This window comes from Mya arenaria, chromosome 10 (genome assembly GCF_026914265.1).
Source record: "Mya arenaria isolate MELC-2E11 chromosome 10, ASM2691426v1".
NCBI classification, from domain to species: domain Eukaryota; kingdom Metazoa; phylum Mollusca; class Bivalvia; order Myida; family Myidae; genus Mya; species Mya arenaria.
In genome coordinates, this window is record NC_069131.1 from 22331811 (window position 1) to 22475989 (window position 144179).

Consider the following 144179-nt stretch of genomic DNA (forward strand, 5'->3'; position numbering starts at 1 on the left):
TACAATGGTAAAATTTCAAGAAACGATTTTTACATTGTAGATACACCATCATGTCCAATTTTAGGTCTTGACACTTGCCTTGCAATGAATCTACTCAAATTTGTATCAGCAGTAGAACCTGACGTTTCTTACACAAAAGACCAAGTTATTTCAAAATACCATGATGTATTTACTGGTCTGGGAACACTTCCAGGTGAATGTGACATACATATAAAATCAGATGCAATACCTGTAGTACACCCTCCAAGACGTGTACCTATTGCGATTAAGGACAGACTAAAAACAGAATTAGACAGAATGGTTAAAGACAAAGTCATTGTCAAAGTGACAGAACCGTCTGTATGGGTCAACAGTATGGTAACTGTTGAAAAACCCAATGGCTCTTTAAGGGTATGCCTAGACCCTTAAGACCTGAATGAGGCAATAGTGAGACCACACTATCCATCTAGATCAATAGATGACATTTTGCCTGACTTGACAGGTGCAACCGTATTTTCCAAATTTGACGCGAGAACCGGTTATTGGTCTGTTAAACTGAACAAGAAATCATCATTTCTGACAGTTTTCAATACTCCATTTGGCAGATATAGGTATCTGAGACTTCCCTATGGTGTAAATTGTGCTCAAGACGTCTTCGTCCAGAAAATGGAGTCTTGTCTTGAAGGTTTGAATGGCGTCAAGGTCATTGTTGACGATATTGTTTGTTATGGCAAAGACAAACAAGAACATGACAGAAATTTGGACAAACTTATGGAAAGATGTCAACAAAAAGGTCTCAAACTCAATGCTGACAAAACCGAGATTGGTAAGTCAGAAATACCTTTCTTTGGACATTTACTGACGTCAGACGGACTGAAAATTGATCCTTCAAAGGTAAGAGCTGTCCAGGAAATGCCGTCTCCTAAGTCAAAGTCTGAGCTAGAGACTATATTAGGAATGGTGAATTATCTGCAACGATTTGCACCCAATCTTGCAGAAATGACTAGTCTGTTACGACAGTTGCTGAAGAAAGACAGTATTTTCCGGTGGGACCCGGAACATGAAATTGCCTTGAACAAAATAAAAAGGGTAATAACTCAAAATCCAGGACAGGTACTCTCGTACTTTGATCCAAATATTGAAGTTGTGCTGCAAGTAGACGCATCACAAAATGGACTTGGTTGTGTTTTGCTTCAAAACGACAAACCAGTTTTCTTTGCTTCGAAAGCATTGACGTCTGCAGAAAGAAACTATGCCCAGATTACAAAAGAGCTCTATGCTGTATTGTATGGCATGACCAAGTTTTATCAAATGACATATGGACGACATGTTGTAGTCCAAAGTGATCACAAGCCACTTGTGAGTATAACACGCAAAAGTTTGCATGTTGCTCCGCCAAGATTGCAAAAGATGATTTTGCAATTACAGAAATACGATTATGAAATTGTTCATGTACCTGGAAAGGACATTCCAGTAGCTGATACACTAAGTCGCAACTATTTGCAAGATGAACAGATTGATATATGTAAAGACATAGATGTTCATGTACATTCTGTCATGAAAAATATTGCTATGAGTGATCAGAAAATGACCCTGATCAAAAGCAAAATTGAGACTGATCAAGAGATGCAGACTCTGAAACACACAATATTAACAGGTTGGCCTGATAAGAGACAGAACTGTCCAAATAGTATTTCACAATATTGGAATTTCAGAGACGAACTAACAGTCATTGACGATTTTTTGTTAAAAGGAAACAATGTCATAATTCCCAAAGATCTGAGACATATGATGCTGGACAAAGTTCATGATTCACACTTAGGCATAGAGAAATGTACTCAGCGTGCAAGAAGTGTAATGTTTTGGCCCAATATGACCAAAGACATAAAGAACAAAGTACTCAATTGTCCCATATGTCTTGAACACAGAAACTCCAATGTAAAGGAACCAATGATTCCTAATCAGATTCCCAGCAGGCCATGGGAAATTGTGGCTACTGATATTTTCCACTGGAATGACAGTAACTACGTTGTTGTAGTTGATCTGTATAGCAGATATTTTGAATGCGGGTTACTCAGAAATATGAGAACTGACACGGTTATTCACAAATTGAAGGGCTATTTTGCTACACATGGAATACCCTCAAAAGTCATTAGTGACAATGCAGGACAATATTGTAGTCACGAATTTGACAAATTTGCTAGAGAATGGGATTTTGAACATGTTACGTCATCGCCGTTACACTCACAAGGCAACGGTGTTGCTGAAAGATGTATTCAAACAATCAAAAAGATTTTCACAAAATCTCTACAAGATAACAAAGATCCGTATCTTGCAGTTCTCGAATACAGAAATGCACCGCTTTCATGTGGCAAATCACCAGTACAATTACTAATGAGTAGGGAGACTAGGTCTATTTTGCCAGTAACACGTAAAACCTTGAGCCGAAAGTTCAAAATAGGCAAGAAATCAAAAGCAAAATGTCAAAATCAAAAATCAAATCAAAGACATGGTTTGATAAATCTGCCAAGCCACTCACACAATTGTCACAAGGAGAAACAATTAGAATCAAACAAGGTAAACGCTGGAAACAGGCAATTGTTAGGAAACAAGTGCATGACAGATCATACATTGTTGAAACTAATGATGGTGGTGTCTATAGACGAAACAGAAATCATTTGTTGAAGACAAATGAAAAACCATTTCAAATCATAGATACACATCCATGCAATGGCAACGACATTCGTCTAACTGATCAATCACAAAATGACAGTGACAGAAACATACAAAATCAATCAGAGCGAAACTTTTCTCATGATAACACTCAGTCACAACAACAACAACCATCAGCACCAACTAATGTTGCTGGCAATACTGATCAAAACTCTAACATGTACGTCACTAGATCAGGAAGACAGGTCAAAGTACCTCAAAGGTTGGATCTTTGAACTGATTTATGATGTGTTTTGTGTTATGTTGTATATATATTTGTGATACTTCAATATATTTCAAATGTAAAACTTTTCTTCAATATTCTGTGCTGTGAAGGAAATTCATAATCGCCTATATCCTGTAACCGTGTGAAAAAGATATTTGTGGACAATATTTCTACAATGTTAATTGGATATATCAACAGCTATCTGCGGTATGAAAACAATACACTTTCAGATGACATTTCGGGGAGGATTCAAGTGTCCTTATCTGAACTGTTAACATTTAGTTAGAAGAAATTCTCATTAATTTCCAGATACACTCTGCTGGAACAATTAATCTGTCAAGAAGATTTTCTGCTCAGCTGAAAATAATGATAACGCTAGGGTGTTGACCAAATTACTTTAGATTAAATGTGTTCTTCATAAATTTACTAATTCTTTTTAAAAGAAGAGAGATGTTGCATTCTTAATCTTAATATATCTAAGGGACACAATTCTTTATATACTACAGCATATTTCTCTATTTTAGTTATTCATACTGAATACTATGTTTCATATATAGCTATGCCTGTAGTATTGTATTTCACTTGATGCTTGGGTATGAATGAATAAACATGTAACTCCATTTGAGATCTTATGAATCTAACCCATTCCGCAGGTTGTTGTAAGAACTAAACCAACAACGCAACATACTCTTATGTTTTCATTATAAAGCAAATTTTATGGTATAATATTTCATTTTATAATGCTCTAAAATGTCTTCCTATGTCAACCAATTAATATAAAAAGGACCACAATGGAAATAAGGGATTTTTAATCTCTTTTCTTGTGTTATCCTTAGCAATATAATGTGGTTTTAACGGAAGTTTAAAGTTGCACTCTCACAAATGTACCGTTTATACATTTTTTTTATTTGTCGTTTTGGAACGACCCTTTTTTTGAAAAAAAAAGCATGGACACCAGTTATATAAGACTGCTGACAAAAAAAATCGCAGTTTTTTTATATTTAAGTTCAAAAACGGATGTTTTATGCAATTTTCTTAATCCGGTAGTAACGGTTTAATCCGTATATAACACATTTCTTTTCTGCTATCTGATCTTTCGTCTGCCATCTTTTATCATTTGTTTGCAGATATTGGGTGACCAGATATTTACGCAAAAACAATGCTATTTCCGAGACAAAAAAAAAACAGTTGTAAAAACGGTATATCTGTGAGAGTGCAGCTTTAAAGAGACCGGCATTAAACGTGTATGTTTCGGTTCGATCCAAATTTTACGAAATGCCTATTTACAAAACTATCTGGCTTGTAAATCCCCAGCTATGAAACCCAGCCACTGTTTGTGGTCCTGGTTTCACAGCTGATTGCCAAAACTCCAGTTATTTGTTATATTGCAATTAAAGCTGCACTCTCACAGATTGAACGTTTGACAACTTATTTATTTTTTATCTTGGCGAAAACCCAACAATATTAGAATTGATATTAGAATAGATACACAACCTGTATAGTACTATGCTGCAGAAGTAGTATGCATTTTCAGCTGTTCAACGACTAGTTTATCAGCCTGAAAAACAAATTCAAAACACGTTTAAGATTACGTAGTGCTTGGTTCTAATAGTATTTCGTAAGTGCTTGGTTCTAAAAATGATTGTAACATTATTTCGGAAACATACGTACGTTACTGTGGAAACAAAACTGAGGGCATACCGATAGGTGTTCATGCAATGTTTTTAAATAGCTCTGTAAACGAAATTGCGTATATTAAGGCCAACATTTAAAAATAAATGACAGTTCATGCTTGGTTCTAAGATTTCCGAAGCACATTTCGCCTCGATTGAAAATTTGTGACACGCATTCCAAATAAACTACAGAACTGTCTAACAAAATAAAGGTACCAAATAACGGGGAAAATTGGGCGCTGGAACATGGTCGATGTTACGAAATTTAATTGTTTAATTATTGAGAAAACTAAACAAAAATACATACCGTCTCACTGGGCGCTGCCATTTTTAATGCTTGGTATCAAAACAATATACCACGTGATTACCGCCTCTGAAATTGATGTTTTACGCATTTTCTTAAACCGTTTTCGTACGGAAATATGAAAATCAACTATCTGATTTTTGGTCAGCAATCTTGTGTCATTGGTTTGTAGATCTTTACGCAAAAATCTGCTCATTCCAAGACAAAAAATACAAAAGTTTTAAAAATGGTAAATCTGATAGTGTACAGCTTTAAAAGCTCTGCTATAAAAAGACTGCACCGACTGACATTGAAATATTTTATTTCGGTACGCAAAGATACGGAGGGTCACGGACACTACGGACCATGGACATTACGGACCATATTTAGGGACACAACGGACCAGAAATAGGGACATTACGGACCATCTTCAGAAACTTACGGACCATCATTTATAATGTTTTTAAACATTTTTTTTTTATTTATTCACTCATTGGTCTTAAATTTGTTAATAAATACTTGAATATTAGTGCTCAGTATGACAATTATCTTTAATGTAACCGAAAAATCCCATAAAATTCCAATGTTAAACATTAATAATTTGAATAATAATGAACGAAATATGTGTTTATCTTATAATTGTAAATGTGATTGTTAATGTTTTCATATGTGATCGATTGCTTTCTGAAACAAACTTTGGATCGTCCTATTTGTTTGTTGTCCGTTTCATCTGTTTTAATTGAAAGGTTCAGTGAAATTGTGATGTCACAATGGGTTTTCACACTTTTATGATAGCCAATTAAAGGTTGTCAGTATAATGTTTGTTTCTTTTGTAATATACCGCCGATAATTACGGGACAATTATAACTAATAAACACTAATTAAGGCAACAGAAATTGCCAGTTTTAAACATCACTTTGCAAGAATTTCAACAAATACACATCCTTTATTTAATATAAAGCAAGAGTTGAGGTTTACATCTTCACAATATCCTCTGCCACAAAACTGAATAGATCTATAAGTATGCTTTGCGCTCGTTGTATCCACTGTTCTAGAGGTGTTCATGCAAACCACCGCGCCATCCGAATGTTTTGGAAAATATTTCTGCTCGATTTATTTTGGGAAATAAACTGTTTTGGAAAATATTTCTTCTGTTGCTTTTAACTGATTTAACTGCCGATCTTTCAATTTTCGTTCATTATTTTTCACATAATTGTTATAAATGCATTGGTCTTTATCACCTTTTGGAATTTCACAAGATTTTATATTGAAACATTGATCTATTCGAACTTCACGGGATTTTTCACAGTTTTATGGAAGATATAATGTCATACTGAGCACTCATATTCAAGTATTTATTAACAAATTAAAAACTAAAAAGTGAATAATATGTTTAAATCATGGTCCGTAAGATTCCGAAGATGGTCCGTAATGTCCCTAAATCTGGTCCGTAATGTCCCTAAATCTGGTCCGTAGTGTCCCAAATCTGGTCCGTAATGTCTGGTCCGTAATGTCCATGGTCCGTAGTGTCCGTAATTCGATACGGATAATATCATGTTGATAACAGAGTTGCCTCCCTTAGTTTAATAATTGCCATTTTCATAGCCAAATTATTTAAGTCGGAACGCTTGCCGGATTTTGCTACATCAGTACACATCACGCGGTATAAATCGTTTTAATAATTACTTTTAAAGTAAACCGCATTTTCCATGATTATCAAAGTAAACTTCGTAGTTAAAAGGCGCCTGGTTTTTGGCTAGGACCCACGATCGGCGTAATACCACTAGCATGCACATTTACTTGGTATTTGGACAGCATTTTTGGCATACATGTGATAATTTCTTGGGTCGATTCTGGGACACTCTTCATAATGTCAACGCACACTAGGGGGGTCCGGGGCATGCCCCCCCCCCGGATTTTTTTTTAAATGGGGAACGTCTGTGGTGCATTCTAGAGCATATCTTGGGCTATTTTAGTTGTTTTTAACATCGGTAAAATGTACCTATTTTGACTGCTAAGACATTTTTTTTCTTGACATGGTTTGTTTTTTTCTGCATTTTCTTGAAAAAATAAAACCACCAGATATTTTCCCAGGCTCTAAATGAAGTGCTAACCAGGAGAATATGCAGTCTACTTTCGGTTTCATCAAAACAGGAAATAAACAACTATTCGGGCACCTGTTTTCCCACGCTTTTGAGAACATGCGTTACAAAATATTTATTTTTTATCACATTTAAAACGTTTGCAAATTATGACACACAATATTTTCCAGACGATCAAGAAGATTTTCCAGTCGATGAGTTTTTTTCCGTTTGGATATGCATATGATTTTGATAGAGACGTGTCTGTCACGTCAGGAGAAAGACCTGCGGTTTCTGCAGGGCATGATATTTGTGGGTTTGAACAAGAACATCAACTGAAGGATTTAAATTTTATTGCGTTTTATAATCATACCAGCATGAATTAATAAAAATGAATAAATAAAACAATAGATTTTCTATGTGTAATATGTATTTCATTTGAAGAACATACACTAACAGGACCAACTACACACTCTACAAGCCTCCGCACATATGTCTCAATTTTATTTCGTTTTATAATCATACCAACCTAAGTCGTAGAATCTGCCGGACGTTTGGACATTGTCCACACTACACTAAACACCACTTTTGAATATACACACAAAGCCAATGATAATCCAAGATATGAATAATATACACAACGATAGTTCGAAAAAAAGTTCAAAGCACTTTTGTCACTTTCTTTGAACTTACCTTTATGCTTGTTTGTCGGTAAAATGTGTGAAAAATATCAATTCATCAATTTAAAGCTATCATTCATAAGACCAAACAAATCCATATGAAAATAATGAATTTGTATACAAGAACCCTCCCCGACTCATTTAGCACAACAATAGGCCAATAGATCAATTATCGGGTGATTGACGATGACCTCGAGGACACACGTACCAATTAACGGATTAGTGTCAACATGTCCTGTGTTTTACGACCAGTGTCCCAGACAGGCAAAATAGCTGACTTGCATTGGTAAAATTAAGATAATCGATTCCGAGATTTTTTTTTTTTAATTATGACTTTCCGGGACAAACATGCACCCTCCGTGACTCTGTGACAGAGATACGATTTCCGGGATAATCCCGGACGTCCGGGTCATTATCACATACTCACAGATCTTCGCCAGTACTTTTGAGTATGCACAAGGGCTGAACCTGGCATGTGCTCTTTGGCTCTACGCTCAGACAGGTACCAGTCACAAGCTAAACATATCCCCGGTTCCCGTTCCTGGGTCCGGCCGGTTTGCATGGTCAAAATTACTGGCGAAGATCTGTGAGTCGGTAATTAAACAGTATTCTTGGCAGAATTATTTTTAAAAAATGCGAAAACACTACTAGTTTGTGCTTGTTGAGAGATTGCACCTTGGAGATAACTTCCTTTTAAACATGCATGCGATGTATACAGTTGTTTTATTGAAAAAATCTTGTAGATCCGAGCTTGTTTCCATACATATGTCTCAATCCAAAATCTGCTAACCTTCTTAACTTGTGAATAATAAAGATTGTATGAAATTTAAAAATATTTAATATGTAAAAATATACGACTAAAAGTGGGTTGTTGTTTATTATGTGTATCATAGAGTATTAAAACACATTTTTTATGATTCTCAGCCCAAGAGATCACCCTAGGGACCAATCGCTCGAATCAGGTAGCTCGACTGGCCAGAAATGCAGTCCAAATACCAAGTAACTGTGCTAGCATGTTCGCTATTGACTGGCATGTTAGCATGTTAATGTTATAATTGCTGAAACAAATTGAACAAACCGGGCGGATGGTTCTTACCCCCACACACCCACTCCTCTCCAATTAACTTTTTTTTTCTGTGATTATGTGTTTTAAAATGTTAACAATCGCACTACTAAATAATATACCTCATCTGTAAGTTTTACATTAAATCGTACCATTGCTATTTTTCCTTTTCAGTGCTTAGAATGTCTTTTTGTGAAGACAAAAAAACGGTTCAGCCTATCTCCAGGGATATGGACAGTTCAGTGACTCTGAACCGGTCAGTTATGAGGCTTCTTTATGAGCAGATGACATCTCAGTCAGAGTTTTGCGATGTCACCATCACATTTGGTGACAAGGTAAAAAAAACTGTTGGAGTTATTTTTTTTAAGAAATTGTAAGAAATTTGGTTTAATTTTCATTAACAAAAATAGTTCAGGTAATGTCAAAGCCTAGGTGTCAAGGTTGTCAGTATTCTATAAAAAATGGGTCAATATCTTCAGATGAAACTTGGTACACATGTTGCCAGAGACAATATGAAAATGAACAGCAAGGTCCATATTGTAGAAGATGAAAGTTCACTCCTGTGTATTGGTTTTCTGTGCATACATGTACTTTGAGCCGTGATACATTTCAGGAGAAGTTTGAGAAGATCAAAGCTGATTCCTGAGTATTGATTTTCTGTGAATACATGTACTTTGAGCCATGATACATTTCAGGGGAATTTGAGAAGATGAAAGCTCATTCCTGAGTTTGGGTTTTCTGTGAATACATGTTGTTTAAGCCATTATACATTTCAGGAGAACTTGGATGAGATGAAAGCTCATTCCTGAGTTTTGGTTTTCTGTGAATACATACATACTTTAAGCCATTATACATTTCAGGAGAACTTGGAGGAGATGAAAGCTCATTCCTGTGTATTGGTTTTCTGTGAATACATGTACTTTAAGCCATTATACATTTCAGGAGAACTTGGAGGAGATGAAAGCTCATTCCTGTGTATTGGTTTTCTGTGAATACTTGTACTTTGAGCCATTATACATTTCAGGAGAACTTTGAGGAGATGAAAGCTCATTCCTGTGTATTGGTTTTCTGTGAATACTTGTACTTTGAGCCATTATACATTTCAGGAGAACTTTGAGGAGATGAAAGCTCATTCCTGAGTATTGGTTTCCTATGAATACATGTACTTTAAGCCATTATTCATTTCAGGAGAACTTGGAAGAGATGAAAGCTCATTCGCGAGTATTAGTTTTCTGTGAATACATGTACTTTAAGCCATCATACATTGCAGGAGAACTTATAGAAGATGAAAGTTCATTCCTGTGTACTGGTTTTCTGTGCATACATGTACTTTGAGCCATTATACATTTCAGGAGAACTTTGAGGAGATGAAAGCTCATTCCTGTGTATTGGTTTTCTGTGAATACATGTACTTTAAGCCATTATACATTTCAGGAGAACTTTGAGGAGATGAAAGCTCATTCCTGTGTATTGGTCTACAGCGCATACTTTGAGTCATTATACAGCAGTGGCTTACAGGAAAAGGAACAAGGTTAGTTCATACACATTTATTTTAGCTAAATTGACTGCTGTATCGCAAGCTGATTACTGACTGAATTACTCAGAAGTTTGGAAATCTCAAACACTGTAGCATATCCATCGACAAGAAAAGTTTAGGTTGGCCAGTTAGCGCAGTGATAAGTGCACTCACCTAGGTGACCCGGGATCGATTCCCGGCCTGGATGCAAGTGAGTTTGGTTTGTGGTCACCAAGTCGGGCAAATGGGTTTCCCCCTGGTACTCAGGTTTCCACCACAAGACCACACTCTCACGCAATATCGTGCCAACAAGAGTGATTAATATTAGTTGCAATAGCTTGTTTCACAATTGTTGTAAAATTAAATAAGTTTAAACTAAATGAAGCTTAATACAAATTCTGCTTGTTAGTTTCATAATATATTGTGTCATGCCGCTTTGCATTTTAATGTTGATTTTTTGAACCAAATATTTATCAGGCACAAGTGTATACATTCTTAGCTCAACTATTTGAGGAATAAGGAGGCTTTACTTCTCTCCCCTGGCGTTCTGTGTCTGCATCTGAGTCCGGTTAAAGTAGTAGTGCATGATGGCATTTTCACTTATAACTGCAATGACCTTCATTTAATTCACTAAATACTTCACACAGTTGTTCAAGACAAAATCACATAATGAGGTTTAGTTACAAAACCCAATATTATTTTAAATACAAATTATGGCTACTGATTGACTAAGTGTGTCATTTTGTCAGGTTAAAGTTTTCTGCGAAATTTGATTTTTTACTTATAACTTCTATGTCCTTCATTCAATTGACTTAATACTTCACACAATTATTGAGGACCATCTTACAATTAGGTTACATAACACCATGTCATCATAAATACAAATTTATGGCCCATGATTTATTTAGGAACTTAGGTTCAAGTTTTCGGTACCGGTACAGTAATTTTAACTTTGTAGAAAGATGCAATGCTGAAAATTTGACCAATAATTGCATCATTGAAATACAAGCAAATCTAAAATAGTTCACATCTGTAGAAGCAGAAGATAGCAAAGTATTTTATATTAAGCTAAGAAATATTTTCTTATCTTTACTGTCAAAAAAAGTTATTTAGTGTTAATGTTACTTACTTGTTATTTTCATTGGTTCAGGTTGTGACCCGTAGTGACCCATTTGAGAACCCTTTTAAGTCACGTGATTCCTCACCCTGTTTATCAAGCCATGAATTATTTTTGTCATTAGTTCAATTAATGTGTATCTCACATTAGAGTTTGTTTGAACACAAAGAGGACTATTTTGTGACTTTTCATCTGTTGCCATCCTTTGCATAAGAGGAATAGAAAACAATGTCATTTCCAATAAATTATTTCCATTTTGGTAGCAGAGTAACCATCTCCTTTAATGTGATATAAAGCATTTAGTTTATAAGTACTGTGTTTTGTTTTGGGAGGTTGTATTCGACTGAAAATGGATTTTTTTCAGAATCACAAAACCTTCAAAAATCCATATGTGTTAATTATGACATTCCAGATTTAAAAGTATTTGATTATATATACGTTAATGGTTTAAATAATTTAAAAGACGCATAATTGCATGATAAATGTCATTTCATTGACGCACAAACTGTATGTTTCATTAACATTGCGTGATGATACTTTTTATGATGTGTTGTCAGTAGAGAGTTATATGGCCATGTGGATTAATCATAGATATAAAATTATAAAAGAAAAAATGAACTTTAAAATCTACACATAATTATATGATTCAGTTGCAAACCTTCTTGCAATGCCTTTTCAGTCAAGTAGATTTTAGTTAGCCAATGTAAAAAAGGTTTTTTATATGTTTACCAGCGTTTTATTGAGATTAATCAGTTTAAATCAGTAAAAATATCAATTTTATAGTATTCACTGTTTTGAAAATTTAGACGGGTCTCAATTTCAAGACAAACATCAATGTATATATGAGGCTTGGACACAATTTCTACTACGTCATTTTCAAAATGGCTTAATGTTTGCTCAAAATTGGGGGAATTTCCTGAAAACCACAATAAAATGTCATTTGAAATTCTTTATCTACAGGCATTTATTAAAAATAGAAATTGTTTGTTGCAGTGTAAGATCACAATATTTTCACTTTGTTAACACCAAAAGTATATATTTCACTCTCGGCTTTGCTACTCGTGAATTATAGCTTTTGGCACTCACTCAGTGAAATATATAAAGAGCTTACACTGGAACAAACGATTATCCTCTATATATTTAAAGATGCACGCTTATTCCCAAATAAGCAGTACCACAATTGCTGCAATTGTTTTAATTTACTGAAAGGGAGCATTAAATAGCTAAAACATTGGGTCTTATGGAGGATACCATGTTTAATTTAAAGAAAGATGAAAAAACACATATTTTCTTACTTATGAAACAATTGTTGATCTCAGTAAATCCTTTGGGACCCACGAGTCATTTAATATCAGTGTGTTTTTAGCTTTTAAATTCACAGAACTTTGCAATCCTGTTATAAGTAACTAATATTTTCTTTAAATGCATTATTTAGTAAGTAGTTGAAGGTTTATCACTCAAACTTTATGTTTGTTATATGGTTATATACACACACACCTGCTTATGATTATAAATACAAGTATCACTTTAATGATTCAATTATTTACATTTCAGGGAAGGTTCATATTGGCATAGGTAAACCAGAGTGCATTAAAATGGCTCTGACATACCTATATACTGGAAAAATCCATTTGGAGTTCTCAAAACTCAAGGATATTTTGGAAGTTGCCGACTACCTCCAAATAGATGATCTCAAAGCTGACTGTAACAGATATCTGCGCAATACGGAGCTGACAATTAAGAACTGTGTTCCCCTGTGCCTGCTTTCCGGCTCCTACAATATTGAATTTTATTCACAAGCCTTAGAATTCATGAGGGCACATTTACCTGATGTTATGGACACTCCAGAGGCCTTTGAATTGTCGCCCGACTCTCTTTTGGATATTGTGTCCGATCCAGCATTGAGCTATGTACCTAGGATTTCTCTCTTCAATTTTATTGTAAAATGGGTTGATCTGGATCCTAAAGAACGCACCAAGTATTTCGCTGAACTGTTTTCCTCCTTGGACTTGACGAAAATACCCCTTAAATTCTTAACCAATGAAGTGAAATCCTGTCCACATGTGATGTCCTCACCAGAATGCCTTAACAAGTATGGAAATATAGTACAAATGCTGAAGAAAGGGATTATAAAAGAGATTTCTACTATTGATGTTCTGTTTTTGGTCGGTGGGATGGACGAAAGGGATAGGTTTAACAAGATTGTGTTTGTATACTTGATACAAGAAGATAGATGGATAGAATTATCGAGAATCCCGTACACTCTTGATTGCACAGAAGTTACGTGCTCTTTGAACTGTAAGGATGATGCTCTGTTCATTGTTGAACGATGGCGTTACGAGGACACAGGAGGGCAGATAAAAGTATACAAGTATGATCTCAATGCAAGGAACTGGTCCTCTCACTTGACCCCATTTGAGGACACAGATAGTGTTCCCTCAGGGAGTGATGTTCACAGCATGTTTGCGTTAAAAGAAACCAATGAATTCTGCATCATTTCTGAAGGCTTTCTGCCGCCTAGCAACGTTAACTCAGTTGTGGTATGTGCTACATATTATGATAGTGAGTTGAAAAATATCATCTCCAGGACGCAGATTTTTAAGACAAAGGAAGATGCAGCAGTGTCTTCATGCATAGCTGACAATAGGTACATTTGTTCATTAATATTCAACCCGCTTGATGAGCTGAATGGCCGAAATACTGGGCAGAGGTTTCTAGTTCGAGACACCAAAGGAAGACAAGTGAAAGGATTTCAAAACTTCTCAAGGGGGTCATGTCGAGCTGATGAAATACTTCCTATTGGGCATGAGATTTATATGTGTGATTTTGAAGCCGATCCTGGAAGTCAGGGTGAGACCCTCGTAAGATTTGACCTTCAGAAGCGCAAATGGTTGCGCTCTAATGGGTCAATGTTGCTGAAAAGAATGAGAAGGATGTATGCCCGGTGTTCCTTTGGGAAGAAGATCTATGTAGTTGGGGGAGACACAGACGATGGACCTATTAACTATGCTGATGTCTTTGATCCCAGTGAAGCCAAATGGGAGCAGATAGCCCCCATTCCAAAGCCTTTAGCATGTGTAGTAATGTGTCCAGGGAAGATATCCAGTGAGTTTCACACTTGTCATGCAAACTGCCCTCATTGCAAAGTGAAGAAGAGCTTGTTTGATCCAGCTTCACAGAGCGTCACCTCAGAAGACCTATGGAGTGATGATTCTGACAGTGAGCAAGGAGACTGTTCAATCATGTGATCTCTAGATGCACTGATGATTAAGACTTAATGTGTAGGTATCATGTGTACATTCCTGAAGATGTAATGTGTACATTGCTGTTGATCATGATGTCATGTGTACATTGTTGTAAATGTCATGTGTACATTACTGTGATGTCATGTGTACATTGTTGTAGATGTCATATGTACATTGCTGTATATGTCATGTGTACATTTCCATTAGATGTCATGTGTACATTCTGGTAGAGGTCAAGTGTATATTGCTGCAAATGAAGTGTGTACATTCCTGTTGATGTCATTGCTGGAGATGTCATGTGTACATTTCTGTAGATGGCATGTGTACATTGCTGTAAATGCCATGTGTACATTGCGGTCGATATCATATGTACATTTCTGTAGATGTCATGTGTACATTGCTGTAAATGCCATGTGTACATTGCTGTAGATGTCATGTGTACATTTTTGTAGATGGCATGTGTACATTGCTGTAAATGCCATGTGTACATTGCTGTAGATATCATGTGTACATTTCTGTATATGTCATGTGTACATTGCTGTAAATGTCATGTGTGCAGTACTGTGATGTCATGTGTACATTGCTGTAAATGTCATGTGTGCAGTACTGTGATGTCATGTGTACATTGCTGTAAATTTCATGTGTACATTGCTGTAAATGTCATGTGTACGTTGCTGTATATGCCATTTGTATCTAACTGTAGATGTCAAATGAATATTAAAAGCTGAATGTGTTTTAATGTCGAGTGAACTGACTTGGCATGTTATGTGAAAATGGAACAATGCTATGGATGTGAAGTATAAGTGATGTCAATGAGTATATTGCTAATCATTGATGATGGCAAGTGACTGAAAAGCGATAGGAATTTATTGTGTACATGTTTTCATTGATGTGAAAAAAATAAATGTTATTTATATAAACTGAATACATTAGTAATGGAACAAATGTTGCCAAGTGATTGAAGTGCTGTTGATGTCAAATTTGAGCATTGCTGTTGATGTCAATTTGTCAAATGGGTATTATTGATGTTAAATACTAGTACTTGAATTGTTGCTGTTATCAAGAAAAGGTGATTTGTACTTGTTCTAATTTGAACATTGCTATACTTGTTAATTTGATGTGCTAATTATGTCATTTGGGCAGTACTTTTGATATCAATTTGACAAATGATTATTATTGATGTCCAATTAGATGTTGCTTTTGATGTCAAAAGAATTACTTGTTAGTGTTTGTACATAGATATTGATGTTAAATCAGCATTTTTCTGTAGGTGTCAATCTGAACTTTACTTTTGATATCAAACATATATATTGCTGTTAAAGTCAGATAAGAACATCACTTTTGATGGAAAAATTTCCCAATGGAGAAACATTTTTCTCCCCTTTCATTCGTGTAAGGCGGAGTTCTCTTCCTGTCCTTACAGTGTTCTTTGCCTGCGTAGACATGCTACTTGATGACAATGTTTTAGTGTAACATATAAGCATGTGTTTTGTTTTATATCAAGGTATGCACATTGAAACTGCAATCTGTTTCCGTTTGACCATTATACTGTTAAACTTGTCTCATCATGTTACAATAATGAAAGTTTGAATCTAACAGTGGTATGTTTTGTTGAAACAGAGTCAGCATAATAATTTTGTTTTTTGTTCTGATTAAAATTCTGCCAAACTGATATGGAAGGGTCTCTGTTAGTCTTTTTTAACCTTGGTCCATCCGTCCATCTATGTCTGTGAAGTGGGTGCTGCAATGACTCGAGAAATATGCAAGGTAGGGTAATGAAACTTGGTATTTTGATAGAGGGTCATAAGGATATGAGACGTGGCATTTCTTCTGTCTGACATTAATTGTGGTTGCTATGGAAATGGAAATACTTCAAATAGTGAAAATACCACTCTGACTGGATCGAGCAATAACTGGAGAAAGTAAAATAAGCTAGCATAAGGAAACGTTGCATGTGGGTAAAGGGCCATTAGGAGATGATGCATTGCATTTTATATATCTTACTCTTAATTGTGGTTGCTATGGAAACAATAATACTTCATAAAGTGAAAATACTGCTTTGACTGGATCCTGCAATAACTGGAGAAAGTATACAAGATAGAGGAATGAACTGGGGTATATGGATATAAAGCTATAAGGAGAATAAGAACAGCATTTATTTCTGTTGATCAATAATTGAGGTTGGGATGACAACGGAAATAGTGAAAACACCGGTTTGACAGTATTCTGTAATAACTCAAAACGCATACAATCCAAGTTGATGAAACTTAGTTTTTGGATATACATGTACTGGTTAAAGAGCAGTACTTAGCCTAAAAGGAAAGACATTTCACTATACTGTAGGTTTTAAGAAGGTTATTTAAGTCATTTTATTTTGTTGGACAAAGATTGGCTGCTATGGCAGAGTTTGGTGAAAATACCACTTTTTGAATAGATCCTACAATAGCTCAAGAAGTATTCAAAGCAGGTAAATCAAACCTGTTATGTTGATAGAGGGCCATTAGGAGATTATGCAAATCATTTTATTTGTTTCTGTCTGTAAAAACTCAAAATATTTAATATATCAGTATACATTCATGGAACTTGGTATGTAGAAAGAAGCCAATGAGAAATTATGCTGTTATTTTTGTCGATTAAATATTGAGGTGGTTGCTATGGCAACGATAATAATAAAAACACATTTTAACTTGGTTTTGGCATAACTCAAAAAGAGAATAAAAACTATATAAATATAAGTTCATATGTTGATAAAGGGCCATTAGAGGCAAGGGATCAATTTGTTTTGTCAGAAGTTTATTTTGGTTGTTATGGCAAATATATAACCACGGACCTATAAACCGCATATAGGTCCGTGATATAACTACACAGGCATGTACACATCAGGGGCGTAGCTAGCCCTCTATTCATGTGGATTAATGAATGTGCTAGGGTGTTCGGGGGTATGCCCCATGGAAAATTTTGAAAACAATGGCGTATTCTAGGCGTTCTGAGGTGCTTTATCGGGTGCTGGAAAATGGGCAGGATCATGTAGTCAAGTACCCATACTGCAACTTTGGCTTATGTTGTTGTTGTTTTTGTTGTTGTTTTTTGTCAAAGTCACGTGGATTCAGCGGCGTACTCCCGAGTCCCGTACTGCGCGTCTGCCCAATTGCGTTCATATCCCCGATAATGACATCAAACCCGCAATTCATTACTTATATTTACACCAATAGTTCATTATTTTATTCAAGAATTGTTAAAACAATACTTCATTTCATTTAAGAAAACCGTTCAGTAATCCTTTCTTACACATTCAGTAAATGGAACGACCCGACTCTAACCGGAAACAGTTTATCAAATGATGTCATAATAACGCGGGAAAAAATCAACCACTTGAAATCACTTTAAAATGTAAAATTGAAACACTTATAAATGACAACAATACATTTAACATATCATAAATTAACACTTTCTAAAATGTTGATCTATGTTTTACGGAACTTGCTGAGACAATACAAACAATAACAAGATGAACAATTTGTATGTATCTTGTTATGCGATGAATTGCGATCCGAAGATGTCATCGGATGATAACCGCAATTGGCGAAAGGCAGTTCATTTAAGGAATTGAAGTTAATGTTTAAATATTGTTCATTGATATCTCCGGCTTTTATATGGCCGTTGGCAATGTCGTGCGAAAACATTGATGTGGTCCATAAATTGTACCGTTTAACATACCCAAGAGAAATAACCTCTTACTCTGGAAAAATATTGCTAGAGTTATATCCCTTGATCAACTATTATTCAAGGTTATTAGAGTTCAGGATCAATCCTAAACTCGGCGTTGAAATATTTTAACTTCAGAATATTGTACAGTAGTAGAGATTGTCCCAACTCGATTTTTCAAAGAAAGAATACGTGTTACAAAATGACGGTAACCAGGCATTTATGGTTGGGCGAGCGAGCAGTGGTCGTCAACATTTATGCGTTAAAGTTTGTATTCATGTCATTAATTTAAAGCGCTGTGACCAATTGATTTGAAACTTGTTCACAATTCTTGTCTGTATGTTGTCGTTTTCTTGAACAATTATGAATGGGGGTCATCTCAGGTTAAATACATGGTAACTAATTTACATCTTAAACAAATATTCCCGTCATAAATTCAATAGTTGTTTATCTAATGGTTATGAAACTTCGTCAGAATACTTGTCTGCATGTTATCTTGTACAGTTTTGAATATTGGTCACTTTAGGTAAAAATATGGTCACTAGGTCAAATGTTAGGGGGAAATATCCTCGTCAAATTTTCATAAAATGTGTACACAGCTTTTTCTGGATGATATCTTAGACACATTCATTTTTTTTAAATATGAACTAAAAAATAAAATCCATGACCAATTTTAGATTGAATGGCTCCTTTGACAGACGTATGGCCTTCCTACAGAGGGTATGTAGCTGAAACATTCTTTAAGAAATAAAATGCTAACACCAACTGTTTAATAGGTTACTTTTACTAGCCTCTTGTTTTCTCTCTATATATCTCATAAAACTTTAGTCGGTGTTTCACGCCACGTGGAAGGTTATAATGTAATGAAGCAAATTGGATTTAAACAACAATTTATTAAATAAAATATTGCACAAAACATTTCACATGATAATAATAATAATAATAATGATATTTTATATGAACAACAAACAAGTTAATTGACACAAGCGAAGACATACATGTGGAATTAATATAATTGCAGACTAAGGAATGTATACATTACAAAGATTAAGTATTTCTGGAACAACCCTCGTATTTCCATTGTTCCTTTTACACATAATTTGAAAAGTAGTTTGTAGTTATAATTTAAGGAACTTGAATGGAATTATAAGAAAGGTGGTGTTTGTTAACAGTATCAAAACAGAACAAGGTTTCACAAAAAACACTTCAATAAGTATTTATTGCATAACATACTCAACTAATTTTACCAATTTTGTACCTTGGAAAATAGGAGGCTTGCTGGGATGAAAATTTAGCAATTTATTTATAGTCCCATAATGGCTTTAAAGCTGCCCTCTCACAGATTTGTCGTTTTTACATATATATATATATTTTTTGTTTGTCCTAGAAAGAGAAATGTTTTGCGTAAACATCTTCAAACTAATGATTTAAGATTGCTGACAAAAAAATCAGATCGCAGTTTTTCATATTGCCGTTCGAAAATTAATGTTTTATGGCTTAAACCGTCATAACGGTTTAAGACGTCATAACGGTTTAAGAAAAATGCACTAAACATCAATTTTCGAACGTACATATAAAAATCTGCGATCTATTTTTTGTCAGCAGTCTTATATAACTGGTTTCTATGGATTTTCGCATACATTGGCTAGTTCCAAAACAAAAAATAAAAAAAGTTGTTAAAACGTTCAATCTGTGAGAGTGCAGCTTCAAATTGTTTAATCCCTTTTATTTGCATTTTAGCCGAATTATTTTAAAACAAAATATAGAGCAACTATGTCAAACTATATAATACAGGTAACCATTTGTAAACGTTTTATAGATGACGGCATAAAAAAGTTGGTATGAACGACACTACTATTCTACTTTTCCACAGAAATGAGTCATACATTTAGGACCTTAATATGAAGTTGTTGACATTGCCAACGTTCTCAATCCCTTCGTTCTATCATAAGTGTGTTTTAGTGTTCCCGCTTATGTCTCCTCCATGGGATCGCCGGACTGATTCTGATTTTATAACTTGGAACGCATCTGGCTTAAACAACGGCTAAATTAACATTTAGTCATTAGGTGATTTTATATAGAGCCTTAACTAGCCGTTTGCTCATGCGCTTATATAGAGATGTTCGCCCGACACGATGTGTATTACTTTATTATACAATTAATTAGAGGGATATAACTATTACTAAGTGAATTTCAGATGAACTAAGGAATCATTATCCAAACCTTGAAACTTAACTTTCATTCTAAAGCTTTTTTTTCAAAATGAACAAATTTGTTTTTTCCATTTCTATAAAGTAACTTAACAAATATCTTCAATGATTTGCATTTCACACACATGCTCTTACAGCAGTTCATGACTGATGCTATAGACGCTACTGAACCTGGGGAATTAAACAGATGCATGACTCATTTTTATAGACTACTTGACAATGTCTATATTTTCTTTAAACATTGTTAATGTTTTCATTATTTTTGTACTTGTTTTTCAGCGACAAGATTGTCCTATAGCTCGTCTGCAGCCTGACACTCTGATTCTCTAGTCGCATCTTCAAATCTCGCAATGTTTTCAGTACATTGTTTTCTTTTTCTTGCTTCGGTCTGACAATAAGTTTATTTTCAAATCCATCATCGTCTCCCTTCCGATGGTCTTCATTCATTGATTCCTGAATTTTCTTTTGAACAAATACTTTCTCTTCTTTCAATAAGGTTACCTTTTCTTCAAGGCTTAAATCCAAATCAGCGAGAGATTTTGACCTCCTTCGAACTTGCTTAGAAGCCCGTGTGCGTGTCGTTGTTGTTCTTAAAATAACATCAGCTCTATTGGAATGTTGGAATTCTGGCCCGCAAAGACATTTTGACATTGTATTGAACAGTTCTGTTTGAACAGCAAATGGTTTAGATAAATTGATCGGTATAAGAGCCGCCGGAATCGCTGTAACTGGTGAATCCAGAATCAGAATCTGAGTGGTTGGTTCATTGTCCCACTCCAGATCAATGTCGCTTGTGTGGTCGTTCGTGGTGTCAAGGTCGTCACGCGTAGACATACACTCAGAGTCACTTTCTTTACATTCACTTGCGTACCCTGTGTCGATTGACGTTTGCATGTTGTTTGTTACTGTGTCATCGAAAGTGACATCAAGTTTATAATCTGGTGACCAAGTTATGTTTTCTTCACTAGCAAATTGTTTGATGTTTATGGATTCAGTTTTATTATATCTCTGATATTTGTTAAGATTATGTTTGCTCGTATCCTTAAAGTCATCTTTTGACGATTTGATAGTTAAACCAACTTCATCACTAAGTGACTCAAATGTGTCATCTCTTGGAAGTGTAGCGGTTTCAAGTAAATCATCTACCGCGTTTTCATATGAAAAATCGAAGCTAAAACTGCACATATCTGGTTTGTATGGTATCTTTCTGGTGGGTGATGGCGAATTGGAAACGTCCGTTTCATAATTAAACAACTTTGGCGATTTAAACATTTTGTCAATGACTTCCTTGTCGTCTAGCAATCGTAAATCTAGGTGATGTGACCGTTTCATTTTTGATCTGAATCCAGCATTTAGGCTTGGCTGTGAACAAGTCAGGGTAAGAGGGCTGGCCTCGTCCATGTGGTTGACATCAGAAAAAGAGGGTGAAGCATATGCAATGTTAGTAGAGCTTTTTGGACGCTTACTCGTAGACATAGGAAGGAAGTAAAGACTCGGGACGTCTTCTCTGCAGTCCAGAAAGGATGATGATATATCTGAAACAAAAAATGTAATACTATGTTATGATTTTGTTAACAACACAATTATTCAGTTGTAACCCCCAAACCATTAGCTAAAGCTAATATTTGTTTAGTTCTTAAAACTGTTTATGAATTATGTCAAAGGGCATGAACTATTTCTCAATTCTGATTCGGATAATAGCTAATGACTATTCACTATTTTGAAAATAGTATCAAAAGTGTCGGTAGATAAACACACATTTGTATGTCTCTTATTATCTGCTGTGTCATGCCTTTTTATTCATAAATTTGGTGTGGCAAAATTCCCAAGTATAGTCTCAGCAATGTCATCGATTTAACAATAGAATACAATTATTTGCGGCCATCAAATATTTGCTTCGAGGAAAGATATCATAATTTCACAAAATTGCCTGCTAATGACCATTTCAGTGAAAGAACTACCATGTTCATACATACTAAACAAGCAATTCATAATTGAAAATATTCGTCCTAATGAGCGAACAAAAGGATCGACATTGACCGGATGTCTAATGTCAAGCAAACATTGGAGTATTGTGTGTGTGTGTATACCACGCGATAAATTGCGTCATAAATGCTTCGGCGGAAGGCAATATTTTGCTTTGAATGAAGACTATTAACAAAGATAACTTTGCTACATTTATATTTCCTCACCCTTTTAAATAAAATATAGTACAGTCTACGCCGCTTACAGAGTCCCGCCTTCGTACTTTTACCAGATGTTGATTAAGAGAGTAGTTTCTTAAATGCGGACTTCGACACACCTTCTCACAAAAATACACTACCTGGTGGAGCAATTTTTTTTTTCAAATTATTTTTGGGAAACAGGTTTGTAGAAGGAAGGAGTTTGTCTCTGTAATTTTTCACATAAGTATAGAGAAAACTAGCTACCTTATCAAATAGGTCCGTGACCTTACCAACTCCGGTAATAAAACTGGTTTTGTTTTAAAGCTGCACTCTCAAAGATTGAACGTTTTAACAACTTTTTTGTTGTCTTGGAACGAGCCAATTTTGCGAAAATGCATGGAAACCAGTTATATAAGACTGCTGACAAAAATAAGATCGCATATTTTTATATTTAATATAAAAAAAAAATGTTTTATGCATTTTTCTTAAACCGTTTGTGTCGGTTTTAGCCATAAAACATTTATTTTCGAACGGAAATATGAAAATATGTAATCTGATCTTTTATCATCGGTATGCAGATATTTACGCAAAAAAAATTGCTCTTTCCAAGACAAAAAATAAAAAAGGCTTAAGGTTTAAGGGTTTGCCAGGTAGCAATCAACATGTTCCTCGTTAAAAAAGCACTGTACACATAATGGTACAGGTCTATGATTATAACAAGGGACTATCGCGTCGTGAAAGTAACCATTATTATTTGCAAAAAGAAAAACGTTTGTGCGGAGTTATGTTCTATGAAAATGAATGTTTAAAAAATCAATATGGCAGAACATTTATGGTTCAAACTATCAACCTGATTTTAGGATAGAAAGATGTTTCTTTGAAAAACAACAGATTTAGTACTCTATATAACATTTGTATATGAATATATAAGTGGGACCATACTCCGACAGTCCATTTTATCGTCTTAAACGATGGAAGGCTCAAACATTTAACTGGTTTTATTTTTTTGTCTTGGAGTGAGCCAACTTGAAATAAATGTCCGAAAAAACAGTCTTATTTGAAGCTAAAATAAAAATTAGATGGCAGTGTTTCCTTTTTATGGTCAAAATTGATGTATTTTGGCTAAACGCGTTACGAACGCTTTAGGAAAATTTCCATTTTTCGAACGTTTTTATAAAGATAACTTAAGAGATTACCAATTAAGATCTATTTTAATACGGGTTATCTTATACTGAATTCAAGGCATTGATGCAAAAAGAAATCAGCTGATTCTGAGACATCTTTTTTTAAAAACAAAAGTCAAAAACTGTCAATCTGTGAGTTTGTACCTGTAGGTGTGGGGATTGGTGTGGTCTTTGGCGAAGGAAGCCAGGGATTTGTTTTTATTCTAGTCCTTATCTTTGGCAGTGTATTTGGGGTCCCGAAATCCTCACCCAGCTCCTTCCAAACGGGACTTTTGTTGTGCGCATGCGCAGAATATATCTCGGAATACGGTCCATATTCTCCTTTGCTTTGTGTGTAATTATACTCGCATTGCGAACAACGACATAAAGTATCTACGTTGATTCGTATTTCTGGTAAGGGGGTTTCGTAAGTGGAATTAAGCAATTCGTTGCGCCCTAATCGCTCGTAACATGTGGCGAAGCTGTTCATTCTGTGATACACAAAGTCATTATTTGTTGTGTCCGCCGATTTGGTGTCCACGCCGTAATTGTCATAGGAACTGTTTGCCGAGTAATTACAGTTTTTGTCCAGCCCAATATCTCTTGGAAAGTCATAATTACACAATTTTCCTTGTCGTTTCTTCTTCTTTGACCTGAGCTTAGGAAACAGGCGGAACTCAAAATGTCGGAACTTCATCACTGCAGATCGTTATGTCAACATCTTTCGTCTCCTTCTGAAAGCAGGATTAAAACATATGTTCATGTTTATTTATCCTCAAATCTACTTCAATTCTAGCTGTATTTGTAATCTGACATTCTCATTCATCAGAGGTTTTATAATGATAAATCTGTGGTACGCATAGCATCATCACTCTGGTGAACGAGAATGATTTCTGAGGGAGTTGTCCACCTTCTGTACCGTGTACTACTACATTTTTACCCAACATTGCGTAACAAATTACACTGTTTCAAAAGTCTGCGTACCGAATAAACCCATAATTTGATCGTCTGCATATCGCCTTCTTCCCTCTTGAGGATCGGGTATTCATTAAAAATGCCAGTGAATACCGCGTACCAAAAATGGGGGGGGGGTGTAGATATTGTGACATCATTTAATTAATAATTTCTTAGAATTAATACCTGTATACATGTTTTCCGTGTGTGACGTTTTAGATTCTTAATATTATTTTTAATGGTTGCTTTGAGATGATCTGACATTGGTAAATAATTTGCATGAAAATGTTTATGTTAAACATATAGTTGTTAATAATAATATTATATTGTTTCGTGTACATGCTAAAGACATATGTTGTGCTTGCATGCAACATTTTAATAGATCGATGGGAAAATTTACTTTCTATACATGTAGTTATTCTCAAATTAACTTGGACTTTTTGTTTAATCATTGAATATGTATATGGTCCATGCATGCATGATGTTAATACTTTAAATTAGGAACAGACGTGTTGGTCATAGATAAACTTGACTAAATAACTCAACAGAGATCGAGAGACTTAGTAATACCAATTATGGTTAATTCTCAATTCTCTGATTGACTTACTGTCTATACATTTCACCACTCCTTATTCTGATGTACATATATGTTATGCATTTCTGTAGCTCAGATGCGTATGTACTTTGTTCAATATATTCTGCAATAAATACTGGTTAATCCAAATAAACTTGGAATTTTTATTTAATCATTGACTATGTATCTGGCCAAGAAGCTCAGACAGGATATATCACAGAATGACTCAAAGCCGATAGTTGACACTGAGTCAATATCAGGAGGCAATGCTTCATAGAATTGATTGTCAAACATTGACATTCGTCCCAGATAAATCATGTCTCCTGGCTAGGCAATTACAGAGTTTCACTTACAGTGAGTGTTCCTTGGTTTGGTTTCCATAGCAATTTGAACTAAACCAAAATGACATTTAGCACCCATAAAAACGTCTATGTACCTCATATAGACTTGGAATGCTAAGTTCATTGCCAAACAGTACTATTGATTTTTAAAGCCCAGCCTTTTTTTAAAATCGGGAGACTGTTATTCAAGAGAAATTCAAGTTGTAAATTTTGCAGTCAGTCATGATATCTTTATGATATAGCTGAAATGTTAAAGATAATCATTTATCAAAGTATGATAATGGATTGGCTTAATCTACATGAAATCGACATGTCTTATAAATGCTCAACAGCTTCATGAATATGGAACATTTAATACCTATCTATTAAAATGGATCTTCCAGAGTTTTCAAACCCAACTCCTTATGATTAATCTTGGTTTTCGTATAGGTCTTGCTCAATATAGGAAGGCCATATGATCTCAATACCACAACACCAAGCGTTTCGTGGTTGATGCATCTGTATTAAATGAATAACTCTGTGAGTGAACAATAAATATTTATATGACATATAAGCGACACTATATATTCTGTTCAACTGTTCCGTTTTCAAAACATATATATATATATATATATATATATATATATATATATATATATATATATATATATATATATATATATATATATATATATATATATATATGTGTGTGTGTGTATGTATTTGGACATACCTACATGTATTTATTTTTTCTCTAAAGTTATTGCATGATTTAAATATTAAAAATGGAAACCGGAAAAACAGTCTGTGTTTTCTGACCCCGTATCAGACAGTACATAGTAATCTTTATTATTATTATGCGAAATACATTTTGTACTGTTATATATGTTACTCGTAAATAGACGTTTGTCGTCGAAGTAATATGCTTTTGTAAAGAAAATACTAAGATATAAAATGGTAGAAATTCAATGTTTGGTGCTTGATCCATGAAGTTATCAGGGGCGGGTCCACCATTTGACGCTAGTTGAGGCGTGACTTAGGGGTGGAAGCTTTTTACTTGCGCCCCTCCCTCAGAACCGAAATTTATTTGGTTTTAATTGTTGGCCGGGGGTTTGGAGGACTATTCCCCAAGAAATTTTATCAGTGTCTTGTCTGAAATGGTGTATGTTGGGCGTATTTTTCTCCTTTATTGAAATAAAACGTGGCCTAGGTCCACTAGTGCCTGCCTCAAGATATACAGAACTTGACCTTCGGTCTGGTTTGGTATTGACATAAATCAGCCCTACGGATCAACCGACTAACATAATATTCCATAAAAGCATGTTATCTTTTTTATACACAATATATCGATAATAATTTTATACCAATGAAAACATATTCAATCAAATATCAATTTGGCTTGTCATAGACCTGCTTAATTTAAATCACCATTTTCACTGCTGGTTCATAATAATTGACCCCACCATTTTATAATCACTCCCATGAGGACACAAATATATCGATATTAATGCTGCGTGCATCAACCATTTGCAGCAAAGTATGACCTGGTCAAGCCGATAGTATCAATGAATAACCAACAATTAAGCTGCCGGTTGATTTTTCTGTGGGGACAAGTGAAGTGCAAATTCAATATTTTACCGGGCAATTTGCATAAATGAGGGAATACCATGGGACACTGACATTCGATTGTCGTCAATTAGTGTCGTGCTGGGTGGGGAAAGTTCAAACTAAGTTGATCATTACAATCAACTTTAACCAGAACATTTGTAATATGTGTCAATGAACGTGTGACTATAGTAATAGGTCCATGATATGACAATGCTGCAACTTTAAATGAAAAAAAAAAACAATATGAAAAGTAAAATACAATTGTAGTGGTTGTACACTTGCCCCTTCAAAGACATCCGACTCTTATTTTTATTTTGTAATTGCAAAAATTTATTCCGTATTTATGAAACGAAAATCGTAAATTCCTTGTCCTTGTCTTGTGCATCCGAACAGGGTTTAGTTTTCGATGTGTTAATAGTTTTCATTGTATTATTTGAAAATAAAACCGTTTCTTTACTCAAAGGGAAATCGTTCACTGGAAGAGCTTACTGGAAAATGGGTTTTGCGCGGCCGTTGATTTATTGCAATTTCCAGTGCAAGACATACCGTTCCATATAAACTATTCCAGTAAACCTCCTTTTAACACGAAGCATTGCAGTTCGTCCTATATCCAACTTACATCTGTAAATGATAAATATATATAAAAAAAAATATTAAAATGATAATTATTTTACTTAAGGAAAATAGTTCACTATAAAATACTAAAGTGATTGAACATGGGTCCGGATAGATATTTCAAATGCAGTGTAGCCCCGTTGGCTCGAACTTAATGTAATAACCGATTTCTTTACACCGAATGTAAGCATTCCCGTTTGGCTCGAATTTTCCGAGGTTCGATTTATTTTCGCCGGTCCCTGGGAGTTCGAGCCAACGATGTTAAACTGTACTGCGATTTCGTTAGGAAAAAACTTTATTGAACAATTGCATTTGTAACAAAAACGAATGCATAAGTATACGGAATACCAGAAATAAGACAGGAGAAAATGTATAAATAGTTCATGTTTTAATTAAGTCGGGATAATGGAAACAGCTTTCATTCCATCCATGAAGACAGTACTTGTTCTTAATCAATACCGTACATGTACGAGTTAATTAGAAAGCAGGAACAACATGGTAAGTTTTATAACGGATATAGGTCCGTAGTTGAACTATTCGGCTGGGCGAAGTATTGCATTTGTTTGATTGGTTTTTCTCCGTTCAACGGATTTTTTTCGTGATTTATACGATTAGATAAAAACGTATGTTTGTTTAATTTAAACGGGACTCGGTCTTTTTTGTAAAATGCACTTTCTGTATGACGAAATAAAGTGTGGTAAATCATTAGGAGTGTTGAAACTAAGATACGGACAGCTGGAACCGTTCAACAAATGGTGATATAATCTCATGTGTTGTCCTTGAAGTCAACAGTTTTGAATTTTTGAATATCGTAAGTTATGTAATTATTGCTTACGTGGGTACACATTAACAGCCCACACCAGATACCCACGAGACCATGTACTTTTTGCATTCAATCATTTTTTTCAATTACGATTTTCTTTTTGTCACGGCCACACAAATATGTATTTTTCACGACGATTTAAATTTCCACATTACAAAAGGGTTGCTCATGTTTTCGCCAATTTCTTTTCCCTGTAATGCATCTGAAAACACTTTTAGTATAACTTTATTATACTTTTATACGGAAATTTCAGGAAAAAAGCATAGAAAAATCTGATTTTAGTGGGGAGCGAATCCACGCCGATACAGTCAAAGAAAAAATAGAACAGTGGCAACAAAACCACACACCCGCAAGGACTCATACACAAACAATAAGATAAATTAACTTAACAAAATTTTGAAGAGAGCAAAACTATATTAATATTTTCGATTTATTTTAGTGAGTCTCTAGAACACAACAGCAACAACCAATTTTCTTGCCATGCAAATAGAACACTCATTCATTATCAGTGAAGTTTATAATCATTTAAATAAGGCAACGACAAAAATAGCATCAATTAATCAAATGTTTTATTATAGCTTAACTTATCAAAATCCATTCTACAGGAACTGCATGTAAGCGCTCAGCTCTTCTATAATTGGATCCCAGGCAGATTGATATCTCCAGAGCGACTTGGCATTCATCTCTAATATTGGATTTCGGATTCAGTATATGGAAGCTGTTAACTTAAGAATGAGTCATCCGTATATTTTCTGATAAACGTACTAGTATTTCAAGTGGGCCCGCTGTAGGCCTTCCCATGTTTCGCCGATCTCATATCCTATATCTTTCTACCAATTGTAGCCGTGCGATCATCCAATTTAATAATTTCTTCTCGTTGTAGACTTGCACCTTAATTTGTCGATGACACTTTTTATTTATCAGACGAGATATGTGAATGGAATTTTTATTTTTGTTTTAGAAAACCGTTTTATCAGTAAAATATAGTTTCCATCAATGCATTATTTAGTAAGTAGTTAAAGGTTTATCACTCAAAATTTATGTTTGTTATACATGTGTATGTATTGATTTTGAATAAGCGTGTCATTTTAATCTTAAAAGACGCGCAAGTAGCGCTAGTGGGTTTCAATGCGTGGAAACGTAATCCACCAGTCCCCCCCCCAGGTCCGGGATATAGCGGGGATTTTGACTTTCGGTCCAGCCCGTCCCGGGTAGGACCCCCGCCCTGCGGGGACATTCTTATAGTAAAATCCTCGCCAAAGCCCTCGCACCTCAGAGAGCCTAGGTAAGGCCCTTCATCGCTATATTTTGCGCAAAGCAAAACCACCGCATTCACCCGGCACTCCAGGGCCACCTGAAAGGTAAAAGCAGGGCCCATATCCCCAGCTATCCCCGGTATACCCCCGGACCTGGGGAGGGAGGGGGGGGACAATTGACTGGTGCATAACAGTGGAAATTGCTGCCCGCTGAAGCTTAATTATTATGTATATAACAATACTATAGGGAACAAAACGAGGTAGGTAAAATAATGTCTTAGTGCGTGTTTGATTAATGACTTTAATTGTCCATGTTAAAATATGCACGAGGAAATGTTTTGGTATTGTCATGGTATGACTACAAGCTTGTTCAAGCATACATGAACGTTCAACTAAGTACGTGACACACCTAGACTATTTGGTGACTCATAATAAAACTCATCACAAAATGGTTTTTATTTTCGATTGCTGACTAATTTTGTGTTAAGTAAAAGCTTCTTGGCCAACTATCGTAGATTGCATCCCCAAGGACCATACATAGATGTTGGAATAAATAAGATTATCGGATAATTATCGGCACCAGATAATTGCCAATTTAAGCTCATTCATCAAATAATAGCACCTCTGGGAGGGGTTTGGCAATATTAGACCTATATGCCCTTTGGCTGAATGTCAGTGGCTGGCGGACTAATTGTGTTAGTCGTGATTGTTTCTCACATAAATGATTCTGGAAAGGATGTCCTGCGGAAGCAGAAACTACACCCGAAGTTTGAAAATAACAGTTGATTGATACGGTTCGTTAACAGCGATAAAATTATAACACAGAGACCGTCTGAGAACCCATACCCTTTACTTAAGGCGGGTATTTTTTAACAGATAACTTTAAGCTATTTCTGGAATAAGCATTTGTGCTAAACAGCTTAAAATAAACAGATACTTAACAAAAAGTTTTTGCCGATTACATTTCTTAAATGGACTATTAATTTAAAGACCATGACATATAAAGTCGAAACTCACTATGTCGAACTCTGTTATCTCGATAGTCTGGTTATGTCGAATATTTTTAATCTGTTGTGTAAGATTACACACCTTTTGTTTTTCGGTTATATCGAAGTATCGTTATCTCGACAGATCCAACCACTTCGACAGCGAGTTTTGGCTATATTATTTATAGTTGGTAGTATGCTACATTATACAGTTCAACTGGAAACACTAAGGGAGACTGTAACCGCTCTGTATATGGAATGTCGAGACTGAAAAGGGTATTAACGCTTTACGCAAAAAAAATCAAAATGTCGCAAAGTTCGGAACGTAGAAAAAAATAAAATAAAAAAAAATATGTACAGTACACAACCTCTGTGTATTGATCTTAATCTACTTGCCTTAATCCCTCTTATCTGATCTCCGATCAGAGTATCCTGCTGTGCAGTTTTGGAGGTTTTATCATGGAAATGAACCCTAAATGGCCCTGGGCCAATGAACGAATACACAAGAAATTGGTCCCTATTGTGACACCAGTGCAATTAGCAGGAAATTAACAACAGGGGATTATCAAGCCAAACATTCCTTAAATTAGGCCTTTAAGAAGTATTCGGTACGCAAAGGTGAGGTTGTTACATCCAGTAAAAGACCGTATCACAATACATATAGTCACGGCTCCATATATGTGTTAAAGTGTGCACTAATATTCGAAAGTTGTTATTTGGTTAGCGACGATTAAATATACCAATGTCGTTGATGAAACAAGAGCCCCATGTCATTCAATATGTATGAAAGGTAAACGTGCAATTGTTCACCATGAAAAAAGCTTGATTGGTTATTTCAATAAATAATGAACCTATCTGAAGTTCAAACATACCATGTTCGGTCACGTTTAGATTGGTTGGAATTGAAAACATACGTAAATCAATTAAAGCTGCACTCTCACAGATATACCATTTTTATAAACTTTTTTAATTTTTTTTGTCTTGGAAACAGCAACTGTTTGCGTAAATATCTGCAAACCAATGATATAAGATTGTTGACAAAAAAATCCGATCGTAGATTTTCAAATTTCCGTTCGAAAATTAATATTTGATCTTAAACCTAAAAATCTGCGATCTGTTGTTTTGGTCAGCAGTCTTCTATCACTGGTTACCATGGATTTTCGCAAAAAAATGGCTCGTTCCAAGACAAAAAATAAAAAAGTTGTCAAAACGTTCAATCTGTGAGAGTGCAGCTTAAAATGTTTTGACAAGTTTCTACCGTTTGTCTTGGGTCGAGCCATGTTTTGCGTAAATATCTGAACACAAGTGATACGAGACTGCTGACAAAAGATCAAATCGCAGTTTTTTATAGTTACGTTCGAAAGTAAATGATTTATGGCTAAAAGCGTTACTAACGCTTTCATAAAAATGCATACAGCATCATTTTTTAACATAAATATGAAAACCTGCGATCTGATTTTTTATCAGCAGTCTTATATCACTGGTTTCCATGTATGTTCGCAAAAATTGCGGGTTGCACGTTCGAAGACAAAAAGTAAAATAAAAAGTTGTCAAAACCTTCAATTTGTGAGAGTCAACTTTAAAGACACGACAAAAGATAGAAGGTTGACAATACACGTCGTTGCCTTGAACTGATAGATAAAATGTTATATTTGTTATAGGAGTCAGCACCAATGAAAACTAAACAGTTATATTGACATCTTCAAGATTTTTTTAGAAATTTTGTAGAAATAATTTGTATGATTATCAGAATAAACCATTTTTCATTTATCAAAATCCATTTTGGCTAATTGAACTAAGCGACTTAAGCCTGTTAAGCTTAAGAAGTTTCGAGAAATTGGGCCGGATGTTTTATAAAACGTCCTAAGTCATTCTTAGCTGGAAGTCAATTTTCTCAGTTTTTCAAAGTCAAATTAAAGGAAAATTATAAGTGTTAACATGAAGGTATGTATTTTGAATCAGACCAATAATATTAAATTAGTTCAGATATTATAAAGTTATTTTAATAAACTTTGCTGACGAAAATGACTTCGGAAATGAGTTAAGATGGCTCGTGAATACCGTCCAGATATACTTCTAATTCTAATAAGTATGTGTGTGCAATACACCAATTATATTACAAAAGAAGACGTATCTGTTTATCCGTCAGATTTTGAACGAGAAATTTGAGAAGTTGTTGCATCCAAGAAAGACAACATTTAATTAGCTTTTCAGTATGTTGAATCTTGCAGTGCCAGTCTTTGATTTTTAAAGATAATAATTTTCATGCTGGAGACATTCATTTTTGTTATAGAAAAAAAAAACCGTATTACCGAGTAAATGATTGTATTCTTCACATGTCAAAAGGAAGCGATTCTCGTAAATGGTTGTAATACTATGATGATAGTTCATAACCGCTGCTTGAATTATACATGCAAGAATAACAATATATAATTTCCCATAATATCCACAACGCCGCCTCTGGGCAGATATTGCATTACATAATGTTGTTATTTTGTTGTTATACGCTAACGCAAAACAATTTGTTTTCTCAGCAGGCGGTCAACAACTGCAAAGTGTGTATATGAATTCATCTTATGTCGTACCAAGTAGCACAAACGTTTCTATGTAACAACAGGGTCCAATTTCTCGAAACTTCTTAAAGATGCGCGCTTACTCTCCAATAAGGTAAACCACAATTAATACAATTGTTTTAATATTCCAAAGAGGATGGATAGATATCGAAAACAATGGTTCTTATAAAGGATACTGCGTTTAATTTGAAAGAAAGGTGCAGAAAACGTGGTATTTCTACCTTATGAGACGAAAGTAGATCACGGTAAATCTTTTAGAACCAACCGTTTAATACTTTTGCGTTTCTTTTAATCAGTAATGAATACATTATTAAGTAAGTAATTAAAGGTTTATCACTCATAATTTATGCTTGTTATACATGTGTATGCATTGATTTTTAATAAGAATGTCACGTTAAGTCACTTATAACAAGATTAAGCCATTTTTACTATTTTGTCTTTCAAATTTGCGTAATGTTTACTTCTTAAAGATTTTTTTTATACTTAAGATGTGAATTATCTTAATGATAATCACAATACACCATTTTACAATTATCAGAATCAAATTTAAGCATGTATTTTAACTTATTGGATTAAAGCACTTAAGCCTGTTCAACTTAAGAAGATTCGAGCAATAGAGGCCAGAACAGAACATAGAACACAAAATCCTTTATTTCAGAACATAGCATTGTAGGAAACATTCGTCATTCTAAAATGCCGCCCATGCCTTTTTTAATGATGGTTTATTATATAAAAGTCCAGGCTAACCATCATTAAAGAAAAGCCTGGACGGCATTTAAGAATGACTAAGCATAACAGCTACCATTGTCGGCAACCATGGTACTTTCTTCCGTTACACTCCATACATGCATAGCGTAGAATGTATCGGGGATGTGAACATCTACATCAATGAAATATGTTGTCCGTGATAACCCATGATCATTTAATAATTCAACATTTGAAAGGCGGTTGTCATTGAATTTCCTTTTACAGCATATATGAATAAGTCTACATGTATATAGACAGTATGGTTCAGTAATGATATCGAGAGCTACCGGTATGTTTTTTTCTGATGATTCTAGGGCGGTCATTTGCCGTTTTCACCTTAACAAGATATTATCTTGTTACTCAATTAGTACTAACAAATTACCACTTCATAAATAACAAAGTGATAAAATCCTTTTTGGCGACAACGAAAAATTGGCATGTCACATATGACTATACGTTAAAAGCTATGCCATGGCTGTATAGTGTTTAGCTGTTGTTGCATTCCAAAGCATAGCAACAACTTTTAAATGCAGCTGTATCTTTACCATTATCGTACACCCGAGTGCTGGGGCCGTATTCACTATGCTTACAACAGATTAGATTTATCGTTATCAAACCTCTGTTGAATGAGAATGTATCTTTAATTGTTGCTCTAAAATATACAGCTAAAACCATTTATTTATAAAGAGTGATGTATTAAATAGCTATAGATATAGAAACAGCTGTATTTTATTACCCTTGTCGTATTTTTTATAGCTCCATTGTAAAATGAAACAATTGTTTCCCAATTCGAATATACAGCTGTACTTTCAAATTATCACAACAGCTATAAAGTACCATGACAGCCATATATCTGCAGCTGCGTTTTGGTGTCTCACTGTTGTAAGCCTGAAGAACACTTTTAAGCAACATGATATACCGTTCGTTTGTTTACAGATTGTTACCGCCACCACCCTACTTATGTTTCGCTTACTACACAAATCTCTGAATGACTCCATGGGCTGATTTAAAAAAAATCCTATGCATTGCAATTTTTTCTCGTCTTGTTCCACGTCAGGGGTTGACATTTGAACTCATCTTTTCACTTCGATATAATTATACAGTAGATTTATCAAAAATTAAAATTTAAAACAACATTGGGCTTAAATTACTCAGTACCTTCTCGATAACCGATTGGTCAATTAAAACCCATTATCTGTAGCCCAGTTTGGCATCTTCATAATAAAGGAAATATTTTAGTATTAAGTTACATTTGTTTTTCTAATATATTTATGAGAAGTGACAAGATATATCTTGTTTTTATAATTCTGGTATAAAAGCCAAAACATGATAGTAACGTCTCTTACCTTTATTTTAATCTAGCGCATTTCGAAGTTCTTCCAATAACATTTTCATGCACTCGATTCCAGATGTGAACGTCAATTTATAGATAATACACTTTAATTTTCTTTGATTCTCATTTTTCTCAACATTAGATGGTAAAATGCAACAAGTGTTCGCCTGGTTCAATAATTTCCATTAAACACTCGGGCTGGTCCGACGAAGATAACAAACTCCCCAAACATTGCGATACCACCGTCAAATACCAACGATATTTCCTATAATAATTCTTAGAACAGCCCGGAAGAGGCCGAGCGTAATTCGGAAATGTATGTAAACCACGAGCGCAAAATCGGTTATTTCCGCCGTCCGATTTCCAATAATAATAATAATGCAGTCCTGTCACGACAATCCAAACCAAGCCTTTTATACCAGTTTTCCATATTTGACATCGATGCCAGAGACTTGGAATGAATAAAGTGATGACTCATTCCCAACCAGGTTTAGTAATACGTCAAATTGTCTGGAAATGCCAATATTTTCAGAAAACGTCGTAAGACGGGGAGGATTTCCCCTGCATAGGTCATCGGTAAAATTGGCCTTATTTTGTTTTCACAAATATTTTTACTCCCACCAGTTATTGGGAAACAGTAAAGCTGCTATTCCAAATCGTATTTCATACTCCAGGAATTATAAGTTGAAGGATTTTTAAACAAAACAAGAGGAATGTATGTCATGATATTCATTCAAGGGTTAGTTCAAACCTTATCTAAATGCTCCTCCCCAACCCCCAATCAGTGGTATTTGCACAATTTTTGAAAAATGACAAAATTTAAGAACCCCCAAAATGCAATAAAAACTAATAGCTACTCAAACACCTTGAACAAAAGTTTGTGTTTCCTTTTCTAAAGCACGTTTCTTTATTTAAACTACGTGCAGGGTGTATTGCTTGATTTTATTGTTATCATTGCAAATGTAATTTAGTTTGTGTAATGCACATAAAAAAAGTCCAAAAACTCACAGGGAACCATCGGGCCTACACGTTTTTGTTTAGATCTAGCTGTGCCCCTGACTACCGTTTTTAATAAAAATCAATGGGAAATAGTTGTATACATTAAGACATCTTTGATTTACTTTTAAGCATAAAGCCCATATGTGGCAGCACTTGCACGTTACAAACGTTATTAAGTAAGACGTCAGTTATATAGATCTGCTATCAGTGACCTTTTCAACTGTGCCCATTATGGGTGACAGTATCAGTACGAACCGATTATTGATTTCATATGAAAATGTATTTGACTGTACCATAGCGTATTTTCATAATCATAAATAATAAAACAAAATTGATAAAAACATTGGAACAGCACTTAAAGTAAAAAGCCTGGATGCACAAAAAACTCCTTGGGACAAGCTGAGAATAAAATTATTCAAGGGAAAATCAAGGAATTGGGAAAAGCACTGTTTTAATCTAATACAGTTTTCCAAGAAATCTAAATTACGTATCAATATTGATATTGATCAATTTGTTAAAACACATAACCAACGAGTTCCTGTATAACGGAAAGTCTCTTTTTGGTACGTCATAAGGCCTAACAAAAAGTTGTTTGTTTCCAGTTTCCAGACCTTTCCTACTTTTTAACCAATCCGTATTTTGTTATTGTCATTAACAAAACTTATCTGACCGCTTTGTCTTTGTGTTTGCCTTACTGTTACTGGCCAAAATCCATAAGAGCTTAGAATACCATGGCGACATGTCCATCGTATGTGCGTCCTTCTGTATAAAAAATGCTTATGCACGCGTTAAAGCCCCCAGCTTTGATTGTAAGCCAATCAAACGTATACAGAAGTATCCACGAGAGAGCTCGGTTCCTCTCTTAAACCAGCTAGATCCGCTCATGCGTGACTAGATTATGGTACTTGAAATGCTGGGGCGTGAAATAGTATACTCTAAGAAAGAAAACTTTGAACTGAGATGTGTTTATTATTGTAGCATTTCTCTCCCTTGGTAAACTTATGGTTCACTGATTGTTTCCCATTGAATATGGTTCCAGTATAGGATATCAAATTACCAAAAACAATCATGCCAGTAGAGCATAGGCACTCATGGGCCTCTTGTTTTGTCTTTTGGGGTTCATAATTTCGGCATATTTTTTATTATTTAGTATTGCTTATATATAGCGCCTTGGTAAACTTTAATATAGACTCAGGCCGACTGTTTTAACGTGTGGCGATACTGATAATATTCAGACAAAATTTCACGTTACAAAAGAAAACATACATACCTACCCAATTATTTTTAGCAGTGAAATCGGAAATAAACACTTTTTTTTTACTTTATAATGTTTTGTTGCCACTATATGATTAGATCGAAACAGAGAATACACCTTAATGAAAAATGGCCAAGTTATATTCCATCGCTTGTGTTGCTTCTTAAGGTAATTTTCTGTACAGTCTGCCCGATTGACACAAAGTTTGTTCAAGCCCTGCAAATCAAGGTAAAATAGTATGGATAATTTCAAAAATACTTTATTGCCTTATTTCCACTGGTATCAAGTCGTTTAGCACATCCGTACATGCCGTTAACGGCGTCTAAATATCAGCGATAAAATAATAACTATTTATTATATCATTCACACGTAATCACTTACATACAACAATAAACTTGATAAACGATGTTATTATATGGGTTATAGATAGACAGTCTGTCAATGGTCCAGACAGACATCGAGGAAGTGAAATATATATTATATTTACTGGGGTTTCTCATAATCCTGTTTTAAATACAGAATGTCATTCTATTAATACATTTAATGTGTTTTGTTAGGTTTGGTTCTTTGTATTCTCCTCATATTGTAATGTTATTGATTTGCGAATGAGTATATATTGCTTTTTAACGATACCTTGTAATTATATAAGATGATCAGTGCGCCAGCTAGGACTATATAGCAGGGTTGGGCACCCGCTGCCCTTTTTAGCACTCTGCTGCCATTTTATTACACCCTGCTGTGCCCTTTTGTGAACATAAATTTCAGAAATAAGTATAAAAATAACAAATATACTGATTTTTTACACTAAAGTAAAGCTAACAGCTAAGGTATTCACAACAAATTAAATATGATCATATAGCTAGCATGGATGCAACATATTTGAAGCAAATCGGATATTTTAACACGTACCAGGCTGTAAGAGTTGGCATTTAAAAAAAAAAATGTTCATATCCTAGTAATAAAACTATTTATATTTTGTTGAATAGTGAGCCATTGAATGTGATTTGATATTCATTGACAGAAAGTCTTCTCAGGCTATACTTCCTTTATTCAGTGGTGAATAATTGTAAAATATCAATCTGAAATCTGAAATCTGACGTCCGTTGTAGAAGTTCTCAAACAAAGCCTTTCCTGGAAGCGGAAAGATCAAATTCTTCAAATTTGTCCAGTCCAATGTTCTCACATACAACTATCCGCATTATATGTTCGGAAACAAGATGTGCGAGCAAAATAATGTCACAAATACGATAACATGGAAATGCCGACTGTCTGTCAAAGTCAAAATTAGCTTTTGAGAAGAGGTTTGTCAAAGTGTTTGAAGGAACTAGAACAATTACAAACTGGCGATAGGCATATTTGAGTGAGGATAACTTAAACCAACTTTTACTGTGCGTCGGAGCATTTGTGACGTAATAGTCAACATGATATTCAGACAATGATACATTTTAACTGAATCGAGATAATAACGCGTCACTTGATAACTATGAACAAACAAATGCACGTTGTCTTGGATTCGATATATTCTTTTTTAGACAAAGCATAACCTTTTATTAATTATTAGTCCCAGGTGTAGGGTTATTTTATTGGTGGCGGTCATAAGTGACATATAATCCGATAAAGCGTCATATCATTTAATGAGGATACCGATCTTTAAAAAATAACAAAACAGGAATAACGTTTAAACACCTTTTTCTTTGATTTAAAGCTTCTTATTTTTATTCCAGCTGTTGTTTTATATGCCTTTTTAACATATTGAAAACCCGCATTGCTTTCGGTACCAGTAAGCTTTTGTCGAATACAAGATGTTTTCGGTATCTAGTCATACCCAATTTAATGAAAAGGGAAGTTACCGATGCGATGATTTTGAACCGGTTTGATCGATAATTTTCCTGTGGCGTGCCCCGATTAATATCCAGACTGGTTTATTTTACGATGTTTGTCTGTTTCAATTCTACCGATAATATCGATTTATAAAGGAACCAGGCAAGCAAATTAAAGCTGGGTCGCGTGCTTTGTTCAATTCGCCATTGTCGATTTACCGAAATCCTGGATCAAAACAACATTTCTAAGCAACATCATGGCATCGCCAGTCATGCACTAGGTGTGTAAGTGTTATTGCATGTTATTGTAGTTATATTGCGCTCCTCAAACGTCTGCTTTCCTCGTTATGCCAGGTCGTGTGCAATGTTAATCAATTACAATGGCCTACTTAGCGCTGTTCATTTTTTGAATATTATTTTTACCATTGTTCATAGATCTATGCATTACCTGACCCATTGACAAATATTTGGCGAGTGTATTTATCTTTATAATGTGTGTGGTTTATGACAGGGTATTTATATTTTGACAGCCTAGGCCAGATGTCTGTATATGATGTCTTAAATCCAAGTTAAAGGTTAAGGCTACAGTTAGGCCAAAATTTAAGTTCTTTGTTTCCTCAAAATAGAGACCATTGACATACATAAAAAATCATATTGGGGTACATAACGGTCGATATTTGGGGACATTACAGACCATCTAGAGAAACATAAGGAACTATGATTTATAATTTTATTAACATCAGTGTACGTGAAAACACATAGGACAGTCAGACATTGTATCTAGCTACAATAATGAGCGATCAGGGATACTCTTTTTATTATTTAGACATTTCTTATGTATCCCTGTAACGCTACAACTCTCTACCATTTAACAACGGGCGAAATGATATACTGTAATAATATGCATTGATGTTGAATAATAATTGACAAAGTTGTTCAATTTTTATCCGACAGTGATCTGAACTTGATTAAATTGGTCATTAGAGTTGTTATTTTCACATTACTATATTATGGGTCACGAATACCGTTATACATGTACACAACAAGTCAGATTTGTCCCAGATTTACCGATATCGGGGTACTTGATAAACAATTGACACTTGTACATGTTTTATGATAACATAACATGTTTTTTGGGCATACTGACATAACTTAATATGTGTTTAATAGTAGGCAATAATATTTTCGTAGAAATTTGAACTTAGGCCAAAAAAAAAAAATGTCTTGTTTCTGGTCACATGCCTCAAAAAAAACAGGGTCGGTAGGTAGGTGTTTTTTTTTTTTTTTTTTTTTTTTTTTTTATTCAAACCTTTGGAATGAAATAGTATAGCGTTTGAAAAATGATGAAATATTGTCTGCCAATACAACATCATCAAATATGGCTTAAAGGAAACTGGACACAAGTTTATAACCATATTTATGTATTTATTAGTTTAACAGAACAACAAGAGCACTATTACATGACAAGAAGCAACAAGTCCAAGACTAGAATTTGAAATAATCTCAAGAAACAATTGTCATTCTTTGTCAGAAAACAAATATAAACATGGATGGAAGAAACCGTAATACTGGGTATTTAAACATCACAGAGACAAAATATCATTTTATTAGATTCAGTGATTTATGCAATGCATAAAACTATGTCTGTGATAACCTTTAGCTGTAAATAATATATGCAGAGCTTCACATAAATCTCTTTTATATTTATCCAGCAAACCCTATCTTCTATGTGAGCAGGACTAGTATTGCCTCAAAAAGCTGGGTGTTACAAGATAGGATTTGATGGATACACAAAGAAAATATTTATCATGAAAACACAAAATATGTTTTATATCTGGAGCTCTTTTTATCTAAATGACCACAGTTCCTACTTTATTTATTAAAAGCAAACTGATCAAATAACCCAGATAAGAGATCGCCCCTTCATTCTTCTATCTGCTTTAATTATAGTATCGGGCACCTAACTAAGTGTAATGTCAATGGTTCTTCATACAGAAAATTAATTTTAATCCTTTAAAACATTAAAAACGAAGGTCCAAAAATGAAACGTTTTAATATGACGTTCGGTATTTGAGAGAGACGAAGTATTTAAATCCATTCACTCAGCATAATGATTCACGCTTCGTCGGCATTATTTTGCCTTAATTCGTCCGATTCAAATAAACCTTGTATATGTGTATAGATAGTCTTTTGAATTACGAAAATGTCGGTGCCATAACTGTCATTCTCGGTCGAGGCATTATTTGTTTTACGATGGCCCTTTTACGATATCTAAACAACCATACAACTTACCGAACATTTAGCTTCAAGTCGGACATTTTCTCGCTCGCCATGTAAATCGATGAAAAGACTTTTTATTGTTGTTTGCGAATGGGCAACTTTAATGACACTACAACCGTCGAAGTGCGAACATTTGTCTATTTTTATGGCTATCAAATGCGTAACAGACGTCGTCTGCGCAGGGCCAGCCATCTTTGACACGGCCGTATAAAAAACACGTCACGAATATAATATTACTGTCGGATAGCGCGGTTTACTCTTCGGCGCCGGGACCGGGAATCCCGGCTCACTTTACGCTAATTATAAAAAACGGTCTTTACGCTATAAAAAAAAACGGTCGGGGGGTAAAAAGTAGGGTCGGTCGGGTGACCAGAAACAAGACATTTTTTTTATTTGGCCTTATAACGGAGATAATTTAAAATTGTGGCCGCGAGGATTCTCTGCGCAAGGACCGCTTGCTACTTTTTGCTGGGATGGTGGACGTCACGAGTCTGCCATATTAAACAAATCGTCAAAAGACTCGTTGACGGCCATTTAGGTGGACTAACATTGCATCGTATCTTCAAAGAATGTAGGACAGAATTGTCCAGTGTTTGTCAGGGTAAAACTGATATACAAAGTTGACAACCGGAAGTTTATATTCCAAATCTGTGTAGACGCATGCCCAACAGATGGAACTAAAATGCGTCTTCCCTGTATTTCCTGAAAAGACATAATTTCGAAGTGTTTTGCCAAATTGTAGCAGGACTTTACAACCCCAAATTTTTTCAACCCCTTCTCAAAACAGAGACTTTTCAACCCCTATTTCAAAGACTTTCCAACACATACCTGTTTGGACTTTCAACCCCTATATCAAAGACTTTTCAAACCCTATTATTTTTGTCAGCCAGGTGTTGTCTTTTTCATTGTTTTGTTGTTGTTTTTTTGGCAAAAAACTTTAACAAAATAACAAATTGTAATTGAAATAAAATTACGGATTTGTTTGCCTTATTTGTAACACTTTTCTCCAAAGTATTGGATGAAATTTAGATAAAGGTGTTACATTGATTTACTTAGTCATTTTCTTATGTTAAGTTTTTTGCTGGTCATATGGTTTAATAACTTATTAATATTTAAAATACTTGATTCTCATTAATTTTTATGTATTATACGATTATTTTGTTAAAAAACCCACTTGTACTTTTATTTTAAATTGATTACGAAAAACATAAGAATTCATCTTAAGATAAGAAATGACTTCGAATGTTTTATTTATACTGGGATAGGATTTTGTACTAAACCGATCTTTATCAGGGCTTATCAATATTGTAGAAAATTTGATATTAAAAGGTCAAACTTTAACATGTTCACTTAAAAATGCACTTTTTTAGGAAATCGCGCTAAAAACCACACTATGGCAAAAATGAGTCTAGGTTTTGGAGGAAAAATAGGGTCAATAGGATGAGTGCAGCATGTATGCAAATCATATAACAATTTCACCTTTTAACAAATTCACCATTAAAAGGTGAAAACTTTGTAATGTTACTTATGCTCTATAAATAGCTATAACTTTTTTTGCCATTTTGCATCACTGCAATTTATTAAAAAAAAAGAAAAGAAAAGAAATTGCAGAAATTTATTATTTCTACAGCTAAATGATTATGAAAGAATTTGGGCTTGTTGATTGGAGAAGATTGACAAAGCTGTTCTGTTGAAGCTTAAGATGTAAAAAAAATAATTTTTTTTTTTCTTTCAGGACATAAAAAAAATATAACTTCACAAGCCTCGCAACAGTACATACAGTAATTGTTGATCATCCCCGACGCAGCAGCAATGGCCACGCCAGATATGGACGTTATCAAGGAAATACCGGGCTACAAAGTTATACTGAAGGCCGTCCTCAAGAGTCAAATTCAACAACTGGTAAGGTTTTGAACAACAAAATCAACTGAAATCATGTGTTCTAATTTCACACATTTGCAAAACTCCTCTACCCCACCAGCCCTATTCAGTGTCAATTTAGTTTAAACTTATGTCTTTAGAACGATTATGAAACAAGTTATTACAACATTATATTAATCACTCGTTGGCACGATGTTGCACGAGTGTGTGGTCTTGTGTTGTGGGGGAAACCAGAGTACCTGGAGGAAATCCACTTCTCCGACTTGGTGACCACAAACCAAACTCACATGGGCCCAGGCGGGGAATCGAATCGGGTCTCTCAAGGTGACCAATTTAGTCTGAGTTGGTCAGGTAAAAGAGAATAAGTAGTAGCTAGTCGGTTACTATACTATTTGAGACTATGTATTATTCAAACTGAAACTTATTAAGAACCCTGAGTTGGTGATCTTTATTTTGCATACAATGCACATCATGACTTTTATTATTTGACTTCGAAATTCTGGTTTTAGTTTAACATGTAACCACATTTAAGTCAATGTCACATCCAATACTTCATGTATTGTAATGAAACTTTAGACATGTGTTTCCAACCATTCAACCAACTTCATTCTGATATAATATTTCTATCTTCCATGTAATGCATGTGGCTGTCTCAGTAACAGCTCTTGTTAAACACTATTGTTACAACAGAATAGGTTTTAATATTTGATGATTTAGGCCCATTTTACCTCAAATGGACAACTATGTTGAAACTCAATCAGTAAATGTCACGTCAATGAATCACAGGTGGAACAGTTGGCCACCACAACCGACGAGGAATCCGTCATCCTGACCGCCAGTGTGGGAGATGGCACGCTGAGTCATCTCGGGTCAGACTCTGGGAAAACGTTTCTTGAGGACCACGAGGATATCAAGTCACAGTTCCTCGGCTTTTGTTTGAAACGTAAGTTAAAATTGTACATGATGTTAATCACTCTCGCTGGCAAAATGGTATACAAGAGCTGTGCTCCAGCTAGTCCTTTTTTCAATGGCGCAGCGCCCGTGCCTCTTTTCTTACCGCCCTGCCCCCTTTTTGAGTAGTGGCCTTTTCACAAATGCTCTATTAGCGCCAATTATTCCCTTAGCGACCTTTTTACTATTGTAATCATTATGAAAGAGCAGCAGCCCTTAATCCGCTACATATTAATCCGCTGTCATAATTTTGACAAATTACATAATACTTATGATAATAGTGTTCCCGCTAGGTGTCACCATGCCCCTATTGACTGCTTAAATATGCCGTACTGCCCTTTCATCTTCCCATGTGCCTTGTCTAAGTCATATGACAGCTAATTTTGGATTTGTGTAGTGAGCAGACGACCTGTGTATTCATAATCGGTCCTCTTCTAATCCAATAATTAGGAAAAGCCAAATAGGGAAACATCGGCAGGAGGCGGGGCTATTGAATGTCAGCCAATCAGAATATACATTGAGAACTCGTTCATTCAATCATGAAATTTCGTAAAACGCGATAGAAAATGTGAAGGGATGGTGAAGAAAGTTGTCAAGCACAATTAAATCTTTAAAAATAATTGTTAATTGTATTGTACAGACAATACTCGCCATTTTAATTAAACATTGTTGATTTGAAGCAGACAGTCACTGCCGATTTGTAAACATGAGAGGTGGCGCTAACACAATCAAATACATCACCTTTTCAGTAAATGTTTTAAAAGTTTATTTGTCAAATATTCATGATGAAAATTTCTTTGTAACCCACAAAAATATGTTGATGCTTTATGTAGCATTTATCTATCATGTCCATGATCTTGTCAAAATTTGCCGAAACCACCATATTGGCAGAATGATTTTCGGAGTTATTATATCAATGTTCTATGTTTTATAAGTGATTTTTACAAACCACAGACAAAAAGACAAATTTAAATTTTGATATTAAAACACACCCTTCTAAATTTTGAGAAAACAACAACATTTTGTAAATCTGAAAATCATGGAAAATGATTTTAATTGAGTATGGAAACAAAACAAATTTTATGGGGAGATTCCCCCCCCCCCCCCCCCCCCCGAAAAAACAACAACAACCTTGTGACAGGGGTGGACCCCTCCCACGACGAACCCCTACATGACTCATGTAGCTTGCCCTTTTCAAATCCTGGCTGGAGCACTGCAAGAGGGTGGTCTTGTGTTGTCATGGGAACTAATGAACACTAAGGAAATACAATTCTGGCTACTAAGGTTACCACAAACCGAACACAAATGCCCTTAGGCAGGGAGTTGAACCCCGGAAAGCCGGGGTGAAAAGCTGCTCACCACTGTACTTACCAGACAAGTTTTTTTGAAATTAGGGTTTTTATTCTGCGAACAACAAATCTGTCCATGCCCTCATTGCACTTCCATCGTTCAACACTAAACATGGATATTATGAATTACAATAAAAATATTTTTAAATCTGCTTATTTGGAGAATTTTTAAATCTTAGACTGGAACTGCCAAATATGTAAAATTCAGTTTGTATTATTTCATTGTTGTATTTTAAGTTTTAAAATTACAACAAAAAAATATTTCATTAACTCCATTAATCCTATGAAGGCAGGAGGGTACAATATGTTTGTAACTTTGTTGGTCTCCATGAGGGCAGGAGGGTGCTTCCAAAAATGGACAGGGTGCAGCACCTTTCCATAACTCATTAGTTAACCCATTTCATTCGGGATAAACCTTTTGGTGTAGTGACCCTTTACATGCGGGATACACCAAAAGGTGTAGTTATTGATGTACTAAACTTTCACTTTATTTACTTTCGTTTTGACTGTATTGTTTCCAGTTTATACGTTTTCCGGTAATGACCGGATGTTATGCGCAGATAGATGCGCAGAAAATTTTAATGAAGAAATAATTTTAAAACTCAAAAATCGAGTTAAATTTGAGCTTTTTATTATGCCCCCGAAGGTGGGCATATTAAAATCGCACCGTCCGTCCGTCCATCCGTCCGTCCGGCTCTGTAACTTTCCCTTGTATGGACAGATTTTAAAATAACTTGCCACATGTGTTCCACATACCAAGGCGACGTGTGGCGTGCAAGACTTGTGACCCTACCTCAAAGGTCAAGGTCACACTTAGTGTTTATTCACAATGGAGTGCTGCATATAAGGACATAGAGTATAGGTTGTCGTGTCCGGGCTGTAACTTTCTCTTGTATGGACATATTTTAAAATAACTTGCCACATGTGTACCACATACCAAGACGACGTGTCGCGTGCAAGACCCGTGTCCCTACCTCAAAGGTCAAGGTCACACATAGTGTTTATTAGTGATGGGCCGATGATCGATTATAATCGAAAATTGATCAGAAAGCTTCAAAATCGGCGATAATCGATTGTAAATTATCATAATCGATTATCGCGGAACATCATACAAATTTATCAAGGGAGGTTACTCAGTATTCATTTACGATTTTTTTTATCTTGCCAACATTTCCGCTCATTTTTCTTTGGGTACAATTCGTAAGAATGGCAGACGACAATGACGATATGCTGTACAATTATCCGGGTGGGAAAGCAAAATCTAAAGTCTGGCTCTTTTTTGCATTTAGAAAAATCAAACCAGGACCTCCAACCAAAGAAAACCTTGACACAAGCAAGGCGTATTGTTGCCTTTGCAAAAAGGCTTACGCAAAATAGGTATACAGTAACTAGATCACAGGTGATGAGCAAGAAGAGATGTAGAATGAACCCATATCTCATTGACCAGACAATATTTCTAAACAAACATTTACTGGTAGATTCATACTGGTGACTTTGAAATTTCTGATGTATACATTTCAGTTTAATGTTTACCCATTACCTTCAAGTATATCACTAGCAACCACTGCTCTATAATATCCGATTATAGCCGATGTCTAATCGGTTGATGGTCTCCGATTGTAACCGATTATCGATTGTAAAACTCAACCGATTGCCCATCACTAGTGTTTATTCACAATGGAGTGCTGCATATAAGGACATAGAGTATAGGTTGTCGTGTCCGTGCTGTAATTTTCCCTTGTATGGACAGATTTTAAAATAACTTGCCACATGTGATCCACATACCAAGACGATGTGTCGCGTGCAAGACCCGTGTCCCTACCTCAAAGGTCAAGGTCACACTTAGTGTTTATTCACAATGGAGTGCTGCATACAAGGACATAGGGTATAGGTTGTCGTGTCCGGGCTGTAACTTTCCCTTGTAAGGACAGATCTGAAATGGATGGGAGTTTCGATCTCAGTGACGATAGTGATATTGGGATGGTTATAATGACGAAGTTTATGTGAATTTGTTTGGCATATTAAAACATCGATAGAAATCACAAACTATGACATTTGCATTATTTGGTGGAGTTTTTTTGACAATCTTGAGGAGTTCTAGAATAATTGAATGACAAAGAGGATCACCCCAAGGTTTCCAAGTGGTAATACAAAGAATGGTGGTCCTAAAGAACAATATGACCCAAGAAAGCCAGGCTATTGCACTACTGTCATTTATCAATAAAACTGTTATGGGGGCAAGACTTTTGGACCTTACTGGTCGAGGATTCAAACTGCTATGCCAATCAACATTGCGATGAACATCCAGAATTTGCTCCTAAGTGGACTTGGGATGATATAAACTGTTATAACTTTTTATAGATTTAAAATATTTTCATAATTCTTTCTGCATTTTAAAGATAGATTAATATAGAAACTTTCATACATTGGATTATGTGACATTTGAAAAAAAAATGTGTGATTTTTTTGCTTTCAATTTGTGCATATTTTTTTATTTTTTTTTTCATCACCTGGTTAACTTGCAAAAAATAACTTATTTAAAAGCTAATAAAACTTACATAAACATGTGCAGATTTTTATTTCCTTTCCAAATATGTAATCTTCATTGGGTCTTGTACCAATAATAAAGAAGTTATTAGTGTTTGTACAACACAATGGTCATATAAAGTCAGATGGCTTATCAGTTATTGGAAAATGCCCAGATATTCAAGGTATCATATCTAACTGGGTCTCAGAATGAAATGGGTTAAAACCCTTGATGTTTTAGATGTTGAATCAATTCTATTCCTATGCAGTGACCTTTTAACAAAAAATAGCTTTTAAAATGCAAAGGGATATAATTAATTAAATTCTAATTTTAATTAATAATGCCCGCCTTCAAAGAAGAGGGGTATATTGCTTTGCACTTGTCAGTCGGTAGGTTGGTCGGTCCGTTGAATGCTGTTGAACATTTTGAAACTTATTAAAAGTGCCAGTTATTTGAAATTTTACTTGTATATATATATTTTTTAATCTTTAATCATTATTAAAAATAAAATGAATAGACTTTTTGAGTTCAGGTTCAAAAGCTGTTGGTTTTTTGCAGGCCATCACAAGCAGAAGCAGGAAAAAATGGAGAAAGAGAGGCAGGAGGCTTTGGCTCGGGTAGCCCCGGTAACGCCCCCTCGATATGGCGGAATGGGTGGTCCAAGGGCTTCCTATATGCCCCAGAGATCACCACGCTTCACCTCACCCAGAAACCAGGGCCCTCATCCTGTGGCCCTCAGTAGGGCCTCAACAGGAGCACTACGGAACACTGGGCAGGGTGGGGCCAGGCATGAGCCTTACCCAACACAGAGGGCACCCAGGAGGGGGTCCCTGAGCTTTGATCAGGGCCCTGGGCCAAGATCTAATGTAGGGAGTGGGGGACAGGTGATTAAGGTTGAACCTACTGATGATGAACAGTCAAACCAGAGTGCTCCAGGAATGACTGGATCAGACACAGCCCAAGGATCTAGTGAACCCTCATCCCCATCTGTAAATCAAACTGGTTTACAGCAGTCTACAGAGAGAGAGGACGATGCTAAATCAGAATCTAGTTCATCTACCATTCCTAACGAGTCCTCTGATCTCAAACAAACTGACAATGTACCACCGGGCGGACTCAGTCTGGGTTCCGACCTATCTAGTCTCATACCAGGAGTCGCAACAACCACCTCAGAAAGTGTTCATGATACGAGTGGGATGGACCCTAATGTGAGTGTTAAACTTGAGGCTGGTGATGATGGTGATATGGACCTTGAGATTACTGGTGTTGAGCTGGGGAGTCGGCCTGGGGACCCTGTTATGGCCAGTTCCCAGGACTGGGCCCAGCAGGCTATGGGCGGGATGCCTACTGGTGCTTCTGGGGGTCCAGGAGATATGACAGCTCAACAAGGATACAGTAAGTGTCTATTTTCCATGCTTTACTGTTAAGACCATCTCTCAACTGAGCTCGTGGAGAATTTGATTGAAAAACGATAGGAAATGAGAAAAAATATTTCATTTTATAGGCGTGATCTATTTACATTTTAGTTTAATCACTGAAATGGAACAAGAGGGACAAAATCATAATATACCAATAACTAGTATAGTTGCTTCAAAAGTTAAAGCCATCATGCAAATGTTAAATGCATGCTGAAAAATGCATAGGAGTTTTAAGAAGCGGTGCAATTTTAAGCATTTTGAAAGTGCCATTTTGCTAACCAGACCTTTAAAACTATTGAATGATTTAGGCGATTTTTTCCAAAAGTTAAGGTCAAATCCTTGTTTTTAATTTGCTGTGAAATAGACCTTTTGTATACATGTCTAAAGCAATTTCAACTCCAGGACATGATTGGGAAATGTTTTCAAGTTGTTTTCCTTGAGCTATGAACTAACATTACATCTTATTGCTAGCATTAAATTGAATGTAAAAAAATCTCAATGAAAAAATGCTTAGTCTTTATACATTATTTCCTCTCAATTTTGAATCATTTTCCCCACCCACTCCTTGAATGATGGTCAACATTGCACAAATATGCTCTGGTTCTGTGATATGGCTGGATCTGATGAGGCAACATGATGCATGCATGTGTATGAGTTTGTTATTTCACACACACTAGTTCTGTTTTTAATCTAAACAATAACTTGATTGACATTGTGATCGGTGATAGTCCACCCATGCCATCATAGTGAGATGGTTTGGGATGTGCTAGGATGGTGAATATTTCAACCAGTTTGATGATTCGGGCTTCAATTGTAATATATATGCTAGTTATCATTACTAATCATAAATTATTAAAATCACTGCTTTAACCTTCATTCACAATGAAACATTGCGTGTTCTGACTGTCCTGTATTTGAAATAGCTTCTACTAGGTTAGGGAATAGTACAAACAAACTTGCAATGCATCACTAAATCTGATGGAAAAATGAACAAACTTTCCAAATTCAGAAACTGTACGAAATAAGAAGCAATAGAAACCATTTAGAAATAGGATTAAGCGCAAGGGAGCCATTTAAAAAACAAACACCATTTGCTTTTACAAGTGGTGCACATGTTCACATTTTGCCTAGCTTTAACACTGTGGACACTGTGTCGATCCTATTGACTAATGAAATGCTGATGTTGAGCGCCCACAAATACCGGGGGGAGGGGTGGAAAGACGGAGCGGAAATCTTATAAAGGTAAGGAAAACCAATTGATAAATTGTTAAATAATTTAAGATTTAATGAAATAATAATTGTGTGACCTGTCAGAATAGAATCCCATTGTTTTGCCTCATCAGATCAAGCCATGGAGTTTTGAGACAAAGATTCATCATAAATTTGAAATTGCTTTTAAGGATTTCATAATTCTACTAAACTGAAGTGTGATGACTTCTGAATTCATAACTGCGAATCAATACTATTGTAGAAGCATCTTATGGTTAAAATGCCCTACACCCTGAAAGGTCATGCTATTGTCTTATCCTTTTAAATGGTCTTATAATTTCCTGATATGGTCATTTAGAATAAGAGAGTCCTTTATTGTATGTTAAACTCACACTTACGAGAGCTTGATTTGTGCAATGTTTTCTGTGTATTGTGATAAGACATTTAAAATTACTATCGATCTATTTAGGCTTATAATGAAATATAAAATCACAACAGTTTGTATTATTTTTAATGTTTTGGATTGATATATTAGCAATACACAGAAGCAAATGTTATTATTTGTAATATACATCTAAATGCAAAATTATGAATTATGATAGTTCCTGATTATTCCCAAAAATGGCTGCATCTTGATACAAATAATTTATCGAGATAAAAACAGTTAAAAAAATAATCATCATATTATCTATTCCCTGATTTTGCCATTTAAATTATAATTCAACAATGTGAAAAGATCAGAATTTTCAGCAATTAAGTGTGCAGCCATTTTGTGAATAATCACGAATATATATATAATTGTGAACATTAATTATTTCTTTATTATCTCATGTTATGCATATATGAAAAAAAATCTTGCCCTATAATATGAATTCTAAGAAGTTTTGAGAACGAAAATCCTTAACCCATTTAATATAAAGCTCATCAAGTATATATGTATTAGAAATGAAGTGTTGATGTACTATTACAGAAATAATATGAATAAGCTTAGGACCTAATGGTACATGTGTTGATTTATACTTTGTGTTTATTGATAACAGTTTCGGGCATTTAGTATTAAGTCCGATGGATTTTCTGTATACATGGTTTGAAGTTTTTTTACGATGTCTGCAATGTTTTGTAAGTGCCAAATACGATTGAGTAACTCAACAAATGATTGTGTAGAGTTCAGAGTATGAAAAACAATGAGACAAAAGCGTTGCCAATAAACTAATCTAATTTCCCTGAATGAAGAACAGTTTGTCAGCAACAGTGCTCAAACATGTTTTAACACTGATACTGTTGTATTCTCATAGTTTATGAAACTGTCATGATTATATATTTATGAATGTTATTTTGTGTGGATAAAATAGTTGATGCTCCCTTATGATTTAACAATTTCATCATTATAAAAACAAATATAACACAAACTATTCTTGGTTGATGAATAGAAATAACACCAAGAATTATCCGGAATTTTACTTGACAAAATTTGTGTGCTGTATGTTTGAAGAACTGTATAATATTTTGGTTGATGTTTTTTGTTGAAATGATGATCAAGTTTCAGATGTTTTCTCCCTACAGTATGAGAGCTGAAATTTGGCAGATTAATGAATTTTGTAGACTTTCAGATATTCCACAGAAATGTAGAAGATAAAAGCGGCATGTGACAGGAAGAAAATGAAAACGTCTTCTAGAGCGGCCTCAGAAGAAGAATTTGTACCTGGAGTCGGAGACATCTGAAGCAGAAAACATGCAGTAGCACTTACTGTTGACAAAAAAATGTCACAATCATTGTTGATTTGTAATTTATGATATGAACTTGTTATTCCTGTTTCATCATGGTGTATAGTATGCAAAATGTGAATGTTACGTTTTTTTTATCTGATAGCTGGTGTGTTTTTTTCAGAAATAAAAGGATATGGCAAAACCATAACATTGAAATGATGGTGTTGGTAATTGTGTATGATATGATTTTATGATAATAGATACATTCTATAGACCGGGATTTTGCCAGGATTTTCTGAAGGCTTGTGGAGAAAAATGGGATGGGTTTTGGACGTGTGTCCTCTCCCTACATCGATTTGTTTTATAACAGTAGTGCAAGTGGTGCTTGGATTAAGGCATGTTGTGCAATTAACGCATGTCGGTAATTAGCCTTGCCGCAGGAAGGCACATTGGGCCCAACAAGCAATAAAGGCCTGGCAGAAACGCTGTTATTGAGGCACACTTTTTCAAAAGTATTTTAGATAAACAAGCTCCCAATTTGTCACTTCTATAACCTCAGAAACATTATGGATTTTTCCGAAAAAAAAATCAAGCTGAAGCAATTGAAACAATAGTTTTTCAAATGTTATGTTTTGATTGTATTCTGACTGGAAGCAAGCACATTTTCGGCAGTCAAAAGGTAGCACTGCGCTATCATCGTAGTCAAAAGATCGAGAAAAAACCTGAATGTCAAGTTATATTGTGCCTAGATTTTAAATCTATTGTCTAAAGAAAGGAACAGTAAGATACAGGGATTGTGAAACTTATAACAACTCTGTTATATTCTTCAGTGTTGTCAATAAGAACTGACTGCCAGCCAAAATGGACAGTTCAAATTATGGCAATTAGGGAGGTTAAAAAATAAGTTATTTTGAAGTACAATAAGTACCGGTAGTAGCATGTTGGCCTTTTTACTTTTTACAATGGTTCAACTGAAAGTTATTGAGAACTTTGATTCTTACACCATTGTACTGATGTGGGTGGTTGCTATGGCATCCTTACGTACCTCAAAACCTTTGGCATTAAACATCACAATACCGTTTTAAGAAATTTGCATAAAAATTTGTATCAATGTTCAAATTACAATACAGAAGAATTGTAGGATGCAAGGCCATACACTGTGGCTAAAATATTATCTGATATTTGGATATTTGTTGAGTGTCATGTCACACCCCTTGTCTATCTGAGATCTGATGTTTGATTGCGGTGGATATTGTTGTTCATTGAAAGCACTTCCCGTAACCAGTACAATATGACTACAGGAAGGAAATAACATTAATGTATGTTCAAGGATAGATATTTTTAACCATTTAAGTTGCTATTGGGAACACTGATACATCAAGTGCATTCAGACTTATCGAACTCATTGACTTACTGTGTATCTGCACAAAAATGCCAATTTTACCCCACAGGCAATTTTTATTGAAAACAATATTTTTTGTTTGGGTAAACCTGAGGTTATTTCCCTTTTTTCCTGATTGGTTCACTTTTAAATCTTTCAAAAAATATACTGAAACTTTGTTTATCTTACAGATTATGTCCTTGGCGATGAGAACTGGCCAAATGACGGAAACTGTTTGGGACTAAGCGTAGTTAAAACTTCTGAAAGCTTTTCGGGGCACAGATGCACGATTTGTGGTCTCTTTATTCGGTTTAAATCCGCAGTTAAAGTACACATGATGGTTCATACAGGGGAAAAGCCTTTCAGATGTGAGATGTGCGGAAAAAGCTTTCGAAGGAGGTACCACCTCAAAACTCACTTGGTGACGCATGCATCGGCAAACTTGTTGTGAGCTTTGTGCAATTTGTGACACATGGGTTTTTCTTCGGGAATGTATGTGGTCGAAGGACAATGATCCCTTGTTTGCAGTGTTAGTGCTAGTATGAAGTGTTTTATGAACCACTTGGCAACCATTCTGTTATTGTGAAAGTTACTGTCATCTTGTTGTGTAATAATAAATTTTAAACTGAGTGATCACAACTGCTTAGAATTTGATATGATTACGACATAGTTAAATGTTGTATAATACTTGTTCTTACAGAAGTGCAAGCCCCTTAAGACATGCAGGTTTTTTTTTCTTGGCAATTTTTTTTTTATACATGACCTTAACATGTTTTTGCGACTGAAAGCTTAGGATAAGCTTAGCTAACTTTTCTGCACATAGAACCATAGCAGTTGCTCCTGCCTGCTGATACCTTTTGTGTAAACCCTGTACCTAATAGTGTATCAACTGAGGGCCGGACTTTCCATTTGGAAAATAGTGGGTTATGGATTGGTGAAAACTCAGTGGACAGCCGTTCTGGAAATGTTTACAATTGACATTGTCATAAATACAATGGTTTTAACCCAATCTTCATGAAACTTGGTAAGAATCTGGCATTTTGATGTATTAAACCAGTGTAAATGTGGGTCATATCAGGTCAGTTGCAAGGTCACTAGATAAAATGTTTAGACTAAGTTTTTTGTTCTTTTTTGTGGAGCCTGCTTGTGTTGAGCGAGAAATGATCCTTGTTCGGGCTGTATCTTGACCATGTATAATAGGATTAACAAAAAACTTGCCATAAAGGTTCACAATGATGAGGCAGCGTGTCATGCACAAAACTCAGGTCTGAACCTCAAAGGTCAAGATTGTAGGTCATGGTTCTTGTGATCCTTGTTTGGGCTGTATCCTGACCTTGCATAACAGGATTAAAAAAAAAATGCAATGTAGGTTCACGGTGATAAGGCGGCAAATTACTGGGTTTCAACTTTCCAGCCCATGTTGAAAACAAAGGAAACATCGACAGGTCAGAGCAAAAACAACTGACACACTGGTGCCTGGGTGTAAATGGGAGGTCAATTATACATTAATTTACTTGTAATGTGTCTTTGAATATGAAAAATGGAGAAGAGGAGCAGATAATGTTTTTGAAATATTCAATGAAAAATCGTCATTGGCTTATTTTCCTGTGTAAATTATGCCCCATTGCTGTAAAAAAAAACATTGTTTTGCATATATGACTATATGAACGATAGAGTTTGTTGATATTTTAGTCACTGTTGTTTTGTATGCCGGAAAAGATTCCCTCAGTTTAGCTCAAAACCCTGTTTTTTTCATCCAATCAAATATGCTTCCATTATGTGGAATATATCTTGAAGGATTAAAGGTAAAACTTTCCGAGTTCTTGCCCCATTTCTAAAGTGACATACATTTGCACTAAAACCCCTCTATAAATTTTTTACACTTTAACCTTGCTATAGATTTATTACACTATAACCCATCTATAGATTTCTTACACTTAAACCCTTCCCTTTATAGATATCTTTTACTTAAACCCATCTATAGATTTCTTTTATTTAAACCCTCCCTTTTATAGATTTCTTATACTTAAACCCTTCTAAAGATTTCTTACACTTAGACCGTTCTATAAATTTCTTACAGTTAAACCTGTATGTAGATTTTTTACACTTAAACCAGTCTATATATTTTTTACACTTAAACCAGTCTATAGATTTCTCACACTTAAACCAGTCTATAGATTTCTTCCACTTAAACACAGCCATATGCAGAATTATACTTGCTGTTCAAAATAAGATATTCTCATCGAACGTTCTATGTTATTAGTGATATTTCTTCATTTTACAGCACCAAATATGGATCCGCTCCATCAATTGCAAGGAGTCCACTCCATGCAGAAGAATGTACCTAACCAGTCTATGTACCAGACCCAAGTTTCATTGATGCATCCCAGGACGACATCTCCTGAATCATCATCTTCGATGTCAAGTGGGATGGAGACTCTCAACTGTCCCGATTGTGGTGCAAAATATCGGTTCCGATCTCAGATGGAGATTCACCGAAGGATTCATACGGGGGACAAACCGTTTGTGTGCAATATTTGTTCAAAAAGATTCGCTCAGAAGAATAACTTAAAATCACATATGGTTGTTCATTTTAATATGCCATGATTTTTAGCCAGTCTTGTTTTAGTTTAGGTTTTGTCACAGCCAGTGTCGGGGGCATTGTGCATAACTTTCACCTTGGCAATAACTACATCAACTATCTAAAACATTTAAATGAATCTTGGTACACATGTTGCCAGGCTCAAGAAGAGTGAGTGGTTTAGTTATGACCCATATTTGTCTGGAAAAAAAGGTGAGCGCCAATATTTGCTTGGCAGCATTTGCTCTGCAGCGTGCTTGTTATAATTGAAAAAAAAGTGACAATTTTAAGCCGTGAGTTTATGCACAAGTGTTATTTGTGTATGAAATGGGGTAAACTTAATATTGTTAGCACGTGATGAACAATTGTGCATTAAAAAGCCCATAAAAAGTTCATCATTTCAAATCGTTCTCATTGAAATATGGTTTTGAATTACATTTTGTAATTGCTTTTAGATTTCAGTCTTGTTTTTTTCTGAAGAATTAGGAGTTTGGCTTTAACAGTTTTCCCTGAAGTGAACATAACAGGGAAAAATTGTGTATTCTAAAAAAAACATGTTTTCTTAATTTTAGTCTTAATAGCTCATTTTTCCTAATCAGGAAGGCCCCATTCCTATTCCCAGAAAGGTGGAAAAAAAAGGCTGGAATTACCAATTTATAAATGAATTTTCTTTAAGACAAATTAAGAGCAAGTACGGCTTGATATCTTATACACACAAATTTGAAATGTGTTTCATCATTTATGTGTTTATAACTTAATTAATAAGAGAAATGGGTAGAGAAAGTCGTAGTTGTTGTACTTGTCTATTCTGTAAACTTGTTGTTGTCTGAAAAAAATCAGAATAAATGTTTATACTAAACTGTTTCGTTTTTTTTACCGGCCTGTTCAAAATCATATTTGAAAAAAGTATTTTTCTATTATATAGATTTATTATTATGAAGAACATAAAAACCGTCAAAACTAAAGATATTGGTCAAATAATCATGTGTGTGTTTCAATGTTCATTTCATAAATTTTATTGTGTTTTGACCCAACCAGTAATATAAAAATAAGTATATGGTAGTAATAGATAGATCTTCAGACGAAGGCTTTTAAATTTCAATGTTTTACGATTTCATTTTCATTGCAGCCGACATGGTAACGGTGGCCTTGAACAAAGCGAGGTATGGAGGCGGGCGACCCTCACGACCCGATCATATCAATGAATTTCCTGAGCTTCTGTTCTGTAAAACGTGCTGCGTATTTGCCGATTACAATGAAATGGTGGAAAAGAAGGATAAACTGTATCGTTATTGCTGTCCGACATGTGGGGATCCCCTTCGATTAAAATTCCAAGGAAAACAATGCGGGTTTTTCTGTCGATTTTGTGGGCGGCGCGTTCGGGACATCTGTGATCTTAAGAAACACGAGCGTACACACACAGGAGAAAAGCCATATCATTGCACGACGTGTGATAGGAGGTTTTCCCAGATAAGTAATTGGAAGGGACATCGTTGTGAGATTCTTGTCAGTGGTGCTAACATGGATTATATGCCCTTGGCTTTAGCCAAAATAGAAAATAATCAGAACACTAGTGGAAAAAACATGTGTTATGTCCCCTTATCTATTGTGAAAAGTGACGCTCAGAATTCAGGCGGAGTAAATATTAGCACTGAACATGGCTCTGTAGTAACAAAAGTTGGACAGGTTTCGACAACTATTGATGAAGATGAAATGCCTGCCGCAGAAAGTAATGCACAACAGGGTGATATTGATAAGGATGTCCAGTTAATTATTGCAAATATTAAGGCTCAACATTCCAAGAATGACACTTGGTCTGCTGCAGTTTCAAACAGCGAAACAGAGCAAATGGTTGGAAATGAAGATGACAGTGTCCAGCTTGTTATCACGAGTATTGAATCGCAAGGTTCAAATGTAGAAACTTTGGACATGCAGGTGGTTCAGACTGATAGTGAGTGATGTGGGGGGGGGGGGAGGAATAAATGAAGGAGATTTCTGGATATTCAGTGTAATTTAAGGTTATTTGCTTTCAAGCAATCACAAAGAGCCGTATTTTCACGAGTAAACTTAATAAATGTCTGTGATCCTGAGTGTATTAAAATCTGATTTCAACCCAAAATTCAACAAATTTTCTGTTTCTTTTACGCTTATATTAAATTAAAATGTCAAATTCATTAGCATTTATTGGAAAACTGGAAATGTTTTATCCCTGTATATTAAAGGCTATATTACTTTCATAACAAATGTGAGAAGGGATAAGATAAACAGCTGTGAAATTAACATGATTATAATGTCACTGAATATCTCTGTATATATTAAAAACTATATTACTTTCATACAAATGTGAGAAGGGATAAGATAAACAGCTGTGAAATTAATTTCACTGAAAAACAAAAAATAAAGAAATGTCATTATGTAGTAAAGCTGAAAGTTAAACTTCCGTATGTTTGTTGTTTTAAATATTTTATGGTTGTGAAGCATTCTAAATTACTTTGCTTACATTTGAAATTGATTTTTTTTTTGCCAAATTTTCGTTTTCCCTTTTGATTTTTAAAGTGGATATTCAGATTATGTTCCTAATTGCAAAAAGGATATTTTATCCCCAGTTTCATTTTTATAGTTTGAAAAACTGTTGGAAGTTAAAAAGATAGAATTTTGATATTTTAAACATTCTTAATCATTTTTCAAAAAATGCCAATTTTATGAAAGTTTAGGTATACAAAATAACATAATAATGTAAATACTTTTATCTCATAGGCCTGTTTTGCATTTTGCAGACCCTTGATACGTCCTTACGTTTTATGTCAAATGTTCGTATGTAACTATATATATATCGTGTAGTAATGGTGATTTTGAATAAATGTATTCAAAAGTGTAAAAAACTTTTTTTGCGTCCTATCTATGCTAGCATCCTAGTCACAGTACTTATAATACGGTACTTAGTTGAACTATTTTTAAATCCCAATATTCCTTAAATAGTTGTAGCCCGGAATTATAGCCATTCTGGTTTTTCCGACCTAATCCTCCGGTACAAACAAAATTAAACCGTTGTAATATACACATGTTATTTAGGAAACAATAGAGTCACTGGACTGTTACATGAATTTCAATAGCTTGAAATTCACCTTTTATTTGTACCGGCATGGGAAAACCCAGTTATGTTAATTCCGGGCTATATGTATTGATATATGTATGAACGAGTTGTTCTGGAATTATTATATTTTCCAGAATCATGGAAAGAACAAAATTTGTTAAGTGCTTGTAAAGTGATTCTCATTATTGGCAGTAATTTTCTTAAGGGTTATTCAATCAAACGCCTTATCTAGATTTCAGATATCCATGACAACACACCCCTATCACTAGGGGTGTCACCCGGGGAGGGCGCACTTGGCACGCACCCCTTAAAATTGTCTTGGTGAACATTTTATACCAGAAATATATGTGAAATCATTTTCTTTAATACTTGAGGCTTATTTTGCTCATGAGAACCGTTCACTTAACTTTTAAGACAGAATCTGTCTTCTTTGAAGGTGGCCACAGAAGTTATGTTGTCTGCTTATTAAGGAAGTATGCATCCCAGTAGATTGTAAAAATGAAATATTTGTTGATAATTTCAGCGGACTGGCACTCTGCAGACATTTATGGCACGAAACTCAATCGGACACCTGCTACAGACAGACGCAGATACGCTTGCCTCTATTGTGGAAAAAGATTCCCCACCCCTTTCCAATACAGACGACATGAGCGTATTCATACAGGCGATAAGCCGTTTAAGTGTTCAATTTGTGGAAAAGGGTTTACTGAGCAAGGGAACCTCAACAAGCATATTGTGATTCATATCGGAAAGGAAGTTGCTTTGTTGGGAAAATAGTCCTTGAGAAAGGAAAAATAGTCCTTGAAAATGGAAAAATAGTTCACAGAAGTGAAAAATAGTCCTTGAGAATGTAAAAATAGTCCTCAGAAAAGAAAAGTAGTCCTTGAGAATGTTAAAATAGTCTCTGAGAAGGGAATATAGTCCTGAAGAATGTAAAAATAGGCCCTGAGAGGGGGAAAAATAGTCCTTGAGAAGGTAACATAGTCAGAAGGGGAAAATAGTCATTCATTAGAGAATTTAGTCCTCAGAAGGGAAAAAAAGTCCTTGAGAATGGAAAAATAGTCCCTGAGAAGGGAGAATAGTCATCAGAAGGGGAAAATTGTCCTTGAGAAATTTAAATTTCACAAATGAAGTTACTTTGTTGGGAAAATAGTCCTCATATGGGAAAATAGTCCTTGAGAAATTCCCTATTGGAAAGGAAGTTTCTTTGTTTGGAAAATAAGTCTTGTAGATATTCACGTTGGAATGGAAGTTACTTGCAGGGAAAAAGTGCTGTGGTCCAATTGACAATAGTCTATAAACTGTGATAAATGATAACAAATCACTCTTTTAACATCATGTCATATTGCAAGAGCTATTGTTTATATTTGTTAAATTATTAAAGGATAGTATTGTTGATTATTTAATAAACCATGAAAAATTACTGCTGCATTTGTGCCTTTTAACATTGTTCATCTAATCATGTATCTCTCAGTAACCTGGGAATAGGTATATACATTAATTTAGGAGTTCTTTTTATAAAAAATGTTTAGATTATTCTGTTATCGCTTTTTTTCAGATGATGGAGCACCAAGTGGTTTCAGATGTCGATTTTGTGGGAAAATCGAGCCTTATTGGTCAAAATTGATTGTCCATGAACGGATACACACGGGAGAAAAACCGTTCAAGTGCGAAATGTGTGATAGAACGTTCGCGCACAAGAGCAATCTTCGTGTTCACATTGCTGTGCATACAGCCAAACTCTTCAGTTCCAAATAATCGGCTGAGTAAATGATCATTCAGTTGAACTTGAATAAATTACTAACTATCTTGGCAGATATTGTGATGATTATTTTTTTTGGAAGTTTTTGAAAGTTTAAATGTATTATTTCGATGTAATTGTTTGATTTCTTGTCACTGTGTTTGAAATGAAAAAAAAGATGCAAATTAACCAGTTTATCAGTGAGGATGTGATTAGATGGTAATACCACAGGATCATCATCAGAGGACTGAGTCATATTATTGTTTTAATAAATGATGTAATAAACATGAAAAAGGGAAGACTGATATTTGTGATTATCATCATCACAGTTTTCTTCTATGGGAGAAGATTGACAAGTAATGGTCACAATGATATTCCAATAGAAACTTCATCCTTTTGTATAATTTAGGTGCAGAAAGTTCAGAATGATATATAAATTTTTAGGAAGTGTCCATAATGTTTGATCCGTACCTGACTGTCAGAATTCTTCTACAGTTTCCTTGGGCCAGTTTCATTAAAGGATCTTGGTTGTACAGTTGAAACCTGTTGGCTTGATATCGCTTAGCTTAATTTTCTCATTGGCTCAAACAGGATGTAAAGGACTGATTTTGTTTAACTCTTTGAAAGTATCCCCAGTTGGATCGAAACTTCCCAAGGCTTAAAGTATTTTCGCTAGTCCCTGGGATATCGAGCCAACAGGTTGTGATTAATCGCTACAAATCTTAAATATGTACAAAATTCACAGCTGGCAAGACATGTCTTCATTTTAATGTTTTCAATATAACTGCTGATTTTAGTTCTTATCTTGCAAATATATTACAAAAGAAAAGAGAAAACATGGCACAAAAATTTCACCTTATGACTCATATTATTATTAAAATGGGTCACAGAATATTTATTACTATTAAACATACATTAACTAAAAGCTGGAAATTAGCTGGAATAAAAGATATCCAGAAATCAATTAAAACACAGTTTTTGTTAAACAAGAAGTTTTATGATTGGCGTTGTTTTTCAGATGACCCTGGTTCAGTGGGTGGATTTTGTTGCCGATTTTGTGGGAAACGAGAGCCTACTAGATCTAAAATGGTCATACATGAACGCAAGCATACGGGAGAGAAGCCATTCAAGTGTGAAATGTGTGGCCGATCGTTCGCTAATAAGAGCAACCTGCGTGTTCATAAAGCAGTTCATTTCGTGAAGTACTGTTGAAATGTTATTTTTTCGAAATAGATCAAGCTAAAAATAAAAACTCTGTTAGTTCTCTGCAGAATTTTAAATACCTTTCTTAAATGAATAATCAACACTGGTTACTTTATGTTATGATATTGTACATTACCTAATGTTAGTTTTTTTTGTGAGTTCTTGTTTCAAAAGAGTATGACCTTGTTGAACAAAAAAAATACTTGATTTTGAAATGCCCTCAGGTCTGTACCAAATTGGAGTATTTGATATCAAAGCCTGAAATTTATGAATGTTTTTATGGAAATCTCTTTTCGTAACATTATACCTCTGATTTCTCCGACTCTGAAACTCTGAGTATCTGACTCAATTTCCAAGCTAGGGCTCTCATTCGGAACTTATTATGTATCCCTGGTATGTCATATGCACTTTCAATTGTTGTTGACTGTAACCCAATCAATTGGGACCCCAAACCCCAACCCATCCCCTATTTTGTTAACCATGACGACCCACAGCTTAAAAATACTATGAAGATATTTTCGGGCCTTGAAAATTGTGTTCAAAATAACATGTTGACAAGCCTTATGAAAAAAATATCTTCTGAAAGTAACATTCTATTTTATACTATTTTGAAACAGCAAAGCCTTTTCAAATTTAATTATCTCTATAATTTTGTATTTCTTTCAGGCTTTGACGACAACTTGCCGCCAAAGAGAAAATTTTGGTGCCATTACTGTGGAAAACTGGAGCCGAGTAATGCTAAGCTCGTAATCCATGAGAGAATTCACACTGGAGAAAAACCATACAAGTGCCACGTTTGTGGAAAAGGGTTCTGCCAGAAAAACAACCTTAAAACACACATGGTTGTGCATGTGTCGAGCTCGTTATTTCCAAATTTGTCTTAGAATTTTAAATTTGAAGTGTATCTGAATTTGTGAAATGACAGATTCATCGGAAGATGTTACTTTAGGCTTTAACCTTTGATGAGGACGTTAAAAAACTGAACACTGCAGGTACTAAGTCTATTTAAAATGAAAACTGAGTGCCAGACCTTCAAATACACAGCATCAAATCAATAACAAGAAATGGATAATATATGATCTGGATATTGTTTAAATAAATAATGTTTCCACATCTTGTATAAGAGTTACTTTCTGCCAGTTAGTGGTTATAGAAATCGTTCAGTCTGCTCGATGTTGCTGTTTGTCTCCTATCTTGCCAGCATAAATACTGCATGTGACAATCGCATTGGCTGTTTGAGGAACAGTTGCAAAACTGAATGCGTTAAGTATTTAGACAGAGAGAGATTTGTTTCTCTGAATGGTCTTCTACATAATTTATTAAGATGTTAAATGTATCTGTACAGGTAAAAAGACTTTCTAAAAAAAAAAAATGAAAAAAATAATATTGATTTTTTAGAGGGGAATTTTCAATTTTAGGGGAAAAACTAGGCTTATTTTTCTTATATAAGGTATAAAAACGCTGAACCTAAGCACTCTATTTTTGTTTGGTAAATAAATGGGTGCAATATCATGTAGATATTGTCTCCTTTGAATGGCACCCTGCATATTGTTTACCACGAGGATACACTGTCATCACAGACTTAAGCCATTTTCATTTTATTATACTGAACAAACTTTGCTAATTTACTTAATTCCTTTCTTTGATAACCTCAACATTGTCCGCTGATAACAGAAATTAAACAAAGCGCATAAATGGCTTGTTGAAACTGTTAACTGCATATCCGATTGTATCAGGATGTCTGGTAACTGTGTACTAGCCGGTTATAGTGAGAAGTAACAGTCAAAATTGTTGCCCGCTGATGTTGACTATATATTGTATAAAAAAAATTATGGAAGAAAAGGAGAGGGGAAAAATAAATGCATTAAATTCATTAACTTCAGGCTATCGAGACCTAAAGAACCGATTCCAATGTCGTTTCTGTGACAAGAGGGAGCCTAGCAACGCAAAGCTGATCATACATGAGCGAATTCACACGGGAGAGAGACCATTTGAGTGCCATTTGTGCAAGAAACGCTTTACACAGAAAAGTCATCTGAAGTCACATTATATTGTGCACAACAAAGAATGGCTGTTGTAAAGAAAAAGGAAATTAGCTAATTCTACAATATTGGACCAATTGTTCAGGATGTTGTTAAAAAAGTTAACAATTTTGTTAACATATCATTTTTAACTTTCAAATATTAAATTCTTTAAATGTTTCATGGTAACTCTTGTTATATGCATTTGTTACAAAATTTGCGGCAACTGTTTTAATTTGTTTTATTTAAAACATCTTAAAATAGTTCACTGTTAACAACATTGTCAACTTAAACAAATGTTCTGAAATATCTGCTCATTATCGTGCTTTAAAAGAAATGTGCTCTTAAAATAATACAGGGCTTTTTCTGCCCATTTTGGGAAAAAGACCCTAGACATTTTGGGAAATTTTGCGTCGAGAAAATGCCGAAATTGGGAAATTTTACAGTTAAAAGAAAAAGCTGTCTAGTTTCCTGCGAATTAGGAAATGATTTAATATTAGTTTATTTTTCCTTTAAAAGACCCACAATGGCTGAAATATCAATCCTTGGGGTGTAAATATCTATTGCAATAAATCATGACAGATAATATTTCATGTGTCAGATCTCTGAATTTGATAAAAATCAATGATTTCTGAGTTCAATTACCAAAAAAACTTCACATCACATTATCGATTAGGATGTTGAAAATGGACAAGTACAGGTTAAAAAAAAAATCTCAAAAAAAAAATAATATTTTTTTTTTTTTTTTTTTTGATTGGGATTTTTTTCTAAAGATTGGGAAAAATATCTTATATTTTGCTTTGGGAATGGGTCCGATAGTCGGACCCGTGGGTACTATAGAAAAAGCCCTGTAATAGTGCATTGTAACGAGACTTCTTACATCATAATATATTGTATGCATCCCATCTTTAACTCAGTAATCAAAATTAGACTTTTGAATGAAAAGCCCGAATTCTTTTACATTAACATAAGCTTGGCCTCAATTTTTTAACAAGCCCTGCTATATAAAATTCAGAATTTGAGCAAACATGGAATACATTTTACCAGTGCAGGGTTTGCAGGCTTGTGTATATTTCGATAACTGTAAATATACATGTGATTTTGTTTTTATGAATGTTAGATGTATACCGGCCAACATATTTTGTGTTTAGTGTTCTAATTGTTTCTGAATACAAATCCAAAAATATCAGTTTCAACTGTGTTGCTGTATAAGTTATTACTTAAAACTAACTTGTGTTAAACAAGATATAAAATGATATGATCTGATTTAAAAAGAAATGATCAACAAACTTTAATTGTTATGTTCATTTGGTTATTTGATCTTGAGTAGATCTTTTGAGAAATGATTATCAGTCAAAATATTTTTGCCTGTAAAAACTGCAAATCAGAAGGGAGTTTAGAATTTGCCTTAAAGGGGAAATAATTTTTACCTTTCACAAATTGCAGATCAAAGGCAGACAAGCAGAGACGGAAAAACTGAACTGATGAAGTACAGATGTGATTTCTGTGGGAAAACAGAGCCGACCAAGTGGAAACTCGACCAACACACCAGGATTCATACAGGCGAAAAACCGTTCAAGTGTAACGTCTGCCAGAAAAGTTTCGCTCAGAAGAGCAACCTTAAATCACACTACGTGACTCATGTTATTATGTAAATGTTAAATTCACTTTGTCTTCATGGTGGTTTAGTAAAGAAAACAAGATAGAAACAAGCACTCAAATATAATCAGATGGCATATAAGGCAAGTTTTGGACCTGTCCGGTGATATGATGTAACTGATAACTCACATGGCATAATGCCGCTTATGCAAGCCTACCTTGGAATGTTTTATCCTTTATTTTAAAATTCAGATCATTTGATTCAGAGACCCGAGTTCAGTGTAACTCTCAAACATGTTTGCAGACCAGATTGTTTTGTATAAATCAGTTGGACAGTTTTTCAGACATCACTAGTGTTGTTGAATGTTTTAAAGGACAGTTCTGAGTTCTAGGTTTGTAACTATGTCAGTACTTTTCCACTTACAAAATGATACATTTAGCGATCATACGGAAACTCAGCTTTAAAAAGTGACCTTTGAAGTAGTTTGTAGTATTCTTGAGTTTTTAACTCTTGGAAATGTGATACAGAAAATGTTTACTTCGGATTTAAATGAAGTATATAAACTGTGAAGTAAGAATATGTTTGGAAATCAACATCAGTATTTTTTAACAAATTTTGGATTTCATACAAATAAAAGAAATGTAATTTCAAATAACATTAGTTTGTTTTGGTTTATTTTATATTAACCCTTTACCTCATTTCAAACCAAGCCATACTAGGCCTGCCAGTGTATGGCTTATCAGTTCTGCTACTTCATAGCACATTATTGGAAGTAATAGGAAAATTTACCCTTTTGCATAAATTAATCTTCCTAGTTTGTCTTTTGGTTAATAATAGGGGTGAATTGATATGCTCATTTCATGCAAACCAGCTTTTGTTATTATAAAGTACAATTTCTACCAAATTGTAAACATTGCAGGGCAAAGTCCAACTGCGCAGCTGTCTCCTGGGAAGACGCCAAATGAGTTCACTTACCAGACATGCGTTGTGACTGGGGTAAGAGTGTTCCGGTGCCCGTTTTGCAGGAAAATTGAGCCCACAAAGTACAAAGTCTGTGCCCACATGCGGATCCACACAGGCGAAAAGCCCTTCGCATGTGCAGTGTGTGGGCGTGCTTTCTCGCAGAAGAATAATCTGAAGAAACACATGGTGGCTACAGGACATATTGACAGTGTGTGATTGGTCACTCATTTGTGCAGGCAGTGTCTGATTGGTCACTCATTTGTGCTGGCAGTGTTTGATTGGTCACTCATTTGTGCTGGCAGTTGAAGAACTGAGCTGTAATGGTTTAAAAAAACATGTAATATTGCAGAAACCAAATTTTTTTCTTTATCTTATTGTCGTGATGTTATGAATAAAAATGTTTTTTGCTGAATTTAAACTGTTGTGTTAACTATAAATGTTAATGAATCTGTGACTATATCGGAACTGGAACTTTTGTTATTCCATTTTAAATTGAAGAGATTCGGCATTCCCACCTGTTGTTATATGTTAATTTGAATTTCCTTGCATTTGCTTCATGTTTGATTGACAGTTTTGTGACCATGCAGTTTGTGTTACAGTGTAGTTTTCCTGAAAATAAATTTTAAAAGAAATTGAATTTTCCTTCATTATTATGGTTCGTGCTGACTGGCTATGAAGGCAATGAAATGATACGTTCCATTATAAAGACTTTTAACTACTTTCAAATGCTGTTTCTTTATGAACAGAAAATTGATCTTCATCTACAGTGCAATGTATTTTATAATTAATAGAAAAAAAAACAACTTAAAATATTATTTTTGACCTTATTTCAGTACCGACAAACTACCAGTGCACACATTGCGGGAAGCTTACGCAGTCTGGGTCGGCCCTGCGAAACCATGTTCGCATACACACAGGAGAAAAACCATTCAAGTGTGACATGTGTGACAAGGCTTTTGCACAGAAAAACAACCTGAAAAAACACTATTTGGTTCATATGAATTAGGAGATTTGGTAATTTTTTACTCCTTTTAGTTTCATAGTTAAGTTTTCAAAAAAAATGATAAAGCCGGAGAAAAACGATCTTAAGATTCTCATCTGGATGTTAATAAAAGGGAGCAGGTGGATGAATTTTGAATCCTGTGCTATATTTTAATTTTGCCACAATTTCTCTGACTTTAACTCGTCTGGGTTTTTTTTATAATAAAGGTTATTGTCATAGCCTTGGTGTAGCCATATAACTCCAAAATTGTTCAAGATTTTTAATTGAAAGTGTGAGCACATGAGAGTTCCCAGAAACATTTTGCACATGTACCAGGCCCGTAACTTGAGCTTAAATAAAAGTAAAATCATGTCCCTTTTATTGAGTGAAAAATTACAACTTTTGGCATTTGCTTGGCATGCTTCTGTTCATCACTTGTTGCCATTTCTTCATTTAAGGTATGCCATCCATCATTCATACACTTGTTAAGTTTTCACAGAGAGCTTTTTTGATATAGGCATTTTATTATTTAAGAAACAAATAAATTGAATTGCCATATAATCATAGTAAATGTCCCTTTAATATATCATTACATAATAGCCCTGTCATTATGGTGTTATTAAAAAAATGTTATCCATTCAAAAATAATATGATGGTTAATCAATTATAATTAAACATAGAAATATTTTCGATGTTATTATCTAGAATGCTCGGACACATCTTTGCATCCTAATGATTGATTTGTTACCAAATGAGGATTTGCAGGCAATCTCAATGATTTTTCCGATGGAATGGTAGATTTGCCTACTTGATAAAATTGTTGGGGCAGGAGGTAATGGACACCAGGGGCAGATTTTGATGAGAAACAAAAAAGAGGACTTTTCTCTATCCCGGCTTAGAAATATTTATCTTGCCTGTTTTAACGAGAATGTCTATAATAGTCAATTGTAAACAATATATTTCCCTTTCTTAAAATCTTGCATCCTTTCCAGGCCAACAGCAGCAGCACTCATCCACAGCAACTTTCCAGAGTCTCCCAAACCTCTTACGGCTTGAGAAAAACCGTTGTAGCGAGTGTGGCAAACTGTGCTCGGGCCCGTCCGCCCTGAAGCTCCATCTACGAATCCACACGGGGGAGAAACCATTCCAGTGTATCATCTGTAGCAAGGGGTTTGCCCACAAGAGCAACTTAAAGAGTCACATGATCACCCATACGGATTGGAATAAGTAGTGAACAACCTGGGATGTGTATGATTCAGTGATGGATTTAGCTTGTCAGGGGTTATTTTGAAAAGGAAAAGGGGAGGTCATAGCCTTGGGAATGCTATCATTATCATTTTATGTATCAAGCAAACACTTGAACATCACCCATAGATAAAAATCTGTTATATTTACTGTTAAGGTATTATAATGAAACATTTATTAGTACAATCATGTTACCATTGACAATACAGATATCATTCACAAGGACCATAACTCTGGTTTTAATTAAGGAATGAATTGCGGGGTTGATGTCATTATAGGGGTATGAATGCAATTGGGTTGGTCAATGTGTGTGGAGTCCGAACTCCACGCGTACTTTGACCAACACAATTGCGTTCATATTCCCGATAATGACATCAACCCCGCAATTCATTCCTTATATTTACACCAATAGTTCATTATTTCATTCAAGAATTGTTAAAAAAAATACTTCATTTCATTTAAGAAAACCTTTCAGTAATCCGTTCTTACCCATTCTGTTACCTATAACCGGTAACATTTTGTTCAAATGACGTCACAATAACGCGGGAAAAGATCAACCACTTGAAATCACTGTAATACGTGAAATTGAAACACTTCTGGTATCAATATAATTAAAATATAATAAACTAACACTTTTAAAAATGTTGATCTATATTTTACGGGACCTGCAGACACAATACAACCAATAACAAGATCAATAGCTTTCATGTATATGAATTACGATCCGAAGATGTTGCGTTCATCGATTGATGAACGCAATTGCCGAAAGGCAGTTTATTTAAGGAATGGAAGTTGAGGTGTAAATATTGGTTGTTGAGAAATATCTTTTAACAGCCTGGAATCCTGATTCCACAGAACAAGAAACCATTCTTTAGTCTCTGTAACAACAATTTTGCCCACAAGAGCACATGATCACTCGTACGAAATGAAGTAAGAAGTGAAAGTGTTGTGTCCGATGGATGGTATAAATACTGAAATAAGTAGCTACATTTCAGAGTATTGTTTATAGTTTAAGTTGACACATGTCATGTTTTTGATTACATTTTTACATGCTTGTTTTTATGTAAACTTTGCAGTTTTCTCGTTGCATGTGTACATAATCCCATTGTTTTACAAGTATAAGTTGCTTGACTTCTTTGGTTATTGTAGTTTCTTTTAGCTTAGGCCTAAAAAAGTTTGTTTCTGGTTACATGCCCAAACAGGTGTGGATCGGTAAGTTGTTTTGTTTTTTTAATATCGTAAAATAGGCAAATGCCATGTTTTCCGATGAAAATTTCGGATTCCACATGTTTTTTTTGGCAAGTTAATTTTTTATCAACTTCAATTTATTTTTTTTTGGAGTCAGTGGCAAATAAATAGGGTCGGTCAAGTCACCAGAAACAAACCGGAATCTTTTTAGGCCAAAGTAAATGTAAAAAGCGCTTGTTTCATTTTCTGAATAAAAAAAAGTTAAAACAGGCAGGTTTTTGTCTTATTTGTTATTAAGGATGAATCTTTGAATAAGGTTCATTATACTGGATAAATAATAACAAAACTGCTGTGTAATATTGAAATGTTTGGGCAAGGCTCCAACCAAGCGTTATAGCATTAACTGCAGGGCCTGCACCCTTTTGCTAATTTTGCATACTGCTAATAGATAGTATGTGTTACCACAAGCATATTATGCAAGTCCTACCTGGGTTCTAATTTATCAACACAATATAAAAGCCATATATATCTTGTATTTATAGGTCCAACCGATATCCTAGCTACAGCTTTTTACGGAGCAATGGGAACAGAATCAAGTCCACAAAAATACGCTCAGTCTGCTAAGGCGACCCACAAGTGCCAGTACTGCGGAAAACTGGAGCCCTGCAAAGCTAAGCTCGAGATTCACGAGCGCACTCACACCGGGGAAAAACCATATAAGTGTGATGTCTGTGATAAGAGGTTCGCCCACAAAAGCAACAAGAAGAAACATCAAGTGGTGCACTTAAAGTTGCCAGAATGGCCAGTTCCTTATTCATAAAGAAACAAGTTTAAGCCAGATTTTTAAAAGGGGCAGGGTGCTTCAGAAAAGGAATTAGACAGATTATGAAAAAGGTCAGGGTGATTAGGAAAAGGGATGAGGTTCAAAGGATGAAAGGGGCCAATAGTTTGAATTGGGCTCTTAGAAAAGAGCAGGGTGCAACACCCTCTAGATAACTGTTCAGCTAAAACTCAAATTTTTTTTTTTTTAAATATTTACATATTCAGTATTTTGGATAGGTTTATTCAGGTCAGAACACAGTGAAAGGTGATAGTTAGGAATATTTTGATACTAAGACAATCTAAAGCAGTTATTTACCTCTTTTGAACTTTGTCTTGTCTTGAGTTTCACTTGATCAAAGCTAGAAATGGAACTGTGGAGTTTGCTTAATCAAACGTCGAAAGTGCATGTTCGGGTCGGGGAGTGTAATAGACATCAAAAGCTGCTACTGTGATGAAGAAGATCATTTAAGAAATAACATTAGTAAAATCAATATTTCTGAAGTAGTTCTATCAGGAAGTTAGGCAATTCCGTCATAATGGATCAGTCATGGATTATTGGATATTTTCAGCATATGGATTGATATGTTTTTCTGTGATGTTTTCTGAAAGATATAAGAAGTGGAATACTATTTTAAGGCACTATACAGACAAATTCCATTGTTATGTTTTCTTATTTGTTAATTATTGTGAATTGTACATAATGAAATTCATTAAATTGTAAGTCTATCTGTGATTCTTGACTTAAAATCCAAGTAGAAATAAAAAGGTCTGAAATATTTTTTTTATAGGCTATGCTTTGTAAGCATTACAATATTTATAGCTATGAAGCCACAAATTCTCCAGTTAAAAAAGCACCAAAATATTGCTAATATTTTTATATGTACACCAATTGTATGCTTTTGAATAATACACATAATAATGCATTAAATTTAATAATGCATTAAATTTAAAATCACAATTTTTTTCCATCTATTAAATGAAACCCATATAGTGCCAATTTAAATAGCTATTGTATCATTAAGATTCTGAAAACAGTTCATTCAATCATTCATTTATTTTCCATTTCTTCATTTTCAGATAACCAAGGCTTCCTGAATTCATCTCCTTATGACCACCATGTTTTCACATCAAGCACATTCAAAGATCAGGGCAAAACAGCATTAGATGGTCATGGTCAACTAGCAAACACAGGTCAGGAACAACTATTTGGTGCAGGGGAATTTGATGGAAAACTGAAGAGATCTGAGTGTCCTGTGTGTGGTAAAGTCCTGTCATGTAAAAGCGCTTTAACCATTCATATGAGAATTCACACAGGAGAAAAACCGTTTGTATGCGGGAAGTGTAACAAGCGATTCACACATAAGGGGAACTTAAAGTCGCATTATGTCGTGCATATTGCAGAAGATTCTCTTTTACCAGGAGACCCTTAAACAAAAGCATATGACAAAATATAAGTGAAATTAAGCTCTGTTGCTATATGTTGTGTATTAATATGTTGAATTATTCTCTTTATAACAAGCATTGAGAATTTAAAAAACTCAAATATTTAACTCGAACTGATTCTGTGAAAGTGGGTCTGTATTTCATATGTATTTGGTTGGTTTGTAAGGATTTTATGATGTGGGTAAAAATAACATTTTTCTCTGGTATTAAAGGATTGTCTTTAAATGATGTATTATTGAACTGTTCTGAAGGTTTTTGTCTCTTATTTGATTATCTGTACATTTAAGAGTTTATAATTCGTACAATTTTTTTTATTTTGTAAAAACAAGGTCATTTTATGTCATTTTACAACTGCTGTACTCAGTTTTGCATGTGAACGTTATATAGACATATAAATGTAAAATTAATGTACATTATCTGGGATGCAAGTGTGGAAAGTTGCTTTTTTCATGTGTAATTCAAAAATGCTACTTGTTTCAGTAGATTGTTAAACTTGTGCACGTTTTATAGTGTCAGATATCAAAATAAAACAATTGATATGTAATGTGAATAAAATGATCTTTAAAAATTGTACCACCGTTAAAACATCTTTAGTTCCAATAAGATCTCTATTGTTAATAGATATTGAATAATGGAACGTATAATGTTCTATTTTGCTAAGTTTTTGTAACAGCTATTGAAAATTGAATGATTTTAGGCTAAAAATAACAAATTTCTGTTTACATGAGAATTATATTATATAAGTTGTATATCTGCACAGTTGCTGTTTGTTGATAAAAGTTGGTCAAATATAAATCATTTTAACTGAGATTGAAAAAAATTCTTGCCAATATCAAATTTGTGGACAAGTCCCTTTAAAACTACCGGTAGTCAATGTCAATAAAGATGTGATAGGTTTTTAAACCATTTATTTTCTGTGTTTGTAGCAGATCAGATGAATAAAAAATATATGAACATGCTTGTTGTTACTGAATATTGCATGAAGTTGTTTTTTGTTATCATACCCAGTTGTAAATTTTAAGTTGAGTCATTTTATGACAAAAATTTAAATCGATTTTCAACGAAAACACATTTGAAACAATTTTGGAAAAAAACAACACATTCGAGCAAATTGTAGACAAAAATATATGGCACATTCAATCTGTTTATGGACAAACAAAATCATTGAATACGGATAAACAACTTAGCATAAAATTAAGTGGTCATTACCTTGAGGTATTTTAGAACGCTGAAATACATTTTAGAAATATGATCAAATGTAAATTTGCTTTGACATGCATGCTTTAATCCTAAACTGCATGCTGGAGAGAGGACAGTTTTTTTAACGTAAAACCAATCCGATTCTCCATTTCAGATACTATAGCGAGGAAGACGAACATCTACGCCCAGGAGCAGCTTCTGAGAAACCTGGACACCATGAGAAAGTACACGTGTAGTATTTGTGGTCGTGTGAACACGTGTCAACCTAATCTGGACAAACACATGCGAACACATACAGGGGAGAAACCACATCGATGTCCAGTTTGTGGTCGAGGGTTCGCAGACAAGAGCAACTTGATAAAGCATTGTAGAAATTTACATCCGGAAATATGTGTTTAGATAAGGTCCCCTGTGCTTGCCCCCCATCTGCAATCCGGGGCATGATATAGGAGCAGTTATTGGCATTTTACTTATCTGTGCCCTATTTGTGGTCGAAGGGCCCTCTGACAAGAGCAGCATAATGAACATATGAAGAAATTTGCGTCCAGAAAGTTATTATTAGATTAGTTCCCTCATGCATACACCAGTCCGCAGCTTCAGGGTTTGACATACCAGTAATTATTTACATTTGAATGATAGGTACCCTATTTCTAGTAAGGGTTTGCTGAAAAGAGCAAGTTTTTGAAACATTGTAGAGATTTGTAACCTGAAAGATGTCAGTAATTTAGGACATTGCAGCAGTTAATATTGACATTTGACCCATCTTTGTCTCATATCTATATATGGTAGATGATTTGCTGCCAAGAGCGATTGCAAACAAGGTTGTAGAAATATGCACCCAGAAAGTTATGAATGGATTAAAGCAATTTATAAGCAGTCATGAAGCCCATTTGAAGATATCTGAGTCCTGTATGTTGCCAAAGATTAGGACATGGAGAAAGACATTGAAAGCGAAAAAAGCTTATATTCTTACGCTGTTATTACTAGCCTTAAAGCTGCACTCTCACAGATTGAACTTTATGACCATCTTTTTATTTTTTGCTTAAATATCAGCAAACCAGGGATAAAAGATTGCTGACAAAAATCAGATCGCAGCTTTACATATTTCCGTCCCAAATTCGATGTTTTATGCATTTTTCTTAAACTGTTAGTAACGGTTTAAGGCGTAAAACATTAAATTTGGAATGGAAATATGAAGATCTGCGATCTGATCTTTTGTCAGCAGTCTTTCATCACTGGTTAGCAGATATTTACGCAAAAAATTGCTCGCTCCAAGACAAAAAATAAAAAAGTTGGAAAAACGGTAAATCTGTGAGAATGCAGCTTTTAGAAATTGTAACAAGTTATCCCTGCATTGTCACTGGGAATTTTTTTAGCAAACTCTGCATACGTTTTTGTAAGGCAAGGTTCGCAATACTAATGTCAGGATTTATATATCTGTCTGAATTTCAACATGTGTACAAAGACCATTTAATCGTTGTAAAAGTGTTGTGGTGAATGTTCCATTGCGTAAGGAAATTATTCGACAATGATATCAGGAAAATAATCTATTTATATTTTTACACTCGATTTTACAATGTTTTAATCAGATTTTTCATTTATCATCGCAAACCTCAGAGAAAGTTGTAAATTAACATACTTATGAAACATAATTTACATCAGTACATGTAAGAAAAATATTTTTGTTTGGATAAGCAGGTCTGTTTTATATATGTAGATTCTAGTCAACTGTACAAAATAATGAAATGATAAAATATTAAACTGTCATTTTTACTTGCTTGTTTAATATCGATTCTTTAGCCATGCCGTTTGTTATGCCCTTAACATGATTTAAAGTTATCATATTTTCAATGTTATTAATTCTTGTTTTCCTTTTTTACTTAAAAAAAATCAAAGCTGCAGTCCTGTTTTTATTGTGCCAGTCTTTTAACACTTTCAGACGTTGAAATGATTTTTTTGGATGTACAAGCCTCTATTTTAACTTAACTACTGGACAGAAATAAATGTATTAATCCCTGGTCATATATATAAAATTCAGATTTTGAATAAGCCTGGCAAGCTTTTTTAACAGTACAGGGCTTGCGGGATTAGTGTGCTTATTCTAACCACTCTACTTATAAACTCTACAGAGCTTTGGTAATGTTATATATATTGCCAATAATACTTGATCTACATATTGCAAGAGAAAGTTAAATTAGATTCAACATTTATTTTACAGATCGAGCCAGAAGTACCTCAGTTGCCCAGAACAGGAAGGAAACCTTTGTAGATGGCTCGTCGTTGAGTATGTTAGGTCTTGGACGGTACAGACAGTGCCCACAGTGTACGAAAGTTGTGCCATCAAAGTGTGACCTTGTGAAACATATGAGAATCCATACAGGAGAAAGACCGTTCAAGTGTGAATACTGCAACGAGACATTTTCCGTTTCAAGTAATCTGTATCGGCACATCAGAAAGAAGCATGACTCGAGCTTTTTGATTAATTAAGTAGTCTTGTTTCATGAACTACTGATTAGATATGTTTTAACTATAATTAATATGTTTTTATACATATAGACACATGCCATGTTCTCAATAACAATGTGCTGTTTACCCAAATGGCAATTGGGCGGGTTCAGATTTTGAAAAAATAGTTGTATATTAAGTGGAATAAGTAGGAGCAGTCTGTAACTTAACTATTTGAGATGGTTCAACCAAAACTTATTGATAATTCTGCATATGTATGTGGAAAGATTTACATCTACAAGGTATATCTCGTGATTGAATACAAATACAAGCCTTCTAACAGATTGGATGAAAAATCGTAGAAAGAAAATGTTTGTGAACATATATTGCTGTGTTGTGGTTCATTTATTTTAGGAACATTAATTTTATAAACTCATTTTCAAGTTAAAATGGTTTTGAAAAGATTTAAGTTTGCAATATTTAGATATGCCCTTATGGAAGTGTTTTTATTCTTCATATTGAAAAATAAAAGTTAAAAATATCTATGTGAATGCTTATTTAATTTGTAGTTATTTCATTTTACTGCAGAAGAAAATTTATATTGTCATATTTTAATTTTTTGACCCTTACAGACTATAAATAACCTCACTGCTCTCAAAAGGGAGTATCTATTAATACACTCAAAATAAAAATAAAGTCCTTTTTTTATCCATTCAAGGTCAAGACTACCCGACACAGATCTTGTCATATGACGAAGATTTGGAGTTAAAGGTACCTGGAACGCCCTTCAGAAAATGCCCGATATGTACGAAACTGTGTGAGTCGAAATGTATTCTGGAACGACACATGCGGGTGCATACCAGGGAGAAGCCGTATAGGTGCCTGTATTGTCAGAGATTGTTTAGTGTGACGAGTAGTCTGTACAGGCATATACGTACTGTTCACAACATCGTACCCTCCACGAGGTAGGGTTGCTTTTGAGATCGCACGGAATGACTTTAAAATAAAAGTGATTTTAAATGTTAAATAAAAGTACTTCAGGGATTCGATCATGTTACTCTGATTCGCTTTATTTAAGCATTGGCATAAGTGTTTACATGTTTGTATAAAGGTTAAGCCAGTTTCTTTTCAAGAAATGGAGCAAATCATTTGATAGGAAATTATTTTAAATAAGATCTTAAGAATTAACCTCTGCTCAGTCCATGGGAACTAAGATTTGACTACAGTAATGCTAATACCAAAGGAATGTTGTAGCATTTGTGTTAAATTTGACAAAGTTTATGATGTAACAATTTGGTGTTTGTCAATACCAAATACATTTTAAAATAGTTTATAAAATACCTTAATTACAGCCACTCCCAATTATTGAAAAATAATATATTTTTAGCATCAGAAATTCACGGAAGAGAAAATCTGCAAAGTTTGTCAAATGACCTGAATTTTGTATTCTTATGCATAATTACAATATATAATGTGTGCTGTCTTATTCCAGGTGAGAGGATGTTTCCTGGCAAAAATCTGACTTGTGAAAGTTGCGGAAAGTTCTTTACAGCTCCGTGTCGACTAAAGACGCACATGCGAACACACACAGGGGAAAAACCATTCGTTTGCGATTTTCCAAACTGTACATTGGCGTTTGCCCAAAACAGTAACAAGTTGAAACACATGAGAATTGTCCATAAATATCAATGACTCTTATGTGTTTAAGTGAGAAATTATACTGCGTTAAGAGTGTAGGTGAAACTTGGTTTTGCTGTATCCCTGGAATAAAGCTAAATCACGTGAACATTATGCGAATGAAGTATTTGCTTAATGGGCTCATTTCATTAAGAACTCTTATTTGTTACCTAAATAATCTTAAATCTGTATTATCATCACAAATTGCAGCAAGTTGATGTATTTATGTTGAAATTGATGTTCTTTATGTATATTTTAATTCTGATTTTATTTCAATCCACATGAGAATAGTGTGTATTTACACTGGACAACATGTTATAATTATTCGCTGATACGGCTAGATAGCCTCGGACATAGCTAGCCATGAGACCATATGTCATGATACTAAGTGACTGTTGTTCAGTCAGGTGTTAATGTCGAACCCTGGTTATAATTATTGGCTAATTGGGCTAGATAGCCTCGGACATAGCTAGCCATGAGACCATATGTCATGATACTAAGTAACTGTTGTTCAGTCAGGTGTTAATGTTGAACCCTGGTTATAATTATTGGCTAATTGGGCTAGCTAGCCTCGGACATAGCTAGCTGGACCAGCTATCAACTAGTGAATAATTTTCGGTCGGGTCTTAATGTCGAACCAAGATTATAATAATGGGCTAATCGGGCTAGCCTAAAGACCGGACCGGACCATCTATCAACTAGTGAATAATTTTTGGTTTGGCCTTGGAACCCTCGTTATAGTTATTGGCTAATGAATAATTTAGTTTGTCGGAACATGTGTGGATTAATTATATTAACCATGATGTGTATGATCTGGATCATGCTATTTTGGTTCATTATTATCAAGATAGACTCAAATAAAAAGGAGTTCTGTTGAAGAAATGTATTTGTCTTTGTACTGTCACTGTTGGAAAATAAATAATAAAAGATTAACTGATTTTACTCATTGAAAAGGTTTTAACTACCATAGCAATAGTCGAGTGTAGTAAAACTACATATGTTCAAAGAATTAATCTAAAAAAGTATTTGAATTGGATTACAACCATGTTGTAAAATTTATTGCCTCTATTTCAGGTGAGATTTCAAGCATGTTAGACGGGATAGAAGCAACGTTTTGCCCTGGGTGTGGGAAATCCTTCCCCAGCAAATGGAATAGAGACCGACATTTTCAAATCGTGCATGCCAAAGTCAAGCCATGGCAGTGTCAGTTCTGCAGTAAAACGTTTTCAACAAAGTCCAACATGCTTACACATCAGATCATCCATTTGAATATGAAGATATAAAAGTATGTTAAGTATTAAAGATGCACTCTTACTCCCAAATAGGAGTTACCACATTTAATAACTTGTTTTAATATTCCAAAAAGGATAAATAAATGTCAAAAAATGGTTCTTTTGAAGGACACATTTTAAGTCTTATTTGAAAGAAATGAGCATAAAACATGGTATTTCTACCTTATGAGACTATAGTAGACCACAGTAAATCTTTCAGCATTCACCAATCATTAAATATTTTTGCGCTTTTTTATTATCAGAAACACTGTTACAATCTTGCCATCAGTAATCAATATTTTCCATTAATGCATTATTTAGTAAGTAGTTAAAGATTTAACAGTCGTTGTATTGATTTTGAATGAGGGTGTCACTTTAACAAAAACCAATATGCAGTGACCATATATATATATATATATATATATAAGATGACACAAAAAGCCACCTTATGTAGTTAAACTTTATCAATAAAGCCCGATATGTTCATACATCAAGATTCTCGGTTCAAGAGAAAAAAAATTGTGTAAAAATATTTGGTATGTTTAATATTGAAAATTGAATACTTTTTATGATGATGTTTTTTTTTAATGAAATGGTATCCATGTTTTTCTGTTGGGTTAAAGTTTCTTATTCTTTCGATTAATTCAGAATTGTTGATCCTATTTTCATGATACTAAGTCAGAATATAGTTACCTCACGGATTTCTGAGTTGTTCTTTTGACGCAATGAAAATTACTGATACTTAGGAAGTATTAAATTTCTTTTGTGTTATATAGATACATACATGTACAACTATTGAAACAAAGCTGACCTTAACTGAGTGGAAACAATAAGTTCAAATTTAAACATACTTTATATACAAATGTCTTCTGGTGTATTTGACCTTTTTGGGAATAAAACTTAAAAATAGAAATGTTGAATTTTTGTTCCCTGAATTTATACAAATAGTTATACAACTGTTAATCAAGCATTGCCAGCTTTGCATGACTGCCTTAGTTTATGAATGGACTCCTATGGAGCTCAACCGGTCCTAGAACATTTCCAACATATTCATCCAATGGCAAAATGTTGTTTGATACTGTTGCCATGGTAATGTAACGTCCCGGTTTGGCCATCTCTGGTACTGCAAACTCACTACCACTGTACCATAACCCTAATCCAAGGTTAAGACAGACAACAGCATGTATTCCTGGCATAAGGGGGCTTAAATTTGATACATGAATTCAAAGTGTTTAACTAGATGGTTGCGGTTTGCATGCTTGACCAATGTTACTTGTTGTTTGTCTTCATGTTTCTTGTTCTTCTTCAGGTCTGGTGAGCGAATACTGGGGCGATATCACCGTGCCGTTTGATTCGACGTCCACCAAACTACAGAAACGAGCAAGACGTCACGAGTGTGACTTTTGTAAGAAAAAGTTCACAGACAACCATAACCTACAACAGCATCGGCGAATACACACAGGAGAGAGGCCATTTGAATGTGAAATCTGCCAAGCACGGTTTGCAAGTAAAAGTAACCTAACGGGACATAAGCTTGTGCACATGCGAGCGGCAATATTTTCTCCGACGGAATATAACACTTAAGAAGCTATCATGTACAGAGACAATACATTTAGTATATTTAAAAGCTGCTATCATTTCTCCGACAGAGTATAAGACTTAAAAGGCTACATGTACAGGTACAATACATTCAGTTTAATTATCTAAAAGCTGCAATTGTTTCTTCTTGCCGGTAGACAGCTTAAGAACTTAAGCAGAAGCACCCAGTAATTTTTCATCAGATCGGTACTGTGAAAAGAATGGATTAAAATTTACATGTGTCAAACAAAAGTGATTACGTAGAGGGCAATGTTCATTCTTGATTGGTTGTTGTTATTTTAAGTGTGTGTGAAATGATGCCAGTTTAAGCATCGCCTTGCCTTTCATTTTGTCTGGCACTACTAGTCAAGAGGTGTTCAAAGTATCTATTGGACTACGCAGCAATGTGCTGAAATATAACCCCTTAATTGGTCAATTGACTGGTTGAGGGACATCCAGTGTTTTGTCATGCATTTGATGTTGTTGCTAAAAATGATAGTGTAAAAAGTGGTTATGGCCATAGTAATATTGTTATATCAAAGTGCTTATTTTGTTAATGAAAGAACGCCTGCATTGAATATGATTTTATGCATTCACTGTTTGTGATGAAGGTTGTTTTTTTGTGGCCACTAGCCGTTTATTTGTTCAACAATCTGCTGATTGTCAAGAACTTTAATAAAGTTAACAACTTTTTAAATGTCCTCATTTGTTAACTTAAAATATTGACTACGCCTTTGGATTTTATTTACACATAAATTTTATGATCTGCAGTATTCTAAAAGGTTGTAGACAACTCTTTCAGCTGTACGTGTTTTTTCCAAATTTCTGACCAGATCATGAAATATTTCACTTTCTGAAGTTAACAACGATGCTGGTAACAAAGTTGTTAACTTTGAAATATTTCTGAACAATCAGCCCAATGGCTTATTATTGTATCTGACTTGAGGCATACACTGTCCTGTAAGAGGAAATTGCATTCATCAAAAAATCCAGTAAAGGGCAGTTGTTGAACACATTAAAATACCACCTTTGTCATCAATGTAAACTTGCGAATTCTAATTTATTATGAAATATTTATAGATAAAGTGTGATAAACGAATACAAGACTTAGTGTATATTTATCACTGTATATATTTTTGTTGTTTCGTAATAAAAACTAAGAAATATATTGATTGAGTTTTGTTATAGAATTAATGTGCTTCTGAAATGGAGGTTGATATCATAATGATGATATTTGATTTTGTCATTTACTATACAATATAATGACATCTCGCAAAACAGTTTGAAAGTCACTTATTTATAAACAATTGCACAGTTTTAAAAAATTATGGATCTGCTTTGCTTGAAATTAATTTTTAATTAATTTCAGATTAGAATATGACAAATAATGAATTAAATATTTATTTTCAGCAATATTAAAGGTAAAATCACAAAACTTTGCTTTATCGGAATATTCATTATAAACCAATATGGCAACTAGTTTTATTATTTTGCAGATAACCCGCAACATTTCCTACAAAGTCTGGGCCTGCCGAAGGTGAAGTTCCAGTGTGAGTTTTGCCTGAAGGTCCTCAGTGACAACCACGCCCTCGTCCAGCACCGGCGAATACACACAGGCGAACGGCCTTTCAAATGCAGCATTTGCTCGAAATCCTTCTCCACTAAAGGAGGCTTAAAAGCTCACTCTGTTGTGCATATTAAAGATTTGTAGACGTGTTAAATCAGTGAACAACTGATAGATTTGAACAACATTGATCAGGGCCCATGATTACGAACAGTCTCAAGTTTAACATGGATCAGGGCCCATGATTACGAACAGTCTCAAGTTTAACATGGATCAGGGCCCATGATTACGAACAGTCTCCAGTTTAACATGCATCAGGGCCCATGATTACGAACAGTCTCAAGTTTAACATGCATCAGGGCCCATGATTACGAACAGTCTCAAGTTTAACATGGATCAGGGCCCATGATTACGAACAGTCTCCAGTTTAACATGCATCAGGGCCCATGATTACGAACAGTCTCAAGTTTAACATGCATCAGGGCCCATGATTACGAACAGTCTCAAGTTTAACATGGATCAGGGCCCATGATTACGAAACAGTCTCCAGTTTAACATGCATCAGGGCCCATGATAACGAACAGTTTCAAGTTTAACATGGATCAGGGCCCATGATAACGAACAGTCTCCAGTTTAACATGCATCAGGGCCCATGATAACGAACAGTCTCAAGTTTAACATGCATCAGGGCCCATGATTACGAAACAGTCTCAAGTTTAACATGGATCAGGGCCCATGATAACGAACAGTTTCAAGTTTAACATGCATCAGGGCCCATGATAACGAACAGTCTCAAGTTTAACATGCATCAGGGCCCATGATTACGAAACAGTCTCCAGTTTAACATGCATCAGGGCCCATGATTACGAACAGTCTCAAGTTTAACATGCATCAGGGCCCATGATTACTAAACAGTCTCCAGTTTAACATGCATCAGGGCCCATGATTACGAACAGTCTCAAGTTTAACATGGATTTGAGCCCATGATTACGAACAGTCTCAAGTTTAACATGGATTAGAGCCCATGATTACGAACAGTCTCAAGTTTAACATGGATCAGGGCCCATGATTACGAAACAGTCTCCACTTTAACATGGATTAGAGCCCATGATTACGAACAGTCTCAAGTTTAACATGGATCAGGGCCCATGTCCAAGACTTGGAAAAGCTCTTTTATTCAGATTCAAAAGATCGTCTTCATTTTGACTTGGATGTGCAAGCTTTGCTGTTAACAAAAAGTCATTAATGAAAAATAATTTTTGCCATAAGGGTATCAAATAATTGTAATAATTGTAATACTTGTTGTGTAACATATATATCATTTTTCATGATCAATTCTTTACATATACTTATTACTTGTTTAACAACAAAATCAAGATTAAGAGTATTCACTATTGAACTCGTTTTCATAAAAAGAAAAAGAAATTTTGGGTCTTGGCTTGCTTCAGGTTAAAAACTGTATTTATTTTTTTTAGCTCGATTGCTCCAATTTTTTTCGGCAAAAATCCGAGGAATGAAACATTAATTTGTTGTGGCCTAAGGGAAATATTGTTACGAGATTTTTTTTTCTTGATTTAACATCCAAAAGGACTGTTCTGTTGTACATATAAAAAAATGAAGTGTTACACCTTTGTGAATATTGAAATTAAAGTGTTCTTGACATACATGTACATACATGTACATAGATTAGTTTCCAGACATGCCTTTTCAGGTATTAAATTTCAGGTTAGTGGTCCCAATATCTCGAAACAATTTAAGTTCCTTATAATGGAATTAAGCAAAGCTCACTTATTTTTGGTTTGGTATAATTTGTGACATATTTACATTCTTAAGAGATTTTGGACTGGACTCTTTAAATAATCATGATAAACTTAACTTCATTTAGTAAAACCAGGATTGAGTAAGAAAATTGTCATAATTAAATAAGCTACTTAAGCCTGTTAAGTTTAAGAACTTTCAAGAAATCACGGCCTGCTACTAGGGGTTGATTGTGGACTTTCCTTTGTATTATTAATTGCTTGATATTTTAACTACAAAATATTTATGCATTATATAATTTTTTGCGGTTGTAGATTTCTTGACATTTTTAATACATATGATTTATCGTGTCTTTTTAAACAAAGGAGAATCCTGCCTATTGTTGGGAAAATAATGCTTAGATATTCTGTTCTAATATTATAAATTGTCAGTTTTATTTGAAACCTATTATTGAAAATGCTCCTGACCATATTTAAAATGAATCGGTAATGTATTTATTTAAAATGAATCGGTAATGTATTTCAATGATCTGTTTGGAATTAATGTTAAATGAATTATATAATATGTTCTTCATGAGTTTTTCCATCTTTCATACTAAATGGGTAGTCCTTTCACCTCTGTTATAAGGTGTGTAAAAATGTATGAATAAAATAATTTTTTGTATGATACCATCCTTGCATTGTTGTTTGTGCAAAGCTGTATTTCAAATGGATGATTAGCTATGGTTATTTTCTGCTTCTGTCAACAGAATAATAATTGTCTAATTATATAGTCAAATAGTTTTATTCAAGAATATTCTACTAAGATTTATGTTATAATATATTGTAATGTAGCCATGAACTTCCAGATTGTTTAACAATTATTACATTGACATTATTCGAATGGCAACCAGTATGTATGCTAAGTCCTATCCAAGTTGCCAATGTTCCATTTTTAAAACAAATATTTATTTTCTATCAGCAGGTGCAGTAACCAAGACAACTACAGCGCGGTACCAGTGCGAGTTCTGTCACAAGGTCATGTTTAACAACCACGCCCTGGTCCAACACAGGAGGGTGCACACGGGGGAGAAACCGTTCTCATGTCCCATGTGCGGGAAGAGCTTCAACACAAAGGGGGGGCTGAAAACACACGCTGTCGTGCACCTGAGATTATGATCGAACTGAAGGAGGTGGGGCTTATTTACCAGGGGTGCTTAAATTCAGGAATAATCCTGAAATCAGAATTGAAAGCTTTTATCTTCAAACTCAGTGTAAAGTTGTTTTTTGCACGGACATTTGCATTATAAACAGTAGGAAATAGCTTGGAATATATAGAAGACTTTGGAAACAATTTCAAGACGGGTATAAGCTGCTTTACTCTGCTTTTGGCATGAATGCTCAAACAGCCCCTGCCTGATTTTCAGGATTGACAATTATCAGATGTTTAGAACGTCTGATTGCAAGTGTGTGTGTCTCTTATTAAAGGTCATGACTGGATCCTATTCAACATAACAGAATGATGCCAAATGTGTGTGGGACTCCCATGCATCAGGGGCTCTGGGATTGCCAAGGAAATCACTGTGTATTTTTACCCATTTGATTAAGATTATTGGATACCTCCATTGTCCATCGTATGTGTGTGGTGCCTTTTTAAAGACCAAGGTCTGCCCTGACTGGAAATTTTCACTGTTTCTAGGGCCCATTTATCAAGGGCTCGGTGCTTGTCAATTACTGTGTGTAGCAGTATCCTTAATATTGTTGTAGGTCTGAAGTTCAGTAATAATGAGTGGGTACAGTTCAGGTGGGATCAGCTGTTTAAATGTCCTGTAAGTGAAAAGAGCCTCAACAATGATAGGAGTGATGAAGAAACTTACACAGCTAGGTATACCCTAGAATATGCCCTAGAATATGCCAGGAATTTCAGAGGTGTACTTTTTTTGTGAATGAGTTGGTGATATGGTTTGGGAATGGATTATGTTTTAAATTACTTGAAAGTGATGGAATGGATCATACACTAAATGTGGAAAGATCTATAACGAAATATTGGGATTATGGTTTTTGAATGAATGAATGTGTTGTGTTACAAACATTAATGTGAATGAAAGTTTCATAATGGACGTTATACCAAATGTGAACGTGATTAAAGATGTTAGAATGGTTTAAGATTAATATCAATGGACATTATTTGCCTTGGTCAACAATGACTCCTAAATATGTACTTGTTATTTGTGTTTGTTTTCATGTATTAACATTTGTTTATTCGTATGTTTGTTGGTCATTTTGTAATTTTTTATGTAAGGAATATAATCATCGGTATATAAAAAGCAATAAATGTGACTGTGGGAAACTGAGATGTTCGTAAGTCAATGTTTTTATTAGGTAAAACTTATTTTATCATTAACCGTTTGTTTTTTGCATTCTAAATGATGTAATAATGTAGTCACCTTAGATTTTTAAATAAATAAATGAACGTGAGTTATACATAGTTATAACTTATTAGAGAAATATCCAAGAGTGATCGCAAATCTGTTTGTTCAGTGGTTGAAATTAGCATAAGCCCGCGAGCCCGTGCACTGGTAAAATGCTTTCCGGGCTTGCTCAAATTCTGTGTTTCTGGGTTCAGGGCTTGTTAAAAAATGTAATGCCAAGCAGACTAGTATATGATTTTGGGCTTGTTCATCCAAAAGACTGATTTTGATGACTGTTTATTACAGAAATATTGAATGATATTGAGTCTGTTGTTCACATTTTTGTTCACATCTTATATTTCTTATCTTTCAGTCACGTACATTGAGGGAAAGAAGAGGTACATGTGTGAGGTGTGCCACTACATTTGCCCGGATAATTGGAAACTTCAGTTACACCGACGCAAGCACACAGGGGAAAGGCCGTACATATGTGACATTTGTGAAAAGACTTATAAAACAGCCCAGAACCTCAAGAATCATGTTAAAAGTGCCCATTTCAACAGCTAAAATGAATTATAAATCACAATCAGGGGTGTGATTTGATTTGATTGCAGATTCTTAAATTTCTGTGGAACCTTATAATTCCAGGGATCAAAAAAAAAGAAGAAAAGAAAATAGTTTTTGTTTTTGTTTTGTTTCCAAATTGATTAATAGAAGTTGACCAGTTTCTTTGGTTGTTACTCAATTTGATTTTAGTTTGTTTTGACCTCCAGTTTGTTTCAAATTGAAGTCTAGATAACCCTCAAAAGGGCTTCTAAAAAGATAGTTTTGTTTATGCTGCAGGGTGATTAAATCCTCATCGGGAGAGTTTATAGTGGACATAGTTAATACTGTACACACATCGTACAGTTCACAATATGATGCATTCGATACTATGAAAATATGGTATGAATTTATTTTACGCAAGTTTCTAAGGCAGAAACCTTTCGGGTTGCCGATCTAGATTTCCTCCCCGGTTGTACCATGTCCTTCTCTAGATCACTCAGAATTTGAGATTTGACAAGGAGGATATCTAGCCAAGAGATATCGAGCGAACAAGTTTTGACAGTATAATTATAAAACATTAATAGAACGAGTCTGTTTATTTGTAATTGCCAAGAAATCAACACTTATTTCTTGTTCCAGATTTTGCCTCCAATCCTGGGTCAGACCCTTCATCATCCTCATTTGATGTCACCATGACCTCTTCAACTTTGCATTTGAAATACACATGTGGCATCTGCGGCCTTTACTGCCGAGATAACTTCAACCTTGGTGCCCACATCCGAACCCACACGGGCGAGAAGCCGTTCAAATGCTCGATCTGCGGGAAAGGGTTTGCAAAGAAGAGCAACATGAAGTCCCATACAATGACTCATAACATTTATTTTTGCTAAAAGACCTTGAGCATCATTGGTACTTACAATGACTCATACCAACTATTATTGCTAAGAACCTAAAGACCTAGCACTGTTTGGTTTCCAACAGGCATATAACTAATAATGAGCTCGGGTTCAAGATCTGTAATGTTGGTTCTCGGCTAGGAACATCACCAGGCATGCTTTTGCATGATTATTTATCTATACACATTTCCGTCAGTTTCATACCCATAAAAATTAACAAGTACAACAATTAATGCATGTTTACATTTCAAAAATCAGTTTGCCATTATTAAGGTTGACGACTTAACTTACTTGAGGATCTGGCAAAATGTTAAATAATAATTAAAATATATAATTCTTACAGAATGAGCACTTGATTTATCGATGTGTGAATTATATTGATCATGCAGTGATATTGAATACTTACATACTATGTATGAACTTGTAAGTTACAGTTTCTTTGTAACAAAATATCAGTCATCTGAACATGGTGTTTTATCATTGTGTTAATTTTTATGGATGTTAATTTTATTTTTTATGGATGTTAATTTTATTGTTGATCTTCTACAAAATATATGGTGTCGGTTAAATGCCTATTTAAAATGTTTTTCTAGGTTGCATCATAGTCATATCATGGTTAAATATCTGGTATATTTGTTTTATTTATTTTTAATTTTTTAAATAGATGGATGGATGAATGGGGATTTAATTTCAATGTGTTACACTAAATTTTCAACACACATTGTCATGACAATCTTAGTCAAAACATAACGTAGCAATTACATATTGATTTGACACATTTAAAGTGCATTTTTTAAAATAAAATTAGAATCATAGATCTCTTTTTCTATGCGTTAATTGTGTTGAGTTTTACTTCCTGCAGTGGTATTTACGTATTTCTTGAATTGTTTAGGTCTTCTTAGCTATTTAACTGCGCCGTTAAAATATAGTCACCTACAGTGGTTGAATTCGCCTTGGGGACTAATTGAATGATATAGTCTTTGTTATGTTAAAGATACCTACAGAGCTGTTTTGTAAACCTTACCATACTCAACAAATATAACACTAAAACCATAACATCAATGACGTATTCTTTATTTTTTCAGACCAAAACCTGTTAAAGTTTACCTGCTCATATTGCGGCCGCTACTGCCATAACAAAGGATCTCTGAACGACCACATCAGAACACACACGGGAGAAAAGCCATTCCAGTGTACGCAATGTGGAAAACGGTTCGCGAAGAAGTCCAACTTGAAAGCGCATATGGTCGTGCATCTGTAAAAGCTGAAACAGGATTGTTTTTGACCTGTTGTCATAAAAGTGTATTTGACCATATGGTCAAGCAACTTCAAGACTTGTTTTAATTGTGTGTGTTTTTTGTCCTGTGTAAGATCTAGGGCCATTTTTAATAAGGGATTTAACTTAAAATTAAGTTTTGAAACTAAGTGTTTTGATTGGCCTGTATATTTAGCTGACCAATAAGCTGAATGGAACCTCTGAGTCATGTCTAAGGATTAGGATATGATCACTATTGAATACTGGCCCTGTTTACTAAAGGACATTAAACAAACTTGACGTTATGTAGTTAAGTGTTAACAATACAACATACTGGGCTTGACTATTGTTGAATATGTTGACCATATTTGTCGGTTATCTGATTTTGAACAATTTGACGTATCTGGTGCTGCTTATAATGTCTTTATGAAAATGTTGAATGATGACTTCCATATAGGTATCAGCAATCATCCACTTCCTTTATGTGCAAATACCAGTGCTTAGTTTAAACTAATAACACTTTTGAAAATGTTAAGTGTTAAAATAGAAATATCATACATATTCAGTAAGTTCTCAATGCTTCATTTAAACAAAATGCCATGAAAAATGTAGATGTTTAAAAAAAAGAGTTCTTGAAAGTCTTGAAAGGCAGATGTTAAACTATATTTTCCTTCCGACAATACTTTGAGAGTGGTAAATGAATTACCAATACAGTCAAAAAGTTGACAAATCAGGTAGGCCTGTTTTACAATCAATGATTTGACAACAACATATTTTAAGTCATCCAAAAAGAAAAATAGTGAATGTCAAAATACATGTTTCAAGTTATAAGAACTCTTTATTATAGCAACAATAAATGTGTCGTGTTATTTGAAATTATTCTTGCATTTTTGTCTTTAAATACCACTAAGGTTAAAAGGAGTAAATGGCCGTATTGTACCCATTGGAAAATGAATATAAATAAATAAAACATTTGATGGAAGTTTTGAACACCTTTTGCCTGTATCTTATTTATGTAGATTGTGCATGTTAACCATGTGTAGAAATAAATAGTAGAACTATATTGATTTCTGATTGAACACTTCGAATGAAAGCATGACAGTTGGCTTATCAGTCAACCATTTCGAACCACATACCGCATGATTGTGCAAAGCAACCCTTTGTCAAAACAATGATAACGTAATTGTGAAGATAAGATTGTATTTAAGTAACTGTTAAGTTGAAGCATTGTTGTTTATAAACTTATTAGAACCTTTATTTGACAATTTTTTTATTTTTTTTTCAGACTCGTTTGTCAGAGGAAAGCCTGCAAAATGGGTATGCCTGTTTTGCGGCCGTATATGTCAGAGTAGGAATCACCTCCGTGACCACACGAGGACGCACACAGATGAAAAGCCCCATGTTTGCCACGTGTGCGGGAAGGGGTTCGCCAGGAAATGTAACCTCAAGGGCCACTTTGCTGTCCACCTTAAATAGTTGGTCTGATGGGTAGAACAATTGTGTTAGAAAACATAACCTATTAAAAGCTTTACTTTACGCCTGATGAAGTTGGTCTGACATGTAGAAAAACTGTTAGATAACATTACCTAAGCATTACTCAGCCATCCACCTGAGGAATGTTTTTGTTAGCAAACATTACCTATTGAAAGCATTACTTTACATCTTAAGGATTGGTGTGTAGAACAGATGTGTTATAAAAATGTTACCTTTTAAACGGGTTACATTACCGTCCACCTTAACAAGAAGTTGAACCAGTGTGAGGATTGGATGTGTAGGAAAATGCTACCTTTTATTAGGGCTACTTACAGTCTGTCATTACAAGAATTTGGACCAGTGTGTAGAATGGATATGTTAGAAAATGTTGCCTTTTATAAGGGCTTCTTTACAATGCGCCTTAAAAAGAAGTTGGTCTGATGTGGAGAATGGATATGTTAGAAAATGTTGCCTTTTATAAGGGCCACTTTACAATGCGCCTTAAAAAGAAGTTGGTCTGGTGTGGAGAATGGATGCATTAGAAAATGTTAACTTTTAAAATGGCTACTTTACCGTTCACCTTAAAAAGTGGTTTGACTGGTGTGGTGAAATGGAACTGTTCGAAAATGTAACTACATGGATCATTGCTGTCTTAGATGGAAAACATTTTTATTTGATTTACACATTTTTTGTTTGTAAGATACTGTTCACCTAAACAAGTTGTTTGACTGACATGAAGTCCTTGCTAATTAGTTGTGTTGTGAAATATATCCAACACATATTTGGCTTTCTGATACAAAGACGCCTGGCATGAGGAGCCTCAAAGATTACATAGTTATTATTACCATTATATATATGTTTTTAAACAGTACAGCTGGAAAAAGGATGTTTAATGCTTATGAGGATGTGTTATCCTAATGAATTAATAGTGTGCGCAGTGGAAAATATGTCAAAAGAAATTTATATGAATAATTAACGAAAACTGACTTGCTCAATTCAATGGTAAAACATTTAATTCTTCGCCTGAAAATCGAATGTACATGTATGTGTGACCTCATATGGAGCTGCAAGGAGAAGATACCCTGTTGGGTGATGTCTGAAATATCTGTGCTGTAGTTCTTATGCTCGAATATGACACCATCCTGACAATTGATATGATTTATAAATTGGATTACGAACACCTACTTTGTAAGCAAAATCGACTCCAAGTCCACTTGCATTTGTTTGTTCAGCCATACATGTATAACGAAATATCACATGACTAGTAAATGTGTTGAAGCAGTAATGAATGTTTATATCAGTGTGTTTTGGCGTCTAGGGAATTTCTATGGTGGCCTTGATCTGCCACTAGCTTTAAGGCACATAACCAAAGTTGACAATCATATGGGACTAAAGAGGTTGAATATTTTTGATATGGAAACCAAAGGGACAGGTCAAGCAGCCTCAACCGTAACCAAGGTGCTATTTAAAGACACGTAGATTATGTTTAATATTAGCTTTTTATTGGCTTTTCATTGATGAATGAAGATGTATAAATTATATGTTTTTGCTTTGTAAGGAACTGATGTTTTTCTTGTGTCACCTGTTACAAGACCAGATAAAAGAACTTGCATGTGTTTTTTTATGGCTTTAAGATGTTTGGACTGAATTTAGATGTAGTTAAATAAAGAAACAAACATTCTTTGTATTCATTCTTTTCATTTACGATTGCCCGTCGTATAAATGAGGGTAACATACATGTAGTCGGATCAATGAAATTTTTCTGATGTCTTTTCTACTGATTTTATAATTAAACACTGTACCTGGTACTTTTGGTTTTGCATATTTTGGTTGTGAAATTCACAACTTTGTTATGCGAAATTTTCTGAAAATTCACCGCTTTTCTAGATTTAATGTTGTTTTCTAATTTCACATTATACAGTGATTATACTTTAAAACAAAAAGTTTGACCAGTCAGCTAAGATAAAAGTAATTTTATTTTGTCAGTACTTTAACAATCATTGAATTGTGATACTTATGGGTATTTGTCTCAATGGATTAACATTGTCCTTAGTATTTTCCGTATGCTAGTAAAATTGATAGAAGAGCAATTTCATAGCTCCAGTTCTGTTACAGCATACAGTAAAATGAAACTGTGATGCGGTAAGTAATAAGTTATAACGTTTTAATAATATCCTGTAATCATTCTTAAGTTCATATTTTTCGACATAACATGAAAGAATCTGCTGAAACTACTTTGTTAGTGTTAAGGTACAGCAAACTAAACTCTATCAGTGCTGATGCATATATATCGTTATAAACCATCACTTCTTGTATTTTAAGGTAGCACTCAACAGTTCTACGCTCCAATGTCCAAGTCCCCAAGAGGGCAGAATTCTGGCGGGAATGCTGGCAGTAGATCGTACACGTGTAGCGTCTGCTTCAAGGAGCTGACTAGTTCATGGGGCTTACAGGTACACATATTTCTGTAAAAAGAAGATAGAATCCAGTATGTCATTGCACATTGTCAATTTCTGAAATGCTACAGTATTATTTAGAACTGATTTTAGTTATGGTATCAAAGCAGAAAACCAGAATAACAATGTTTGCCTGTAAGTAGCCAATTTCAAGTTATTAAGGAAAATACAAATATGACATATACCTAGTTGAGTACTACTTTAATAGTCGCTACTGTAGAATCATGAAGATTTAACTTTGGATGTGAAGTGTGGGTAACAATGAAGTCTAATCAAGATTAAGTCACCACCTATTTGTTGTTACAGTTTAAGCATTTTATTTTAAGAAACATTTCAAAGCCATTTAATGCGTGTTTTGAAGAATTGAATGAATTACTTTTCATGTGTCATTGTAGGTCCATATGAGACTACATCGGGGGGACAAGCCGTACGAGTGTACCAAGTGTGGTAGACGATTCACACAGAAATCACAGATGAACTCCCACATGGTTGTGCACCTGAATCTGGCTGTGTGAACCATCAAACCTCCTGACAGTGATCAAAACAACTGAAGATCGAATCTGATATGAAAACACTTGCCAGTATACAATCGTTTGATTTAAACATGTGACTATGTAAGACTGACTCTAAAAAAAAACACTTGACAATGAACAATTATCTCTGATAAAACCTTCATGATAAATAATGATATTCAGTTGAGACTGGGATCCCAGGGACCGGAGAAAAATACCTCGAGCCTCGGATTTTTTAGCCAAGCATGCTTCAGTATAAGCGTTCTTACCTTCATTATAAAGAAATCGGTTCTTTACCTCCAGCCAACAATGAATTCAAGCCAAGCGATCAGTTTGAGCCAACGGAGTTCTCTTATACTCTGATAAAGTGGTCCAAGGGACAATGTCTGACAGACTTCGATAAAAAAACACTTGTAAATGGGCAATATACTCTGATAACTCATGATATAGTTGTCAAGCAAAATGTATAATGCTCTTAGTTTTAGGTGGTTATTGAAAACAAAGTTAATATTATATTTCAAATGAGCTTTTGACTATAATTTAATCGCAGATGATTTATAAAAACATTAATTACTCATGGACATGCGAGTTTTACCATTTTAAAATAGAAGTGTACTTTTGATTTGATTATTTTATACATATGTGTACCGTTATTTGTACATCATCTCTAAATGGATATTGTCAATAAAAAATACTGCACATGATTATCATGTTGTTATTTTTTCTGCTAAAGCAACATGTTAAAATGGGCAAAGGTTTTGTTTCTGGACATTTAAATGCGCACATTTGTAGGTAAATGAGTTTTTTTATGCAGTGCTACATCTTGTTATCATATAAATAGCACACTATTAAAGCTGAAGCAATTTGGTTGTATTAATTTTCTCCGTTTTGATGTGTAAAATAAAATGCTGAATCTTTTTTGTTGTATTTCAGCCTGTTTAATTAGAATCAAATAAAATATCAGTATAACTTATATAATATATGCAGCCCAGTCTAGTATCATTAATTTTTTGTTGATAACACCTTCAAACATTTACTTCATGAATGCAGTATTCTAAGAGCTGTTGCAAAAAAGAATAAAATTTAAAGGAAGTATCAGCACGTCTCGGAGTTGAATGTTTGGTCCATTACAAACATTGTTAAGCTTCGTCCTATGGTACCATGGACGAAAAAATATTCTTGTTCATACAGTTAACATTATTTGGTGTGTGTTGGTTGCCTACAGTGTGTCTTGGTGATTGCCTGTAATAAACTTTGATCTTAATGCCTGCGAACAAGATCCCCTATGCATGTAAAAGTTGCAATTAGACCCTAAGACCCTGCCCTTGACCTTGCGAGGGCTTGGCCGCCACATACCCCAACTCCCGGCTTAATTGTTCAGGATTGACAATTATTACCTGCTAGAACCCCTGATTTTATTATACAGCTTCCCTGATTATGATTTTGCCATTACATTAACAATGCTACAATTCCTGTTTTCAGATTTTGCCGACTTCACAGCAACCTGTCAACATTGTGGAAAGTGTTTTGGGCGCAACAAGTGGAAATTGGAACAGCATTTGAGAACACACACTGGCGAGAAACCATTCGTTTGCTCCGTCTGCTGGAAAGCTTTCCGACAAAAGCGGCACCTTCTTTCACACATGGTGGTGCATTTGTCAGAGACAATTTAAACTGATAATGCATGTTAAACTGACAATCACTCACAGTTGGACTGGTCCTACTTAAAAATGAACAAGTTTTATGTGTAATTGTATGCAATTGTGAAAAAACAATATTTTATGTCTTGAATTGTTAATAATTACATAACTAAGCCTTGTGATGTTGTTATTATTATTTGGACTCCTGAAGAGGCAATGATGTTCTACAGTTTGAGAGCTAAGTGCAAGACTGTTGCAACACCTTTAGTCTCTGTATTGAGTTACTGCCATCTTGCACTAAGTCGGCAAGTTGTTGCCATAGCCATTAAGTGTTGGGGTTGTTGTCATGCATAATTTTTTTATATATTAGTGTGGAACTTTGTAAACATGTTTACTATTTCAATAATAACTGGTGTAGCATTAGTCACGTGACGCTATATTATTTATTGCCTTATGCAACTTCATGGACAAAGAACATCAGACTAATGTAACATATATTGGGTCGATTGTTCAGAACTTTGTTAAACTTAACAATATGATGAAATTAACAATAATTATGATGAACAACATTTTTGTTAACCTTTAAATGTAATATATTTGATGATGTGCGCATATAATTAATTTATAAAACAAGTGACAGCTGAACAAGTTGTCTCAGATCTTGTTAGGAACACTGCAGATCAGGAGAGTATCCAATGAGCTTCCATAGCAGTTATGATTTGAAAGTTGAAAGCGATGACGTTAACAAGTTCTGAACAATTCAGGCTCATTGTCAACAAAAGATTAAAAACGTAGTGTTGCTATGACAAAATCGAAAACAAGCTTTAACTATATGATGCAAATTATTACAATGATATTGCCACAAACTTGAGGTTGAGGGATCATAGACCAGTTCAACCCTCAAGTGATTTCTGACTTATCTCAATATTCATTTTAAAGAATGATATGTTGATATTTGAGAAAATTATTTATCGCCTTATGACGTTGCATATCTCTCTCTAAGTGTTTGGCCTTGACCCATAGTGCATCTGAACATTATCTTGATTTCATTTTAGGTTTCTTTGCTTGTTCCCGGTTATACCCGGTATATGAAAATGTAGCATTTAACAAAGATGTCAGTTTAACTGTAAAATGTAATAGGCGACCATAGATTAATTGCTAGATTTATATCCCCACCTCCTCCCTTATCTTTTTACGAAGCCCTTTCAAATTTATTGATTCCAATATTAATGTAAATCTGGGGTCTGTATTTGCATAACAGTCCAGTGCTCTCTAGGTTATGTCGTTCATACCAGCCGATGTTGAAATTTAAAACTGATAGGATGGTGTTTGTGGTTCATCTAGAAACACATATATATATATATATTATGGTCCCTAATGCAGTAAGTGAGCATGAACACATATTTAACGGTGAAACAGTCATCTTAGAAAAAAAAGAAATATGTTACCCTGACCGTTCGCAGGCTGTCGCAGACTCGAAGATGTACAGCCGAACCCCGTTGGCTCGTTCTCCTAGTGACCAGCCCAAATACCATGAGCCTAAGGAAATGCTAGCCAAGCCAGAATGCTTACATTCCGTGGAAAAAAAATGGTCCTTTAAATCTAGTGTGAGACAACAAGGAAATTGAGCCAAGTGAGTGCGAGCCAACGGGTTTGATAATGTATGTGTGGACATTCTGTGTTGTTTGCACTTTGTGTGAGACTGTTAGCGCTTAGCCTTGTGGCTTCAAAAAGGGGTTTTATTTAATTGTTGGCTGCTGCACTTAAAACTTGCTGAAAACTGGCTTTGTTAATGATATAAATATTTTTTTGATACTGTAGAACTTCAATGTTCCTTGTTATTTGATCAATACAAACATCACTTGCGTCAACATTATGCTTGATGAAACACATTCAAAGTAAACTTGCTTAAAAAAGAAACTGTGAGATAAAAAAACTAAATATGATCCAGAGACTCTTTTATTGTAAGTGGTTCATCTTACATATTTAACACTGGTGTATTTATTCAACTAAATAACTCAATGAAATAGAAAACATCTTCATTACATAAGAAAAGTTCAGGAATTAATTTGTATTTTAAAGTTGTTACTTTGTTTGCTAGATTTGCTAGAACGCAGTGTGTTTACACTTTTTGATTGCAGTCAAGTAACCATATAAATAGTGTTGATATTCTTACATTATATTTATAAAAATATATATTTTTCGTTGGCATGACTATCAATTTCTGTGACAATTTATTCCAGTTTAACCTATTTATTTACATATATTTCAGATCTGATGTTTGAAGAGGACTGGAAACAGAAGCAGCGGGTGTGCCCCTACTGCTCGAAGGCGTTTCCCTCCAAGTGGAAGCTAGATCAGCATGTTATCATACATACAGGAGAACGACCGTTCAAATGTAGCTACTGTGAGAAAAGCTTCCAGCGGAAGGAGTCGCTGAAATACCATATAGCCAAGTCCCACGTTCTGGGGCAGTGATGGTGATTTTGTTATACTCAGACCTCCTACAACTGCAGTTTCTGTAAGAAGAGCTTTGGACTGAGGAGTCACTGAGTACCATTTAGCAAAGTCCAACATTTTGGGGCAGTGATGGTGAAATTGTTATACTCAGACAGCCTACAACTGCAGTTTCTGTAAGAAGAGCTTTCGACTGAAAGATTACTGAAGTATCTTATAGATTCGATGTTATGGGGAAGTGATGGTGAAGCTCACAGTTATAGTTAATTATCTGGACCTCAAACAACTGCAATTTCTGGGAGAAAAGAGACACTGAAACATCATATAGTCAAATAGTTAATTTTGGGCAGTCACTGTAAACTTGTAAAACTTTGACACCTTCTGTGAGAGAAGTTTTCAACTGAAAGATGCTGAAGAAACATGGCATAAAAGTCCACTTTATAGGGCACGAGCTAGCCACGCAATGACAATAAAATAAGTGTAATACTTGAAGGACACATTTGGTTGTATGGTTTACATTAAACTGTAAGACTGTCTTTGTGTTAGTGCTTATTGTCTAATGAATCAAACGACAGTCTTTTTATTGACCTGTAAGATATTTTCTCATTACTTAAGCTTGTCAAAAGTTCAAAATTATGGTTGAGGCGTTTTGTTAGGCTTGGTTATGTTATCCGCGTGGCTGTCTGTATATAAAAATGTTAAATTGACCACACATGTATTATTAAAGAAAACCATTTAAAATATACACATGTTAACAGGGCTTTATGTTTCATTAAAAATTGAGTTTTTAGGATGGTTATTCTCATTGCTTTTTGACATGATCGGATACATGATTGGTCCATGTAACTGTTTTATACTTTATTTTATGTTTATATGAAGTGTTTATATGTGGTTTTAAAGAATAAATGGATCAGGTTATTCCAAAAAGAAAAACCAATGTTCACAGCAACTATATGAAAATTTGTGATAAGGGCCATAACTCTGGCTCCAACCATTGTTGAGTTACAATCACCTTTTTTGATGAAAAAACACACAACCATCACCTTTTTCGATGAAAAAACACACAACCATACCAAGCAGGTCTGACATGTTCATACTTGAATGAATTCTAAAACAACACAATATTAGGGAAATGCTTTCATGCAAGCAGAGTTGATCCATACTGCTTCATTTTCTTATGGTTACAATCCACACTTTTAACGAATAAGTGGAAATATGGATGTTTAGACTATTTTAGTGCTGATCAAAATGCTGGGCATAACACTAGTTATGCGATTTTAGTTAATTCTGAATTTATCATCCTTCACTGTAAATGACCTTTATAAAATAAATAATAAAATTAAAAATATATGGCATTTAAAGGTCAGATCGCAGTTTTTCATATTTACATTTGAAAATTGAAATAGTATGGTTAGAAGCATCACTAACACTATAAGAAAACTGAAATTGCGATCTGTGCTATTGTGAGTTATCTTTTATGATTGAATTGATACTAAAATCAGCTGAACCTGAGACGAAAAAATATCTCAAAACTGTCAATCTGTGAGAGTGCAGATTTAAAGTGAATTACCAGTAAGCACAGTTTGGTGATATGGGTTGAATACCTTAATTCTGGTATGGATTATAACTGAAGTTTGTTTTGTATAATGTTCATCTTGCTACCGACAATCCTCAAAGTCGATATGACTTTGACCTCATTCCCTAAAACGTTCTACTTCAGGTTGCCATCAAAGTCAATATGACCATGATACTGTTCCTAAGCGTGCTTTTGCCTCTGCATCAGATTACCATCAAAGTTGATATGACCTTGTCTTTGTTCCCTTAATGGTTTATTGCCTCTGCTTTCAGGTTACCATCCAATCTTCACGGCTGTTTGCGCATACTGTGGAAAGTGTTTTGGTCGCGACAAGTGGAAGTTGGAACAACATTTGAGAATACACACGGGCGAGAAACCATTTGCTTGCACCTTCTGCCAGAAATCTTTCCGCCAAAAGAGACATCTTCAATCACACATGGTGGTGCATTTGTCAGAGACCCAGTAGGACGAAGCCAAATATGACTGGTTAATGGCTGTTGTCGTGCATAATTATGTCAAATGCTATGTAGGAATACGCCAAACATCGCTGTTCTGGTACATATATCAGGGACAATGTAGGATGACGCAAAACGTGGCTTTAGTCAAGCATTTTTCGGTTACATTGTAGAAGGCTCCTAACACTCTGAAGTTATGAATATGTCAGAAAAAATGTATTGTGATGTCAAACATCACTGTGACTGTGAATATTTCAGGAAAAATGTAGCTGTGATTGTGAATTTATAAGCAAAAATGTAGGATGATGCCAAACCTGTTATGTATATGAATATGTCAGAGACAATGTAGGATGATGCCAAACCTGCCATGTTCATGAATATGTCAGAGACAATATAGGATGAAGCCAAACTTGCCATGTTCATGAATATGTCAGAGACAATGTAGGATGATGCCAAACCTGCCATGTTCATGAATATGTCAGAGACAATGTAGGATGAAGCCAAACCTGCCATTTTCATGAATATTTCAGAGACAATGTAGGATGATGCCAAACCTGCCATGTTCATGAATATGTCAGGTACAATGTAGGATGACGCCAAACTGCCATGTTCATGAAATTGTAAGGGACAATGTTGTATGACGCCTAACCTGCCATGTTCATGAAATTGTCAGAGACATAGTGTACAACTATAAAACTGTAAAAAATGTGTCTGTCAATCTGTTTAAGGAGAAAGGATGCATTTATGTGAAATGTCAAAATGCTAAAATTGAAAGTTTTACAATTTAATTAATGAATTAAGTTGCTGTTGCATATTGATAAGTGTTTTTATTGCCTTGCTAAGTGTAACATGAATAAAGACTGATTTTGTTAAATGTGTTGTTATCATGGTTATCATGAAAAAACCCGTAGATTTTGCTCATTTGCTTTTTGAAGAAAAACAATCGAGATTTAGCCTGTGTTGGCATCGTTGTCTGCACTTGCCTTGTTTGGGGTCATTGGTGATGTGATGGTCATATCTAAGAAACTGTTCACACTATTGTAATGGCATTTCGTGGGTATGTTCACAATGTCACCACCCTGGCAAAGACATGATCGCAATGTGAACAAGCTTTCATACACATGTTCATGATGTCAGCACACTCTTGTCGGTGTTGCAAGACAAAAATAACAAAAAATAAATACCAAGTTATGTCCATTGATCGATTGAGAAAGGCGGACAATCGATGTCATCCCCTTGTGTACTCCTTATAAATCAAATTACCATTGTTGTAACTGTTACATGTGACCATTTTAGTATCACAGCGTTTAGTTACGCAAATGACACAGTATGTCAGTTATGATAAGGACATTAATTCAATGTGGATAAAACAACTAATGCATTGTATCTTATGTTTCCAGTTATCAAGTCACCGTCCAAGCTGAAGAGCTGTCCCTACTGTCCATGGACATTTCCGGACAGCTGGAAACTGGACAGGCACATAAGACAACATACAGGGGAGAAGCCGTTCAAATGTGATGTTTGCCTCAAGTCGTTTACTCAGAAGGATGGTTTGAGGACCCACATGTATGCCCAGCATAGCATTATCATGTGACCAATAATATAAGGCTGACAATAGCATCATAATAATATTATGAAGAGTGAGACTCAAGTTGAGACAAATGTGACAATTTTGAAGCTTCATGATTTATAAATGTTAATGTTGTAATTGTTTGAATTTAATTACTGGTATACTTTTTTCATTGATTGATCTGCTAGAAAAAGTAAGGCCTAAAATTATTATTTTTTGTTTAGGGTAACATCCCAGAAATTATGGATTTTTTTTCCTAATAAACTTTGTCAAGATTATTTTAAAGATTTCTTGCAAATGTCACTAATATATCGCTATTGCGATCTGCGATCTGCTTTTGTCAGCAGTCTTATATCAGTAGTTTGCAGATATTTACGCAAAAATTTGCTCATTCCAAGACAAAAAAATAAAAAGTTGTCAAAACAGTAAATCTGTGAGAGTGCAGCTTTAAAACTCCGAAGATATTATGTGGAAGACTGTCTATAATCATTTGGTCCTATGTTCAACATTGGTGACAGACAGTCAATGTTGCTTTCAATTAGCCTGATGCAAGAGGACTCAAACCATGTTTTTAAATACAGTCATTTCAGTTATCTTCAGTACTATTTAAGCATGTTTTAAGTCATTATTCAATATTACTTTGAACATGATTCAATAATACAAATTACTGTCGAACCCCGTTGATTTGAACTTGCTTGGCTCGATGGCTCGAACTGGATGTTAAGGACCAATTTTTTCTACTGAAGGAGAGCATTCCCGCTTAGCTCAAATTTTCCGAGGCTCAAGTTATTTTCGCGGGTCCCTGGGAGTTCAAGCCTACGGGGTTCGACTGGACACAAATATCTTATAGAAGGTTATGTATTGAAACACAGTTTTCAATATCTCTTACTGGGTGTGCAGTTTAATTATAACCAGGGCTTATTGTCAATGAATCTGTTATACTTTGCTTTGAAGTTGCTTTATTTCAAAAGTCAGTATTTGCGGTTTATAATGATCATATGAAGAGTTTACAGCATCATTAGCGTTTTTATACCATTCCAATTTTACTTTATGTTTAATCTAACAATGAATAAACTTTTGGAGCTTTCAAAGAGTGTTTCTCCTTACTTGTCGTGTAAAATATATCATGCCTGCATTTAATGCATTAAACATATCCTTCATTCAAAAGTTCAATAAAGAGGTTACAAAACGCCATAACTATGTACCTGATCGTGGACACGTTGAAGTTGCAGTCTGTCTCAAAAGTGGATACTAGTACCTCTTTTTTCAGGTGTACCTGTAAGCTGGCTATTCAACTATAGTATACAACACTTTTTTAGTTGTTATTATCATAAATCATCAGCATCAGCATCGCCATCGTCATCATTACCATCATCACCATCACCATGGGCATCGTCATCATGGTCATCATTGTCATCAATCAACCACCACCAACACCATCACCATATTCATAGTTGTTATAGCTGTAATTAGAAGATTAGAACTGAGTTGTACAAGGAATGAATTCTGAACATACCTAGTAATCTTTTTTAATGGAAAAACACAAAAAAAGGCGAAAAATAAATTAATTGTAAATTATGTGGTTCTTCAATTAGTAAGTTTCAATGCATTGTACTCATCGGTACCAAGTTTGTCAGTTTTTGACAATTTTCTCTTTTTTTTAGCTATTTCATCATACAGAGTACAGCCCTTTTAAGAAAGAAATATGTTTGCCCTTGATATAAAACAACAATATTGATTTGTAAAACGATATGTTAACTGTAGAATATCCATGTGGTGTATATATTTTCCAAGCACCGACGTTCACCAATGATATAGCAAGGCTTCCTCTTGAACATGAAAAGATTGTTCATAGCTTTGTTTAAGTCAACAACATTGTAAACTTCATTGTTGTTAGCTTTGAAATCTTTACAGCTATGGCCCCAATTTCTCGAAACTTCTTAAGCTTAACAGGCTTAAGTAACTTATTTCAATTTGCCTGAATACATACTTAAATTGAATTTTGATAAATGATAAATGGTTTATTATGATTATCATGAAGATAATTCTTATCTTAAGTCTAGAAACTCTTTAAGAGGTAAATATTACGCAAAAAGTGTAAAAACAAAAATAGTGAGCTAAGCTTAATCTTGTTATAAGGGATTTAAGAAGTTTTGAGAAATTGGGGCCTGAGGTTTAATAGATACAATTATGATCTGCAGTATATTGTGAACAAGATTTGAGAAAACTGTTTCAGATGTAATTGTTTATTGAAATAGATGAGCACATCATCAATTATTTCATGTTTTAAAGTTAACAACATGCTTGTTAGTCATGTTGTTAACTTTAACTCGCTCAGCCCTTCTTACACATTTACATTTTACATGATATGTATCTGACATAGATTTCAAAGTGTTTTCAGCATGCAGCTAACCAAATTCTGCGTCATGTCTGTTAAGTTGTAAAACTGCAATACTTAACAATTAAGCATTCAATTGATTGGAGGTCAATAGATGATCTCGTTGGTAGTAAGTGTAGGTCATAATCTAATTGTAGTTATAAGGTGTTTGGGGTTTCTCCAAACGTGTATTTACCAACGGGACTTTTTAGGCAAAACAGACAATTTGTTTTGAATGAACTTTGTTAATGCTGAAATTAATATATTTTCAGACTTTCAAATGCTGCAGGAATCTGGCATGCTACCAAAACTGAAGGTGTGTCTGTACTGCAACATGATCTTTCCTGACAACTGGAAACTTCTACGCCACGTCAGAAAGCACACAGGCGAAAAACCATATGGCTGTGACCTTTGTGAAAAGAAGTTTGCTCAGAAAGAGAGTCTCAAATCACACAGACAGAAGAAGCATGGACAAAGTGATTGAGGTTTATGAACAAAAAGAGTGTAAAATGACATTTGGAACACCTTGGGCTTTATATAACAGATATGACAAAGCTATCCGGAAATGCCCAAGTTGGTACCATTGGAATAACGAGTGTACATAATTGCTTTATACGAGTCTTTTAATGAAATTCTGTACTGTCGAGAGTTAAACATTAATGCACAAACAGTTAGTATTGAATGTTGTAATTATATATTTCTTTTTCTTTTAAACCAAAAACAATGTTGTAATTTTAAGAGGAAATATGTCTTTAAATGATAAAAGTGTTATTACTCTTACATCATTATTTTCTGAATAAATTGTACAAAGAACTGATTGTCTCATCACTGTAGCTTCCATGTATATGTATTTTTGCTCCTAAAGCTTATAATGTAAGTTTTTCCAAAGCATTACCATTTCCCTGAATTTGTGCTATCTTACCAAGAATACTTATATATAAGCCAATATGCAAGATTTTGAGTCTTCAGTAAGAAGACTATAGTGTTGCCTTTTATATTAACTAAATTAAAACATGTTTCAATTTGATAGAGAAATACTATAAGTGTCTATCCTAATATGCTCATCCATTTGTGTTATAAATCAAGTACATCTTTTATGATCCTAAAGGTGGGCATCTAGTTATCGCACTGTCTGTTTATTTGTCCACCAGTTTATCAATCAATTATGGTACAGATTAGTCTCGGCACAAAATGTATGTCATGATATATTTTGATAAATGAAGTTTTCTCATTTTTGAGACCCCAATATTACACAAATAGTTAAATCTCAATCACAACTCACTTTACCAAACCTACTGTTATTAAAAGCACATTCTCTCATGACTAAAATATTTTATCAGTGTTAAAAAAAGTATGGTTTTATTTAAATTATATTTATATTATTTATATATTACTATTATACAAATAGGGTAAAACAATTCTTTTCTCAAAATCCAGTGATTGGGCACATATCATATTAGTAATATATATTATGTGTTTCCTGTCCAGATAAAAAAGTCCCATGGGCACATGGTGCGTGTGCCGAGGACGGCGGTCGGATTTTTTAATGATTAATAATTTTTCTGGTATATCATCAATGTTAAATTTTTGTTAAAATAACATAAAAAACAATGTAAATGTATTTCACCAAATGTGTGTGCGATGTTTACTGACATCATGATGCATAGTAATTTTATTTTTGATGTAATCATCTCAAATATTTCCTCGACTAAAAAAGACCTTTTTTAACATGACTTATTTCATTTTATAATTTAAGTTTTGTTAAATATAATATATATATTTAGATTTTGCTCTGTTGAAATGCCATAATTTATCTCAAACTATAGTAAAATAGTGGCAGGTTGTTTCGCATATGGCAGGGCCGTACCTAACAAAAAAAATCACTACAGTCATTTTCACCTTAAATGCCTATCCATTGTGTATGAATATTTTGAAGACATTTTTTTATTTTTAAAATGGGAGTATTTTCTTTTTTTATAAACATACATGATATTGCTGATTTGGAATGAATCATCGTGTGCCAGTTTTGTTTACTTTGATATTTAACATCATTTTCTTCAATTAATATCATTTGTATATTTACAGAAGGTATTCAAGACCTTTTTACCCCTTGCCATACACAGCCAAATTCTATGTTATAAAACATAAATAATTGGCACTTTTTTGAAGGTCTTGGATGCTCAAACACTTGCTAAAACTGTGTGTAAAACTATTCAACTGTTTTTCAAGAAATTCAACTTTTTATCCCAGGTAGTTTTTTTTTATGACTTGAAAATTTCAGGTTTATTAGACAAGGTGTAAAATATTTTTGGAGGTCTTTCTATTGTAACAGAATAAATCAAATTTCTACCATATCTGATACTGCAAACTAAATTTACAATTATTTGATAAGGAATGATTACAGTACTGTTTTACATTACCAGTAAGTTATATGCTCATAATAATCAGTCCTTGTTCAACTCTGATACATACAAACATATTGTTTTGAATTCCAATGACATCTCCTTGTAACAACTAAGGTGCATGCCTATACATTGTTTCAGGTCTGGACTTCATGAGTGATCGCATGGAGCTGCCAACAAACATCAAGACCTGCCATATTTGCCAGAAGTATTTCTCCGACAATTCCAAATTGGCGCGCCATATGCTGGTACATACTCGGGAGATACGGTTCAGCTGTCAAGTGTGTGGACGGGGGTTTGGACGAAAGGACCATTTGAAATGCCACATGTTCGCTGTACACCATAGTCATCCATAGCCAACTGATATGTATGTTAAGGGGCTAAATAGGAGGTGATTACAGACTAGTGCGAAGGCTAACAAGAAGGCATTTTAAGGCTAAGTAGAAGGCGATTACAGGCTAACTAGAAGATAACAACAAGGCAGTTACAAGCTAACTAGAAGGCAGTTACAAGCTTACTAGAAGGCAGTTACAGGCTAACTAGAAGGCAATTACAAACTAACAAGAAGCAGTTACTGGCTAACTAGAAGGCAGTTACAAGCTTACTAGAAGGCAGTTACAGGCTAACTAGAAGGCAGTTACAGGCTTACTAGAAGGCAGTTACAGGCTTACTAGAAGGCAATTACAGGCTTACTAGAAGGCAATTACAGGCTAACTAGAAGGCAGTTACAGGCTTACTACAATTACAGTTTAAATAAGGGAAAAGTGGATTTGATTTAAAATGACAGTAGGTATTATTTAATAAAGCCAATGACAGTAAAATTATTTAGGAATTATTCAATTATTAAATCATGTGACCAGTGTAATACTTAAATTATGAAAATGACTTAAGAAAGGAACTGACTTATGATGTTTTATGCAAACCAGCTATTTGGTCATATACTCACACTATAGCACAATGCAATAAAATGACAGGGAACAGTCCAATAGTTTTAGTCTGTTAAAAACAACATTTTTTTAAAATTGCATTGAGGTTATAAGTTCATAGTTCTCGGACATAAAATCAAGATCTTGGTCATTGTATATGTTTTTTCTTATGTTTGAATGTCTATGTTCTTTTTTGATTATTAGTTTTGGATTTGTGAAAAGAAGATTCAATTAACATTATTAATTTAAGGTTATTTGATTATGTTGATTCAAAGAAATGTAAATGTTCTTGATACCGTTATTATTGTACATGTTTGTGTATTGATTATCATGTTGTTACACTTCTTAAACTTTTTTTATCATAATTGTTATTGATTTTACCCATTTGCTGTAATTATGCTTCGTTTAATTAACAATACTGTTCGGTTATCATGTTTCACATTAAAAAAAAGCTAATTTGATGCCAATATTGATATGTTTTCTCCCATTCTAAATCATCCATAATAATTGTCAAAATGTTATATGTGTCAGTTCTTGGGTAGGTTTATGTGGAAAATTGAGTTAAAGCTATCATGTTCCGCTCAAATAGTTCAAGCTACATGTATCATATTCCGCTCAAATATTATTTAGTCGTATGTAGCTCCTTAAATATTGAACCAAACCATTTGAACCATCATGACCTGAGCATGGGCTGTTTTGCACTTAAGAGGTCACATTTATGATTTTATTCTCATGAAACTTGGTCAGAATGTTTATATTTATAATCTCCAGGTTAAGTTCGAATCTGGGTCATATGCAGTCAAAAACTAGGTCACCAGGTCAAATCATAGGAAAAGCTTGTTAACACTCTAGAGGTCACATTTATGACTGTATCTTCATGGAACTTGGTCAGACTGTTTATATTGATAATCTCTAGGTCAAGTTGGAATCTGGGTCATGTGTAGTAGAACTAGGTCATCAGGTTAAATTAAAGGAACAATGTGTTTACACTGTATAGGTCACATTTATGATTGTATCTTCATGAAACTTCGTCAGAATGTTTATATTGATGATCTTTAGGTCGATTTCGAATATGGGTCATGTGCAATAAGAAACTAGGTGAGTAGGTCAAATCATTACCGTAAGTCGATAACTGTGTAATATTTTTAAGTGATCTGCTTTTTGGACACAGAAGGAAAAGCTTGTTAACACCAAAGAGACTACATTTATGACTTATCTTTTTGACACTTGGTCAAAATGTTTATTCTGGGCAAAATTTAACTTTTCTTTGCAATAGTTAGTTAATGCAGACCTAGATCATTTAAATATACCAGTACCAGATACTGAAGTATGTTAGCAAGAGGCAGCTTGCTATTTTGTCTCATCTAACACCTTAAAAATAGATTGCAAAACCACCAATTTTGAGATGAGATTGAGTCAAATTGTCATAATTGTATATTGACGAAATACTGAAATTCCAGTGACCCCCTGAAGTTGAGAATGGAGTCACAAACCATACCCTAAAATTGTGAAATCATACTGATATGACAGACACAGGGACTTGTGTTTTAAAACATTTAGCATTAGAATAATTGAAATATACTATATGTATTGTACAAGTTCCTGTTTTTCTTTAAATTATAGGTTCGCCAAAGTTCTCAGCAGATGTCATTGTGGCAAACAAAAGAAGCTCAACAAGTGAAAGCCCAGATGTGTAAGTTGATGCAAAGTTAGTAAATAATTCTCTTCTAATAAGCGATTATAAGCCAAACTTTATTTACATGAATGATCCTTGGATGGTGCCCTTACTCGAAGCAGGCGCTCTTCCCACTTAGCTGGTTAGTTAAATCATCAGCCTACCTGCGTGGATTGATTCAATTCTGATAACATAAGGAGGACCCATGTGTTTTATGATTTTTGGAGTTCTAAAAGGACTGGTTGGCAAAAACCCTAATGTATATTACCCAGGTTTAACATGCATGTCCCTTGAGAATGGACTAAAGGCCTTGGTCATTTTCTCTCTTAACCCTTTACCCCATGGATACGTGTTTTAACGCAAATACGACTACTGCAGATCCAGATCAGCCTGTACATCCGTGCAGTCGGATCAGGATCTCCACTGTTGGCTTTTCAGTCAGAAATTCTTCTATGAATATAAAAGCAAACAGTGGAGATCCTGATCAGACGGCACAGTTGTCAGTTGTGCAGGCTGATCTGGATCTGCACTGGTAGCATACGCGTTAAAACATGTGCCATAAGTGTGATATTCCCTCCAGCCATTATACAAGACATATTTATTTCATTAATGTTGCCATATTTGGATCCGCAATTATCTTAAAGTATAGCTGGAGGGCTGTAGGATGCCTTAATTAGACACATATGGCAGGATTTAGGTTTTGTGACTTTTCCCTATTCAAAGTAATTGTTTCCTTTCCTTCTCAGGATCAAGGAAGAAATACGGGCACTGAGGAGGAAGATAAGGAGGCTTGAAGATAGGGTTGTGGCACTCGAGTCCGGTGGTTCCAGTCAGCAGGATAATCTTTTAAATTTGGTTTCCCACCTGGATGCTAGTGATGTCCAGCAAGTTTTATCAACACTATGTAAAGCTATATTCTCAAATGAGGAGTTGATGAACTGCAGCAGAACAGGGAAGAGAACCAATAAATGTTCTGAGAGCGGGCCACGCCCACCTTTGGACATTGTTAAGCTTGAAAAGCTGGAGCGTTTAGTGTGTGAAAAAACAAACATAAGTAAAGATTGCTTCTGTAAGAAACTTGAAAATATGCAAAAAACACTCCGCCAGAAAAAGAAGCAATAATTAAATTTGTCATTGCTGATCTGAATTATAAGAGCAATAGAGTCACATTCACATATTTTATTGTTTATTCATTTAGCATTCCTTCATAATGATTAAGTTTGTCCAGAGTACAATAATAATATATTGAACTTTTGTGATAGCTTTTTGTCCATTGACAAAAGATAACAGGTTTTACAATTAGACTTGAAACCAGTCCCAGGTGTCTCAAAGTTTGACCGTCATATGGAGGCCTTGTCTGATTCTCAGAAAGTCTATTTTTGGCCATAATCTGCAAGTTAGACCTTGCAAACATGTGCAAAATCAGCTGCCTCTTGTGAGCGCTCATTTGGGGCACCTTTTTGCAGAATATTTATCACTGCCCAGTGTGCTTTGAGGTCGCTGCAAAATCTAAGTTAAATATGAATATTAGGCATTTAATGGGTCAAACTTTACTTCTTGAAATATTCTTAAAATGCATATAATTTTGTGAATGAAATTTCAAGCCTTTATCTTCATGCACTATTCACGAATAAAATATTCATGAACAGAAAATGAGACGTTAAAATAATGAAAAACAAAACTCATGAACTCTTCATGAAGTTCATTTTCAAGAATTTTGGTAATATGTTCTTGAACTCTTCATGAACAAGAGTTGTTAATCATTTCATGAATAAATCCATGATAGATCTTCTTCATGAATACTTCATGAATTTGGCCTGTTTTAAACTCTATGAACTCTTCATGAACTCTTTATGAACGTGGGCTGTGCATGAAACCATGAATAATTCGGTCGTTTCATGAGTTTTTATGAAAAAGTCGCATTTTCTGTTCACTTCTTTCACATGAATCGTTCTTGAATACTTCATGAAGAATGACTAAACATTTCACAGGGGCAGCCATTTGCTGTCACATTTCACTAGCACTAACATGATTTGTACTAGTATATTAAAAGTGGTCGGTTAGGGTTTGTGTTGCATGTGACTCCCATACTTCAGCCTATATATCTTGTAAGATGTTAGCCACAATATTTTTAATGCACGTATAGGGAACTTTTTTAACATTTGGTTATGCATTTTGTTCCCTAAACGTTGAGTCGCCAAAACAGAACTCGTCATAGACTCTGAAGCGGCTGTTTGTATGGACTAGTCAGATGTAGGACCACTAATTGTGGCACCTACATCATGAAACTTCTTGGTCAGCATGTTCTTTTGGCACTTATTTCACTGGGTTATGGCCCTTGAATTAGTAAATAATGTTATGTCAACTGTGTGTCGCTTGACGCACAACAACTACTGTACCTATCTCTTGCCCATAATACAGCCATTTAGAAAGTTTATATATTGCCCAAGGCATTGCCAACTTTGGAGCTTATCAGGGTAACGACGGTCTCTATCGATTTCTCCTATCAGTGCAATAGTAGCGTTAAGATACGCTAGTTTAGCACTTATTTGTCTACTGGACGCAGTGTAAGATTAAGACAGATAAGAAATACAGATTTTTTGAGGGTCATAAAGTTGACCCGTCGTTTTATTATAAATTGCGATCGAAAATTTCAGTTTTGGGCCAATGTGACATGTCCACAGGCATAGTCATACTATTATGGATTGAAATAAAACACGTGTTGTATGAAAAAGGGGCATTTAATTTTTAAATTCCGTAAATGATGCTATGAAATAGCATCATCAGGATAGTAAAATCAAATCAATATAAATGTTTTGAAAGGTTTTCCGTAAAAAAACCCACATCGTATCTTGGAGGACCAAACTGCCAACTGCGTTTTTATTATAAATAATTATTAACAATCCGTAATTTTATCAACAACAAACAGCTGACTGCGAATCGGAAAGTTGTGACCTACTTCATTATACGCGGCCCGAAGTTTTTATAGTTGAACGAACAGGTAACCATTACAGAATAAGTGCTAGTTCTTAAAACTAGTTTGGTTTTTCCAAAGGGCAATCTCAGACGGAGACTGCAAGGTAGTTCAGACTATTGATATTCAGATACCAACCTCTAGGTCAAGTCAAAGTCAAGTCAAACAACGCTTATTCACTCATTCCATAATATATGGCAAATGAGGTATATACAATGAACATCTAGGTGATTATTGGTCGATGTACCGTAGCTTTGCTTACAAATAAGAACACAGTTGACCAATAATAATCCTACTCTCCAAGATTTGAAATTATTTGTTTCGGATTTGTAAAACATATGTTTTTAAAAGAAGTTTAATAGTTTTTTCTTAAATATAACATCTCATATGTTTTCACAGAAAGTTATTGCTTAGAATTCAGTATCTTGAAAATTGAATTCAAAATTTCATCTTAATAGCGCTTCTCGTAGGCTCGCCGACTTACCTATTAACCAATCAAACCGGTTAATTTCCTTTAAATTAGGTTACGCCCGAAAATTACGTCAAATCCGGGATCCGCCGCTGGTACATCCGTATTTTATACAATAGAATTAGGTATAGATGCAGATTAATATGTGTGGTTACGATATATAAAACATACTACGACGGGATTGTGTCAGCTAGAAGTTTTCTCTGGTTTCAAAAGCAGTACAAACGAAGTTTGAATTGTGTACGTTTTTGGGAATGTTTTTTCTGTAGAATTCCGCAAGTCTAATAAAGAGAGGGACTTTGTATATGTTGTTGTTCACAAACTTCCAATGTTTATGACATGCCCCTTATATTCAAAGAGCTCGCCTTTTTTCACAGTAAGAAATGTCGCTATATCGACATCAACTTGTTGGCATTTGCATATGCATAGCAAGGTCAATCAATAATACTGTTTTTCAGCTATTCTTGTCGATATTCTAAGAATGACAGGCGATGATTGATAGCCGTTTGTGGTGCTCTTTCTATGCTTTTGTGACGCATTGGCAGCTTGTATTTCAGATTATTGGAAGGAGTGGAAATCATTCTGAAATGATGTCCCATGTTTGACTGAAAAAATAAAGACAACAGTGTCGTTCCCTCCCTGTAAATCTTGTTTAAATGAATGGTTATTTATCTCCACATGCAACTACCAATGAGGACTTACAATGAGGCTAACCGTATTTGTTTTATATTTTCAGATGTATCGGTGGTTCGTCATCTTCTCGATTTACCATCAAATATGAAGCCCTGTCCAATCTGCGGTAAATACTTTCCAGACAGTTCGAAACTTGCCCGCCATGTGCGAGTACACACGGGAGAGAAACCATTTACCTGCGACCTCTGTGGCAAGAGTTTTGGACGCAAGGATACCTTGAGATCACACGTGATTGCGAAACACTAAGTGAACATCTAATCAAAACGATTGCTATGAATAAATAAACTTATTAATATTTGAGATCATCTGCTTCTTTGATATATAATTGTATATGGTGGGCGCAATGCTTCTTTACTACTCTATAGTGTGTTTCTGATTGTATAATGCCTTTAAACTTGTGCTTCACGCATAAGTAGGAATTTGGTGAATGTCTGAACATGATTTACAGTGCATGTTTTTTTTCAACCAAGATTGTTATGCAAAAATGCGTTAAGTTTATTTCTATGTGGTTATGGATATATATTTATAAATATATACCTTTAAATAAATTAAATGAAAACTCAGATTTTGTATAAACTCACAACGTCAAAACTGTGTTATATTTCCTCAAAATAGTAAACACATATTTGTATGTTAAATCCACAATTACATACTGATTTTTTTCTGGATTGCCATTACTACTATCAGCTAATCCTATGTATGCTGAATCCGCAGTTACATCATACAGTGTTATTGTTTGTTAGATTATCAGGCGTTTTTGCAGCAAGTCCAATGTATGCAGTATCCGAAATTTCAATGTTTTAAAATGTTTTTAATTTAAGCCTGTTTACAGGTCCAAATGAAACTTCAGCACGCACAGGGATAGAACACAATTTCAACGACGTCATTTCCGTAAGGAATTTATGTTCGCATACAATTTGGCTCGCTTTTCTGAAAAATAACTACAACTAATTGTCATTATTTATCTTATCAGGCACAATATTAATCAAAATATTTCACCTCGTGAATGAAAAACTGAACTTTTTCACTCGTGGCTACGCCACTCGTGAAAATTAACTTTTTGTGAAATAAAGCGCGGTCTTACATTGAAACAAAGCTGAAACATTATCTTTAATGTACCAACATTATATGAAGGTTGTGCATTGGTTGTTCAAAAAACGTTGATATAAAGTTAGACGATCACCAATTCCTAACGTTGGGACCACGCTATTTGTATCTTTAAGGAAACGTTGGCGGTTTCGTTGTCCCAAGGTTGAAACAATCACGCATTGAATAGAGAACAATTGTAAACTATAGTTCACGTGTGACATGGTACAAACATTTTTAAATGGATTTTAGTGGCAGAGAATTTATTGTAGTTTTTTTCTTCAGAAAAGGACATCAAATTGTATGAGAACGTAACGCCATTTCAGAAATGACGTAGTTGAATGTGTGGATATATCTGGGGAAAAATGGTGTCAGAAGAGATTATGAGTTTAGAACAGTTTTAACAGAATAGCGGCATTTCAGTCAAAATTCCATTCAAAGGTGGCTTGTCAGTGAAAGCACCAGCTAGTTCACTTTTATTTGAAGATATATCATGGCTATAATTTATCTCGTTTGTTTCAGTGCAACAATCAACGAAAGGAATAATTCCTCCAAAGTTTGCCAAGTGTGTCCACAGCTGTCAGTACTGCCGCAAACTATTTCCTTCCAAGTGGAAACTAACTCAGCACATCCGAGTCCACACGGGCGAGAAACCATTTGAGTGCAAGATTTGTGGAGCCAAGTTTAGCCAAAAAGGAGCTATGTCCGGACATATGGCAAACATGCACACTCAGTTTAATTAGAATACCACGGACTAGTTGTTAAAAGTTGAAAATGCGTTCTAGCATGGCAACATCAATTTTTAAACTGGTGGACAGTATTTGTCATAACGAAATCTGGAACAGATTAGAAGTTGATTGAATTTAACAACTGAGTTTAATACTGAAAGTTTAAAACTTTGAGTTTGAGATTTAATTTATTCATAATCGTATCATTAGATATAATAGTTGTTTATAAACTTTTTTGACACTTAATGAATATATTTGTATAAAAATACTAAGGTCCCTGCGTCAAAATGCGAGAAAAGCAAGATTATTCGAAATTCATCGATTTAAAAAGATGATCATGACATATACTCGGAATGCAACAGATCAATGTTTTCAAATGGTTTACTTTGTAACAAAATAAACGTTTTATAATCTTACGATCACGCAAATCAATTGGTGTGTGTGATAATGACAGCCTTTATAAAGATTGTTGCAATTTTGATGAGACTGTTGTTTGTTTGTAGTGTTCGAATTTGGTATTTGGTGTGAAATTGGTATTGGTGTTTGTGTTTGTTTATGTTTTGTAAATATGTTTGTCTCTCTACTTATTTGTCGTTTTTTTCATTGCCTTGTACCCCTAAACAGGGATGATTTTTTAATATCAGACTACAGGGTTTTTCCTTATAATTTTCAGTGTATTATTATAAGCTTATTTGGTTGCCCAGCTTGAGTTGATAAATGCAACATATGGTAAGAAAAATAAATTATATAAATAGCGAAGAAAAATAAACTGGATTGTTTTAGAAATACACCAGGCTTAATTTCAACTCAAGTTTACTGTAAAACATTGCAAATTGATATTTATTTTAAATATTAGTCTCTAGAAGATAGATAAACTGTTCTTTTTCTTTTTACTTACACCGCTTGACCTATTTTTGTTCTATTTTCATTTGTTGTTAAACTCGTATCACATGTTATATATGTGCATAGTGTACAATAAACTTTGAATTTAAATTGAACGTTTTTCATCCAAATTGAAGACACCTTGTTTTCGAACATACACATAATTGTAATGTGACTGTTGAGAGCTCTGTTGGCGTTTTGCAGACCGCAATCTCATCAGCAAAATCATATTCAATGTACACCATAACACTAATGTTATACTTGTAGTAGTTTTGTCTCCAACATGGCTTATTAGAACATGAACTGCATCATATCTATGGTCAGGCTTTTCATATATGCCTAGTTTGCTCCTATAAGAATGGTTTGTTGCGCTAACGATATATTTTTATGTCCTTAATTTAAGGCTTACTATGTCCAGTTGTATTATGAACTTTTATAAAACAATCTTTCTGAAAATTGCTATAATAAACGGAGGTTACTGTATAGTTTGTGTGGACTGACCTTTAACACAACAATTTCAAATACGAACAAGTCAAAACTAACTGAAGGTATCCGTTGTACCAATAAGCTTGTCGTTTAATCCAGTCAGTAATGTTTAACTTTGATTCCTTGTGACTACATGCAATTTTGGTAGTATTAGAAAGGATGATTTTTCATTTCTACTGGCAATTTTATTACCGCAAATACACTGCAGATAAAACAAATCCAATTAGACTATATAGGTATTTAATGGGAGATAATGTTTTGTGTTTAAGCTATCATCGATTTTCGTTAATCAAAAACGATAATCGCCAAAGTCGGAGGTATACGTCCGATTTTGAACCTACTCGAATAATCTCAAGTCGTGCAATTTACTTTATAGTCGGAATATGTTCTTCTCCATAACAATCACAAGAACCTCACATCAAAGTTGAGAACTTATTTTTTTAATATCATTTCAGTGTATCTGTCATCTGCTGATACAACCAGCTCGATCGAAAAGAAGGGTTCTCACATCTGCCAATTCTGCCGGAAACTGTTCCCGTCAAAGTGGAAACTGACTCAGCATATACGGGTCCATACGGGGGAGAAACCATTTGAGTGCAAGATATGTGGAGCGAAGTTTAGCCAGAAAGGAACATTAAGAGGACATCTATTTACCGTGCACGAGACGACGCACTCCTTGCAGTTCATGTAATCGAACACCTTAATTTAGGTTTACTTACTTTGTCTGAACACGAATTAAATCGAGATGTGTTTATGAAAAAGAAATAGGTGCCTTATTCATAATGAATAAGATTGTCGCAATATTAAACTCATTTTGAACCAACGGCAAGTGTTTCCATTACGGCCTTCCAGACGACGTACAGTAAGAAAACTACTGCCATCGTGCTCAGCTGAATAATAATTATATTGATTGAAATCAATTTGAAAGATAAACGAATACATACTTGAAGATTGTTTTAACTGTTGGCTCAAACTTTCGGTCATGTTGCCAAGTTTAGGCTGAATTAAATCAAACATGCAACATTTGCATTCGAATGATGCAAAGCATCTTGTACTTTTTCGCTTCTCATGTAGATGATGTGAAACACGATATTTCCTGTAAGTAAATTAAGGATACATTCGAAAATATTTATAAATTGTATGTCATGATACACATTAGAGACCAGATTTAAGTGTTTGTTCAAGTTGGAGATTTATTTTTGATAACAATAATTAAAATATACGTACTGATGATCTCAACTTCTAGTTATCAAATGAGTCATATTTGTATTGACATGAGTTCCGGTTAACTTGATTTGAATTCAGATCGTATCAATTGTGTTCACTTCCGCTTGATAAAGCTTAATTATCATGATTTTTACCCGATATGTGATAGTAATTGATTAATAATTATACATACATGTACATGACAATGTGTTTTATATTGTCATTAATCAAAGTGTATAGTACACGTTGTGTGTACTCATTATTGTATTACTTTATATTGTTCCTTATACAATGCAGGGACGGCCCCAGTAATCTACTTAAGAGTGGGAAAACCTAAGTGAGTGAGCCCCTTCTCAACTGACTCCGTAGCATATGGGCTTTTCATGTCAAGTTAAGAGTCCTTTTGGACACGTTATATATGACCAATACTAAATAAAAGTGGTGTTGTTCCATATTTGTATGTTGTTATCTGATTGGAAAAGCGCCACGTCATTTAGCCAAAGGTGCAAGACTTTATAATTATCGGATTTTCTTTTATAACATCGTAGATAACGTTCAAAAGTCTTTAACGAGGCAAATCAGCTGCAGAAGTTTAAACAGTTTTATCGTGATAAAATAACTATAAAATGTGCCCAAGAATCGCTATCTCCCTGCATAGATTTGCAAGATCATCATTTATATACTAATGGCCAAAAGTCTTGTCCGGTCTACAAAAACTACAATATCCAAAAGTCTTGTCCGGTCTGCAAAAACTACAATATCTGTTTTGTTTTATATCGCACACTCATAAATTTGGTATCGATGGAAAGAGGACACTAATATGCATTCATTTTAAAAAGAATTTTGGAATTTGAGCCAGTACTGCCGGTACAGTAATGTGTTGAAAATTGGCATTGAGGATTTGCAAGGCACAAATAAAACAAATACCGGACACAACTTTTGGCCATGAGTATACATATAACTCTCTTTGGGCAACACCTTTGTAAAAAGCTTGTTAAGAATCAACTTGTTTATTGTAAATTACCGGTATACATTTCGTGCGTTAATACATACTAATTTATACTGATTTATATATGATCTGTCCATCGTGCATATAGAACAATACGATAATATCAAACTATCGTTAGGATTTGACTTGCAAATAACACGTTTTATACCTATATCAATGCGTTTAGTGCACTTACACTGTCTGAATGTGATGACACTGATGATTAGTTAAAAAATATGAATCTTGGTTAAAGGGCACAAATCTCAATAAATTAGGTTTGTCGTGTGATAATATTTGTACTCATTCTCATTATATCAACTATAATTCATTTCTGGTGACTTGCAAAGCTGTATTCCTCGAACGATGGTAAGAATTTGCACTTAAAAAATCCCCTTACATACTTTCTGTATTGTGGGTTGAACACACAAAATATGATAGGGTTTAAAACGCTGTTCCAGAAAGGGGACCGCAACAAAAACTGTGTGACGGGGGATAACTCCTCTTCCGTTGTAATTGTAAGCTGTCTGATTAAGATGACCACAAAATAGGGTGTAAAGCATATGGTATACCCGACAGAGACAGCAAACATCATTATTGTGACATTTCGTTCGGATTTCTTCGCTGAATTCACTTTGCTGATTTTCGAAGCAACACTTGTTTGACTTGCGACTGTAATAGCAGATGCAGACTTCTTTATTTGAGTAGAATCGATGCTATCCCCGTCAAACGAAATCGTGTTTCGTGAGGGCACGTCCAAAAACTGCGTGGATGCACTTTTCCTTTCTGCTGCATTTGCAATATTTAACCCAGAATTGAATGAATTGCTGGCATTCATTTTATGCTCGTTCTTTTCATCATCCGTAGAGTTAAGGTTGAAACTGACCGCGTCAGTGTCTTGTTTTTCACTTAAGTTTTCAACTGGCATGGCATATATTTGAGTACGCTGTTGGTTTAAGGCATTACCCTTTGGCTTCAAGGCATGGAGTACTTCCGTCTTCTTCTTATGTTTCCGAAGCGTAAGCCATATTCGCCCATAAGTGTAAACAAATGTTAGAAACACTCCAACGATCATCACAAGGTCAACCACGTGGAAAAAAGCTGTTACAACAGCAAGATCTTTATCATCGCTATTCGTGCAGTAATATCCGACCACTTGCGGATAGTTTTCATCCTCAGAGGTAATATTCACCTCAGTAACTTTATATGTGATGAAATCGCGTCCAGAATTGATCAGAGAAAACCCAAACAGTATTGCAGTCGCTATGTTTGCGCTTCGTTTGGTAAGTTGCTTTCCAAACGGAACACATATCTTCCTGTATCTGTCTATTGATATAACCCACAAGATGAAAACGGAACCAACCACTATCCAGTGATCAAAGAAATACATGAATTTACACCCTATGTTGCTTCTGAAATTGATAATAGTACACAGGTCAGCAGTTGTACCAGCTATTAAAAAGGAACAAACAATCAAATCCAGAATTGCCAGATAACGAATAAAAACCACTGTTGATGAAGGCTTTGTCTTTAAGCTGTAGAAAATAACTGTAAGTATGTTTCCTCCTGTGCCTATTATTCCAAGAACTATCATCCATATTATAACTGGGAGCAATGATAGAAACGTTTCAGTTCGAACGTTTGCGAGTACTTCGTCCTTAGTCATTGATGCGTTTCGGAAATCCATATCCACACAACTGTCAGTATTTGCATAGCTTATTTTACGTTATTTTATATCATACCGCAAGGTTCGTGTTTCAACGCAGAACGTTGTCAATAATAAACACGGCCTGTATTCTACAAAAGCGCTGTCGGTGTCAGTTCAACGAAATGAAGTCAATTTAAATGATATGTATTTATATGAACGTAGAGCATACTTTTATAAGCAATTGAAACTGCTTGACATAGTTTCATAAACAGGATGAAAAGTCGATGTTTAATTTATTGATAAATAGGTCGCCTCTTAAACGGACTGTAAAGTAATCATCAGCGATATCCCTGTAACATTCGTTTACGGTGTTTGATTTCTGGTTAAATACTAGTGAAATAAACAGCACTTACCAGTACGGATTTGTTCTTAATGATAGTTGATGAAAACGATATAAAAGTATATGTGTCTGTTATGAATTTAGAAACTGATTGCTTTTTCATTTAGACAAAATTACCCGTAAAGCTAAAAAACGGTGGTTTTGATACATGGTTTAAAATGAATATGATTATTATAATTCTTACTGAAAACGTCAATACAACGCTATTAATGCTTGCTAACGTATTTGTTTTAAATGTAAACACTAAAATCATTATTCTTTTAGAAAACAATATGTATTATCGTATATAAATGTTAAGCTTGTTAATATAGTTTAGGCTAATAGTGTGTATTTATTTCAGTTGATACATTTTATGGCCTTGGCTATTTTAATGTTCTAGACGTAGTTTTGTTATTAAAAACCAGAAATGCATTTGAAACTATTATGGACATTCCATGTATAAACAATTGATTCCAATCATAAATCACTACTTGCCATTTCAGTGCATATTTTAATGTCCCACATTAGATAAAAATGATTTAAATTTAATGTTAATACATTAAGACAGTTAACGCATTAAGTTATAGTTTATGTGCAATAAATGCATTTATCGCCGAATTCTTTGTCAATATATGTTTAAAGGACAATTGTGAATTTGGAAAAACTAAGTTTACCGCTAACTTTTTCTTTATATGCATTTTAAATTGCATCCAATGCTCTCTGATGATAGTGATCAAGACTTGGTAAGAAGGGGACAAACAATCAGGTCAAGGATCAGATAGCAATAGAACACAATAGTGTACGAGAGCTTTCTTTTAAAAAAGTAGAAAATAACTGTAATTATTGTTTGCCCTGAGGCTATGATACCATATATTTATGGGAATGTCATTTTGCAGGATCAGTTGCCTGATCTCGTTTAGTAGATTTTCGTACGCATTTCTGTTGTATTTGTTAAAGGGACTCGCTCACGTTTTTCGACCAAAAACGAGTTTTCCCGGTAATGCAGCTAAAACAGATATTGTATCATTATTTTAATCGATATCGAAATTGCAGAAGGTACAACTATTGTATAAAAAAAATATTTGCGTTTTAGTGGGATGCGAACCAACGCCGGTAAAAAATCAAGAACAAAACTAGAACACTTACGCTTCCAACACTATGTCAACAGGACATAAACAAAATGGAAATATATATTTAAACATTTTAATAATATATAGCATCTCGTGATTACGTCAATGATCCATTTGCGCAAAAACGCAACAACAAAGCCGTTATTAACAGGTTATTAGCGCTTATAACGCAAATAAAACTTGTGGTCTTCGAAGGCGATATGTGAGCAAATACCAACATTTACTGAGGGTTCCAGTATGGTTTTGTAGTTTTAACAATCATATTTTTTGCTACGCATTTATTTTATTTTTCAATTCAATTCAAAGTTTATTGGCAATCGACATAATTTGCCTTTGGCCATTTACAAAACAAGCATTTTATGGCAAAGACAAACACATATGTACATACAATCAAATATGTTAAATGAATATAATACTAAATTATGATAATGATACTATAAACTGTGAAAGTTACAAGTGTAAAGTATATATTATGTGCTACTATGCTTAGTAAATTAGTCTATACGTACTGTATATGAAATATCAAGGAAAACACAGTATATATTAAAACAAATATGTTGACTGTACAGATGATTCTTTCTAAGAAGCAGCTTAAGTTTTTAATCTATCTTCTCTAAGTTTCATAGCATGGTACACAAATTTCGCGATGTTGTTAACAGTTTTCTTATTTTTACTACCCATAAGGTACTTGAATTTTGCCAGTGTTTGCCAGGTTGATTTGATACAATATTTATTTCTAAGATGTTCATAAAACTGACAGCATAACATAAAATTGTATTCTGATTCTACAATGTTCTGAGTACATAACTTGCAAGTTCTATTTTCCCTAACGCTATTTGTATATCTACCAGTTTCAAACTCTAAACAGTGGGCAGAGAGTCTGAATTTAGACAATTCTTTTCTATATTTATCACTCTTAACGAAAATGAGATAATCTTCGCATACAAAATCCGTTTTGAACGTACAATAATAATTCATTTTTGTTTGATTGGATAAAGCCTCATGTCATGTCTGAACATACTGATCCCTTATTCTTTAAGTTAATATATGAAGATAGTAAGCAGTGTTTTCAGGATTGAAACGTTAACAATATTACCAAAACCAAGACTATATATATATTTAACTAGTGAGGCTTGCCATACAGTATTAGTACGTGGGTTATGTACCGATGTCTCTTTGTTTAAGAAGGACTATATGCATAAGCGAATCTGGAGTTTTCATTATTTTAAGCCAGTACTTTAAAGCTCGTTCCTTACAAAATAATGATAAGGGAAACCGTCCAAGTTCCCCTAAAACTGCAACATTAGATGCTTGTGATTTAACACCAAGTACTGTCTTACAGAATTTCTTATGTAGTAAGTCTATCTCATTAAAATCGTATATACCCCATACTTCGGAACCATACAATACTATTGGTACAACAAGAGAATCAAACAAAGAAAGTTTTGTTTTAACATCAAGTGATACCCTACTAAATATAGAGAGTAAATGATTATATGCCTTTAGAGCCTATTCACGTAACATTGTGACGGCATTGCGCATGTTACCAGTATGAGTAAAATTAATTCCTAGGTAACAAATATTATCAACAACCTCAATAGCTTCATTGTTAATACACCATTTAAAATTGTTAACAGTTTTCCTACTTTCAAATATACATATTTTAGTTTTGTTAGTGTTAACTTTCAGTCCCCATTTACACGAATACTCATAAACAGAGTCTAATTGGTGTTGTAAGCTAACAGGGTTCGTTGTGAAGAGAGCAATATCATCGGCGAATAATAGCATAAAGATTGACAGCAAATTTAAGTCTTGCTCAGTCATATCTGTAAGATTAAGTGAGTCCTTTACGTCATTTATAAACAAAATAAATAAAATCCTCCTGTTTTACACCAAGTGTAATATCGAAATATTCAGAAAATGACATACTGCTAAAGTTCTTTACACAAAACTTAACATTTCTGTAGATTGACTTAATCATATTTATCATTTTGGAACTAATACCTTACTGAACTAACTTGATCCATAACGCATTGTGTATTACAGTATCAAAAGCCTTTTCATAGTCTATAAATGCACAGTACAGTTTGTTTTTACTATTTATAACATACTGAATCAACAGATGGAGAATGTATACACAGTCGGCTGTACTCTTATTACTTCTAAAACCGAATTGAGAGTCATTAAAAACTTCGTTGTCTTCACACCATTTATCTATTCTATTGCGTAATTTGAGCGAAAACACCTTAGCAATAACATTAACTAAGGTAATACCTCTATAGTTCGAGGGATTTTGACGGTCGCCTTTTTTGTGTATTGGCACGATTGAACCTTTACACCAAACATCCGGGTATATGTTATTATCATAAATAAAATTGAAAATCTTGGTAAGATATGGCGCAATAAAACCCCTCGAGTCAATAAAGAAGTTTGCGACATTTCCAGAAATGTCGCACATTTTATGTCGTTTAAGGCTTAAAATGGTTTTACATATTTCTTCAGGTGTGAACTGACTATCAAGTTCATCAATAGTAACATCATCAGCAGTGTCACTATTAAAATAGTCCGCATTAAAAGTACTTGGATGCGGGGTGTCAGACATGTTTTTAAAATAATTGACAAAATCATCAATTCCAATGTCATTAGATATCCCTTTATTTGTAGATCCCTTAAATTTGTTGATGTATTTCCAAAACTTTCGGGAATTTGTTCTACTTAAAGAAGAAAGAGTAGACTTCTCTTTAATATAGTAAAGTCGTTTGGCTCTTGTCTTAGCGGAGCAAAAATCTTTTCTAGCATTTATACAGTATGCGATTAACATCACTAGGGTTATTTTTAAGTAAGCGTTTCGATTGACAAAACACGTCTTTGCAAAGTTTACATTGTTCATCAAACCATGGTGACTTTTTAACTTTATACAAAAAAGTGAATTTTACGAAAACGTTATCGAGTCCCTTTAAAGTCATGTTTGTTGATAATTGTAACATTTTTTTTGTTCGAAATACGTAACCAAGCATCAAAAACAGCTATGTTCTATTTTGAATCGCAAAATATAAATATGTTAATTACAAATCCTTAAAGCTGCACTCTCACAGATTTACCATTGTTACAACCTTTTTATCATTTTCTTGGAAAGAGCAAATTTTTGCGTAAATATCTGCAAACCAATGGTAAAATATTGCTGATATAAGATAAGATCGCAGATTTTCAAATTTCCGTTCGAAAATTAATGTTTCATGGTTTATACCGTTACTAACAGTTTATAAACTACATAGAACATCAAATTTTGAACTTAAATATAAAAATATGCAATCTAAGTTTTGTTAGCAGTCTTATATAACTGGTTTCCATTGATTTTAGCAAAAATTGGCTCGTTCCAAGACAAAACAAATTGTCAAAACGGCCAATCTGTGAGAGTGCAGCTTTAAGAGCAGTCACAACATATGGCGTCAAGTATTTGTTACCGTCTCTGTGTTATACATTTTATGATTTTAAAACCTTGTATCAATCTCCATTCACCTCATGTATGCGAATAAACAACATCATCAACAAAAAACAAAAACAATGACCTTCATTTGGTATAATTTTCGATTTTATATCGCAACAACCAAGAGAGTATCAGATTAAATTGCTTATATTGTTCTTAAGGAATAGTATGATTTCGACTACAAACAAAATGGCATCTGATGATATACCAGGCCAATGCAATAGTCAAAGGTGGGGAATTATACGTTGTTAATGACACGTCAAAAGCTGAAATACATTGTCTGATTTTGCAATCGGAGCACCACGGCCGTTACCCTTTGAAACAAACTCGGATGTTTATGGACGGTTCACAATGTTAACATTCTTAATATTTAACTACGCTGCAAGTAGTCCGCTTAGTCATTTCAATTAAGCAGTTAAGCCTAAGGACTTCGATCTTAGTAATCTTAATGGTTTATGCGATAACACATTTCAATGGGAATCAATTTGAACTTAGTAAATTAAATTCAAATTACATGGTATTCACTGCAATTAATAAATATTAATAATTAATAAATATTACGAACTACTTTTACTAATGCAACGACATACGCTCGGGGCTCGTCGTTTGGCGTAGATAGCCGATGTTTTCCAAATGCCGATTTTTATGAAGCTTTACGACAATTGTTCATTATGCGCAAGCAAAAGGCACGCATTTCTTTTTCTTTTTGAGGTCTCGAGGACCCCTTTTATTTGCCCCGTAATAGGGACCATGGGGTCGGGGCCATCCCCATGGGCCCTTACAACATTCAAAAACAGTAATATTCAAAGTGCATGCAGTTATCAAGTTACAGTTTTAACAAAAATGTTTAGATATTTAAAATAGCAGTACTATATATTGCATATGTTTAATAAATCTGAGTTTGAAATGTTTTTACCTTTGAAAGCAAAAGTGGTAAAAGCATAGCAGCAGATACAATGCACTTCAAAAGTGCCTTTTTAATGATTGAGATCAATATAAAAATGTGCATTGTACTCGTATGATTTTGTTTTTCTTATCCGAAATAAGATACTATTTTACTCTCGAAAGCAAAATGAGTAAAATAAGGCAACGGATGTTTATCAATAAATTACAAATAAGTAACAGCTAAAGCTTAATAGTAAAGCTGGTAAACACTTATACAAGTTTACACATGACAACAGTCCTTAATGTGTCTGAAGTGTCATACATTCTGAAAAAAAGAGCCAAAATGCAACATCAAATAATAAAGTACTCTTTAACTAATTCTACTGACCGGTTATTGTCAGACCATTTTAATTGGTCTATAGTAGATAGTTTAATGTCCAGTAACATCAGCTTAATATCTGTGTATTTCTGTTCATAGTTTATGCAGTTTCTACTTTTCCACATACGCCACTTTGTTTCTAACAGTATAGTATTTATTATTTTGCATTTTGTTGGAAAAATAAAGAGTCCAAGCAAGGCTGTTGATAGTTGGTTTGTTATTTCTATTTGTAATGTGTTTAAGGCTATATTTTCGACAATCGGAATTATTTCCTGCCAAAAGTTTTGCGCGTGCTTACATTTCCAGAACAGATGAGTTAAATTTTCTTGTTCACTGTTGCAAATTTTACAAAGTCCGTCTGAATAATTCATTTTGCTAAGTTTTTGCTGCGTGAATATCGTTTGGTGTAATATTTTGAATTGCAACTGTTTTGCTTTTAATGACGCTTTTGATTTGTATAGACAACTCCAAATTTTGGTCCACGGAAGGGAAATATTTAAAATATTATCCCATTTTCGTTCACTTCCTAACTTTGAAGTTTTACTATTAAACAGTTGGTGGATGTCTTTTAATTTTAAATCGTAGTAGTCTATATCTTTGCCTGTTTTTCGGCGTAGTTGGATGTTGTCAGCTATTTTTATTTGTATGTTTGTAGTATGTTTAGCTTTATCGGCTTGTAAACATTTTGTAACTGCCGTTTTAATTGTGGTCCATTCTGATATCCAGTTTTGTTTGTATTTTAATTGCGTGTATAAATCTTTATCATCTAAAAAAATTTCCTGTTCAGTACTCCAGATATGTTCGAGATTTATTAATTTACTCTTTGTGAAGGATGAGAAAAATAACGGATTATTGCGAAAGGTTATTAAATGATTTCCGAACAGCCGTGTATTCATATTTGAGTCATTATTTGTCAATAGGTGGACAAAATCACACCAGTCACTAATAGCCTTTATATAGAAGGGATTATTTCCGAGTGACAATCTCATGTTTTTTAATGACGAGCATTTACATAAAAAATAGTTTTCTTCGTATCTGTCATCTTCTGATTGCAGATAAAATTTGCCTATTGTGTTCCAGTTTTGTGGTTCAGATTGAATTAATCTGTAAATAGATTTAATATTTAATGCCTTGCAAATTACGGTTATACTTGGCATGTTCAAGCCGCCTTGATCGCGTTGTAATTGATAAGTAGTTTTGTTTATTAACGGTTGTTTATTTTCCCATATAAAATCCGAAATAATTTTATCGATCATTTGCGAGTACTTGTCCGGTATACCGTTTATTTCGATTTCATAAAGAAGCTGAGATAAAACAAACGTTTTTACTATCAATACTTTCCCTTGCAGCGTTAAGTTGCGTGATTTCCAAATGTTAATACAAGATTTTATTTTAGCGATGAAAGAATAATAAATAAGATCGTGGTTAATGTTATATCCATGGTGAATTCCAAGGGTTTTAACGTTGTTTTTTGTCCACGATATGTCCTTAAACTTCGGTGAGTTTTTTTTTAATCTACCTATAAGCAGACCGGTTGTTTTCGATTTATTTAGTTTAGATCCGGATGCCTTTTCATAGTCCGATAAATTGTGAAATATTTGCGGAAGAGATTTTTCATTTCTGCAAAAAAGTTGAGTATCATCTACAAATTGGCTGATTCGCGCTTCTCTGTTATCAGTATTGCGGGAGGGAAGTTTAATACCCTCAATATTGTTATCCTGGCGGATCGCAGTTGCCATGGCTTCCGCTTGGAGGATATAGATCAGGGGGGCGATCGGGCACCCCTGCTTAATAGAACGAGACAGACTGAAAAACTCGGAAATGAAACCGTTGGTTTTTATTGCAGCTTTGGAGCCGTATAGCATCATTCTGATGTATAACCTAAAATTTTCGCCAAAATTGAATTTTTCCAGGCATTTTTCCACCCATAACCACTCAACCCGGTCGAAGGCTTTGGTTTGATCGAGAAAGATTATAATGCCTTCTTCATTAGATTCATCGACGTATTTTATTACATCTTGTATAAATCTGTTCGCCTCACTAATATACCTGCCTTTTACATAACCTTTCTGATCGGTGTGAATAAGTTTTGGAAGCATCGGCTTAAGGCGTTCTGAAAGACATTTTGAAATTATTTTATAGTCAACGTTAAGCAATGTTATCGGCCGCCAATTTTTAAGCAAGTCTCTATCGCCGTTTTTATAAATTAATGATATAATACCTTTATATTGAGAGTCAGTAAGTTTTTTATTATCACATATTTCATTAACTACCATCAGGAAATCTTCTCTTATAATATCCCAGAAAAATTGGTACCATTCGGCAGTGATTCCATCCTCCCCGGGGGATTTCCCACGTTTAAAAGTTTTAATAACGTTGTCAAGCTCAGTTATGTTTAAATTTGATTCTAGTTTATCTTTATCTGATTCAGAAAGTTTTGTTGGTAATTTGTTTATAAGTCTGCCCATTGAGACGGAATCAGTGCCTTCAGAATTTAATAGCTTTTTATAGTATTTTGTTTGTTCTTCTAATATCGATACTATACCATATTAAATCGCCCCCGAGTCTGTTTTAATGTGATGCCATAGTTTATTTTTGCCGCGTTGTTTCTCTAAACTAAAAAAGAAGTCTGACGACTTTTCGTTGTGCTGAATTAAATTAGCCTTCGAGCGTAATTTATGGGCTTCTAACTTTGAATCATAATAGTCCGCTATGAGCTGCTTAATGTTTGATATTTTCTCAATTATTTCGGGAGTGAGGTCTTCAGATAGTAATTCCGAGAGTTTTTGTTCTAGTTTTTTAATATTTGTTTTGGAGCGGCTTTTTGACTGGGAATATTCTAAAGTGATAGCTCTAATTTTAATTTTTGACATTTCCCACCATTCACTGCAACTAGCATATGACGTTTTATTATGTGTCCATGATGACCAAAATGATTTGATTAGAGAAGCATATTCTGTGTCGTTTAATAACCTTGTATTGAACATCCATAGTCCCGGTCCGCGAGCTACATTTTCGGTATTTATTTTAATTTCAATTGTATTGTGGTCTGTAAAAATACAAGGTACAATTTTGCATTGTTCAATTTCGTCATCAATACTTTTTGAACTGAGAAAGAAGTCTATACGAGACTTTGCGTTATTTCTTATAAATGTGAAGCACTTGGTGCCCTGATTTCTTCGACGCCAAACGTCTTCTAAGTTAAGTTTATTGCACAGGGCTTTTAATTCTTGACACCCTTCATCTGCTTTTACATCGACAGTTGCAGCCCCTTTCCGATCGAGGCTATTATCGAAAGTACAGTTAAAATCGCCTCCAATAATATGGTTACAATTGTTTCCTAACGAGTGCTTTAATTTATTGAAAAAACATTTCCTATCATTGCCGGCATTTGGCGTATATACATTAGTAAGTTGATTACACGAGCCTTCCGAGAGAGTGGCTCTTAACGATATTATTCTACCGTGCTCGTCATTATAGATACTATTTTCAACTATATGTAGGTCAATATTTTTTTTAATTAAAATTGCGACACCTCTTGATTGGCTACTGCCATTATTCCAAATAATATTTCCCTCCCATGATTTAGCCCATAGAGAAGCTAAAAAAGGCACGCATTAATATAATGTGAAAATCTAATAAAGTCACAAACTGATTATTAGCGACTTTTTTTATTTCTCTTGTCATTAAATGGTTATGATTGAATGATAGAGCAGATAATTGGTCGCACTTACACCCAATAGATGATTTTATCACGTACAGTTTAAGCGGTATTATTAACTTGTATGTTGTACTTGAACTTGATAGAGCAGAGTAATTGGTCACACTTACACCCAATAGATGATCTTATCACGTAGAGTTTAAGCGGTATTATTTACTTGTATGTTGTATTTAATCAGGATAGAGCAGATAATTGGTCATACTTGCACCCAATAGATGATTTTATCACGTAGAGTTTACGCGGTATTATTTACTTGTATGTTGTACATGATAGAGCAAGATAATTGGTCACACTTACACCCAATAGATGATTTTATCACCGACATTTTAAGCGGTATTATTAACTTGTATGTGGTACTTAATCATGACATAGCAGATAATTGGTCGCACTTACACCCAATAGATGATTTTATCACCGACAGTTTAAGCGGTATTATTAACTTGTATGTGGTACTTAATCATGACATAGCAGATAATTGGTCGCACTTACACCCACTAGATGATTTTATCACCGACAGTTTAAGCGGTATTATTAACTTGTATGTGGTACTTAATCATGACAAAGCAGATAATTGGTCGCACTTACACCCAATAGATGATTTTATCACCGACATTTTAAGCGGTATTATTAACTTGTATGTGGTACTTAATCATGACATAGCAGATAATTGGTCGCACTTACACCCAATAGATGATTTTATCACCGACATTTTAAGCGGTATTATTAACTTGTATGTGGTACTTAATCATGACAAAGCAGATAATTGGTCGCACTTACACCCAATAGATGATTTTATCACCGACAGTTTAAGCGGTATTATTAACTTGTATGTGGTACTTAATCATGACAAAGCAGATAATTGGTCGCACTTACACCCACTAGATGATTTTATCACCGACAGTTTAAGCGGTATTATTAACTTGTATGTGGTACTTAATCATGACAAAGCAGATAATTGGTCGCACTTACACCCAATAGATGATTTTATCACCGACAGTTTAAGCGGTATTATTAACTTGTATGTGGTACTTAATCATGACAAAGCAGATAATTGGTCGCACTTACACCCACTAGATGATTTTATCACCGACTGTTTAAGCGGTATTATTAACTTGTATGTGGTACTTAATCATGACAAAGCAGATAATTGGTCGCACTTACACCCACTAGATGATTTTATCACCGACATTTTAAGCGGTATTATTAACTTGTATTATTTTTGCACTATATCACTATCTTGGGCAAGTTTAAATGAACTTGGTCAATTTATTTTATTTATGCATACTCGCCAGTGTTACTAAATAACAATGGTTCATGCAACTTAATGGATTGAAACTTTTAACATTTTTGATATAATTATATAATTCAAGAAGTGTATTATTTTCTGTGCTACGGAGATTTTAACATAATCGCTTCATTTAATTTATGTTCTCATTTGAGAATTAACTTTATAGGTATTTTCGGGATATTGAGACCTGATCGCCCAGTTTATATTCCCCATTTTAATTGGTAATAATTTTAACGACGAGATAATCATAATAGTCATTTGCAGATGCACATTTTTACACGAACTCATTCTTTCCATCCTTATTTTTAGTGTGGTCTGCTTTTGTTTGGGCAATACATGTCTTTGTTATCTTTTTAGTGTAAATATGTAGTGTACCAGACGACTTTTTATACGTTTTATCTGAAATGATGACCTGTGTTTCATTAAAAATGTTACAGCTTTTATTTGCAGCAGGTAAAGTTTTAACATAAAATAAATTCAATATTTAAATACTTCTGCTCCGCTGTTTCTTTACTTCTGTTATATTTCTATCCGATGAAATTTATTAATTGATTTATTAGTTCGTTCGTTCGCTCGCTCTTTTGTGTGTTCATTCGTTTATTTCTTCATCCGCTCGTTCACTCACTCGCTCACTCACTCACTCACTCACTCACTCACTCACTCACTCACTCACTCACTCACTCACTATTTATATCATCAAAACATGTCGCATCTACATACGATTAAATAATAACAATTACTTTTCCGTTTAATGCTTTGTTTTATTCTCTGTTTGTTTTTGTCCATGTTTGTTAAAATATCATTGTGATTCATCGAATTTCACTCCGTGGTAAGTTCCAATTTGGGTCCGAGGTTAAATACGTTTTAATAGTGTATTGCAATGATTGTATTTTTTACCAAAGCGCTATTTACCGTTGCTGTTGGCCAGTGTCCCAGCGGCTGGGACCATCATGATGAGAGCTGTTACTTTCTTCACTGGCATGACAGATATGACTGGATAGAATCAACGGTAAGGTTATTTCATCACTGGAATGGTAGATATGACTGGATATAATCAACGGTAAGGTTATTTCATCACTAGCATGACAAATATGACTGGATAGAATCAACGGTAAGGTTATTTCATCACTAGCATGACAAATATGACTGGATAGAATCAACGGTAAGGTTAGTTCATCATTGGCATGACAAATATGACTGGATAGAATCTACAGTAAGGTTATTTCATCATTGGCATGACAAATATGACTGGATAGAATCAACGGTAAGATTATTTCATCACTAGCATGACAAATATGACTGGATAGAATCTACGGTAAGGTTATTTCATCACTAGCATGACAAATATGACTGGATAGAATCAACGGTAAGGTTATTTCATCACTAGCATGACAAATATGACTGGATATAATCAACGGTAAGGTTATTTCATCACTAGCATGACAAATATGACTGGATATAATCTACGGTAAGGTTATTTCATCATTGGCATGACAAATATGACTGGATAGAATCAACGCTAAGATTATTTCATCACTAGCATGACAAATATGACTGGATAGAATCTACGGTAAGGTTATTTCATCACTAGCATGACAAATATGACTGGATAGAATCTACAGTAAGGTTATTTCATCATTGGCATGACAAATATGACTGGATAGAATCAACGGTAAGATTATTTCATCACTAGCATGACAAATATGACTGGATATAATCTACGGTAAGGTTATTTCATCACTAGCATGACAAATATGACTGGATAGAATCAACGGTAAGATTATTTCATCACTAGCATGACAAATATGACTGGATAGAATCAACGGTAAGGTTATTTCATCACTAGCATGACAAATATGACTGAATAGAATCAACGGTAAGGTTATTTCATCACTAGCATGACAAATATGACTGGATAGAATCTACAGTAAGATTATTTCATCACTAGCATGACAAATATGACTGGATATAATCTACGGTAAGGTTATTTCATCACTAGCATGACAAATATGACTGGATATAATCTACGGTAAGGTTATTTCATCAATAGCATGACAAATATGACTGGATATAATCTACGGTAAGGTTTTTTCATCAATAGCATGACAAATATGACTGGATAGAATCTACGGTAAGGTTATTTCATCACTAGCATGACAAATATGACTGGATATAATCTACGGTAAGGTTATTTCATCACTAGCATGACAAATATGACTGGATAGAATCTACGGTAAGGTTATTTCATCACTAGCATGACAAATATGACTGGATAGAATCAACGGTAAGATTATTTCATCACTAGCATGACAAATATGACTGGATAGAATCAACGGTAAGATTATTTCATCACTAGCATGACAAATATGACTGGATATAATCTACGGTAAGGTTATTTCACCACTAGCATGACAAATATGACTGAATAGAATCAACGGTAAGGTTATTTCATCACTAGCATGACAAATATGACTGGATATAATCAACGGTAAGATTATTTCATCACTAGCATGACAAATATGACTGGATAGAATCAACGGTAAGGTTATTTCATCACTAGCATGACAAATATGACTGAATAGAAACAAAGGTAAGGTTTTTTCATCACTGGCATGACAAATATGACTGAATAGAAACAAAGGTAAGGTTATTTCTTCACTGACATGGTATATAAGACTGGAAATCGAGAAACATGATAATTATGTCTGGATATAATGTAAGGTAACGTAATTTCTTCTATGGCATGGCAGATGACAGGATAGAATCAACGGTAATTTCGTTTTTAACGTTATATCTTCACTGGCATGGACGATATGACTGGATTGAATCATGGCAAATATGACTTAAAAGAATGATGGCAAATATGACTATATCACTGGATAGAATCAATGCAAATATGACTGGATATAATAATGGCAAATACGACTGGATAGTATCAACTGTACTGGCATGGCAGATATGACTGGCTAGAATCATGATAAATATGACTGGATAAAGTCAACCCATTTTCACTGCAATCATATTTACTACTGGAATTGATAAAAGCGCCAAAATTTTGCATTGCATGCTGGGACGTTATCAGCGTCTGATATATCCGTAATTTTCAACAAAATGCGCCATGTTTCGAGGCATGCAATGCGATATTTTGGCATGTTTATTAACTGGGAAATGTATGGTCACACAGCTTTTAATTTGAAACCCCTTCTATAATGGCTATTTGTTTATCTGTACGCAAACAATATGTTTTGTTTTGATCATTAAAAAATGAGTTAAACAAAACAGTACATTAAAATTTACAAGTTTCTTCTGTGCATCAATCATATAATTTGCTTTTAAAACAAACGTCTTTGTCATGTACAGGCGCTCTGTTCTACGCATCCACACGCTTACCTTGCTGATGTTACTCAGAGAACGCGTTTATCAAGGGGCTCATTGTCAACAGGTTCGTCAATGGTATGTGATGCCTAATATAGACATTCATGAGCTATATGTAAGCTACCGATCCTTCGGACAAACCCTCAAAGCAGTTCATATATAGCGGGAATATTATCATGGAAATAAAACAAGGAATATATATATATATATATATATATATATATATATATATATATATATATATATATATATATATATATGTTATAAAGCAATTCAGAAAGACTTGTATATAAAATTATAATGTCAAATTATACACGCCTCATTCAACGTTATTTTCATAAATAATGTCATATCTGGGAGTAAGATTGTTATTGGTCCCAGATCTGTGTAATAACTTATCGATTTATTATACGTTTAAAGATATTTCCTTGAATAGTTATGAAAAAAGCTTCAGAAATAAGCTCAGTAGCAAAAAGTTTAAACATAAACCTTATTTAATGACACTGGGTAAACGCCAAAGACATATAATGTTTTATATTAAAGTCCGCAATTTATCTGGCTAAGAGTACTACGTACATTTTCAGTTATTTAAAGTGCAGATAGGTTATCATAAATCATTAAGCTTAGTCATATAGAATTACGACTTCTACCACTCATCCGATACTTAGTCCGTGTGCTAAATTTTGCGTTGACAATTTGTCAACCAATGTGTCTGCAAATGAGGTTTTATTCTAAGTTCGCTATGCTCACTCTGCCAAATCATTAATATTGTATTTCATGTCATCTGACAATAACATGTAAAATTTTACTACAGAAAGAGATGCTCATGTTTGGCTTGGAGCTACAGATGAAATAACCGAAGGGGAGTTCGTCTGGAATGTCAGTAATCAAAAGGTCAACTACACAGACTGGGGTCCTGGTGAGTCTACAGTGTAACACTTATTTTATAATTGCTTTACTCTTTGATATTGAAATTACACTTTAAGTATAAACAACTATTCTGGTTTTATCGTGACGCCTGTATAGTAAAAAAAGAGTAGAAAACCGATGTCTTAACCTCTCGGCCACAAGGACTGAAACAACAAAACTATATGGATATTTGAACTTTTTTAAAGACATTGGTAACATCACGTGAATAATATAATCAAATCAATCACGAAACAACGATTTGGCAAATCGCGACGCTAACGCTTTTCGAAATTGTGGTTTTATTGACAATATTTGAGTAATATTAGCTTTTTTATAAGAGTTCCAGCTGTCAGTATATCTTGGTTCTGCTAATGGTGTTCCACACAGTTTATCTTTTAATATTCCTTTCGTAAAAAGAGGATTTTACACACCATTGTAGTATAAGCAGGTAGTCAGGGCAAATCACAACAATTCCCTAAAAGTTATAATGAAAGTAAACCTAAATCCGAATTACTAGCAGGTCTTCTGATGGCCACTATAAACTAGAAGAAAAAAATACATTGTCGCCATTTTTTGAGCAGCCATGTTCTACTGGAGTTAATAATAATACTAAGAAAAAACTTCCAATGGTATATATATTTTATTAAATTTCAACACTTGTCTGAAAATCAAATAATTGTTAAATGAATTCCTTTATATAGGGTTTAAAGGCAATCATTTGTTTCTATTTTAATAATAATTGATATTGCAATGAGGCCATACTCTATGCCTCGCCATGTGTTACTGAACTAGTTAATTTGTGCCGAATTTGTACACCTGTTACAATGCATTGTAAATATTTCCAGTCATTTATATGAGCCAAAGACTGATTGGCTCCTAACCAGGTGGTCATGTGGATATGTTTGTTAAGATGGAATATACTCCAATATTTTTATGAACCTTTTAGTAAAGTATACGAAGAAACATGTCGATACTTTGTTATAGCCTTGGTGTCGCCCGCCGTCGTCATGGGGACAAACATTTACATAGCCATACATAAATATTTCAAGAAATCAAATTGGTACGCACATGTATGGCAATAAGCATAACTCTTGACTTTTTACAACTATTACGTACATTTGTTTTATTAATGGCTGACATTTTTAATCCCTATATTTCTTAATATATTCTGCCAAATCAAGAGAGTCTAACAATACCACTGGATATGGGCTGAATACCTATATTTATTCAGATATTCTGCCATATTTTAAGAGAATCACACATAATTCCACTCGAAAGTCTTGTTATTTGTAATCTGATTTTTAAGCCCTAAGTTTATTAATATTATGTATATTAAGGAGAACCCGACAGCAATGCACTTAACATTTTATTTGCTGACATATTTCAGCCCTAAGTTTATTAATATAATTTACCATATTTAGGAGAGCCCAACAGCAATGCACTCAACATCCGAGAGGACTGCCTGATCTACTGGGCTCACTACAGCTGGAAATGGGCTGACTTGGACTGCCACCAGAAATGCTATTTTGTGTGTGAAATGCCGTAAGTTTATTTAATATTTTTTTTTATTTTTTTTTCGTTTTACTCATACAATGAACTTGACTGACAAACACGTTTACTTTCTTCCTTAATACTGCCATAGTTTTGTTCCATTTAGTATTCAACATGATGATGATGATGGTGATGATGATGGTGATGATGATGATGGTGATGATGATGATGATGATGATGATGGTGATGATGATGATGATGATGATGATGATGATGATTGTTATATTATATCCTTTATTATTGTAATTCTACTGCGTGTTTTCAATCATTTCCTCGTTTCGAGACCATGGATTGTTTTTAGTATGCCATTATTTATACTTTCAGCATGAACTCTGTCTCAATAATTGGAAAGTGATAACAGTGACAATAGGAAGTTATTTGATAAATTGTAATTCGTATCTGAAATAAACATTTCTTTGCGTTGTCATCTCATTTGAAACATTACTGGCAGTTTGTTTGTTTTTATTTAATGAAAGGCGATAAATTCTCATATTACATCAATAGAACGAAGTTTGTTATGACTGTTATTATCGGCCTCGTTCGGTGCAAAAACAAGCATAAATTTCGCACCAAACTCGACATGATACGAGACGTGAATTAATGTAACGACAAAATTATGAAAAAGGTCAAAGACAAGAACATCATTGATGCAAAACACAAACTGGCGATACTTAATAGTTTGTAATTCAGTATGTATCGAATGGAATATTAAGTAAGGAATAAATGGATAGATCGTGTTGCAAACAATATTTTTATAACATGTTTCGGTATTTGTTTTATAAAAATGTGGACATTCCAGCAGTACAATTGCATCTGTTACATCATTTCGAAAGTTACGATATTTGGTGAACACATTTTCATACGGCACGATATTGTATGATTCTGTTGATTTGTTGTTAATGAGGTACAATCGATAAACCTTCGCGGACAATAGCATGTAAGCGACACTCGTAAGTGGTCGTCCAAAATCGATGTTGCTAATGTTACTCTCGGTAATAACGATCGTTTTAATGCGATAACAGGGCCAGTATTCAATAATGATCTTATCCTTAGACAAACCTAGTGATTCCATTCAGCCAATTGGTCAGCTAAATATACAGGCCAATCAAAACACTTTCTAATCTTAATTTTAAGTTCAATCTTAAGTTGCTTATTGAATACAGCCCCAGGTCTAGTTTTCTTCTCGGAAAATCGTCGTTGATTTCATTTTATTAAGGGAGTTCACTTTCTTGACGGACATTCGGAACACCTCGGCCATTTTTCATCGCAAACAACCTAGGATATAATGGACGGTTTACAATCTTGACATTTAACTACACTGCAAGTTTATCGCGTAGAACTTCAATTGAGCAAGAAGACTTTAATAAAACTGTACAATTAATTGATACTATTATTTAACAGTTTACGAACTACCACTACTGATGTACCGGCATACATTCGAGGTGGTTTTCGATGGAAAGTAGCCAAGGAGTTCCGATAGGATGAAGGCGCCTGGTGATGAAGCCGTGACCCTTTTTTGTTTGGGGGGGGGGTTAAAAAAGAAGACACCAGGGTCGGCAACGAAAGACACCCTTAACCTAACTGTGACATGCATACTGCGTAACAACTATTTAATATGTCTTTACATGGATACAATGCTAAGATAACTTACTTGGTGCGGTGTGCATTATTTATCAAGTGAAGTGCAATTATAATGTATGTGTGTTTTGTTATGGTCGTTTGTTAAGCTATAACACTAACAATTTTTGGAATATTACTTACTGTTCCATGAAACAAGAGTTTAGCATCACACTAACTGATTCCAAGTAAAACCTTTTAACTTATCATGATGATAGTTTGTATAAAAATGCGTTCCCAAATGATATAATGAACTTTCAGTTATTGTCTAATAAGTTTATCGAAATGTTTTTATTGTATAACGCGGGATATATTTCGACTTGCACTGTAACAAAAACGTAGGTAAAATGCGAAATTCGAGTCCGCTTTCAGAACATATATATGTTAACCATAGAATGATAATGAAGACCTTAAACAAACTATCAATCCGATTTTCCCCTCACGCGCATGACCCGACCAAATCGTAAAGTCCTTATGAAAGGCAAAATATCCATTATTATCTACCGAAGATGTATAACTTTTTCAAGAAGTAGATGCTAAAGCATATGTCACGAGTTGAACATTTAATGCAGAAAACAATGACTTTTGCAATAGACATGCATTAAATGGGTAGTAGGAGGGAAATCAGATTTTGACCGATTAGTATTAAATCAGTATATCTACATGTATTGTCAAAAGCCTTTGGGATACCCATGTCTTCTTGGAATCATTAGTCAAATTTCATTTGTTTATATGGCTGAATTGAAAGTTGAAGAGGGGTTGGGTTAAAATAATGAAAAGCAGAAGAAACAAACAAACTCAAAATTTGCATTAACACACTTAATAACTACTTGTCCGATCAAATAAATTTCTAGTGTTTTAACCAGGTTTTCAACGAAATGGTTATTAAAATGAGGATGTCGTTCGGCGGGCGGTGGGAGCGTTAAACATCGGTTTCCGCCCAATTTGTTTAGTTATGATTGATGGATAGTGATGAAACTTGGTTTGAAGAAGCCTGAAACGCTTTTGGAGAAGCGAGTGCGCTAACCAAAACTGGTGTTTGGTAATAAGCATTCGTTGTACGTGAGCATGTATTTGCAAAAGAGTTATTGTTTCAAAGGCCCTTTTTTAGCTAGTTTTTATTTCTTTCTCTTGTTTTCGTCTAACTAACATGAATACGATGGAATTAATACCATACATCCCAAACAGATTTATAATTCGTGAACCTACAATGTTATAGTCTTGTGTTAAGATTTTTTAAAACCTGTGTACAAGCAGTATATATTTCAAACAAGTTAAATTGTTTTAATGTGTTTTATCATCGAGAGTTGTTTGGGTGGTAGGTTCTGAATTTGGAATCTGATGCTAAATACAGAATCTATTCAGTATGGTCAAAGCATGATTGATTGCTCATATTTCCATCCCAATTCCTTATTGAAAAGTATCTATTTTTATAATGTTGGTGAGGTTACGCTTTTCAAAACGTTTTTTGTAGATCAAACATTCTGTACATGAAATCATAATACAGTTATATAAGCTTTCTTCGAAACATTACATGCAATTTAAAACTAGTATAGCATATTTATATAGAAATAGCTTTTTTCAGAACTGACGAGTCTGAGGTCATTTGACCTTTCGAATCGCAATTGTTCGATCCTTCGTTCATGTTTTAATGCGGAAGTGAGGAAGCCAAAGGATATTTTTCTTCCTTAAATTGATTGTTATATTTCTTTTAAAAACCATATACAGTAGTCATTTAATTTTCAACTGTCATCACATGTTTTTAATTTGTGTATTGATAGATTCTGGAGTTTTATTTTTTTAGAAACCTGGTAGTGTTATCAAAATGTTTGAAACCAATTTGTCTGTATACGACAAGGATAGTTTTGAGAGCGTTGCAAAAGATCATTTTGAACAATACACCCCTCTGATTGCATGGATAATAATTCAAAGCGTAACTGGCATTGTTGGAAATATCTTGACTATAGCATATTACGCATCAAGACCGAAAAAGCGATCAACAACAGTTTTCATAACTGCAATAGGGGTATTTGATTTGTTTGCGTGTTTGTTAATTAACACCACAATCGGGACGTTGTACGTGGACATTGATCATTCAAAACGGTATCTCTGTAAAGGGGCCTACTATATAAACCACGTTATTGTGCTTTCATCCGCCATGATACTGTGGTCCATATCTTTAGACAGGTAATAGTTTTTAATTATAACACTGCATAATTATCCTGTTTGAAAGAGATAATTACAATAACAATACGAAAATTATGTTAGTGATAACATTTGTTGACTTACAATTTGTGAATATAAAGGTGTCGATCTCTCTGCTTTAAGATCGTGGGTTCATTACATGCCGGATTAGCGTTCCAATAGATTTTCTTAAAGGGTGTAGCACTCGCTCCTGTCAAGCAGAAGGACGCGAGTTTGATGTAATTTATTTTCCATTTGTTCTCACAATTGAGCTCAAATCAAATAGTATAAACCTGTAAGGTTTACGTTTCTCAAGTCTGCAATATGTCGACAACCTTAGACAATCAGTTTGCAATCAAGGACACCATTGCTAAACCTTGATAACACTATTTAAAGTAATAAATGTGCTTATGGAAAGTGTTTGAATATTTGCAGGTACAGAAAGATATGCCAACCACAGAGATGGCAGTTCAGTACCAAGTCGGCAAAGCTGTTCGTAACCTGTGCTTTCATCGTTTCGAGTATTATGTCCGCACGGGTGTTTATAATAAGTGACATTGTAAGCGTGAATATATCGTGGAATTACGGCAATATGTCGTACATCGTAGGGAAGTATTGTACTAGTTCAGTTGAGGATAACCAGCAACATGTCGTTTTGATATCACATTTGATCGATGGTGTTACGTTTATTGTAATACTGGCGACCTTCTTATTTATGTATGGAAAGATACTAAAAGTGTTGCGGCACCATAGAAGTCAAACAAAGGTTATTCGATCAGCGAGACGTAATCCAGGCCCAAGTGTGTATTTCAAAGCCGACAACGACGAACCCAACGTGACTGTTCTGGATCTTGATACATTATCATTCGAGGGGAACATAACACAAAAGATCAGGTCAAATGTTCTGAAAACATCCCAAAGCATTACTATACGTTGGGATAGAAGCATTGAAATATCGTCAAACTCAAGTTCGCCCCGCCTCCGACGAGTGAGGCCAAACAAACCTGAGGACAACCTGTTAGCCAAACATTCTAACAAAGATATAGGGGATTTTGAACAGGGTAGCCTCTACAGAAAGGCAATATCTGAGCGACGATTTGATAGAAAAATTGCAATAATGCTTTTAGCCGTTACGGTTGGTTTTGTCGTATGTTTTACTCCATATTTTGCCGCCACTTTTACATTGCGTAGTGAATCACGAGACTATGACCTTGAACTCTCTCCTGCAATACAAGTTGCCCTGCGCATGCCCTTTATGAATAGCGTTATTAATCCTATCATATTTTATGCATGCGATACAAAGTTTAGGTATTTTGCGAAGTATTGTTGCAAAAAATAAAACAGGTTTTCATGAAAATGAATGAGTGCGGTAATTATACTATCTGAAGTAAATTCTGACAATGAGAGATCTTTTAGAAAACCCTGAATGCATATACTAAATTACGCTTAGATGTAATGATGTATGCAGTATTAATAATAAAAATAAACACTAAACAAAACAGTATAAGTTGACTTATTGACAAAAATGTTGTTGTGTGTGTGTTGATATATACAGCTGTTCTGGCACTTGCATATAAATCGATACAATAACTAGGTGCCGTTCCTTATTTGACCACGTAATGTATGTGTAAGTAATTTGGTCGTGTGGCCGCGAATACGGACTTCTTTTATATTGAGAAATGGCAGAGTAAAAGCACAAACAGTGCTCCAGAATCATTAGTCCGCCAACAACCAACCACAACAATCACTCGCCCGGTTAATATTATCACTCAGCATGAAAATGCCACTGACAAAAGAAATAGACAATATATGTACATGTACACTTACTTCACCCGCAAATGATGAAAAATGACCGTTCGTTACATTTCAGTGTTGAATTACAACATATCACTTACATCAGAAATGAAGTATATCTTTGCCGGCGCAGTTCTGAATAACATTGTAAATCAATTGGACATGTTGCGGTTGTTTACACACTCGAGATCTCCAACCTTGATCTGTGACTTGCGGAAGTATGGTCAAATGAATAGATAATTGTGTGGTTACTGTACTGTTTATGTACTTTTAGAAGGCTTTCTGTTTTGAATTGACATTGAAATCGTCTCACCCGATAAATTCGTCCGCCTTGCAAGACACAATATACAAGAATCTTTATCTAAAGTCGGGTATGTGTTTACAAGAAACATTAGCTCAATGAGCTATTTTTCGACATGAATAACAGACCTCCATAGCATATCAAATAAAAATATCAATGAGCTTGTGACCTGGAAATAAAAGTATATGTGTTAAAATGAACACATATTGGAGCATACATACAACTAGGAAAATTGGATAAGAGCATCGAGAACAGTGAAAACATCAACAAGTTTTCCCGGCTGTACGGCCAGTCCACACGCGCACGGTTCCAAATAAACCAGATAAACCTTCATCCACGCCACTTACATATCATTCTGCGTATTGTAATGTAATGTAGTCAAAACATGTTGCTATAAATAAGAAAACCAAAAAGGCAATCATCTACAATATGGTTGTCAAGCAAAAGTAAGCACTCGGCGGTCTCTGGCAAGCCTCGGAGGACAGGCTAAGGTATTGCGATTGGCTATTAATATATTCGCCCTGAATTGATATTGAAATCAGCTTACCCGATAAATTCGTCCGCCTTGCCAGATAAACTCTCCGTTTACGTCATATCATTCTCTATATATGATGCGGGTTTTCTGCGTATTGTAATGTAATGTAGCTAAAACATTTT

At 34.5% G+C, this 144179-nt stretch overlaps 6 protein-coding genes across 6 annotated transcripts; all 6 read left to right on the forward strand.

Annotated features, from left to right (window-relative positions):
* Positions 1-6471: 6471 nt before the first annotated feature.
* On the forward strand, positions 6472-16238 carry LOC128205261 (kelch-like protein 38). Its single transcript, XM_052906783.1, has 4 exons — positions 6472-6536; positions 8872-9032; positions 10132-10228; positions 12885-16238. Exons 2-4 carry the CDS (start codon positions 8880-8882, stop codon positions 14576-14578), a joined length of 1944 nt encoding a protein of 647 aa, XP_052762743.1. The 5' UTR covers positions 6472-6536; positions 8872-8879; the 3' UTR covers positions 14579-16238.
* A 23611-nt stretch (positions 16239-39849) lies between these two features.
* Positions 39850-74167, forward strand: LOC128204459 (zinc finger protein 836-like). The gene is made up of 14 exons (XM_052905874.1): positions 39850-39966; positions 43697-43863; positions 44629-44785; positions 49228-50064; positions 58095-58916; positions 63670-63735; positions 66471-66605; positions 67544-67795; positions 68421-68578; positions 68906-68909; positions 69562-69796; positions 70974-71026; positions 71545-71733; positions 72902-74167. Exons 2-14 carry the CDS (start codon positions 43774-43776, stop codon positions 73252-73254), a joined length of 3351 nt encoding a protein of 1116 aa, XP_052761834.1. The 5' UTR covers positions 39850-39966; positions 43697-43773; the 3' UTR covers positions 73255-74167.
* LOC128204460 (zinc finger protein 271-like) lies at positions 73899-85917 on the forward strand. Its single transcript, XM_052905875.1, has 9 exons — positions 73899-73905; positions 74622-74834; positions 76686-76898; positions 77631-77729; positions 78405-78560; positions 79664-79792; positions 81170-81367; positions 82935-83054; positions 85724-85917. Exons 1-9 carry the CDS (start codon positions 73899-73901, stop codon positions 85915-85917), a joined length of 1329 nt encoding a protein of 442 aa, XP_052761835.1.
* A 672-nt stretch (positions 85918-86589) lies between these two features.
* Positions 86590-104846, forward strand: LOC128204461 (zinc finger protein 226-like). The gene is made up of 13 exons (XM_052905876.1): positions 86590-86623; positions 87523-87696; positions 88335-88524; positions 89677-89692; positions 91132-91270; positions 93642-93772; positions 94171-94286; positions 95770-95876; positions 98200-98401; positions 100233-100422; positions 100946-100952; positions 101816-101965; positions 104635-104846. Exons 1-13 carry the CDS (start codon positions 86590-86592, stop codon positions 104844-104846), a joined length of 1668 nt encoding a protein of 555 aa, XP_052761836.1.
* A 3846-nt stretch (positions 104847-108692) lies between these two features.
* Positions 108693-110487, forward strand: LOC128204462 (uncharacterized). The gene is made up of 3 exons (XM_052905877.1): positions 108693-108788; positions 109314-109383; positions 110112-110487. The coding sequence occupies exons 1-3, from the start codon at positions 108770-108772 to the stop codon at positions 110485-110487; spliced, it is 465 nt and encodes a 154-aa protein (XP_052761837.1). The 5' UTR covers positions 108693-108769.
* Positions 110488-134534: 24047 nt separating this feature from the next.
* On the forward strand, positions 134535-142867 carry LOC128204463 (uncharacterized). Its single transcript, XM_052905878.1, has 5 exons — positions 134535-134561; positions 135152-135233; positions 135981-136085; positions 137497-137617; positions 141863-142867. The coding sequence occupies exons 1-5, from the start codon at positions 134535-134537 to the stop codon at positions 142764-142766; spliced, it is 1239 nt and encodes a 412-aa protein (XP_052761838.1). The 3' UTR covers positions 142767-142867.
* Positions 142868-144179: the final 1312 nt, after the last annotated feature.

What these genes read in the sequence shown, in the direction of transcription:
- LOC128204460 (XM_052905875.1), top strand. An exon ending in CCCGATATGTACGAAACTGT is followed by an intron (nt 77,730 to 78,404) that starts GTGAGTCGAAAT and finishes GTCTTATTCCAG; the next exon opens with GTGAGAGGATGTTTCCTGGC. An exon ending in CAAAGTCAAGCCATGGCAGT is followed by an intron (nt 79,793 to 81,169) that starts GTCAGTTCTGCA and finishes GTTCTTCTTCAG; the next exon opens with GTCTGGTGAGCGAATACTGG.
- LOC128204461 (XM_052905876.1), top strand. Translation starts at nt 86,590, where the DNA reads ATGATAGGAGTGATGAAGAAACTTACACAGCTAG. An exon ending in GAAGAAACTTACACAGCTAG is followed by an intron (nt 86,624 to 87,522) that starts GTATACCCTAGA and finishes CTTATCTTTCAG; the next exon opens with TCACGTACATTGAGGGAAAG. An exon ending in CTAGTTCATGGGGCTTACAG is followed by an intron (nt 93,773 to 94,170) that starts GTACACATATTT and finishes GTGTCATTGTAG; the next exon opens with GTCCATATGAGACTACATCG.
- LOC128204459 (XM_052905874.1), top strand. Translation starts at nt 43,774, where the DNA reads ATGGCCACGCCAGATATGGACGTTATCAAGGAAATACCGGGCTACAAA. An exon ending in CTGTGGAAAACTGGAGCCGA is followed by an intron (nt 63,736 to 66,470) that starts GTAATGCTAAGC and finishes CACAAATTGCAG; the next exon opens with ATCAAAGGCAGACAAGCAGA. An exon ending in GCCCAAACAGGTGTGGATCG is followed by an intron (nt 71,027 to 71,544) that starts GTAAGTTGTTTT and finishes TTGTATTTATAG; the next exon opens with GTCCAACCGATATCCTAGCT.
- LOC128204462 (XM_052905877.1), top strand. An exon ending in ACAAGTGAAAGCCCAGATGT is followed by an intron (nt 109,384 to 110,111) that starts GTAAGTTGATGC and finishes TTTCCTTCTCAG; the next exon opens with GATCAAGGAAGAAATACGGG.
- LOC128205261 (XM_052906783.1), top strand. Translation starts at nt 8,880, where the DNA reads ATGTCTTTTTGTGAAGACAAAAAAACGGTTCAGCCTATCTCCAGGGAT. An exon ending in CCATCACATTTGGTGACAAG is followed by an intron (nt 9,033 to 10,131) that starts GTAAAAAAAACT and finishes TATACATTTCAG; the next exon opens with GAGAACTTTGAGGAGATGAA. An exon ending in CTTACAGGAAAAGGAACAAG is followed by an intron (nt 10,229 to 12,884) that starts GTTAGTTCATAC and finishes TTTACATTTCAG; the next exon opens with GGAAGGTTCATATTGGCATA.
- LOC128204463 (XM_052905878.1), top strand. Translation starts at nt 134,535, where the DNA reads ATGGCAGATGACAGGATAGAATCAACG. An exon ending in AAGGGGCTCATTGTCAACAG is followed by an intron (nt 135,234 to 135,980) that starts GTTCGTCAATGG and finishes ATTTTACTACAG; the next exon opens with AAAGAGATGCTCATGTTTGG. An exon ending in CTACACAGACTGGGGTCCTG is followed by an intron (nt 136,086 to 137,496) that starts GTGAGTCTACAG and finishes TACCATATTTAG; the next exon opens with GAGAGCCCAACAGCAATGCA.